This window comes from Cetorhinus maximus, chromosome 8 (assembly GCF_964194155.1).
Source record: "Cetorhinus maximus chromosome 8, sCetMax3.hap1.1, whole genome shotgun sequence".
NCBI lineage: Eukaryota > Metazoa > Chordata > Chondrichthyes > Lamniformes > Cetorhinidae > Cetorhinus > Cetorhinus maximus.
The window spans coordinates 122,566,010-122,710,188 of NC_135886.1; the positions used below are offsets into that span (position 1 = coordinate 122,566,010).

The window sequence follows — 144,179 nt, forward strand, 5'->3', positions numbered from 1 at the left end:
ACTTGAGTATTGCTGAAAAAAAGATACATTCCTTTTTGTTGAGGCTTTTTGTCTTGAATTGTCTCATATTGTATAAATTGTTGTTCCCTTTACTTTTGGTATTCTTGAGAATTGTCCTGATCAGTGCAAGATGAGAAGTTTCAGCAGAAAAATTCTCATTTTTCAGAAATGCTCAAGATTCCAATCTGTTCAGGATCCCAAATTTAGTGTTGCAGTATATTAGATAAAACATATCAGTGCAGGGGTAAGTACTCAGAATAATATAAATCTCAGGCGCCATAAATTTAGTTAACTTCTGCAGGCTCAAAAGAATCCCCTTTCTTTTGTGGTGGCTAGACTGTAGTAACACTAGCCAAAAGGATAAAAAGCACTATAATAGGAAAACAATGAAACCCATATGAAAATAATGCCACTCGGTAGAGTAATAATTTTTATTCACCTATTTTGTCCATGGCGTTCATCGAGTTCTTTTTTACATTGTGACTGAAGTCCAATGTTTTATTCCTCATTGGTTAAGTGGCTGTCCCTTCTTCTACATTCCTTTTCAACTCTTGTTATTCAATCATCATTTTTTTCTGCAATTATAAAGTAATTGCCATATTCTACCAAAGCAAAACTAGCCATAGTTATTGTGCCCCTCCCACCTCTCTATGCACATTTAGCTTAGATGGAGTCCCTGAAGCCTCAGCGTTCAGTGTGGGCCCAATCCATTCATCAAACAAGTTATATTTATATAGCGCCTTTAATGCAATGAAATGTTCCAAGGCACTTCACAGAAGTATAATAAAATGAAGCATGACACCGAGCCACATAAGATATTAGATCAGATGACAAAAATCTTGGTGAAAGAGGAAAATTTTAAGGTGTCTTAAAAGGAGGCAGATGAGATGGAGAGGCGTAGGAAGGGAATACCAGAGCTTGGGGCCTAGACAACTGATGGCATAGTGACCAGTGGTGGAGAAATTACGATTTGGCATGCACAAGAGGCCTGAATTAGAGTGCAGATAACTCAGGAAGTTGGGGGGAGGGTGGGATTAGAATAGATTAGAGATAGGGAGGGGAAAGGCCCTGAAGGGATTTGAAAACAAGAATGAGAATCTTAAAATCAAGACAATGCTTGAATGGGAGCCAATGTAGGTCAGCGAGCACAGGGGTGACAGGGGGACGGGACTTGCTGCAAGTTAAGATATGGACAGTAGAGTTTTGGATGACCTCAAGTTTGCAGAGGGTGGAATGTGGGAAGCCAGCCAGGAACGTGTTGAATAGTTGAGTCTAGAGGTAAGCCAAGGTATGGATGAGGATTTCAGCAGCAGATGAGCTGAGACAGGGGAGAAGTTGAGTGACGTTAAGGAGGTGATTATAGGCAATTTTAGAGATGGTACGAATATGAGGTCAGAAGTTCATCCCAGGATCAAACGTAACACCAAGCTTGTGAACAGACTGTCTTCATTTCAGACTGTTGCCAGGGAGAGGCATGGAGTCAGTGGTTAGGGAACAGAGTTTAGAGTCAGGTCTAACAGCAATGATCTCAAATATCCTGATATTTAATTGGAGAATTTTTTTGCTCATCAGTACTGGATGCTGCATAAGCAGTCTGATATTTTAGCAAAAGTGGATGAGTCGAGAGAGGTGATGGTGAGGTAAAGCTGGGTGTCATCAGCTTACATGTGAAAACTAATGCCATGCCTTCAGATGATGTCATCAAAGGCAGCATGTAGGTAAGAAATAGGAGGAGGCCAAGGATTTTTTTTATTCATTCATGGGATGTGGGCTTCGCTGGCTGGGCCAACCTTTATTGTCCATCCCTAATTGCCCTTGATAAGGTGGTGGTGAGCTGCCTTTTTGAACCGCTGCAGTCCATGTGGTGTAGGTACACCCACAGTGCTGTTAGCAAGGGAGTTCCAGAATTTTGACCCAGCAACAGTGAAGGAACGGCGATATATTTCTAAGCCAGGATGGCAAGTAACTTGGAGGGGAACTTCCAGGTGGTGGTGTTCCCATCTATCTGCTGCCCTTGTCCTTCTAGATGGTAGTGGTCGTAGGTTTGGAAGCTGCTGTCGAAGGTGCCTTGATGAATTTCTCGAGTGCATCTTGTAGGTGGTACACTATGCTGCTACTGTGTGTCGATGGTGGAGGGAGTGAATGTTTGTGGATGTGGTGCCAATCAAGCGGGCTGCTTTGTCCTGGATGGCGTCAAGGGTGAAGGCAATGGCATAGTAGTATTGTCGCTAGACTAGTAATCCAGAGACCCAGGGTAATGCTCTGGGGACCCGAGTTTGAATCCCACCACAGCAGATGGTGAAATTTGAGCTCAATTTTTAAGAAAAATCTGGAATGAAATGTCTAATGATGTCGATTGTTGTAAAGACCCACCTGGTTCACTAATGCCCCTTTAGGGAAGCAAATCTGCTGCCCTTACCTGGTCTGGCCTACATGTGACTCCAGACCCAAAGCAATGTGGTTGACTCTTAAATGCCCTCTGAACAAGGGCAATTTGGGATGGGCAATAAATGCTGGCCTAGCCAGTGATGCCCACATCCCATGAATGAATAAAAACAAGTCTTAAGGAGCTGCACTCATCCAGGCGAGTGGGAAGTATTCCATCACACTCCTGACTTGTGCCTTGTAGATGGTGGACAGGCTTTGGGGAGTCAGGAGGTGAGTTACTTGTTGTACGATTCCTAGCCTCCAACTTGTTCTTGTAGCTACATTATTTATGTGGCTAGTTCAGTTCAGTTTTTGGTCAATGGTAACCCCCAGGATGTTGATAGTGTGGGTTCAGTGATGGTAATGCCATTGAACATCAAGGGGTGATGGTTGGATTCTCTCTTGTTTGAAATGGTCATTGTCTGACACTTGTGTGGCTCGAATGTTACTTGCCACTTGTCAGCCCAAGCCTGGATATTGTCCAGGTCTTGCTGCATTTGGACATGGACTGCTTCAGTATGAGTCGTCATGAATGGTGCTGAACATTGTGCAATCATCAGCAAACATCCCCACTTCTGACCGTCCTGACAAGGAAGGTTGTTGATGAAGCCATTGAAGATGGTTGGGCCGAGGACACTACCCTGAGGAACTCCTGCGGTGACCTCCTGGAGCTGAGATGACTGACCTCCAACAACCACAACCATTTTCCTTTGTGCTGGGTATGACTCCAACCAGTGGAGAGTTTTCCCACTGATTCCCATTGACTCCAGTTTTGCCAGGGCTCCTTGATGCTACACTCTGTCAAATGCAGCCTTGGTGTCAAGGCCAGTCACTCTCACCTCACGAGTTCAGCTCTTTTGTCCATGTTTGAACCAAGGCTGTAATGAGGTCAGGAGCTGAGTGGTCCTGGCGGAACCCAAATTGGACGTCAGTGAGCAGGTTATTGCTAAGCAAGTGCCAGTTGATAGCACTGTTGATGACCCCTTCCATTATTTTACTGATGATAGAGAGTAGACTGATGGGGGCGTAATTGGCCGAATTGTATTTGTCCTGCTTTTTTGTGTACAGGACATATCTGGGCAATTTTCCACATAGCCAGTTAGATGCCAGTGTTGTAGCTGTACTAGAACAGCTTGGCAAGGGGTGTGGCAAGTTCTGGAGCATGTCTTCAGTGCTGTTGATGGAATATTCAGGGCCCATAGCCTTTGCAGTATCCAGAGCTTTCAGCCATTTCTTGATATCACTGGAAGTGAATTGAATTGGCTGAAGACTGGCATCTGTGATCTTTGGGGGAAGCCAGAGGTAATTTGAGGGAAGGAAAGGAAGCCATTGCAAGTGATTCTCCGGCTACCATTAGATAGCCAAGAATGGAACCAGGCGAGAGCAATCCCACCCAGCTAGACAACAGTGGAGAAGCATTTGAGGGTGTAATCAAAGCAAATACATCTTAGGTTTAATTCCCTGTTGAGTTCTGATCTCATCTAGGATGACATGCGTACTACAACTGACCTCAGTGCTGTAAGCTAGGCAGCTCCAAAAATAAGTGAAGGTTCTGCCCCTGCTTGCTATCCAGTGAAACCCTGCTAAAAAGTGCACCCCTAATTCAAGTGAGAACAATATCAGGATCAAGAAGACTAGCAACACACACTCACACATACAAGGAACGCCCATTGGGACATGGTGCCATGGGTGACCAGCAACAATGCAACCATATGCAGAGAAGGCTCAAGTTGCTGAACAGCCTACTCCTGGTCCGAGTACAGACAGGGGGAAAACCAGAGTGGGAGGAAAAATTGGGAAAAATGCACTAAGTATGAGCAACACAAGAACATGGTCCGATTATATTGTTTACTGAAGTCTGTTTCAAACAGCATGGTATACAAAGTGAAAACAGTAATGAGTGCCAGATTTCAGATTGAAACCATGGCCTATAGAGCTCAGGGTGTGCCTTTGCCAAGTACCATCTATAAAACTAACACTGAATATCAGTATGAGGTGTGCTGGCTACATGTTTCTCTATAAGAGGATGATCCAAGTTTTCTTTTCCCTTCTTTCTGTTACTCCGATCACAATGCTTCACACAGTTCCTGCACTGTTCATTCCATCACCTTTTGCACCATTTACGATAGACTTAAATCCAAAGCAGTGGCAATTCAATTACTCCTCTGATTAAAGCTGTGAGTTAACTGGCCCAGTCCTGAAAGCGGAAGCAATCACTTGCAATTTTCCACACTGTATTTTGTGGGGTTACTTGTGCTGTGAGTAAGAAATTCTGATTGAAGTATCGCTGTTTATTTCCTTCAAATTTCACTGTTCCACAGGTGACCACGAGCACAGTGGTCTGTCCTTGAGTAGCTTGCTCTAGATGGAGACAAACAAAAAAAGCTTCACTACAAACATAGGTGAATCAATAAAATATCCAATAACTTTAGAAGAATCACAAAGCTAACACAATGACCAGATACACAAATTTTCAAAATGGGATGGAATGTATCTTTCTTCAAAGCAATAGCTGGAACAGAAGAATTTTACATAATGTTTTGCTTTCATTTTAATTCCTTGCTTTAAACTCATTTTCCCTTTTTATTCTTAAAGCAAGCTAAACCTCCCTTGGAGGCCCAGTGTTTGATACCTGATCTTTGATACATTGATAACTTCTGTCACATTAGAAGAGCACATTGCAAAATAAAGACGACAAATCATTAAGCTGGCATCCCAGCATGCTTTACGGAACAATGGCAAATTCATACGCAACAGCTGAAAATATTCAGGGCAGTGTGCAAGGATGGAAATAGAAAAATGCAACCAGTCCCTTTCATCTTTACAGCCAGTATCAAATCCAGAGAAAAAGCTTCTCCATCATTTGTAAAAGAAAATATTAAGGGTCGGACATGACAGCTTTTGTTCCCTTGTGCACAAACATGATAAACTGGCTTGGACATTTTATCTTGATAACACCACCCCCTCGACAAAGTGTGTTTTGCCGAGACCTTAGAAGTGTGCTGTGGAGACCAAATGGTCTGCAATCATCCTGTTACAACAAACAAAAAAAACTAGTCAAATATATACACATCGCTCATTTGTGCTTAATCATTGCTGCACTGCAAACAAACAGTTCACTGGTGAAGCAGCCTTTGCTGTTACAAAGTAACAAACGCTAGCACTCAAGTATCTGAAACTAGTTGAGTCGATGATTGACTACAAAGTCATAAACTAGTCAGTCAAAGAACAATGTTTTCAATATCATCTCCTAAAGGGATGATTGAATCCAGGAGGCAGAGGGGGGAAAAAAAGTATTTTTTTAAATTAGGCAAATATGATAAACTAAACAGAAACTAAGTTCGATAACAAAGATAGAGCATGGATAAAATGGAAAAAAGTTTGTTTCGTGCTTTCCAAATACAATTTTTTTCTAAGAAATCTAATTTCCATTGTTTTTTTCTGAAGATGAAGGGGAAAATTGCTTAAGAAATAGAAGCAGGAAAGATCACACACAATTCATGGGAAATCTAACACAACCATTTATCTATTGTCTTTTTTATTAAAGATAACAAAAAGATCCAAACCTGCGACCTACTGTATGAATACAGATGCTGTTATTAAGGTTTTAACAATTCAAAACAGGTCATATTTGATTCAATTCAGGCGTAACTGAAGCATACCATGAACTGGCTGACAATCCAGCATGTTTACTTGGAAATCACTAGAAGGCAACATTTCAAAAAATTCGGCAAGTGCTTGATGGCCCGATATTGCATTACCGTTCCATACTAAGGTCGCTGTATCCAGGTACAATCTGGTCAGTACCTATGAAAAATAAAATGGATGAAGAAAAGATGATCAAAATGCAAAAGCTGAAGACAAAGACATAATGGAATGTGACAAATGGCAATTTAAATACTTGCCAAACATTTGGGTGCTGCTGACCAGATACTCATTTTACCAACTCCCACTCTCTTGAGGTGACCAATGAGGGTCAGGTGGTGGTGATCGCGTAGTGGTAATCCAGAGTCCCAGGGAAAGGCTCTGGGGACTCGGGTTTGAATCCTGCCATGGCAGATGGTGGAATTTGAATTCAATAAAAATTTGGAATTAAAAGTCTAATGACGACCATGAAACCATTGTTGATTGTTGTAAAAACCCATCTGGTTCACTAGTGTCCTTTAGGAGAGGAAATCTGCCGTCCTTACCTGGATTGGCCTATATGTGACTCCAGACCCAGAGCAATGTAATTGACTCTTAAATGCCCTCTGAACAAGGACAATTAGGGATGGGCAATAAATGCTGACCTAGCCAGCAATGCCCACATCCCATGAATTAATAAAAACAAAATTCATTGAGATGCAGCATCTGTAAGGTGAGATCTAGCATAGCATTTTACTGGCAAGAAGAGATGAAACTACAATGCATGAACCATAAAAAATAAGAATGACTTGATCAGTTTGCAGCCAGTTTAAGTGCCTTTCTTTACGACATGGGTCCCAGCTCCAGAATGGACTGTGGGACATTGAAAAGGCAGAAAACCGACACGTTTAAATAATAAGCTCTGGAAAACAAGGTTAAAATGAGCTTAAAAATAATTTAAAATTTTATGTAAAATTAAACTGAAAATTAGTATGAGAATAAATAAAGAGGACAAAATCAGGGAGGTAAAAACGAGTGCCAACCCTTTTTAGCAAGTGCATTTTAACAAAAGTTCCATGCATTGGTGAAATTACTCCCAGGATTACAGTAGCAGGACTGTTTATAACATATTGGTTAGATTTTCCAGGTGTTACATAAGGTCATATCTAAAAATTAGCAGCTCAGGAATCACAGAACTCCTTGGATTTGTTGGACATTTGAGGAGGTAAGATAAGCCTGGAGGGACTGCACACGAAACAACCTCAAACAGCCTCCTATACATAATCATATTTACTGCACCAATACTGGAGTCAGAATAAACAATCCAATGAATAACAGAATTTTTTTTTAACCCACATCTAGCTGTAACTAATAAAAAATGGTCACGACATTTTATTGGAATTGAACTTTCAGGTGCCCGTTCCTATATTTTCTCTCTTGGTTTTCCTTGGGTCACTTCTCTCCTGTCTCTTCCCCTTCCAATAACCCAGTTAAAATAGCTTGAATTGCAGAATTAGCAAGAAAAGGAAAGCCATGCACAGTTACGGAAATGCAGTTCCCAGAAGGTCCTTACTCTTCTCCTTTTGTTCATGGTGTCATAATAAATGTTGACAAATTCATCTGCTGCCCTGCATGCCTGGTCCGCATGAGTTTTGAAGTCCTGAAAGTTAGAAGATTCATTTTTTTACACACAATGTTCTGAAAATGAAATACCTATATTTATAAAATGCAAACTCAACTCTAAAACCATTATAATCACAGTTCAGTTGCAGAACAAGCTGCGGTTAATGATATTAGCGTTGAAGAATCGCAATGTCGGGGCAGGGTGGGAGGTGGTTTACTTTCTTGCAATAAGTTGCAGAGGGGAATCTGGATGACCGGGAGCAGGTTGTCCACTGTCACCCACCTGGCAAGGTGAATGCTGCGTGCAATGGGAAAAGGAATAAAGAATGATACAGCACAGACCATTCAGCCCATCCCGCCTATGCCAGCTCTTTGAAAGAGCTAAAGTGGAAACAGAGCATGCTGGAAATGCTGAGGTCCTGGCAGCATCTGTGGGGAGTAGGACACAAGAGGGTCGACCCGAATGGTTAAAATCTGTTTCTCTCTCCACAGATGCTGCCAGACCTGCTGAGTATTTCCAGCATTTTCTCTTTTTATTTCAGGTTTCCAGCAACCACAGGGTTTTTTTTTGCACTTTTGCCTTTAGAACAGTTGCCTCGTTAGTGTCACTCCCTCTAGTCCCGAAGATATATCATAGAAAAGGAGCAATGCGCTGAAACTCTTATCCCCGGTTGTTGACCTCACGGGGGCCGGGGGGTCGGGGTCGGGGCCGGGGGGTGGGAGTAGGGGCCGGGCCGGCTTTTCAGGAACGGGTGCGGGCCCCCGAGTGAATTCACCGCCCCCGGTTTTCCGCTCTCACCAGACACCCGGCCATGACCAACAACCAAAGACCAGGCGCCGAACATGCCGCCACTTCCCCCTCCGATTGAAGCGTCTGTTCCTCCACTAACAGCCCTCCCTTTCCGCTTCCGGTGTGCGGCGCCCATGAATCCTCCGACCCCTTTCCTGGAAAACCCCTCCCCGCAACTTCAGTTCCGCCCCTGGTAACGACACCTGATCAGGGCGACGATGGAAATGATGGGGACAGAAGACTTGGGGTTTTTAAAAGCATTGTTGAATAAATGAGTGAAAACCAGGTGCATTTAGCAAATCACAAGTTCCTTATGTGGCTGTAAGAAGCTGTTTAGAAGTGAGTTGGATGTTGTAATTTAATGAATAGTGTCTAATGCAAACATGGGGTTTGTTTACTTCCAGCCACTGGTCTAAACCATTCTTCTTACTTTATAGATGCTGACTGATGTTTTGTGCACTTCCTGCATTTGCAGTTTTTTCTTTTTTACTTACTGCTTCAATCTGGTGGAGGCCATCCAGGAAGGGTTCAGATGGAGGTTAATTGACCTGAAATGTTAACTCTTTCTCTCTCCAGAAATGCTGCCTGCACCTGTTGTGCACTTCAGCATTTTCTGTTTTTATGTCAGCTTTCCAGCATGCACAATATTTTGCTTTTCCACATAGGAAGGCTCAGTCAGAGCCCACCAGAGGATGCACTGATTTCATGGCAAATCATGGCACATAGGGTCATCCGAATGGTTCACCAGCACTGCAACCGCTGGTACCTGCCTGTTCGGCCCACCTTGACCACTGTCATGATACCAGCTGATTGAGGTAGTGGACTCCAGTATTAGATACTATACGGTACACTGTACTAGATTGGGGGTCACCTGACCTGGGGGTTGAAGGTCAGATAGCACATGATGGAACCTGTCTTGATAGAATTCAGTTACTGCAGATATGTGTTTATGTTAGGAAGATCTGTTATCAATAAGGTTAGCTCAGCTACGATGTCGACGGCCTGTGTGCATCGCTGAAACAAAAAATAAGACATGGTGTCAGAAGTAAACTAAATGCAACAATAGAGATTCTGAAACTACTGACAGAGAGTTCAGAGGACAATCTCGCTGAAAACTAGAGAAGGTTCCAGCAGCGATTCGAGCTGTACCTCATAACGATGGGCATTGATAAAAAAGACCTTCAGGTACAGTCTTCCATCTTTCTTCATGAAACAGGGGAAGAAGCCCTCGAAATCTATAACACGTTCACGTTTGAATGTGAATAGAAACGATATGACTTGAAAGAAATAATGGAAAAATTCAAAGCCTACTGCAGCCCTAAGAAAAACGTTGCATATGAAAGATACTGTTTTTTTCATACACACAAGACAGTGACAACGTTAGTCAGTACATAACTGAGCTGAGAAAACAAGCTAAATTTGGAGAGCTTGAAGAATCACTCATTCAAGATAGAATAATTTGCAGAATTGCAAATGACTCTCTAAGAGAACAGCTTTTGAGAGAAGTTGATCTTACGCTGGAGAAAGCAATAGATATCTACAGAGCAACAGAGACAGCGAAATGCCAGATTAAACAGATGACAGGAGATGCTAAGCCGAACACGGTCAAGCAGTTAAATGCATTTAAACAGAAACGGCCCTGGGAAAGAACAAATAGACAGTGTGAACTGCAAAAAGAACAAAATTGCTATTAAATCATTTAAATGCAACTGATGCGGAACAGAGCATTTATGATATAGTTGTCCAGCCTACTTCGCTAAGATGTGTAAATCGAAGAAAGTGCACACAATTGACGCAAACACTGGAATGGAACTTTTCATTGGTGCAGTAACAACAAATTCCAAAGAAGAGGAATGGAAGGTTGATTTAAAAATTGGCAACATGATGGTGAATTTCAAGCTTGACACAGGTGCACAAGCAAATGTCATTCCCATAAGCCTGTATCATAAGATAAGCAAAGAAAAACAGCTAACTAAAACAAACATGAAGCTGTCTACTTATACAAGTGGAAAATTACTGTAGAAGGCAAGTGCACACTTAAAGTGAATTACAAAAAACAGCCTCAAGCACTTCCATTCATGGTGAAAACTGATGCAAAACCCATTCTTGGAATCAAAGCTTGTGAAAATCTGAAGCTAATCAATAGAATAACGAATGTCACCACTGATGACATCCTGAGCGAGTATAAAGATGTGTTCCAGGGGATTGGCTACCTAAAAGGAGAACACACCATCAAGATTGACACCCAAAATGCACCCGCCCAGGAAAATACCAGTAATGCTGAGAGATCGACTGGAAGCAGAGTTGGACAGAATGGAGAAACTTCACATCATCAAGAAAATTGAAGAACCGACAAAGTGGGTTAAACCAATTGTAATTGTAGGAAAATCCTATGGGAATCTGTGAGTCTGTCTGGATCCCAGAGACCTAAACCAGGCAGTACAAAGAGAGCATTACCAGCTGGCAACAGTAGAAGAGATCATGTGTAAGCTAGCTGATGCTAATTACTATTCAGTCTTGAATGCAAGTTCAGGCTTCTGGCAGATCAAGCTGAATGAACACAGCTCCTATTTCTGTACCTTCAACACACCATACGAGCGATGCAGGTTTTTACACTTACCTTTTGGTATTAATTCAGCTCTGGAGGTGTTCCATAGAACAGTGAAGCAGCTGTTTGAAGGGTAAGAGGGTGCAGAAACCTATATCGACGATGTGCTGACCTGGGGAGCCTCACGAGAAGCACACAATCACAGATTGAGGCAGGTGCTGGCCAAAGCTAGAGAAAGGAACCTCAAGTTGAAGAAGGAAAAGTGCAAAATTGGCCTTTATGAAATCAAGTGCTTGGGGCGTGTGCTAACAATTGAGAGACTGAAGCCGGACCCGAGTAAATTTGAAACAGTCATGAACATGCCATCCCCAGAATGTAAGAAAGACTTGGAGAGGTTTTTGGGAATGGTGACCTATGTTAGGAAATTCATTCCAAACATTTCAGATCTGACAGTGCCTCTCAGATAACTTCTACAAAATGATGTGGAATGGCACTGGGCACAAAATCACCAGGAAGCTTTGAACAGTCGGAAGAGAACACTGACCCAGGCACCAGTGTTAAAGTATTACGATGTCAGTCAGCCAGCCAGTCAAGATCTCAGTGGATGCTTCAAAGACTGGCCTGGGAGCTGTCCACTTGCAAAACAAGGCACCAGTGGCATACGCTTCAAAGGCAATGACTGAAACACAGCAGCAGTATGCCCAACAGAGAAAGAAATGCTAGCAATTGTGTTTGGCCTAGAACGCTCCTACCAGTTTGTCTGTGGCAAAGACATGGAGGTACAGTCTGATCATAAGCCTTTGGAAGCTATGCTTAAAAAACCCCTGAACTGTGCACCACCAAGAATCCAAAGATTACTAATGCATTTGCAGAAGTATCAGGTCAGAGTTAAATACAAACCGGGCAAGGAAATGTACATCACAGACACTCTGTCACGTGCATACCTACCCATCATGGAGGAAGAGGATAAAGAAACAGAAGCACAGGTTCACATGCTGAGAAAGAACTTACCTGTGGCTGTACCAAACTGGATGAGATCAGGGAAGTGACCAAGAACGACACCACCCTGAGAAAACTGCAGCAGATTGTGTGGGCCAGCCAGTTTGCACATCGGAGTGGAGCCCCTTCTGCTGTACAAGAGTACTGGAACTTTCATGAGGAACTTCATGTAGCAGAAGGAATACTTTTCAATGGAGAAAATGTCATAATTCCTGCAACACTGAGGAAAGAAATGCTGTAGCGAATACATGAAAGCCACTTTGGCATAGAAACATGCAGGAGAAGAGGTCGAGATGTAATGTAGAAAAGAGGTGAAAAAGAGGTGTAGAAAAGAGGTCTAATTTTTCTATTTTTCCTTAGTTCTGTTGAAGAGTCATACGGACTCGAAATGTTAACTGTGTTCCTCTCAGCAGATACTGTCAGACCTGCTGAGTTTTTCCAGGTATTTTTATTTTTGTTTTGGATTTCCAGCATCCGCAGTTTTTTGCTTTTATCGAGATGTAATGTATTGTCCTGGAATGGAAGCACAAATCAGGGAAATGGTGAGTGCGTGTGCAGTGTGCCAAAAGTACAGTAAGTCGCAACAAAAAGAACCACTTCAACCACACAATGTTCCAGAGAGGCCCTGGCAGGAAATTGGAGTGGACTTGTTCACATTTGACAACAGTGAGTACCTAATAGCAGCAGCTTAATACTCAAAGTTTCCTGAGCCTGTGCTGCTGAGAAATGATAGTAAGAGCATCACTGTAATAAATCATTTAAAATCAGTTTTTGCTCACCATGGCATACCTGAAGTGCTCATCTCAGATAACGGTCCACAATTCTCAGGCACTGAGTTTCGCAAATTTTCACAGGCCTGAGAGTTTTGCCACATTACATCAAGTCCCAAATATCCACAATCCAACGGAATGGTGAAACATACCGTACAGACCTTAAAACACCTGTTGAAGAAGACAAAAGTTAACGAAAGAAACCCCTGGCTATGCTGGCTGTCAGGAATACCCCATTAGAGGGCATTGGATCATCTCCAGCACAGCTCCTGGTGGGGAGAAGAACTAAGCTTCCAACTGTGCCCCAACTGTTATTTCCACACACAGTGAGCTACAGTGTGCAGGACCTGCTCAAACTGAGACAGCAGAAGCAGAATCAGCACTTTGGTCGAGGCACCCGACCTTTGCCTGACCTGAACATGGGGAACACAGTGAGGATTCTTCATGAAAGGATCTGGAATCCTGCTGTTGTCACAGGAATCACTGGAGAACCAAGGTCTTACATAGTGCAGGTTCCCAAGGGACAACAGTACAGGAGAAACCAGAAATTCTTACAGAAAAACAAATGAAATGCAACCCTGCTCTGAACCAGAAAGTGTAGCTGAAGATCAAGAACCAGAATGCATCAGTGAAGCAACAGATAACCAGACAAAGTCTGAGAGTCCTGAAAACCAAGGAGTAATAGTAACACAGAGCTGGAGAAGGCCCCTTGTCCTTCAAAATCACATTTGTCACCATTCAGAATATCCAGTGGAAGGATTGTGAAAAAAACCACAGTGATACATTGATGAGTGAAAGACAAAGCAGACTGATTAAAACAGAGTGAGAAAGAATAGATAAGAGACTTTGTGTACTTGAGTTGTATAAAAGTTTTTTTTTAAAAAGGGAAATGTCATGATAATAGTTGATTGTGGTAGTGGACTCCAATATTAGATACTATACTGGATAGGGGGTTGTCTGACCTGGGGGTTGAAGGTCAGATAGCACATGTTGGAACCTGTCTTGATAGAATTCAGGAACTGCAGATATGTGTTTATGTTAGGAAAATGTGTTACCAATAAAGTTAGCTCAGCTACAATGTCGACGGCCTGTGTGCATCATTGAAACAAAAAACAAGACAACCGCTACACTGGATAGGGGAAACATTCTGCAACTGCACCGTTTCGAGATTGTCACTTTTAATCCTGAAAAATCAGTTACAAATTTTAAATATACAGCACCAACTTGTATTTACATAGCACCTTTAACATACTAAAACATCCCAATGCATTTCGCAGGAGTATTATGAAACTAAATGTGGCATCAAGGCACATAAAAAGATGTTAGGGCTGAAAATGGTCAAAGAGGTAGGTTTTAAGGAGTGTCTTTAAAGAGGGATGGGAGGTAGAGAAGCGGAGGGGTTTAGGGAGGGAATACAGTGTTTGGGACCTTGACAGCTGAAGGCAGACTCCAGTGGTGTAGCGGCCCACACGCATTTCTTCTGATGCAGACATGCATACTTGATGCTGCCCTCTAATTTAAATGATTGTCGCATGCAAACAGTGCTAAGCACAATGTTGAGTGACTGCTCACCTCAGCTGGAGGCACAAGATTGTGAGAGGTTGGTACCCCTTAAAGCTAGCCTGCATAGTTAAAGACAGCCTGCATCTTTTAAAGGGGAGCTGCAATCTGGCTGCAGCAGATGTTGGAATTGATTGGAGAAGATGGTCTGACCTGCAGTGAGAATGAATATGGCGCAACGGGGGCAGAGGGCATGGTCCAAGGGTCTCCAACGCAGCACTCAAGGCCTTGGAGCAGAAAATGGACAGGAGGAGAGAGGTAGCCGTCATGGTCAATGCAACTCAGTACAGCCCCAAAGGCCTGGATACAGTGCAGAAATAAGTTTAATGACCTCACACGAGTAGTTAAGGTAAGCAAAATCGTTTTTAATAATCATATCCCACTAACTGTACCACAAACCTCACACATTGCTCAATCCACCCCCACCGCTCAACTACCAACAATCTCTATCATCCATAGTTGATATTTAATGTTCCTCACTTTACCTTACCCTCATGCACTTAGCACTGCTGCAAGCCTCATACCCACATCCCACAGCCTGTACACATTGTTAGCTATTCAGCCATGACAGCCACATCAGGGTCTCTGCCACCTCCAGGGTAACTGTCAGGGCAAAGCCCATACCTGCTTGGCTGACTTACCCTGCAGCCATTTAACGGCTGTCGAACCATTAATTAGCTTGAGGCGTGTTCTCTGCCCCATCGGAGAGGAGGTCCTGCCTCAGAGAGCTGCCGGCCAATCAGAGGGCCAGCAGCACCCTGGTCTCAGCAGCATGACTGTTCAGCGATGAAGCCTGGACTTAAGTCTGGAGTCTTGATGGGGCCAGGCTAGCAGACCCAGTAAAGGGAGCAAGGGGTGGAGGGGGCCAGGGTGGATAGGTCATGGCCGGGGTGGTGGGAGAGGAAACACAGGAGTGGGAATACCTTTGGGGGGAATTCCAATAGGCACAGGGAGTCTGCAGGGAAAGCATCCCCTGCCCTTGCCTGCCCACCAGCTCACCTGGTGAAACCTGCTGGGCCAGAGACTTGCTCCTGGCTTCCTTCCGCTGCAGTTAATATCACAACCGTGACAGGAGGCCACATTTAAGTGGCTATTAATTTGCAGCCTTGTCTCCCAATGCCTCCCACGCCGCCGGTAAAATTGTGATGGGGGCGTGGGTAGGCACTGGGAATGGTGCCTAATTTTAAGGGCTTCCTCTGCCTGCCAACCTTCCCCGATGCTCCCCTCTTTCTTGTAGGACAAGGTGGTGCATAACCAGAGGCAGCAGGAGCTAACCAGAGGGGACAAGCCCGGTTGCTTGTTTATACCCCTATGGAGGAAATAGTGCTCACCATCATTGGAGCTGCCATTGCTGGGGCCATAGCTAGCGGCAGGGCTGAAACAATTGAAGAATATGCTCGTACCTAATCCTCCTTCTCAAATCCCACTTCTACGCCATCCCACAATCTCTTCCGATATACAGGCTGCAGATGGTTTACCCTTAGTTTCCACTCCCACCTGCCAACTTCCTCGTAACCCTACCCTTGTGCCTTTCTCCTTTCGGATACCCAAAAACTGGTCAGGCAGTGATGCAAGAAGATGAAGAACAGATTACTGATGAAGAAACTCAGTCATTCACTCTGACACTAAAGGCCGCCAGCTCAGATACTGGCATTGCACATTCCTTAGAGGGTAGCTTAGAGGTGCGATCTGCACATGGTGAGTCACCAGGCATAAGCGGCCTGCAGCTCAGACAGGGGAAGAGGGTAGCGGAGTAGCCAGTTTGTTGGAGGGTGAGGTCGCACATGAGTTCTACTGCAGAGGAATCAAAAGAGGTGTGTGATGGGGCGGTGTGCGGCAAAGGGCTGATGGACATGCACACAGAACTGCTTGGTGCTTTAATAGGCCTGTCAGAAAGCCTGTGATCAAGGAGCAGAGAGGAGCCTGGCAGCAACCCTGGATAGAGGTTTGCACAGAGCTTGGAGCCCATCCTTTCCAATGTGGAACTGGTGATCAACTCTTAGAACACTTACAGACACGCCATGCTGCAGCATCTGATGACTGATGTCTCAGCTTCCATTGAAGCACCAGCAGCAGCTACACATTGCCTGAGTGCTGTGTTAGAAGCGCAGACTAAAGTCATGCGAGCTCAAACTGTTGCCATCATGGCTGTGGGTATCAGTGTGCAAAGGGCTTGTAGGGTCCCACAGCAGTCCAGCAATCTCTGTGCTCCCGTGGATTACTAGGATTGCTGAATCATTCTGTGGAATGTGAACCTGCTATCCTCTCTCAGTTTGACAGCGGTCATCCATCTACCCAGTGCTGCTTCGCTAATGCCCTTGCTGTTGCCTACCAGTCAGCCCATGCCGAAGTGGTGCAGTCCGAAGTCAGGCCCTCTAGGATCGGAGCTGCATGAGATCACCCTGTAAGGCTGTCCGCAGTCTTCCCCACTGGAAGCCAGCAGCCTTACACCATCCATGCTGCAGCTACTGACTTAGCACTGGGTGGGAGCACTAGGACAGACAGAGACATTAAGGCAGTGCACAAGGGTGACTAGTTGACTTCTGTAATTGAATATAGTATGGTTAGTTTAATACGGAATGATTGGTGGCTTTTGTTTCAGGATTGTGGCCAAGAGGATACTGTGAAGGTGTGTAACAGAGGGATAGTAAGGTATGGGACGATTGTTGAATGGGATTTGAGGTTGTGCTCACTGTTCCTCCAATGCCTTTTGCCCTGTTCCTGATGGCAAAAACTGTGGCCTCTTGATAATGAGGTTGTACAGGATACAGCAGGCCAAGACAAACATACATGCGCCACAGTGAGAGCTGCAGGATTCCTCCACAGCGGTCCAGGCAGCGGAAGCGTTTCTTAAGCAGCATAATGACCTGCTTAATGGTATTTCCTGTGGCAACATTGCGTGCAGTATATGCGAGCTGGACACGTGTGTGGTTTGTGCACCAGAATCATGAGCCAGATGGCTGATTGCTGCAGAATGAAGGCCTTGGTGACTGTTGCCAGGATATCGGGCATTTACCTACATCGTACGTTGAGCATGGTTGCACACACCAGCTGCACAGTGAGGGAGTGGAACATTTGTGATTGCAGTTCATCTCACACTTTACATGTGGTGCCTGTAAAGCAATATATGTGCAGTCAGTGGCACCCTGCACCATGAGGAAGCCTGCTGTCCTGGCAAAGCCCATGTGTATGCTCTGTTTGCTTCTCTCCAGAAAGAGTGATTTCTCAGAAAACGCATTAAATTTGCCTGGATTTCTCGTTGAACTGTACATTCAAACATATGGATTGTAGGCGGACATTTGGCCCAAGATGCAGAAGCACAGATAGCAACTGACGGGATTTCCGCTGCTTATGAAACATAAACTTGTGCATCTCTATTTAATGATGCTTGTAAGATATTCAGTATTTCTTTTATGTCCTCCTATAAGTTTGATGAACCTATTTTGTAGCTTTGTGTAGGTGTTGATTAAATTTTAAAAAGTGCATTTTTCATAAATTTACAATATAGTGATTTTACTGGTTGAAATAATGTTGACTCTTATAATACCTATGGTGTCTCTCATTGTGGTGGTCTTGTGCCTCCCTGCTTCTGAGCCAGAAGCTCTGGGATCAAGTCCCACTCCTGGACTTAATGGTCATGGAAGGTGCATTTATAACCTGGCCAAACAGGTTGGGTATAAATTTGTAAATCCTTCTATCATACTCCAATGGCAGTTGGTAAGAGTGGGAGAGATTCTTGATCAGCCATATGATGCAAAGAAGATTGGATTTATTACTTCAGACTGCAACATGACTGGACAGGACCAGCCATATAAATACTATGGATACAAGAGCAGGTCAGAGGCTGGAAATTCTGCAGAGCGCAACTCATCTCCTGACTCCCCAAAGCATGTCCACTATCTACAAGGCATGAGTCAGGAGTGTGATGGAATACTTTCCACTTGCCTGGATGAGTACAGCTCCAACAACACTCAAGAAGCTCAACACCATCCAGGACAAAGCAGCCCACTTGATTGGCACCCCATTCACTACCTTCAACATTGAATCCCTCCACCACCGATGCACAGTGGCAGCAGTGTTTACCATTTACAAGATGCACTGCAGGAGCTCACCAAGGCTCCTTTGATAGCACCTTCCAAACCCGCGACCTCTACCACCTAGAAGGATAAGGGCATCGGATGCATTGGAACGCCGCTACTGGCAAATTCTCCTCCAAGTCACTCACCATCCTGACTTGGAACTATATCGCTGTTCCTTCACTGTCGCTAGGTCAAAATCCTGGAACTCCCTAACAGCACTGTGGGTGTACCTACACCACAGGGACTGCAATTCAAGAAGGCAGCTCACTGCCATCTTCTCAAGGGCAATTAGGGATGGGCAATAAATACTGGCTTAGCCAGCGACGCTCACATCCCATGAAAGAATATTAAAAAATGCATGTTAAAGCGTACATTGCCTATAGCAACTCGGACAGCTTGGGGGCTGGTTGGCTTAATTGGCTGGATGGCTGACATGGATCAGATTGGTGCCAACAGCACGGGGTTTGATCCCTATTCTGGCTGGGGTAGATTCAGGACCTGCCTCCTTGCCCTGTGGTGGAGGTCGTTGCACTGTGGGTCAGACCTGCCTTTGGGCAGACAACTAAAGAAGAAGAAGTCTCCCATGATCAGTTGATGACTATAATTTCTTTAGACACAAGGTGGACATGAAATTGGGAAAGAAATTTAAGAATAATTCGATAGAGGCCAGGGCCTGGGATTTATGCTGTTGATCCAGCAAAATTGAATAGTCAATGTTGTAAGTATCTGGGAGAAATGTGCAACCATATTGTGTTTTTTTTAAAATTCCATTTATGTCAGTAAATTATGTTAAATTCACAGGAAATGTGTGTACATAGCATAAAATGAACAACCTATTTAATTACTTTTTAATTTTTTTCATTCACTGTTTTTCTATTCGTATCAATTTGTGACCCTGATTCATTTCCTCCTCATTTTCCTTTGAAATCTCCTGCAGTAAAACTTGCACTGGGATTTAGCATTTCTGGACAATTGAAACACAATCTTAAGGTCATTGTATATAGGTCATTGAAATACACAGCTCTGTTACATATCAGTTTAAAGGATTTACTATCCCTTGGTCACAATTCTGCCTGTAAGCTGCAGTCTGTACTATCCAAAGCACCAGCCTTTCACGTCACAACTGTTTGTCCCCACAGTTTGTAGGAAAGTAAACGCATATTCTGAGTCAAGGTTTTTGACACGTTGAGTCAAGATTGGCATAATGCAAAGGGAAGGAATGAACAATGTATGACATTAATGTTGAACGTGCAAAGTGCTGAGCAGGCTGATGCAATAGGATTTAATCAGATCAGTCGCTAAAGCCTTAGACCTCGTTAAAATGAGAATAAGGGAAAGTGATCCTCTCATTTCTTCAGCCTAAAAATTGGTAAGTTTAGATTTTTATTTTATTTTAAAAGCCACTCATAGCAACATGAATATAATTCAAATGGAAAATATTTTAGATTCTAAGATTGGTGAAATAATCTGGCTTTGGTATGGTTACAACAAGCTTTACTTAATGAAATTTACAAGGGGATTGCAGTTTAGCTTCAGCAAAGAAAATAATAATAGCTGTGAGATGTTAGTACAGAATTGAACAGAATCCCAATAAGCCTGAGTTGTCAATTCAGTTCAACTTGTCATATTAAGATATACAAATGCCCTTCTATCTGTTTCTTTCTCTAACCTCTTGGGATCATTTTGATGTATTTAATTGTACAGAGTGCAAGGTACATTCAGTCACACAGTATTCAATTGTACAACTTGTGAGGTGTATTCAATTGTTTAATATGTGAGAGATTAGGCAGAATGATTTTGCACCGGGCTTCTTATAGAATTAGTAAATAAGCATCAATTGGAATTCATCTTTGTTACTGAAAGGTCTGAATTTTATGATTATATTCAAATTGTAACTGCTTTGCTCTGATTTCAAAATTGGTCAAAGTTATGCCAATTTAAATTTATCCAGCCAATTTAATTTAGAGGAATTATCAAAGAATATGACAAAGAACGATGTTTGGTCCCACACAGATAAAACAGAAGTCTATGTGGTGCACTACGCTGGGCTATACTTAAAATGCTGGATTTTATTGCAGTGAGATAACTAGGTGAATGGTCAACAGTGCAGAATGCCACAAAAGTCAAAAAATGTAGGAAAGTAGGTGGGATAAATCAAATGGTAGTTGTTTGGTGATGTCTCTCCTTTAATTTTAAGGATTAAAAGGGGAAGCAAAATTTGAGGGAAATACAAACTTTCATAGTTTTGAGATCTTAGGAAAGAATAGATAAATGTAAGAAATGTTGCAGTGAATATTGAGCTAATCCATCATGGTGCTTTACTCCTAGAAAGTGCATTTAAAGAGCCGCAGATGCACAGCCCAAGATTTACAACCCATTAAAATTAATGAATGATCCCCACATTTAGGATGCTTCTTCTGGGAGCTTCTCTTTACTGGGAGCATGGCAGTACTAAATTTACCATCGATTTCAGCGCAGTGAAGATAAAGAATTAAGAAGGGCGTATAGGATGTAGGATGGTATGTTTGGAGCTAGAAAGATTAAGGGGAGCAGGACCATAATAGTTATCAACAAAACACAGCCAAGGAAGACTTTGAAAGTGAATAAGAATGTGTAGGCATTCACAGGAAAAATAAGCTTATTGTTTTTTTTGCAGGACTTACCTCTTCAAATACTTCAGAAAAAAATTGGATTAAGTTTTAAATGCATCTTCTTACTGAATTGCTGTAAGATAGCCATGCCATTTCACTCCCCTTGTTTCTATACATTGAAATTATCAAAACATCCAATCTGGATTGACAGCAAAAGTCAACGGTTTGTGTCGGATTTATTGTCGCCCTTCCTATTGTTTTTTATCATTCTGGTAGTGTTAACACTTCCATGTTCAGTACATTGTGCAACATACAAGGTGGGGGTCATAGGACCCTGGAGATGTGACCCTATTTTTGCCAAAGCTCTTCCACATATTGCTGCTAAATTAGCTATTGACCGAATCAACAAGGATTCATCTTTAAGCCTCGGCAACCACTTTGATTACGTGATACTAGATGAAGACTGTCAGACCTCCAAAGCTTTGGCTGCTTTTCTTGAGTATTCAAAACTGGCATCTGGATTCATTGGCCCAACAAATCCAGGCTACTGTGACGCTGCTTCTCTTCTTGGAAAGAATTGGAATAGAATCATATTTTCATGGGCTTGTATAAACTACGAACTGGATGATGCTATAAACTACCCAACGTTTGCGAGAACTTTACCACCCCCAACCAGAGTTCTCTTCACTGTAATGAAATACTTTCGGTGGGCCCATGTAGCCATCGTCTCATCAACTGAAGACATTTGGGTGGACACAGCTGCGAAAGTGGCTAGTGCCCTCAGGAAACAAGGCCTACCAGTGGGAGTTGTGTCGCCAGTGAATGGTGAACCAGGGAATGTCAGAAACGTTCTAAAGAAAATAAAAACTATCGACAAACTTCACAGTATGTATACATTTTTTTTTAATATGGAATTAAAATAATCCATGGAGGCTGCAATCTGTAGCCCCTTGGAATATTGCTGATGTTTGAGAGCTCTAGGGAACCTTAACATTAGAAGATTGTGCAGACCTTTTAGCATTACTCAGTTTATCACTGTATCAATACTGAAGTGTGTTCAGAGGACCAGTAGCTGAGACTGGCGGGTGAATAATAAGAAAGACTTGCATTTATATAGTGCCTTTCATGTCCACCGGAGACCTCAAAGCATTTTGCTGTCAACAAAGCAATTTAAACACTGTTGTAATGTAGGAAGCACACAACCAATCTGCACACAGCCAGCCCCATTATCACATCATTGTGATAATGATCAACTAATCAGTTTTTGTGAAGTCAATTGAGGGATAAATATTGGCCAAGAAACTGGGAATAACTCCCCTGCTCTTCTTCGAAATAGTGCTACAGAAACATTTACGTCCACTGAAAGGGCAAATGATTTAAAAAGGGCCTCAGTTTTATGTCTCACCCAAAAGATGGCACCTCTGGCAGTGCAGTACTCCCTTAGTGCTGCATTGAAGTATCAGCCTTGTTTTTTTGTTCTGGAGCGGGCGCACCTCCGATTGGCACCCCCCCGATCGGGGTGGGGGCGCCGCCATTTTACGTGGGTGGGCCAATTAAGGCCTGCCCAGCGTGACGTCCGCAAGGAAGTGCGCTTCCTGTGCGGGCGGGGAGGGGGATTCCGTGAGCTGGAATGATGCCAGCAGATTGGAAGTTAGCAATATAACGCTGCTTTTCAAGATAGGAAGGGGCGAAAAACAGTGAGGTACAGGCCAGTTAGCCTGACACCAGTCGTTGGGAAAATATTGGAATCTGTTATTAAGGAAGTCTTAACAAAGCACTTAGAAATTCATAGTATGATGAGACGAAGTTGACCTGGTTTAACGAAAGGGAAATCGTGTTTGACAAATTTCCTAGAGCTTTTTTGCGGATGTAATTAGTGGGGTAGATGAAAGGCATTTGATATGCTGCCACACAAAAGGTTAATGGACAAGATAAGGGCTCATGAAGTCAGGGTAGTATATTAGCATGGATAGAGGATTGGTTAACGACAGGAAATAAAGGATAGGCATAAATGGAGCATTTTCAAGTTGGCATGCTGTGACTAGTGGAGTTCTGCAAGGAACAATGCTGGGGCCTCAGCTATCTAGAACCTATAATAATGACGTGATGAAGAGACAGAGAGTAATGTATCTAATTTTGCTGATGATGCAAAGCTAGATGGAAATGTATGCTGTGAAGAGGATGCAGAAAGGCTGCAAAGGGATCTAGACAGCTTAAATGAGTGGGCAACAAGATGGCAGGTGGAATATAATGTGGAGAAGTGTAAAGTTATTCACTTTGTTTGTAAGAATAGAAAAGTAGAATATTTTTTAAAAGGTGTGAAACTTGTAAATGTTGATGTTCAGAGGGACTTGGGTTTATTTGTACAAGAAACAATAGAAAATTAGCATGCAGGTAAAGAAAGCAATCAGGAAGGCAAGTGGCATGTTGGCCTTTATTACAAAGGGATTGGAGTACAGGAGTAAAGAAGTCTTGCTATAATTGTACAGGGCTTTGGTGAGACCACACCTGGGGCAGGATTTTGCCCTTGTCGGGGGTGCTCGGTGGGGGCGGGCGGGGGTGGTTGGGAAGCCGACTGTCGCCCGCGATCCATACTGCAATAATTAAGGCCCGCCCTGCGTGGATCGCGAGCCGCAGCGCTGAGCGCGGCCAGTGCGGGCGGGAGGAGGAGGGAGAGCTGGGCCTAGCGCGCAGTTCGCGCATGCGCGAGAAAGGGCGCTTCAATTTACCTGAGGCACGGGGCTCAGGGAGATTGAAGCGCAGTGTAAATAAAAAATGGAAGAATAAAAATTTAATAAAACATGTCCCAATTCATGTGACTCTGTCACATGAGCTGGGACATGTTTTTAATTCAAAAATAAAGTTTTTATTTAATGTGTATTAGCTTTAGGAAACCTCATCCTGCTCGTGGATGAGATTTCCTAAAAAATGTAAAGGCCGCTTGGCCTTTTCGCCTGCCCGCCAACCGTTAGGTTGGACGGGCAGTGTAAATTTGAATTTAATTAGATTGTTAGTGGCCTTTGTAGGCCTTTTAATTATTGGCAGGCGTGCAGCCGACTCTGGCGCGCACCCACTGAACAAAATATCGCCTGACGTCATCGCGTGTCATTTTACGCTTAGGCGAGCGTAATATTCTGCCCCTGGAATATTTTGTACAATTTTGGTCTCCATATTTAAGGAAGGCTATACTCACATTGGAGGTAGTACAGTGAAGGGTCACTAAATTGGTCTCTTGTTCTTTGTCAAAGAACAAAGAGGTTTTCCCCTTGATGAGATGCTGAGTAAATTGGGCTTATATTCTCTGGAGTTTAGAAGAATGAGAAGTGATCTCATCGAAACCTGATCTTACCTTTGGCAAAAGTCAATGGATATTCCAGCAACCCCCAGGCATTGATCAGGAGTAGATCCCTGGCAAATTGTTATTAGTTTTCTATGGGTCCTTTTAATTTAGCAAACTAATCCAAAAGAACTTTTCTCACTCTTAAGTTTTAAGAATAAATTAGATAGATACATGGATGGGAGAGGTCTGGAGGGTTATGGATTAGGTGCAGATCAATGGGACTAGCGGAATAATATTTTGGCACAGACTAGAAGGGCCGAATGGCCTGTTTTCTGTGCTGTAGTGTTCTATGGTTCTATGGAAACATACAAGATTCTGAAGGAGCTTGACAGGGTAGACACTGAGAGATTGTTTCCGCTGGTTGGTGAATCTAAAACACGGGATAACAATCTCAGGATAAGGGGGATGATCGTTTAGGACTGAGATTAGGGGAAATTTCTTCACTCAAAGGTTTGTAAATCTTTGGAATTCGATACCCCAGGTGCAGAATTTTCCCCCCCATTGAGGGGGAAGTTCAGGAGCGGGCGTGCCTCTGATCGGCACCCCCGATCGGGTCGCGCCGCCATTTTACATGAGCGGGCCAATTAAGGCCCGCCCAGCGTGATGACCGCAAGGAAGTGCTATGTGCTCCCTGTGTGGGCAGGGTGGGGATTCCCTGAGCCGAGAGTGTGCTCTTTTGCACATGCGTGTGAAGGTGCGCACTGATCTCCCTGAGGCTAAGTGCTGCCTCAGGTAGATCGGCTCCACGTTAAAAAATGGTAAAAACAGAAAAAAAAAAATTCCCTGACATGTCCTCTCATGTGACACTGTCACATGAGTTGGGACATGTCCATCACTTTTAGTTACACTTTTATTAAATTTTTAAAAACCTACATGAAACCTCATCCTGCCCTTGGATGAGGTTTCATGCTTTTACCAATGCCCGCCAGGGCTCCTGGCCTGCCCGCCAACCTTAAGGTTGGACGGGCAGGTCCACTAATTACTTCAATTACTTTGTCAATGGCCTCAATAGGCCATTGACAGGTCGGCGGGCGCACAGCTGATTCAGCTGAGCCCCCGGCAACCTGAAAATTGAAATGGAGTGGGGTGACGTCGGGAGTTCTGCCCGAGGCCATCCCATGTCATTTTACGCGTCGGTGAGCGGGCCTCACCCCCTGCTCGTCGACCGGGAAATCCTGACCCAGGGGGTTGTGGATGCTCCAACGTTGAATATATTTAAGGCTGGGATAGACAGATTTTTGGTCTCTCAAGGAATAAAGGAATATGGGTAGTGGGTGAGAAAGTGGAGTTGAAGCCCAAGATCAGCCATGATCATATTGAATGGCAAAGCAGGCTCAAGAGGCTTTATGGCCTACTCCTGCTCCTATCTCTTGTGTTCTTGTGTTAATACATATTTAGCTGTGTGAGATTAAGAGATGGCTTTAGTTGAGCGTTAATCTTGAAAGTGGCACTGCTGGCATCAAATTAGCATTGCAGACTGGTTTTCATTATGGTTTGCTTGTCTGCATGCTTCTCACAGATGTTGGATGCACACACCAGTGCTCTCATCAAGATGGCGTCCAATGTGATTTGTGGACACCATTTTGGTCCATGAGCAGCACCCATAGCACCAAAAAACAGACACTATCAAGCCTAAATCTGGACCCGCAGAGTTTAAACCAGGAAGTGTAGGACATAGTATTTGAATTTAACGTCAAATCATGTACAGATAGCAAAATAAATAGAGGGAAAGAAAAATGGGAATGACAGAGATAAGAAGCAGAGAGAAAAAGTTTTAAAAATAATTTCCATCCCTTTATGATCTCAAAAAATAATTAAAATTGGAAGGAATGAGACTCCACAATTGAATAACTTACTTCTCAGTGCTAAAGAGATTGTTTGGCAGTAATTAAGGTTATCACACAGTTAAAAATACATTTACACTTGAACTGACAAACCTGTACTTTTCTGGCATGTTTATCAGGTACTTATCACGCAACTGCCATAAATTCATGCCCTCACCTGTATTGTAATGCTGAGATAATCAGTATAACAATGCTTCTGGGGGAACAAGATAACTCAAACAGCAGCTTTTCGATTTCCTTGTGTAACTGCAAATACGCAGTCGCTGGAAGTTGTTGTCCAATTTACTCCTTAATAACAGTAAGTGCTGATAGTCTCACCATTATTATCATTGCAAAACCCAGGTCCATGTCTGTCATTAAATTTCTATCTATGCCAATTTAATGCAGCCATTAATGTGTTTAAAATGAACAAGTTAATGACTGCAGTAAAATGCTGCGAGATTGAATAAACCGCACTAACAAATCTTGCGCAGATGAGCATCAAGATGTGTTGAATTCTTACCAAAGAACCTGCATTTCAGTTTTAATCGGCATGGAGCCTCATCTCATTAATACACAATAGGCTATAAAACTTGTTGTTGAGTATATACAAGCCCGAGATTGGTAGATTTTTGGATGCGAAGGGAACTGAAGGAAAAAGGAGATAGTGCTGGAAAGTGGAGCTGAGGCAGATCAGCCACTTTTGTATTGAATGGTGGAGCCGGCTGTATGGGCCAAATGACCCACCCCAGTGCCTATTTCTTATGTTCTTATGTAATACCATTTTTTTCAATAAAAAGCCAGAATTATGAATCTTGATACTACAATAACAGTTTGATAACAAAATCCTTCTGTATGTTTTTCAGTGATAATCATGTGTATGCACTCAGTTCTTATTGGAGGTGAGGAACAGAAACACCTTTTGGAAGTTGCCCATGACTTGCAGATGACTGATGGTGGCTACGTGTTTATACCATATGATGCTCTTCTTTACAGTCTCCCATACCAAAACACTCCCTACCCAGTGCTGGTGAATAACTCCAAGCTGCAGAAGGCATATGATTCAGTGCTGACAATCACTGTGGATTCTACAAAAATGTCATTTCATCAGGCATTTCAAGAACATGTGCAGAGCCAAGAAATTGTAACGCACTTGAAGCCTGATCAGGTACCTTTTATTTGTCATTTCTTTATTTTTCAGCTATCTCCCCATTTCTGATGAAGACAGGGATGTGTGCTGGAGTACAAATCCCCCAGGTTCCTTGCCAAGTGACCATTTATTATGGATGAGTTGAGCATATATGTTGGAAAAGAATTATACCATCACAACCAAGCCCAAAATTCACCATGCATACATGCCAGCACTGGGAAGTGGTCACTTGGGGTAATACAGTTTTAGCTATTTTGTTTTTGGAATAGAATGGTTACAGCACAGAAGGAGGCCAATCAGCCTGTCGTGTCTCTACTGGCTCTGTGCAAAAGCAACTCACCTGGTCCTACTACCCCCACCCCCCCTCTTCCCCGTAATCCTGCAAATTTTTCCTCTTAAGATAATTTTCCAATTCTCTTTTGAAAGCCACAATAGAATCTGCCCCCACCACATTCCCAGGCAGTGCATTCCATTTCCTAACCAGTTGCTGTGTAAAAAAGATTTTCTTCATGTTGCCATTGCTTCTTTTGCCAATCACCTTAAGTTGGTGTCCGCTGGTTCTCAGTCATTCCACCAAGAGTTTCTCCTTATCTACTCTGTAAATTTTTTCTACACCCTCTCTAATGCCCTCAGTCCTTCCTAAAGTGTGTGGTCCAGAACTGGATGCAATACCTCAATTGAGGGTGATCCTTATTCTGAAGGTGTTAAGGCCAATTGTGGTATCCATTTGCTGCTCCAGTTGAAATCAGCTAACTCCAGCACACCTTTTTTGGCCTGTGTAGCTCAGTAACCACACTACGTGCTGCATTTATCCACTAAGCTACACTCCCTTCACCCATTTGTGCCATACTGGTCAATCTTCTGTGTCATTACCCTGAGGAATCATGGCTAAGTTCATTCATCAAGTGAAGCATGATTGGAAGCTAGCACATAACAGCACCAGGGCAGATATATTTCAGGCTCCATTTTAAAGTGATTCCTTCTGTCCTTTTTCTATATTACATTTATAAATCCCTGTGTTCACAATTATAAAGGGAACTGCTTATGTATTGTTGAAAATGAGACATGTCGAAGCTTCGGTCTTGTGCTTATCAGGATACTTCACGAGAATACCAATATAAGGAGAAAACAACAATTTATGGTGTATGTGAAGAGAGTGCTGATTGGTTGGCAAGTGGACTCTGATTGGGAGAGGCATTGCCATGGAGAATGCACCAGTGACAGTAACTGAAAGTTAACTGCCAAGCATTGATTGAAATTTAAACCAGGCAGCTTGACCCTGAAACAGGTGCAATGTGTGTACAGATCCTTTCGGCCTGTGAGGAAAAGGGCCTTGTGTAGCTTCCAGTACACGCAAATGTGCCACACTGCAAGCCCAACTGAAAATCTTAAGTTAGCTGTCAGCATAATTCTTAGCACACTGAGGATTATTTAGCAAATGTTGTCCAATCGCAGAATTATATCTAATGTTGGACACTGCGTTTTGAGTTTTGCAAGCACTGGCTGGTTGAGTACGGTCTATACCTTGCCCATTGTGAACAGCGGCAGGGACGTGCTGTTTGATATGATCCACCAGTCTTTGGGACATACAGCCTCCATACCTAGCATCACACTGGCACTGAAATTCATATACCACATTACTCATTTGCGTGATAGGCAGAACATCTTTTTGGCTTGACAGCAGCACCCTGTTAGTGGTGAATACCACTTGTGTTGCTACTGCATAGTAGCAGCGTGAAACAGCTAGCTTCGCCTGTTGCTCAAATTTTTGAGCTACTTTGCCTTTCCAGGGTAATTTGAGGTAGACTGGGCACTTTTGAGAGCCAAAAAGTGACAGCCTTGGGCCCGTTCATGAGTTTGCGTGATATACAGTGCAAAATGATCTGATCAGGGTAACCATTATCCTGCAGGATGTCTTTGATGTGCCCTATTTCAGTATCAAGCTTGCATGGTGAGTAAATGGCTTGGGCTCTATTGACAAGTTTGCTGTTAAGACCAATCCTACAGAGTGTGGAACTGTAATTATCCCATATTGACCAGTGAAGTTAGGCTTGCGGTAGACCGTGGTAGAGAACCCCCTGGCAGATTTCTCAACTAGTATATCAAGGAAAGGGAGTTCACTTGGCTGATATATTCAAAGGTGAATTTGAGCACAGGATAGAACCCATTAAGACATGTAAGAAATATAGCAAAATTATCATCCACATATAGGAAATATGTAAAGGGTAGGAGGTTAGCTGGCATTCCATCAAAGACACGTTTCTCATGGAACCCAACAAAGATGTTTGTGAGAGCTGGGCCTGGAAGGGATCCCATGGCAACAACATCTATTTAGGCATTCATGGTGTGATTAAAACTGAACTCAACTGCGCGAGTTGCTGAGTTCATAAGTTCAATGACTGCTGATTCACGCAATGGTGACAGGTCCACATCACCAGCGTAAATATCTCTGGCTTCCTTAAGTGGAACATTGGTGAATAGGCTAGCAAGGTCAACTGAGCACATGGACACAGAGTTGCTATCGATATGCAAATCCTGTATGGCCTTTGCAAATGTGAAGGAGTCCTTCACCATGTATGTGGAAAACTTGGTCAAAGCTGGTTGTAAAAATTCACCCAACCACTTGGCCCTGTTCTTTGCAGACAGAAAGAACATGTACACACATTGTGCCTATTTCAGCTAAACAAAATAAGTGATAGCCATTCGTTGACTTGTTCCTCAGGGCAATGCCTTGACCAATCAGGGTCGAGCTGCCTGGTTTAAATTTCAAACAATGCTTGGCAGTTAACTGTCAGTCACCATTACTGGTGCATTCTACACGGCAACGCCTCCACCAATCAGAGTCCACTTGCTAACCAATCAGCACTCTCTTCGCATACAGTATAAATTGTTGTTTTCTCCTTATATTGGTATTCTTGCGAAGTATCCTGATGAAACTGTTTATGTAAACTTGTCACAATGTAATTAAATCCTTCTGCCAGCAATGGCGCTACCAGGGTAGGTTGTGAATCAGTTTCTTTTTGGTCGGCAGGTGTCACCGCTGTTTGGAACAATCTATAACTCAATCTATTTTCTTGCCAAAGCTATGAATAACAATAGAAAACACCAAGCCTGGGTCTCTGGTAGCAACATAGCAAAATTTTCCAGGAACATAAAATTTGATGGCTTTAATCAGAAGATCTGGACAAATAAAAATGGGGATAGCTTCACCGATTATGTAATCCTGGACACTGATGGCAAAGGCATGGAACTGTATCGCACTTATTCTGTAGACATGGAAGAAGATCTAATACGATTGACAGGGAGAACAATTCATTTTCCCAATGGAATCTTACCGAAAACAGACTCTGCCTGCTGGTTTGCACGTGGGAAAATCTGCACAGGAGGTAAAGTGACATTCGGAAAATCTTACGCTTTTTTTTAGAATTCTTTAGTTCCAGTTGGGAGTTTGTTCTTTGGGCAAAAATGTGATATTTAATATTTCGTAGATGTCAAAGATCGTGGGTTGGATTTTATGTGTTCCCATCGGTGGGGGGGGGGGCGTTGAGGGCATGTAAAATAGGGAGGGAACCCACTAAAATAGGGAGGGAACCCACCCCACCACCCTCCCGCCCACCCCTGAGCTCACCTCTATAACGCGGTAGGTGGGCGGGCACCAACATCGGCAGCCCGCCCACCATATTTAAATAAGTAATCAAGGGTCAATTGAGCTTGTTAACAAGACAATTGACCCCAATAATACACTATCTACGCCATAATACGGTTCTCTCTGTTTCACACCAGCTTCCCCTTTGTCTCTCTCTCTCTTCCTCTCTCTCCTTTTTCTGTCCAAAAGCTTGGAGATTGAGTCTATGCACAGTTAGCCCAGCCGCTTTTGCCTTTGTTTTCAGGTGTGAATATTTTACACTTTTCTCCCAGTTAAGCCTCAACCTATCCCTGTAGTAAACAACTAAGATAAAAGCAAAATACTGCGGATGCTGGAAATCTGAAACAAAACCAAAAATAGCTGGGAAAACTCAGCAGGTCTGACAGCATCTGCAGAGAGGAATACAGTTAACGTTTCGGGTCCGTATGACTCTTCATCAGAAGTAGTAAACAAACCGCTTAGGCTTGTTGTTAGGCAGTATATGAAGTAGATCACATGACTCTCTTTGCTACTCCGTTTTACCCGGAATGAAAGAGACAGCCCCAAGACATAATCATCTTATAAAACCTCGCACTCATAACAGAAGTACGGAGTCTCATTCCTTCAGGTTTTAATAACTGTTGGAGAAAATGGCAATTTTAAATTTAAAATTTTTTTCTTTCTCTCCCTTTTTCTCTCAATCAAATTTAATATTGGCTGCAGGGTAAATGCTCACATTGGCTATCAGTGTAAGTGTGCACATTGATTGCCAGTGTAAGTGTGCATGTTGACTGCCAGTGTGAGTGTGCAGTGTAAGTGTGCACATTGCCAGTGTAAGTGTGCAGTGTAAGTGTGCACATTGATTGCCAGTGTAAGTGTGCACATTGATTGCCAATGTGAGTGTAAGTGTGTACAATGATTGCCAGTGTGAGTGTGCAGTGGCAGTGTAAGTGTGCACATTGACTGTCAGTGTGAGTGTGCAGTGTAAGTGTGCACATTGATTGCCAGTGTAAGTGTGCAGTGTAAGTGTGCATATTGGCTGCTAGTGTGAGTGTGCAGTGTAAGTGTGCACATTGCTAGTGTGAGTGTCAGTGTAAGTGTGCATATTGACTACCAGTGTAAGTGTGCAGTGTAAGTGTGCATTTTGACTGCCAGTGTGAGTGTGCAGTGTAAGTGTGTACACTGACTGCCAGTGTGAATGTGCAGTGTAAGTGTGCACATTGATTGCCAGTGTAAGTGTGCACATTGATTGCCAGTGTGAGTGTGCAGTGGCAGTGTAAGTGTGCACATTGACTGCCAGTGTAAGTGTGCAGTGTAAGTGTGCACATTGATTACCAATGTGAGTGTGTGTGTGTACAATGATTGCCAGTGTGAGTGTGCAGTGGCAGTGTAAGTGTGCATATTGACTACCAGTGTGAATATGCAGTGTAAGTGTGCACATTGCTAGTGTGAGTGTCAGTGTAAGTGTGCATATTGACTACCAGTGTAAGTGTGCAGTGTAAGTGTGCATTTTGACTGCCAGTGTGAGTGTGCAATGTAAGTGTGTACACTGACTGCCAGTGTGAATGTGCAGTGTAAGTGTGCACATTGATTGCCAGTGTAAGTGTGCACATTGATTGCCAGTGTGAGTGTGCAGTGGCAGTGTAAGTGTGCACATTGACTGCCAGTGTAAGTGTGCAGTGTAAGTGTGCACATTGATTACCAATGTGAGTGTGTGTGTGTACAATGATTGCCAGTGTGAGTGTGCAGTGGCAGTGTAAGTGTGCATATTGACTACCAGTGTGAATATGCAGTGTAAGTGTGCACATTGACTGTCAGTGTGAATGTGCAGTGTAAGTGTGCACATTGATTGCCAGTGTAAGTGTGCACATTGATTGCCAGTGTGAGTGTGCAGTGGCAGTGGAAGTGTGCATATTGACTGCCAGTGTAAGTGTGCAGTGTAAGTGTGCACATTGACTGCCAGTGTAAGTGTGCAGTGTAAGTGTGCACATTGATTACCAATGTGAGTGTGTGTGTACAATGATTGCCAGTGTGAGTGTGCAGTGGCAGTGTAAGTGTGCATATTGACTACCAGTGTGAATATGCAGTGTAAGTGTGCACATTGACTGTCAGTGTGAATGTGCAGTGTAAGTGTGCACATTGATTGCCAGTGTAAGTGTGCACATTGACTGCCAGTGCGAGTGTGCAGTGTAAGTGTGCACATTGATTGCCAGTGTAAGTGTGCAGTGTAAGTGTGCACATGATTGCCAGTGTGAGCGTCAGTGTAAGTGTGCACATTGATTGCCAGTGTAAGTGTGCAGTGTAAGTGTGCATATTGGCTGCTAGTGTGAGTGTGCAGTGTAAGTGTGCACATTGATTACCAATGTGAGTGTGTGTGTACAATGATTGCCAGTGTGAGTGTGCAGTGGCAGTGTAAGTGTGCATATTGACTACCAGTGTGAATATGCAGTGTAAGTGTGCACATTGACTGTCAGTGTGAATGTGCAGTGTAAGTGTGCACATTGATTGCCAGTGTAAGTGTGCACATTGACTGCCAGTGCGAGTGTGCAGTGTAAGTGTGCACATTGATTGCCAGTGTAAGTGTGCAGTGTAAGTGTGCACATGATTGCCAGTGTGAGCGTCAGTGTAAGTGTGCACATTGACTGCCAGTGTAAGTGTGCAGTGTAAATGTGCATATTGACTGCCAGCGTAGGTGTGCAGTGTAAATGTGCATATTGACTGCCAGTGTGAGTGTGCAGTGTAAGTGAGCACATTGATTGCCAGTGTGAGTGCACTAAAGAGAAGATGAGTGTGAAGCTTTTTGTTTTGAACACTGGCTGCCTTTATAACTCTTGAATGAGGGGAACAATTTATTGTAAATTTGTGCTAAATTGCTGCCAGTTTTGTTCTCTGAGCCTCAATATAACAGGAATTGGATTGAGTTGTTTCACACCTTTGCAACTGGCAGTGAGGAATATTTCCCCTACTCAGGCTGGGCCTAGACTCAAACATTGGTCCCACAGGTGAGAGGACAATGTGCCCACCTTAACTTTGAAACATAACCTCACAGAAAATTTAATGGGATGCCAGGGTTCCTTTGTTTAATCCCTGTTTAGAAGTACAGGGAGAATTTCACAGTCCCCCACTGGTGGGTTTGCAGGTGGGGTGGGGGTGGGGTGCTGTAAAATTCCTGCCACCTTCCTTTGTCCTCGACTTTGGGGCTTAGAATCTGGGGACTGCTTGTAGTCCCAGCCCTGGCCACTGGTGTCACTGGCGCTGCTGGGACTACAGCGCTGCCGGTCAATCTCATTGGCTGACAGCTAGCTGAGGTGGGACTTCCACCTGAATGAGGGGCAAAAGTCCCATCTCCAGCCAGGGCGTTAAATAACAGGGATGTGTTCCCCACTGACTGTTTGAGTGGCAGGGAGGAAAACCCTGCCATTTGTCCGTGACCCTGTGCTGAAGCTATATTGGGCACCTATGTGTAGGACTATGGAAGTTGAATGTGGAGTGATCATATAAACTGCCAGAAGTTTCTGGCACTTTCTTTCCTCTTTAACTTTGTTCTATTGTCATGTTGTTCTATTTACTTCTTATTTTAGGAATTGATCCTTTCTTTGCTGTAACAGTGCCACTGGTGATCATCTTTGCTGCGTTTTTCAGCATGGGTCTTGCCTATTGTATAAGGTACAGCTTTGGAAAATTACCCTTAATAGTAAAAAGTTTCAGGTCTAAGGGTTAAGTCGAAATCTATTCTTCTATCATAAATGTTCATGCACATTTTTGGCCTCACCTAATGGTGAATCAATAGCAGAAACTGGGCTGGTAAAGCAGGTTACTTCCCGCTCAAATCCTGATATTAATGTGCAGGGTTTCTCTGGCGCATGAGCAGGCTGGACCCTCATAAATTTATACACAACTTGGTATTATCAGGTGACTGGGGCTTCAATGCAGTTTCATCCAGGGCTGGAGTGAGCAAGCTGCCAAGACTTTAATGCTGGGATTAGTTTCACAACCTGACACAAGGCCCAATTAAAAGGACTTGTGACTCAGTAGGTAGTGCCCCTGTCTCTGAGGCAGAAACTCCGGGTTCAAGACTTACCCCAGGATTTGTTGGCCGTGGAAGGAACATTCATCAGGCTGATAATCAGCCTGCTAATCCTTCCAACACTTCCCCACTATTCTCCAAAGGGGAAAAAAAGGGGTGTGTGAAAATAAACATGGCCCAATTGGCCCACTGGCTCAGCATGGGAGCCGGATCATTTCCCATAACAGGTTGGTGCCTGCTTGGTGCCTTCAGCTGTCTGGTGACACTCAAATGTGGTGTGCAAACCCAGGAGCTGTTCAGACTGCCTGACGCTGGCTTTGGGCAGGTGGCAAGTTTGCTTCACCAACTGCAAACCCCTTTCTGGGTGGAACTAGAAAATCGACCCATATCTTTTTAACCCACCCATACCCAAATAACCATGGAAGAGTGTGGAGTAACTAATGAATCAGAGTGGTACTAAGAGTGAGACAGAATAAATCTGACACCGAAATAGAGTGATACTAGTTCTGAAACAGAATGTTACTAATTGAACAAGAAGCTAACAGAGTGCAAAGTAAGAAGGAAAGGAAAGGAGTTGCATTAATGCAGCATTTTTCATAACCTTAGGACATCCCAAAATGCTTTATAGCCAATTAAGTACACCTGAAATGTTTTCACTGTTATAATATAGGGAAATATGACAGCTAATTTGCACACAGTAAGGTCCCACAAAGAGCAATGAGATAAATGACCAGGTAATTTGTTTTGCTAATTGCTGAAAAAAGAGACATCTGTCCTAGCTTTTCATCTTGCACATATCAGGATAGTTTTGCGAGAATACCAATAGAAATGGAACAACAATTTATTCACAGGAGAGTGCTGATTGGTTGGCAAATGGACTTTGATTGGTTGAGACGTCGCCATGGAGAATGCACCAGGGAATAGTTAACTGCCTTTACTATTGGGATTCTTGTGAACTGTCCTGATGAGTGCAAGACAAAAAGCTTTGACAGCATGTCTCTTTTTTGAGCAATACTCAAGTTCTGTTCTACCAAGTGACTATTCGTTTTGCTAATGATGTTGAGTGATAAATATTGATCAGAGCACCGGGAGAAATTCCCAACTCCTCTTTGAAAAGTATCATGGGAATTCTTACATTCACCTGACTGGGCCTTGTTTTACCATCCCATCCAAAGGACAGCACCTCCAACAGTGCAGCATTTTCTCAGTAATGCGTTGCAGTGTCAGTCTGGATTATGTGCTCAAATCTTTGGAGTGGAGTATGAATGCTTAGCCTACTGACTTAGAGGTGAGAGTTTTACCACTGCACCAAGATTGACACATTGAGGACAACTAACAGTGAAATGGAGTGTCACTAACAAAGCATTAAGTATTGTGATCCATTTGATGCTGATTTTCTTTCTTTTACTTCTAATTTTCCCATGGTCTGATTTCTAATTTCTCATTTCCAGGCGGAGAATAATTCAAATAAAATTACTGAAGGGTCCAGATAAGATTTTACTGACACTCAATGACGTAACTTTTATAAACCCACAACTCAGTAAAAAGGTTGGTAATTTAGCTGAATATTAATTATATTACCAGTTATATTAATTTATGTTATATATTAACTTTTAATCTGAATCTTAAAAAAATAGTGAGTAAAATCAGTATTCTTCATAATTATGCATGTTATTATTCTGTTTGACTCTAACTTTTGCATGTTTGGTTTTAAGAAACTCAGTGGTGAAGATAGTCAACTTAGTGAAGGGGTACAAAGCATTTCTGAGACCAGAGATAGGAAATCTCCCATGTGGTCACACTCACTGAGAAGTCTTACTCCTGCCACCCATGAAAACTCAAATGTGGCAGTTTATGAGGTAATTTTTGTATTGTATATTCATACACAACCTGTTAGTTGTAGCATTTACAATTCTAATTTTTAACAGTAAAAAAAAATTGGCATCAGCCTGATCACCTGTGGTGGGTGAGAAAGGATCAGGGGAACAAGGTTAAAAATTAAAAATTGCATTTGCACCTGCCTCCATTTTTACAGTGGAGGGATGCCCTAGTGCGTCTGTCCCCCATCCTGGAGAGGTGGGATACATCATTATAGTAATTAAATCAGGCTTCCACAGTGCAGTTAGGAGCTTGATTTAAAGGTTCGAGAAACCAGACAGCTAACTGGAGATGGGACCTGCTGGCTTCATGAGGTAAATGTTTTTAAAGCAATTCTTATGGGCCAGGAGGAGCAGGATTGCTCCCTAACATGACCCCCTCAACCAAACCCCTGCCGACTGCGACCTCTCCCTTTCTCCACCACCACCCTCACCCACACCTCCCTCCCCCCACTGCATTTAGTCCCGCGATCTTTCCCTCCCTTCCAATTACCAGGTCCAACCATCTCCCTACCACCCCTCAACCCACCTTCTGCCCCTGCTACCATGCAAAAGCCCTGTTTTGTGCTACTACCGACTGAATCCAGCAGGGCTAGCTATACATTACATATCATCTGTTCAGTAGGTTTACCCTAATAAGCACTGTGGGGGTTTCTCTGAAGAGGATCTGTTTCAGTTGGTAAAACTTCAAGGTGTAAATCATGAGGTAAATAACTGAAAACTTATAACCAGGTTTAAAAACGCAAGAGAAGGAGCTGGTGAGAATTATCAGATGGCAAAAGCAGAAAATTGCCAAACTCACCATTGTCTCATGAATGTCACATGTTGGCAACATATTTTTGCCTTTTATATCGTTACGGGTATTTCACAAACAAATGCAAAGTGCTTGCCAATATTTTTGTTTAAAAGCAGTGCCCCTTTAACATGCTTCTGGATGCCATGAGATTTTGTAACTGCGACCCCAATGTGACCATTCATCAATAGGATATCACACGTTCTAAATGAAATAATTTCCTCTTTACAGGGTGACTGGGTTTGGTTGAAAAAGTTTCCTTGTGAAGAATGTGGAAATATTAAGCCAGGTACAAGTGCTGTGTTTGAAATGGTAGGTTTAAAAGAAGAAGAAAAAACATTGTAAGGTTTAGCCACATAAGTTGATGATTATGGGGTTCAGGTCCTGCCAATGGCACTTTTTGACCAGTAGGTAGTGGGTACTAAAGGAGCAGAAGAACAGGGATGGAAAATTCAGCTTTTGAAGCCTGTTCCGAAAGGAAGAAATTCTTTTGATTTCCCTTTGGACAGGTACCTTTAGTCAACAGTGCATCTGGTGATCCATTCAGGATCAGCAATAGAGAGAAAGTTTGCATGGAAATGTCAGCCAACACTGCAATTCAAGTCACAGGGGTGAGCTTACTGTCAGCTATATTATGTGAATGCTTAACATGCTTGTACCAAATTTCTTTCATTACCATTACCATTACCATTACCATTATGATAACACCATCAATAGCAATTTCTACCTTATGGTCTCACAGTCCAGGGTTTTCATTTTACTTCTGACACATCCCATCCTATGTTATAAAAGATCTGTGGACCCCTGTAACACAATTATTTTCCTCGCATAGAAATGAGTTACACAATTAAAGCAAGCGCTGGCACACACATGATGGGCCGATTGGCCTCCTTCTGTGCTCTATGGTTCTATGAAAGATGATCCATTGATCTGAGTACAAAAGGCATCATCCTTCACAGCGCTCACTTGGAAGGAAGACTCCCTCAGTTCTTCATGTAACAGTATCTTGAATCCATTTACAAAGGGCAGGATATGATTTGGGTACAACTGGGCACAGAAACCCCACTCCAGCCCACCAGATAGCTCACTAAAAGAGGAACATGTGACCCAGAAAATCTACCAGAATATGAGCATTATTTAGTGATAATACCAGCCAAAATCTCCAGTAACATTAGATCTAAACATAAAAACAAAAAGCTAAAAGCTACTGCGGATGCTGGAAATCCAAAACAAAAACAGAATTACCTGGAAAAACTCAGCAGGTCCGGCAGCATCGGCGGAGAAGAAATCAGTTAACAACTGACTTTATTTTTAGATAGAGTTCATTTCCACATAATATATAACTTATGATGAATTCTGGCATGTTAAACTCAGGATGTACACATTCAGGAGGATTAATTGATTGGTCATTTAATTATATTTATCATCTGTATGGTTTCAAATTCTTAAATTGCAAAAGTTTTACTTGCAGTTTGTGTAAGAAACAATGTTGTGTTAACATGTTTGGCAGGATTCTTAATGGTTGTGTTTACTTACTGATAATATGGCAAGAAACTAATGTGTTTAATAAATTCACTCAGCTTTGTAAACTCAGCCGTATCACTATTATTAAGATAAACCAGGCACACTTTGTGTGTCAGTAATCTGCAAAATTAAAATGTTTGAGAGCTACCATACGACTATCAAATCTTCTTTCTCAATTAGCTGGATATTTAAATCTCCATGATTTACAGTAGTTTCAAAACAATAAATTGGAATTCCACTTAAAAGTTGGATTGACCATTCATGGAGGTAGTTTACAGCTTTAAAGCAGAATATGATAGTTTAACGTTTTCAACCTGTCACTTAATTGGTGGCGTAGGTTTCATGAGGGATTTAAAAATTTAATAAAAGTTTATTTAAAAGCGATGGACATGTCCCAAATCATGTGACAGTGTCACATGAGGGGACATGTCAGGGAAATTTTATTTTTCCACCTGCACCGTTTTTAGATTTGGCGCCGATCTCCCTGAGGCAGCAAATGACCTCAGGGAGATGAGTGCGCTCTTTTGCACGCGTGTGTGAAAGAGCGCACTCTCGGCTGAGGGAATCCCCCCCCCGCCCACACAGGGAGCACATAGCACTTCCTGGCGGATGTCACGCTGGGCGGGCCTTAATTGGCCCGCCCACGTAAAATGGCGGCGCGCCCCCGATCAGAGACGCCGATCGGAGGCGCGCCCACTCCTGAACTTCCCCCCCCGACAGGGGGATAATTCTTCCCCAGGGTCCGAATCCCAAAATGGCAGATGGTGGAATTAAAAGTCTAATGATGACCATGAAACCATTGCCAATTGTCATAAAAACCCATCTGGTTCACTAATGTCCTTTAGGGAAGGAAATCTGGCCTATGTGTGACTCCAGATTAACAGCAATGTAGTTGACTCTTAAATGCCATTTAAACAAGGGCAATAAATGCTGGCCTAGCCAGCGATGCCCACATCCCAAGAATGAATATAAAAAAACATTCAATAAAATATTCATCAAGAAATGTGATGCTATTCTTTCAGATGATTTTCATTGGATAATTATCCTGAGATCAAACAGATTGTCCTTCAATGTCTGTCAAACTATCCCACTGTAAAGCCAAGCAGCCTGTTGGCTGACTAGCAAATCATATCATGGGTATTAGACAAGTGAGCAGAATTAAAATGAAAAACAATCCAAAAACACACACAAAAGAATCATTGCAGCATGTGCCAGAGTAAGATACTCAGTGATTACCTTTGCAACGTTCTGACACATTGCAAGAGACATTCACTGCTCCCCAATGTTTGTGTCACAGCATCATGGGATGCTGAAAGGCAAAGGTGTGGCTCATCCTTCACCCACCCGGGAGCAGGCTGCCTCTGCACAAACAGATCTCTTTGTCTCTTCTATATACACACACTAAAACCTGTCTGATGTCTCCACTCTTGACAGGGGAGGTTGTCAATTCTTTTAAACCCCATATCTGTCCACAGAAAGTTAATCAGTTCCAGGGAACTATGTTTTTGCCAGGCATCATTGAATATAAAGCAATAGGAGTTCAACATGGAATCATTTTAGAAACATTCTAAAAATTTGGCAGACCCCTTGAAATCTTCTTGTGAATTCCTAGGGGGCATAATGTTCAACACAGCCAAATGCAAGATGCCACATATTGGATATTAAAATCGAATCATGGAATCAAAGAATGGTTACAGCACAGGAGGAGGCCATTCAGTCCATCATGTTTGTCCTGACCCTCTGAAGGAACAATTCACCTATTGCCATTCCCCCGCCATTTCCCCGTAGCCTGCAAATTCTTCCTTTTCAGATAATCATCCAATTCCCTTTTGAAATCCTCAACTGACCCTGCCTCCTCCACAATCCCAGGCAGTGCATTCCAGATCCTAACCACTCACTGCCTGAAAAAGTTTTTACTCATGTCATCATTGCTTCTTTTGCCAATAACCTTAAATCGCCCCCTGGTTCTTGACCCTTCCACTAATGGGAACAGTTTCTCCCTATCTACTGTGTCCAGACTCCTCGTGATTTTGAATACATCTATCAAATCTCCTCTGCAGGCATGTGTACACCATGAGGGAGATACAGTAAAATAGTACAAGGCAGGACATTGCCATTCTACCCACCAGCTGTCAATCTGGTTAGGGGTCACTGTTTTCAGTGAAAAATGTTTGGCAAAATTTATTTTTATATGGGTACAGGATAGAATCCTGTGCAAATGACTTGGGATTGGTCAGGTGTTTCCAGACAATAGGCTTTCCAAACACTCTTCAGAACTCGCCATGATATCTGAACTAAACTAATACAACTGAAAGGCTAAATGAGCATTTTAAGATGAAATGAGAAATTGAAACTCTATTGCCTGATGGAGCAGCAGATCAGCATAACATGTCATGCACTTGGCAAAAGAGCAGGATTACATAGCCCCATGCTTGCTGTATCTATCATTGAGATTTTCCAATCTTGGTCCAGTTCTTCCAAATACAAATGGACTGCTTCCTCATAAGGAAAAAGGAGAAAACTAATGGCAAGTCAGCTTGTGCAATCATTGCACATCTGCTGGAATTTTTTACAAGGGTGGTGAGTCATTGTAGCTGATTAAGAGTTAACTCCATTGGAACATGGTGGGCAGCCCAGGATATGACTACTCGATAGTCATAGAGAACAAAAATGGTGTGGGAAGTATACATATTTTTCTGTTGTGGTGGATGAATGTTTTTGTTGAAGAGCCATGAAAGGGCAATGGTCTAGACACGTAGGCGTGGATTTTCCGAGCACATTGGTGTCAGGCCTGTTCAGTGGCGTGAGCAGACAATATGGCAAGAAGGCCAAAAATCGGTTTCACGACATCGTGAAACCAGTTTGTGATCGTCCGCTCCTCCCGCTGATGGTGGACCGCGTTCCCCGTCATCGGACGGCGGGAACCTCATTGTAATACATCAGATCGTTATAAGGCCAGTCCACCGGACTCACCGCCCCCCCCCCACCCCCCGCCAGATTGTCCACCCACGTTGGCAGGAAAACACGCCAACATGTTTGACAAAGCATATATAAGGTGTGCACTTGGCGGGCTGCACTTTGCTCAGGCCTTCAAGGTTTGTTTGCCTACCTTACTTCGGTCAGCAGTTGCAGTCATTAGCGCCAGGCTTCACAGGCAGCACCACATCACTTTTAAGGGGTCTCACGGGTAGGTCTCTACCTACCGGATCAGCTATATGCAGATGGCTTTTCAATGGCTGTGGGGCTAGGTCTTGTTTGGGGAAGGGAGAGAAATGACCTCAGGCAAGGGAAGAGGCTGCAGGACAAGGGCTGTACTGGGGAAGGAGGGCAACCCAGGGTGTGTGTGGGGCACATGTTGATCTGTGTAAGTGACCTTATGATGGTGAGGGCTGAGGAGGCAGTTTCCAGAGGAGATGAGGCCAGATGGACATGTGAGGGTATGTGTGAGAGACTGGATGGTGATGTCCCTTGAGCTGGCAGTGAATGAGATGCCAGTGAATATGTGATGGGCTTGAGTGTGTGAGTTTAGAGTGATGAGATGGTTGCCACACCCTGGGTGCACAGATGAGATCATTCATCCTCTATCTGCATTGGATGGCCAACCTCTTCTGTGCAACATTGGCACTGATTGCCATTGCCATCACCTACCAAGCCAGAGTGGTAATGTAGCTGCCCCTCCTGCTGCCAGAGCGGGGTAGAGGACATCACAGCTGGCCTCCATGGTGTCCAAAAGGCGCTCAAGATCTGCAGTCTTCCAGCCCTTCGGGGCCATGTCTTCCTTGCTGCAGACCTGGGCTGGGAGCCCTGAGCGTGGCTGTACTTTAAGTGTGGTGCCTGGTGTGTTGGAGTGGTGAGGTGATGGTGGGGTGTGTGAATGAGTGCCCGCCCACCATGGAAACGGTGTGTTTCCTGGGAATGCATGAGTAATGTAGCAGGTTTGGGACGACACTGCGTGAAAACCCAACATCGTGGCCGGCAGGTAAAATGTCGTTTACCCGCCTGCTACTGCCCACTTAGTGCAAATCTGGGACAATTTCGCCCCTGGTTTTCTCTTTGGCGAGCTGATATTCGTAAACACACAGCAGAAAGATTATTTCATATTACTTTTTATTTATCTAAATCTGCCTTCCCTATGGTCACACCTATTGATTGATTTTCGTTGCTTTAGATGAAGGACTTTCGGCATGAAAACATAAACGTTTTCCTTGGATTCTTCTTTGACTGTGGAATGCTTGCTATTGTGACGGAGTTCTCCACGCGTGGGAGCCTGCTCGATCTGATGAGAAATGAAGATGTGAAATTAGACTGGATGTTCAAGTCATCACTTCTGCTGGATCTGATCAAGGTTGATTATATTCCTGATATCATTGGCACGACTTCCTGCTTCTGTCAACATTGTGGAGATTGTTACTGTTAAACCATGCAATATAGTCTTACTGTGGGGGGGAGGGGGATGGTGAATTTTACATTGCACTGAGGGAACCTGGGCCAATCTTTATTGAATTATTCTCCAAGAGATTTTACATGGAAGGGAATCAATGTTGTATACAAAGGCTGCCTGGCACATTGATGCATTGTGGTGCAAATGGCTTAATTGTGTCTGAGTTTTTTAACAAACAAAAATACAAAAGGGTCAAAAAAGAAAGACGAGCATTTCTATCTATAACACCTGTCACAACCACAGGTTGTCACAAAGTGCTTTACAGCCAATTAAACTGTAGTCACTGTCATATTATAGGAAACACGGCAAGCTGCCACAAACAGCAATGTGCTCCAAAATACTTTACCACACTTTTCTGCCCAGGTTTGTACTGAGGTAGGCGATTTCAACCCTAGAAAATGTACAGATGTTGCAAATCACTTTGCTGCTCTCTGAGTAGGGAGGAGGGAAAGCAGCCAGAGTTTCTTACCCCTGATCCTGCTGTAAAGCACTTACGTGTATGGCCATTTTGCAAAGAGTGGATCAAGATTGACTGTAGTGCCCGAATGGGCAAATAGGCTGCTAGTAATAAGTGATAATTATTTAAGGAATTACGACACGAAAGAATCAGTATTTTTAGTGCTCAAATTGTTAAAAAATAATCTATACCCATTATTATCTTTGCTCTGTAAAATATAGCTTATATGGGAGAAACTACAAAATATAAGTTAGTATTGAAATAATGTATTTTATTATTTAGTTGGATGTGAAGGGTGATATGCCATCATGTTCACACAAAGCTCTAGGTGACATCCAGTTGTCGCCTAACCATAATAAAGCACCCATCATTGCCGATTAGTGTGGCATTATGTAGAATGTGGAGCTTTGAGGACTATATCTTGGAACAAATAAGAATGCTTTCAGTGTTATTCTGTCTGGAAATGGTAAGCAAAATCCTACACAGCAGTTGGAAATTTTCCATTCATCTACTCCCACAGGGCATGAGGTATTTACACCATCGCGAATTTGTACATGGAAACCTGAAATCACGAAACTGTGTGGTAGATGGACGCTTTGTCCTTAAAGTGACGGATTATGGATATATCGATGTGGCCAAAGCCCAGAACATTCCGTTGATGGAATATCCAACAGAAGGTAAAACAGGCAGAGCAGATTGATTTCAATGTGCTTACTTCTCACCTTGATGTACTTTTATTGTAATAAGCCTTCCATATGCAATCCATGGGCAGAATCGTCCCAGATTTACACTAAGTGCAGCAGCGGGTGGGTAAATCGACGTTTCACCCACCCGCTGCGATGGTGGCTTTTCATGCCGTATCATCCCAAACCCACTGCATTAATTATGCATTCCTGGCATACACGCTGTTTCGATGGTGGGTGGGCTCTGATTCGCCTGCCACGCCGTCACCTCGCTGCTTCATCACGCCAGGCACCACATTTAAAGTACAGCCACACTCAGTGCTTCCAGCCCAGGACTGCAGCAAAGAAGACACGGCCCCGAAAGGCAAGAAAACTGCAGCCCTTGAGTGCCTTTTGGACACCGTGGAGGCCCGCTGTGATGTCCTCTATCCACACTCTGGCCGCAGGAGGAGCAGCTACATTACCACTCTGGCTTGGTAGGCAATGGCAGTGGCAATCAGTGCCAATGTTGCACAGAAGAGGGTGGCCATTCAATCCAGATAGAGGATGAATGATCTCATCCATGCAACCAGGATATGGCAACCATCTCATCACTCTAAACCCTCACACTCAAGCCCATCGCATATTCACTGGCATCTCACTCACTGCCAGCTCAAGCGACATCACCACCCATTTTCACACATATACCCTCCCATATCCATCTGGTCTCATCTCCTCTGGAGACTGCCTCCTCAGCCCTCACCATCTTGAGTCCACTTGCACAGATCAACATGTGCCCCCACACACACACCCTGGGATACCCTCCTTCCCCAGCATAGCTCTCGTCCTGCAGCCTCTTCCCTTGCCTGGGGCCACTTCTGCCTCTTCCCCAAGCAAACCCTCGTACTGCAGCCATTAAAAAGCCACCCACATATCGCTGATCTAGTAGGTAGAGACCTCCCGTGAGCTGTCTGTGAAGCCTGGCGCTGATGACTGCGAGTGCTGCCCGAAGCAAAGTAGGCAAACAAACCTTGAAGTCCCGAGTGAAGTGCAGCCCGCCAAGTGCACCCCTTATATATGCTGTTGTGAAACACCTTGGCGTGTTTTCCTGCCCATGTGGGCAGACGATCCAGCGAGGTGGGGGATGAGTCCGGCGGGCTAGCCTTATAATGATATGCTGATGTATTACAATGAGGTTCCTGACATCCGATGGTGGGAAACGCAGCCCACCATTGGCAGGTGGAGCAGATGATTGCAAACTGGTTTCAAGACACCGTGGAACCGCTTTTTGGCCTTCTCGCCATATCGTCCACTCACGCCACCAAACACACCCAACACCGGCAGGTATGGAAAATCCTGGCCCATGTCAACTTTTCCTATTGAACTGGGAGCTGGACAATCTACAATTGGTTGTTTTTAGCTGTAGTGTCTATAGTGTATTTAAATATTTTGAGCCTTGAAATTACACCATGTGAGGATTACTTAACATATTCCCTCTTTCACTATTTCAACAGCGGCGTAAGATTATCCATCATAAATAGGTTCATGCCTCTGTTAAATAACATTGCGCAAAATCATTAAGTGTCCATATGTTAATCCTCATAGAATGCTATTTTAAAGCCTTTCTGTCTTATAGATATTTGGGTTGCGAAAATACATTTTGGAAGCTTCAGATGAATTGCTTCTACAATTTGATTTCAGAAATTACTTATGTAGAGTTTATACCATAATTAAGGGCAGCAAATTATAGGGGAGAATTTTCTCCCCATCGTGCCGGCTGAGCAGGAGCGGGCACGGGCGGGTAGGCGTGCAGCTGATCATTGCCCGCGATCGGCTGCGTGCCGCCATTTTACATGGGCGGGCCAATTAAGGCGCACCCGGAAGCGCTCAGCGTTACCTGTGCGGGAGGAGGGAGAGTCAGGGCCTGCGCTCTTTCGCGCAGGTGACTCTCCCTCCTTCCCCCGCCCGCACAGGTAGCGCTGAGCGCGTCCAGGTGCGTGTCACGTATGCATTGTGAAAGAGCGCAGAAATCTCCCTGAGGCACAGAGCTGCCTCAGGGAGTTTAATTTCGTTGTGAAAAACTGAAAGAAAGATTTGTAAAAATTATTCGGACATGTCCCCACATGTGACAGTGTCATATGAGCTGGGACATGTCAATGAATTTCATGAAAATTTTTTATCACATTTATAAACCGCGAAAAATTTAAAATGCGAAGGTCGCCTGGGCTCTTCTCCTGCCCGCCAACCTTAAGGTTGGACGGGCAGCACTGTTAATTATTTCAATTAGTTTTTAAATGGCCTTAATAGGCCTTTGACAGTTCGGTGGGTGCGCAGCCAACTCCGATGCGCGTCCGCCGAGTTGAAGATCGGAATGACGCGCGCTGACCTTGGGACGCACGCCCGATATCACCGCGCGTCATTTTATGCATCAGCGAGTGGGGCCCACCCCCACATGCCGACCTGAAGATTCAGGCCATAGTGAAGAAAGGCTGTGTGGGTCCTAGCAGCAATCTGGTGCTTCATCCAAATAGCTACTATTTGTAAAAGATTCTATCTAACCAACGCTGGTCGAATATTTAGACTTTGGGAGGCCATAAAAGTCAAGCCAGTCCTGCTTCTCACCCAATATCCACATGCACATTATTGGCTCGCATGCTTTTTTTTCAAAAATACAAGCTGTTGCTGACAAATCTGTTGTTTTCTTCATCCTTTTTTTCACTCTTTCTTTATATTGCAAAAGCAACCATTTGGAGTCAGAACTTACATCACAAAGCATCATAACGCAGTCATCTATATTTTAATTATATAAAAACTTATAAAACTGCTGAAAAACTGCTTCATCAAAACAGTGAACTGCCCATCAAAGATAGTTAACCAGATGTAAAATAATTTGGATTACCCTGAGTGTTAGATATTGCTTTCTTTCTTACTGAAGGTTAACACTACGAACAATGCTATCATTTTAAAATGCCACAGTTGAGGTGCTTATCAAGTAATTTCTGGTGGGGATAACAGGAAGCCAGAGGAACCATATGTTATTCTCATCAACATGACACAATGAACAAGTGATACAATACATTTCATTTAGGATCATTTATGCCAGGCCATTGTTTAATGTGTTACTACACAAATGGAAAATATTTACCAAATGCTTTCTTCAAGAAGCCATTTAAGAAGCCCCCGTACATTATGCAGCTCTTCTACAATATACCACACAAACAAGGTTACAACGCACACTTAAATTAATGCCACTATATAATGAAGGTGGAAAAGTCTGTTTTCACAAACATCTATCGTTAGGAGGAACAAATATTCACAAACTTCAAGACACACAGACACTATGAAATATGGCTACAAACTAATAAATAATCAACTTCAATAAAATTAATGATAGTTTTCTTTGTAAAGGTTATTTCCATTGAGGCCATATTTTGTTATACAAAAACATTAGTCACCACAGTAAAACGCTGTAACAGAAAATAATGAGGCTTTAATATTGTCAAAACAAATGATTGCATCCAACGTATGAATGCATTATTTATTTGTTAATCATGCACCTAAAACAGACGTGACGGGTGAATGTAATAATTTGTTTTGGCAACATTTGCACTGAGTTGTTATCTTCCTTTACAGCATTTTACCATAACGGCTATGCGGTAATGTCTCTAGATATTTGAATACTCATTCCTACTAATGACATAATTGTATGAAGTATTCAGGTATAGTTCACATACACTGCTACCTAGTAACATAGAAACTAGGAGCAGGAGTAGGCCATTCGGCCCTTCGAGCCTGCTCCGCCATTCATTATGATCATCTAACTCAGTAGCCTGCTCCCGCTTTCTCCCCATACCCTTTGATCCCTTTCGCCCCAAGAGCTATATCTAACTCCTTCTTGAAAACATACAATATTTTGGTCTCAACTACTTTCTGTGGTAACAAATTCCACAGGCTCACCACTCTCTGGGTGAAGAAATTTCTCCTCATCTCAGTCCTAAATGGTCTACCCCATTTCCTCAGACTGTGACCCCTGGTTCTAGACTCCCCCACCATCGGGAACATCCTTCCTGTATCTACTCTGTCTAGTCCTGTTAGAATTTTATAGGTTTCTATAAGATCCCCCCTCATTCTTCTGAACTCCAGCGAATATAATCCTAATCGACTCAATCTCTCCTCATATGTCAGTCCGGCCATCCCAGGAATCAGTCGGGTAAACCTTCGCTGCACTCCTCTATCGCAAGTACATCCTTCCTCAGATAAGGAGACCAAAACTGCACACAATATTCCAGGTGTGGTCTCACCAAGGCCCTGTATAATTGCAGAAAGACATCCCTGTTCCTGTACTCGAATCCTCTGGCTATGAAGGCCAACATACCATTTGTCTTCTTTACCGCCTGCTGCACCTGCATGCTTACCTTCAGCGACTGGTGTACAAGGACACCCAGGTCTTGTTGTACATTCCCCTCTCTCAATTTATAGCCATTCAGATAATAATCTGCCTTCCTGTTTTTGCTACCAAAATGGATAACCTCACATTTATCCACATTATACTGCATCTGTCATGCATTTGCCCACTCACTCAGCTTGTCCAAATCACACTGAAGCATCTCTGCATCCTCCTCACAGCTCACCCTCCCACCCAGCTTTGTGTCATCTGCAAATTTGGAGATATTACATTTAATTCCCTCATCAAAATCATTAATATATATTGTGAATAACTGGGGTCCCAGCACCGATCCCTGCGGTACTCCACTAGTCACTGCCTGCCATTCGGAAAAAGACCTGTTTATTCCTACTCTTTGTTTCCTGTCTGCCAACCAGTTTTCTATCCATCTCAATACACTACCCCCAATTCCATGCGCTTTAATTTTACACGCCAATCTCTTATGTGGGACTTTGTCGAAAGCCTTCTGAAAGTCCAAATAAACCACGTCCACTGGCTCCCCCTCATCAACTCTACTAGTTACATCCTCGAAAAATTCCAGTAGATTTGTCAAGCATGATTTCCCTTTCATAAATCCATGCTGACTCTGTCCGATTCTGCCACTTTTCCATGTGCTCAGCTATTAAATCTTTTATAATGGACTCTAGAATTTTCCCCACTACCGACGTCAGGCTGACTGGTCGATAACTCCCTGTTTTCTCTCTGCCTCCCTTTTTAAATAGTGGGGTTACATTAGTTACCCTCCAATCTATAGGAACTGTTCCAGAGTCTATAGAATCTCAGAAGATGACCACCAATGCATCCACTATATTTAGGGTCACTTCCTTAAGTACTCTGGGATGTAGATTATCAGGCCCCGGGGATTTATCGACCTTCAACCCCATCAATTTCCCCAACATCATTTCCCTACTAAAACTGATTTCTTTCAGTTCCTCCCTCTCACTAAACCCTGTGTTCCCCAACATTTCTGGTATGTTATTAGTGTCCTCCTTTGTGAAGACAGAACCAAAGTATGTATTTAGTTGGTCAGCCATTTCTTTGTTTCCCATTATAAATTCCCCTATTTCTGACTGTAAGGGACCTACATTTGTCTTCACCAATCTTTTTATCTTCACATACCTATAGAAGCTTTTACTGTCAGTTTTTATGTTCCCTGCAAGCTTACTCTCGTACTCTATTTTCCCCTTCTTAATCAACCCCTTGGTCCTCCTTTGCTGAATTCTAAACTGCTCCCAATCCTCAGGTCTGTTGTTTTTTCTGGCCAATTTGTATGCCTCTTCCTTGCATCTAATACTATCTCTAATTTCCCTTGTAAGCCATGGTTTGGCCACCTTTCCTGTTTTACAGGAATAAACAATTGTTGCAGTTCACCCATGTGCTCTTTGAATGTTTGCCATTGCCTATCCACTGTCATCCCTTTAAGTAACGTTTCCCAATCCATCATAGTCAACTTGCGCCTCATACCATCGTAGTTTCCTTTATTAAGATTCAGGACCCAAGTCTCAGAATCAACTACGTCACTCTCCATCTTGATGAAGAATTCTATCATATTATGGTCACTCATCCCCAAGGGGCCTCGCACAACTAGATTGCCAATTATTCCTTTCTCATTACACAATACCCAGTCAAGGATGTCCTGTTCTCTCATTGGTTCCTCAACATATTGGTCCAGAAAACCATCCCGTATACACTCCAGGAATTCCTCCTCTATTGTTACTAATTTGATTTGCCCAATCTATATGCATATTAAAGTCACCCATAATTACAGATGTTCTGTTATTACATGCATCTCTAATTCCCTGTTTATTGCCATTCTCAACATCATCACTACAGTTTGGGGGTCTATATACAACCCCCACTAATGTTTTTGCCCCTTAGTGTTTCTCAGCTCTACCCATACAGATTCCACATCATCGGAGCTAATATCTTTCCTCACTATTGCATTAATTTGCTCTTTAACCAGTAATGCAACTCCACCGCCATTTCCTTTTTGTCTGTCCTTCCTAAATACTGAATACCCCTGGATGTTCAGTTCCCATCCCTGGTCACCCTGCAGCCATGTCCCTGTAATCCCGACTATATCATACCTGTTTACATCTATTTGCGTAGTTAATTCATCCACTTTATTGCGACTGCTCCTCGCGTTAAGGCACAAAGCCTTAAGGCTTGTCTTTTTAACATTACTTGTCCCGTTCCCACTATTTTTCACTGAGGCCCTGTTTGATTCTTGCCCTTGATTTCTGTATCACTTTTCTTATTCTGCTTTCTGTCTTTTGTTCTTGTCTTTGATTCCCCTTCCTCTGACTCCTTGCATAGGTTCCCATCCCCCTGCTATTTTAGTTTAAACCCTCCACAACCGCTCTAGCAAATGTTCCCCCTAGGACATCAGTCCTGGTCCTGCCTAGGTGTAACCCATCCTGTTTGTACTCGTCCCACCTCCCCTAGAACCGGTCCCAATGCCCCAAGAATCTGAAACCCTCCCCTTCACACCATCTCTTCAGCCACGTATTCATCCGATATATCCTGCTATTTCTACTGACTAGCACGTGGCACTGGTAGTAATCCTGAGATCACTATCTTTGAGGTCCTACTTTTCAACTTACTTCCTAAATCTCTATATTCTGCTTTTAGGACCTCATCCCTTTTTTTACCTCTATCGTTTGTACCAATGTGTACCACGACTACTGGCTGTTCACCCTCCCCCTTCAGAATGTCCTCTAGCCGCTCTGAGACATCCTTGATCCTAGCACCAGGGAGGCAACATACCATCCTGGAGTCTCATTTGCGGACACAGAAATGCCTGTCTATTCCCCTTACAATTGAATCCCCTATAACTATTGCATTCCCACACTTTTTACTCCTTCCCTGTGCAGCAGAGCCAACCGCGGTGCAATGTATTTGGCTGTTGCTGCTTTCTCCGGAGAGGCCATTCCCCCCAACAGTATCCAAAGCGGTATATCTGTTTTGCAGGGCAATTTGCACAGGAGATTCCTGCACTGCCTGCCTAGTTCTCTTGCTTTGCCTGGTGGTCACCCATTCCCTTCCTGTCTGTGGACTCTTAGCCTGCGGTGTGACCACCTCTCTATACATGCTATCCATGATACTCTCCGCCTCGCGGATGCTCCACAGTGTCCCCAGCCACCGCTCCAGCTCCAAAGCCCGGGCTTCCAGGAGCTGCAGCTGGAGACACTTCCCGCACACATGCTGGTCCCGGGCACTGGAAATGTGCCCGGCTTCCCACATAGAGCAGGAGGAGCACACCACGGCTTTGAGCTCTCCTGCCATGACTTATCCCTTTAAATTAAATTAAACCTTTTGGAAGATACTTAATATCAATTACTCTTGGGCCCTTCTTCCCTGCTCCTCGCTGTTACAGAATATAGCCCTTACAAACGATGAACCACAAAATAAGACCTTAAAAACTGTAAGCAATAAAAATAGTTATTGCTTACCATGGTACTCAAAGGATCACCTTGTTCCCTCCTCACCGAACTCCCTCAGTCACCCCTGCTCTCCCAGCTCCTCTTCAACTCCTGACTCCTCTCGCACTTCTCTTCAACTCCCGGCTCCTCTCGCGGTCCTCTTCAACTCCTGACTCCTCTCGCGCTCCTCTTCAACTCCCGACTTCTCTCGCATTTCTCTTCAACCCCTGACTCCTCTTGCGCTCCTTTTCAACTCCCGACTCCTCTAGGTGCTGCTGACTGCCTGTCCTCGAGTCCTCCTCTTGCCCTCTCCTCTAGGTGCTGCTGACTGCCTGTCCTCGAGTCCTCCTCTTGCCCTCTCCTCTAGGTGCTGCTGACTGCCTGTCCCAGAGCCCTCCTCTCGCGCTCTCCTCTAGGTGCTGCTGACTGCCTGTCCCAAAGTCCTCCTCTCGCACTCTCCACTAGGATCTGACAAATACAGTCCGTGTGGAAGTGTGGTGAAGAAATCGTCCTATATACAGATATGTGCATTTTCCTTTGGCCCTTTAATTCCTGCACTTTCTGGGTTTGATTTTACAATTGTTAAAGAGGTATTTTGACCTCCCTGCCTCTCTTGCTGTCTCTTACCAAGCTTAGCCTCTCAAAGTGCAAAGAAACAAGATGCAGTAAAAGAATGGAAAAGACAAAATTAGAAAGAGAGGCAATGATGGAAAAGCGAATAAGACTATGTGACTACTGAAATATTAGGCAAAGATAGATATAAGAGCAAGAAAATTTCAAAGAATAGAAGGAGGCTGTTAACAACAAGCCTGTCCCTTTCACTGTCCAACAATCTATCTATCAACTTCTCACCATTTCTCTTCAATCACATCTCCTTCCAAAAGTCAACTAATTGCACCTTGGACCCTATTTATACTGTATGCTTTAATGGCCATCCCGAGTAATGTATTCCACATGTTTAATATGCTTTTGTTATGGGCAGGAGGGAGTTTAATTTAGAACAGCTCTGATTTCTCCAATCACTACCCGTCCGTAAACAGAAAGGTGTTTTTTGATTTCTGATTTCCCCCTTTATAAGTGGTGGCATATTTTCCCTAACCCTTCAGTTTTGGAGTGATTCAATCCTCTGTTAATAACCCCCACAGCAAACTCGAGATAGGGTAAAATCAGAGGGGTTAGTTTATTTTACACACATTAAAAATGCGGGAAGAGGGGTTTGCAATGTTCCCCCCCACACTTTGCATTCATACAATAAAAGAAGGATAAGGGAAAGAAAGGGGTTCAGGGCAAAGAGCACAGACCAAAAAATAAGAGTTATGGTTCCACATGAGTCCAGAATCAAAAAGCCCAATGGTGTATTCCTTCAGAGGTTAGCAGCTTGAAGCTGTTGCAGGGTGATCCGCTTTTCCAGGAGTGATAACTTCCACTATGGAAGATAGCACGTAGGGATGAACTAGTCTTGTAGACACATTGTGTTTTGAGCAGGTAACTGTAGAACCGTTCACACAACATTGGAGATGAGGAGTCCCAATAGCTCTGCCTTTGTCCAGCCCTGGCTGGTGCAGATGCCTCGTCTATTAGTCCTTCATGTTGGCTTGACTGGAATGTTTATACAATGCAAGGAATGTTATATTCCAGGAGTTTGATGAATTAGCCTTTATCTATTTTTAAACTGCTCAGAAACTTCCAGAACCACCATCATGTGGTAAGCTGTGGCCATTTTATCAGTTCAGCCATCCTGTCTTCTGATTATGACACTTTGCATAAAAAAAGCTCTTCCTTACCTCTTGCACCAATAACCTCCTAATTTTTAACTTGTGCTGCATGGCTCAGTCCAAGGTGTTGTTTGCAGTGGAATATTTTATCAAGGAATTTGAAGTAAACAATGTAAGCTTTTCAGAAAAGCTGAACTTGGGTGATAAAAATAAATGCTCACATAACTTAAATTAAGAGGACACTCTATTTGAACTCTTCATCCTAATATTCAAGTTATCTGAACGAACTTCATCAATTCCCCTGGTAAACTTTAAAACTTCAATGAAGGCAACTCAAAGTGTCCTTTGTTCCAAAGAGAACCATCCTAATAACTTAAATTCTGAATAGTTGGAAAAATCTTGTCACTTGGTGCTATGCCCTTTTAGAGGTAAACTATCCTTGCTGTGATTAGATGATTAGAGCTGCACATGATGCCAATATGGCCTGTTTTGATTTGTAGATCTATAGTGTATTTGTTACTTTGATGTTGCATTTTCAAAGTAACAAATGTTTATTTTATTTCAGAATTCTTTTGGACAGCTCCTGAGATACTACGAAAGCCTAATCCTTTAATGAATGGTACCTTCAAAGGTGATGTTTATAGTTTCTCAATCATAATGCAAGAGGTGGTTATACGAGGTCCGCCGTATTGCATGCTTGATCTGTCTGCAGAAGGTAAGCAGCTCCTGTGTGAAATTAAAGTGCAGGTTCCCCCCGTACCTTATTTGGTAATGCACTGCCTGGAATAGAAATGAGATATCAAGGAACTGGCTTAATCCCTAGGCTCTTCTCAATCAGGCAGCAGTAATATGCTACAATATGCCATAACTCCTCCAGGAAAGGGAAGGTTAAAATCAGCCAAGGTTTTCACTCCTCACTCCTATCCAATGACATGTATGTGACCTCTGGTGAAGATAGGATCAGAATCAGCTTTAATGTTCACTCATGGTTAACTAGTCTGCCAACACTCTCTCTTTAGAATGACACATGTACTTGACTGAAGTAGAGGAGGGCAAGCAGCACTGTGAAACTGCAACAAAAACAGAAAACACTGGAAATACAATGCAGCTTAGTCAGCCATGGAAGGGTGCATTGCACTTTCACTTCGAAATTCTAAGAACGTTATGGGTTTCAGCCCCACTCTGGAGATTTGAGCACAAAATCTAGGCTGACCTTCCAGTGCAGTGCTGTATGAATGCTGCACTGTCAGAGATGCTGTCTCCTGATTAAGCCATTACACCAATGTGTGCCCTCTCAAGTGGGCATAAAAGATTCCATGACATTATTTCGAAGAAGGGCAGGAGAGTTGTCCTAGTCAATATTTATTCCTCAACCATCTCCCAAAAAAAGCTCATTATCATATTGCTGTGTGTTGGACCTTGCTGCCACTTTTCCTACACTTCAATTGGCTACAGAGTGCTTTGGAAAGCACTGGACAAAAGCGAGTCTTTCTTTCTCCTTAAAAGGGCAAATCTAAAATGTGTGCTTTAGAACAGGAAGAATCTTTCTCTATTTTCAACCCTACTAAACCGTGCAATTATTTTTCGCTTTTCCATTCTGACCAAAGTTACGCTTGAACAATTAGCTTTTCTTTTCTTTTTTTATAGACACTGAATGATCTGCTGTATACTTTATGTATTATCAGGGATTTCTTTTGTGCGTCACGATTCCAGCATTTGTAAATTTGTTTTCTTTCCCTTTGTATCCTGTGGAACTGTACACAGGATGAGTCAATGTCTTCAGTATAGAAGAGGGGAAAAACAATGCGGGTGAACATATTTAAAACAAAAAAAAGTTAGTAAAAGATTTTGAAATTATACTAATTGTACATACTGATCTTTTCCAGACATTATCCAGAATATAAAAAAGCCTCTTCCTTTGCTCAGGCCCATTGTAACCTCAGATCATGCCCCTATGGAGTGTATCCAGTTAATGATGCAATGCTGGAATGAAATACCTGAAAGAAGACCATGCTTTGATGAAGTCTTCGATAACGTGAGATTTTATCAATTTACCTAGTCATATGTTCTGTGCATTTAGCTAGCCTTATTGCAACCATAACAATCCAGCTACGTATCCTCACCTTCCACCTTTCTTTGGATGCTAATCACATTTGATATGCTCGGTTTATATTAGATACATACATACATCTCTTTCTGCTTCTGCAGTTCAGAAATATTAACAAAGGTAGAAAGACCAATATTATCGACTCTATGCTGAGAATGCTTGAACAATATTCCAGTAATTTAGAAGATCTGATAAGGGAGCGAACTGAAGAGTTAGAAATAGAAAAACAGAAAACAGAGAAACTTCTGACACAGATGTTACCTCCGTGAGTATATTCTTTGATTGTGTTTGTTTTCAAATTACAATGTATTTGCCCCAAATCTTGTTGGGGCACTGATTTCATCCTGGTCATTTTTCCTTTAGAATTTCTATAAATTGCTCAAGAAATAAATTCACAATATGATGTGGTACAGGTGATCCTAGTATTGAGTTAACTCATCCCACATAGACTAGAGCAGTTCAATTGGCTTTAGTGTACCTGAGTTAAGGAGGAGAGAAAATGAGCCAAGGTTCTTACATCTGTTGATGGTTCATGGAATCCTGCTAGTGGGCACACACATATGGGTAAGCAGAAGATTGGGAATGGCTGTCATAAATCCTCATGCTTAATTAGCCTGCCAGCCTTCACTGCCTTGGTTCATTCATAAATTAATGGCCATCTGGGTAAGGTAGTGAAGGACTGCAGGTACATCAGCAAGGTGTGGCAAATAGAAAGATACACACTGGGTAACCACATAACACTTTTCTGAGTGTGCAGCTAAGAAACATTGTTGGCGCTAGACTGTACCAGACTAGAGTGTAAACCATAACCTTCTACCCTTGACAGGTTACTCTAAGGTTCGAACGTGAGAATTATAAGAAATAAGGAGACAACACTCAAAGCTCAAATTAAGCACTAACGTCTTCATTAGGTTTTGGTAGGAATACTAGGTACCAGACCCCATATCCGGGAAGCTCGGGACTGGGTGTGTACTGAATATGGGGATTTTCTAGATTTTGGGTCCTGGGCTGGAGGGTGGGAGGAATAGGATAACTTAAAGCCAGGCTGATTTCTCCGCTGAGCTGGACCCAGCTGGGATGGGGAAAGGAAGGGATGGGGGGTGGACTAGGCCAGCTTCCACCATTAAACCCAGGCCCAAAGAGCAGGGGATCAGCGTGCCACAACCTGGATATGATGGAGAGCAATGCCTAATGGGGACTATAGTTCCCAGGGCAGGACCCAATTTTTGGGTCCTTTGGAATTTGAGACGCTGGATAAGGGGCCTGGGACCTGTAGTAGCTATCAATAAATACATCTGTTAGTCACAAGTACAGCCGGTAGCCACAAATACGTTACATATACAGATGGGGTTGGATTTTACATTTCCCTGCTGGTGGTTTGAAGACATGGGGGCATGTAAAACCCAGCAGGTGGCCTTGCCGAGCCTACCCACCCACCCCCAACTGTCTGGAGGCCCACCCGCCCTTGGGTCCATTGAGGCCCTTAAGTGGTCAATTAATGCTACTTAAAGGCCTCATCCCACCCCTGTCAATATTTTACCCACAGTGTGGGGTGTTATGGGACGACTGATGGTAAATGCCGAGCTGCTGAAATCCCAGAGGGAAACTTGAAACGGCTGCCAAAATGGTTTTTGCAATTTGTGTAGTATGAAGAGCAGTTCTGAAAATCAGGAAATGATGTCTCTGACTACTTGGGATAATTTTATGGTAAAGTAAGCATTTATTAAAAGAATAAAGAAAAACAAATAAAACACAATTACACTTAAACACATGAATGGCTTGACAGGGTGGGGAGGCCCATGCCATGCGGGAAGGCCACAGCTTTAGCCGCTTGGCCTGATGTTGAGCAAGGGGGACCTTTTTTGCGGGTCCCATCGACCCATCAGAAGCGACCCCCAAGGTCATCTCCTCCTTTAACCCTCTCCATGGCCTCTTGAACACGGCCTCTCTCTCTGAGACCCCCAACCCCGGACTTACCTGGACTCCTTGGCGCTGCTGCGACTACAAAGCTGCCAGCCATCTGATTGGCCAGCGGCTTTCTAAGGCATAACTTCCTCCTGAGAAAGAAGCGAAGTCTTGACTGAAAGCAATCAACACTGCTCCCAACATTAAATTGTGGCATGACAGCTGTCAAGATTGTGGGTGAGCTCCTCCACCGACTTTTTAGCTCAGGCACCTTAAATCTACCCCACAATCACCCAGTGAGCAGTCACCTCCCATTGATTGTACTCCTCAGCAATTGACCAAGTTACTCAATTGTACTACCAAATTATTCCTTACGATGATCTTTATACCTTTCGTTCCAAGGTGGACATGGATGTTCTGTTGACAAAGTCATCCTGTACAGTGAGATCCATTTTAAGTTACAACATCCAAAGGAAATGTTGGGTTCTTTGTTTAACCTATGAGGTTAAATCACGCCTTGACAAATTCCATGGGCAGGATTTTACTGTTGGCAAGTGGGGGCGGGGCCTGCTCGCCGACACATAAAATGACGCGGGATGACGTCGGGCAGAACCCCTGACGTCACCGTGCCCCATTTAAATTTTCAGGAAGGCGGGGGCGCAGCAAAATCAGCTGTGGGCCCGCCGACCGGTCAATGGCCACTTGAGGCCATTGACAGGGTCAATTAAGCAATTAAAGGACCTGCCCGTCCAACCTTAAGGTTGGCGGGTCGGCCAGGAGCCCCGGCGGCAACTAGAAAAAACATGAAACCTCATCTACCGGCGGGATGAGGTTTCATGTAGGGTTTTAAAAATTGTAATAAAGTTGTTATGGAAATTATGAACATGTCCCAACTCATGTGACATTATCACATGAGGGGACATGTAAAGGATTTTTTTTTCTCTATTTTTAATATTTTTAAAAGTCAAGGCGATCTCCCTGAGGCTGCACTTAGCCTCAGGGGGATGAGTGTGATCTTTTGTGCGCTGGTGCGAAAGAGCGCACTCTCCCCCCAACCTGCACAGGGAGTGCAAAGCGCTTCCTTGTGGACGTCACGCCAGGCGGGCCTTAATTGGCCCACCCACGTAAAATGGCGGTGCGGCCCCAATCGCCAGTGGCAATCAGGTCCGCGCCTGCCCGCGATTGGGTCAGCTCCGCTCGCCTGAAAAATGGAAAATTCAGCCCCGTGTTTCTTAAACTTTTTTTCAGTGAAGCTTGCTTATGGAATTAGCAGCTCCACATTTCAAAAGAAGATAAACCCTGACATCATCAATTAATGTCATCTGGTGTCACATTCTCACAGCTACCATATTAATATACAAATTAGGAGCAAGAGTAGGCCATTCGGCCCATCGAGCCACTTGGTAAAATCATGTCTGATCTGATTGTGGCCTCTACTTTCCTGCTTACCTTCTATACCCTCTGGGTCCCTTGTCGGCGAAGAATCTATCAAAATCAACCTTAAAAATATTCAATGACCATACTCCCACTGCTCTCTGAGGAAGAGAATTCCACTGTCTTAAATGGGAGATCCCTTATTTTTAAACTATGCACCCCAGTCTCTCCCACAAGGTGAAACATCCTTTCAGCATCCACCCTGTCAGGATTTTATATGTTCCAATATGATCACCTCTCAATTTCTAAACTCCAATCTGTCTGACTTTTCTTCATAAGACAGCCCCTTCATCCCAGGAATCAGTTGAGAAAGCTTTCTCTGCACTGCTTCCAATGTATTAATATATCCTTTCTTAAATAGGGAGACTAAAACTGTACACAGTACTTTAGATGTGGTCTCACCAATGCCCTGCAGCAAACTTCCCTACTATGGAGTAGAAAACTTCCCTACTTTTATATTCAATTCCCCTTGCGATAAATGACAACATTCCATTTATCTTCTTAATCACTCGCTGTACCTGCACACTAACATTTTGTGATTCATATTCCAGGACACCCAGATCCCTCTGTACAACTGAGTTCTGCAATCTCTCTCCATTTTCTATTTTTCCTGCAAAAGTGGACAAGTTCACTTTTCCCACATTATACTCTATCTGCCACATTTTTGCCCACTCACCTAACCTATCTATAAAGGAACATAGGAACAGGAGTAGGCCATTCAGCCCATCGAGCTGCTCTGCTCTTCAATTGAATCAGACTGATCATCTACCTCAATGCCACTTTCCCACATCTACTTCAATGCCGCTTTCCTGCACTATCTCCATATCCTTGATATCATTAGTCTCCAGAAATCTATCAATTTCTGTCTTGAAAATGCTCAATGATTGAGCTTCCACAGCCCACTGGGAAAGAGAATTCCAAAGATTCACCACCGTCTGAGTGAAGAATTTCCTCCTGATCTCAGTCTTAAATAGCCGATCCCTTATTCGCCTGGTTTTAGATTCACCAGCCAGGGGAAACATTTCATCTACATCCAGCCATGTAAGAATTTTGTATTGAGGTCACCCCTCATACTTGAAACTCTGGGTAATACAGACCCAGCCTCCTCAATCTCTTCTCATAAGACAATCCTGCCATCCCAGGGATTAATCTGGTGAATCTCCATTGCACTCCCTCTATAGCAAGTATATCCCTCCTTGGATAAGGGGACCAAAACTGTACACAATACTCCAGGTTAGGTCTCACCAAGACTCTATATAATTGCACAAGACAGTTTTACTCCTGTACTCAAATCCCCTTTCGATGAAGATCGACATACCATTTGCTTTTCTAATTGTTTGCTACACCTGCATGTTAACTTTTAGTGACTCATGATCAAGGACACCCATGTCCCTTTGGATACCCATACTTCCCAACCTCTCACCATTTAAGAAATATTCTGCCTTTCTGTTTTTTCTACCAAAGTGAATAACTACACATTAATTAACATTATATTCCATCTGCCATGTTCTAGCCATTCACTTAGCCTGCCCAAGTCCTCTTGAAGACTCCTTGCATCCTCCTCACAACTTACATTCCCACCCTTTGCAGACTCCTTATGTCCTCTTCACAACTTACTCTCCTACCTATCTTTGTGTCATCAGCAAAATTAACGACCATACATTCAGTTTCTTCGTTCAAGTCAACTGATCTAGATTGTAAATAGGCTCAGGCCCCAGTCCGGTTCCCTGTGGACCTCCACTCATTACATCTCCAAACAAAGTTCACGCCACTTGAATTAGCTGGATCTCTGTGATTGGGTTTCATAAACCCCAGAACAGACATTGTGCCTTGATGTTCTTTGTTATCAAACGTACCGAAACACGAAGGTTCACTAAACTTCTAATTGTATCAAAGCAACACACAGCTTTGAATTATGACTGTTTGCTGGTTTCAACCCGATTTTATGACCCCTGGGCCTCTCAGCCACATACATCATGGACTGAAAGTGCAGTTTTTCATTACAGTCCAGTGACCTTGTGTATCTGTGATAAAGCAGCTCTGCAGTTTTTAGCAGTAATTTTATTTGCCTTCGCAATGTATACTGGTAGATGCAATCAATTTCCATACAACTGTCTACATCAAACAGCATTCTGTATTTCATTTAAACTATCAATCATCCTTGAGGTTGCAGAGCCTCACAAGTTTTCGATTAAAATATTACTGTTTCTTACAAGGGAGAGGTTGATGCTAATACTGGGAGCCTGAAATGGGATAATGTTGCAATGATGAGCTTAAAATTTCACCCAAGCAGGAAAAATACAAAAGCTGTATATGCTCTCCGAATAACGTACTGCTTTTGTGCTTTTATTGTTTTTGAGTTAACTTTTATGCTCAGAAAATGACAGAAAGGCATTTATTTCCCTCTGAAACCCTAGGTTTGCTTGCAATTGCTTACAACATGCTGCCACAAACAGCGCCACAGGAAACTATCAATTATTGTGAAATATATAAACCTAAATTATTATGTTATTTCTTCTTTATAAACCCTTCAGAGTTCTGTAGTGTGATAAAGCCCAGTTATGCCCAGACTTATGAACAAAAATTGTTGACAGCTTGCATACTGGAAAATTTTGTATGATGATAATGCTTGAATTTTAGATCAGTTTCAGAGTCCCTGAAAACTGGCTGTACCGTTGAGCCTGAGTACTTTGACCAGGTGACCCTGTACTTCAGTGACATCGTTGGTTTTACAACAATATCAGCAATGAGTGAACCCATCGAAGTGGTTGACCTCCTGAATGATCTCTACACTCTTTTTGATGCTGTGTTAGAAAATCATGATGTCTACAAGGTAACTAAATAACAGTAGCAATTGTCGTTTCATATTACTAGTTTTAGTTACAGATTCGCAAGCCTGCAATGATTCCATTACTACTGCCCAATTTTCCCTTTCTACCACCAATATACAATCTGTGTAGAAACTAAGAGGAGTAGGCCATTCGGCCCTTTGAGCCTGCTCCGCCATTCATTATGATCATGGCTGATCATTCAACTCAATAGCCTGCTCCTGTTATAGAAACATAGGGCAGAATTTTGCCGTCGGCGAGCAGGGGGTGGGGCCCGCTCGCCAACGCGTAAAATGACGCGGGATGAAGTCGGGCGGAACCCCTGACGTCATCTCGCCCCATTCAAATTTTTAGGTAGGCGGGGGCACAGCAAAATCAGCTGTGTGCCCCCCGACCTGTCAATGGCCAATTGAGGCCATTGACAGGATAATTTAAACAATTAAAGGACCTGCCTACCCAACCTTAAGGTTGGCGGGCAGGTCAGGAGCCTGACGGCAAATAGGAAAAGCATGAAACCTCCTCCACCAGCGGAATGAGATTTCATGCAGTATTCTATAAAGTTTAATCATGTTTTACTGTAATTTATGAACATGTCCCATCTCATGTGACATTATCACATGAGGGAGACATGTTAGGGAATTTTTTTTTTTCTATTTTTAATCTTTTTAAAAGTGTAAGTGATCTTCCTGAGGCAGCACTTAGCCTCAGGGAGATTTGGGCTCTTTCGTGCACATGCGTGAAAAAGCGCACTCGCTTTTAGGGAATCCCCCCGTCCGCACAGGAAGCGCATAGCACTTCCTGCCGGACGTCACGCTGGGTGGGCCTTAATTGGCCCGCCCACGTAAAATGGCGGTGCGGTCCGTTTCACTGGCGGGGATCAGCTCCGCGCCCGCCGGAGATTGGGTCGGGCCCAGAAAATTCTGCCCATAGAAACTAGGAGCAGGAGTAGGCCATTTGCATCATGTGAGAAGAAGTAAGGGGTTCAAGATTGACAGTATGTGTTGACTGAAAGAGAAGGTACCTGTCCCATCTCCAACATGAATCACCATCTCCTGCATTCTGTTTCCTCACTAGAAGAGCTGGCGGATTCCCTGTTTCCACACCCCAGCTAATGTTGGTTCACATTGAGCTACTAGCAGATGCAGGAAAGTTGCTCAGGTTTACTCATCTTTAATTTTCTCTGCCTTACTCTAAGAGACTTGACTCATGGCTTCCACCTTCCTTAAAAGTGGCAATTGTGTAGGAAATCTCCGGAACAAGCCTGCACCTTAACATTCCAAGCTGTGGACCAAACCTTAAAACTGAATTTACCCAAAATGCTCAAATCTGTTGCACAAACCTGGAATTTGGTAAGGATATCAGACAAGTGCACATGTGTTATGCACCAACCAGTGAGACAAATTAACAAGTTATTGGGACTGTGATACACAAGTATATAACACACACATGAAGTCTATATGACTTCATAAGCCACAACAATGTAATGGAGCCATTGCCAGCAGCTTGTCTGGAAGGTGTGACTGTCTCCTTGGAGTTCCCCTTTCGCACTGGAAGGTGCCTTATTCTCAACTTGGCACTTCACTGCTCATTGAAAATTGGACCAGGAACTGAAAGGATGCAGGATTCAACCTTTGTCTGTCCCAGCTCCATAACATTAAACTATTGTATGATAAAAGTTCACCACGACTGGACCATCTGCCTGGCTTTCTCTCCTTACTGATTGTACAGCTGGTAAACATTTATCATACAAGCCTGCAAATTTTAAAACTCGTTATTCCAAAAGGCTGTTTAAGATTGAGATTAATGGATTATTGTTTGGTGTGGGTACCAAAGGGCAAGGAGCAAAGTAAAGGGAGTTAAGGGACAACTCAGCCTTGATCTAATAGAATGGTGCAACAGGTTCGATGGGTTGACAGGCCTACTGCTATTCCTAAATTTCACATATTTCCTATGCATCATGTGGCATAAATGGGGAGTTTACAATACAGTAGATCTACATTAGGGTGTAGATGAACCAATGGACAGGAAGAAATAGTTTAATGAAAAATAATGCAATTTTCCAGAGATAGCACAATCACTCACATTACCCTTATTTATATAAAGACATTAAGACCAGTCAGTAAATATGAACTATTCATTACACTATTTCATTTACACATGTTGACCAATTTATTGACTAATTCTACATCACTGTTCAATTTGTTTCTGAATTTTAATAATTCAATGATAACCTTACAAACAAAACAGACTGTGACAAAAATCAACTTTTTGCCCTTTTTCTCTCCCAACCTCTCCCATCATTCCTTTGGTGATGATTTTAAATTAATGTCATCTAGTTAGTATTCATCAACCAGTGGAAATTGTTTTTGTATAATTAATGTTATCAGTACCCCACATAATTTTGGACACCTCTATCAGATTTCCACTTAAACTTAGAAGTTCTAATGAAAGTAATCCCAGTTTATGTTTTTTTATTCATTCATGGGATATGGGCTTTGCTAGCTAGGCCAGCATTTATTGCCCACCCCTAATTGCCCTTGAGAAGGTGGTAGTGAGCTGCCTTCTTGAACTACTGCAGTCCATATGGTGTAGGTACACCCACAGTGCTGTTAGGGAGGAGGTTCCAGGATTTTGACCCAGCGACAGTGAAGGAACGACGATATATTTCCAAGTCAGCATGGTGAGGGGCTTGGAGGGGAACTCCCAGGTGGTGGTGTTCCCATGTACCAGCTGCCCTTGTCCTTCTAGATGGTAGTGGTTATGGGTTTGGAAGGTGTTGCCTAAGGAGCCTCTGTGAGTTTCTGCAGTGCATCTTGTAGATGGTACACACTGCTGCCACTGTTCCTTGGTGGTGGAGGGAGTGAATGTTTGTGGAAGGGGTGCTGATCAAGTGAGCTGATTTGTCCTGGATGGTGTCAAGCTGTCAGGTGTCGAGTGTTGTGGGAGCTGCACTCATCCAGGCAAGTGAGGAGTATTCCATCACACTCCTGACTTGTGCCTTGTATTTGGTGGACAGGCTTTGGGGAGTCAGGAGGTGAGTTACTCGCTGCAGGATTCCTAGCCTCTGTATTCTCTCTCTCTATAACTAAAGGGAAAAATATTGGATAAGGCCCAAAAATGAGCATACTTTGTGCTTCCTTCTCATTTACACGGCTGCAATGTGCTGGATGTCTGTGCAGAGGTTACAAAATTGTGAGAGGCTAGCTTTCTCATGCCACTTAAAACAAAAGAGCAGATTTTAAAGGGGACTGGAGCAGCTAGGAATTCATTGCAAAAGTGGCTTTGCTCTGGAAAAGACATAATCAGCACAAGATGTATGGGAGCGGGTTCCAGGGGTCTCTGACAAAGTACTGGAGGTCTTGTTGCAGGAGATCAACAGGAGGAAAGATGTTCTATATCCACAGGAAGCCAGGATGCTCTCCAGACAGGCTCAGAGACATTAATGGAAGCAATTAGCCATACAGGTCAATGCCAAACACCTGGAAGAAGTGACCAAAGTGGTTTAATGACCTCACACAAGCAGTGCTACAAGTCTCATGCCCTCATCTCACAGCTTGCACAATTTGCCAGCTATTCGACCGTGACAAGCCCATCATCCAAACACAGTGCATAAAACTTAGTGACGCACTTCTCTGTCTCTTGCAGGACAAGGTGACACAGCAGCATCTAATGACGGGGAACAGGCATGACTGCATGTCTTGGCCCCAATAGATGAGATGGTGCTCTCCATCATTGGAATGGCCATGACAGAGGCCGTGGCCAGTGATGGGGCTGAAACCGTCTAAGTTGACCTTATGTTCTTTCTCACATACCACTTATCCCTCATCCCACAATCTCTTCTGATTCCAAGCTGACCTTAGTGTAAGACTGCTCCTCCTACTTTACCCGCCTCCCTTCACTGTAACCCTACCCTTGTGCCTTTCTCCTTCCAGATGCACAAGAACTGCAACCTGACCAGGCAGGAGTGCAGGAACATGAAGTGAAAGAGAAAGAAGAGACAGATGATAATAAAACACTGTCACTTAATCTTGTATTCATAGTCACCAATTCAGATATGGGCACTGTGCTTACTTTAGTAGGTAGCACAGAGTGTTACGAGGCAGGAGTGGGCTGCAGCAATGGGTAATGCAGGTGCCAGTTCCCCGGAGGGTGAGGTTGCAGACGAGTTTTACTTCAGGGAACTCAGATGAGAACTTCGATGGGGTGATGTATAGAACATATGAACATAAGAACATCTGAACGTATGAATTAGAAGCAGGAGTAGGCCATTTGGCCCCTTGAGCCTGCTCCATCATTCAATAAGTTCATGGCTGATCTGATTGTGGCCTCAACTCAACATTCTGCCTACCCCTGATGATCTGTGACTCCCTTGTTAGTCAAGAATCTATATACCTCTGCCTTAAAAATATGCATTTATCCTTCTTCCACTGCTCTCCAGGGAAGAGAATTCCAAAGATTTATGACCCATTGAAAGAAAATATTTCTTCCCTTCTCCATCTTAAATGGGAGGCCCCTTATTTTTAAATTGTGTCCCCTAGTTCTAGACTCTTCCTCAGGGGAGACATCCTTACAGCATCCACCCTGTCAAGTCCCCTCAGGATCTTATGGCCTGAATCTTCGGGTCGGCATGCGGGAGCGGGCCCCGCTCGCCGACGTGTAAAATGACGCGCGGTGAAGTTGGGCGTGCATGCCGACATCACCGCGCGTCATTCAGATCTTCAGTTTGGCGGGCGCGCACCAGAGTTGGCTGCGCACCCACTGAACTGTCAAAGGCCTATTAAGGAAATTTAAACACTAATTAAAATAATTAATGGAGCTGCCCGTCCAACCTTAAGGTTGCTGGGCAGGCGAAGAGCCCAGGCAGCCTTCGCATTTATCACGAAACCTCATCCATGGGCAGGATGAGGTTTCATGAAGGATTTATAATTCAAATAAGTTTCTTTATTAAAATTCATTGACATGCCCCAGCTCATGTGACACTGACACATGAGGGGACATGTCTGAAATTTCTTTTTCTCTTCATTTAAATTATTGAGAATGTAATTAAACTCCCTGAGGCAGCTCTGTGCCTCAGGGAGATTTCTGCGCTCTTTCGTGCGCATGCGTGAAAGAGCGCAGGCCCCGACTCAGCCTCCTCCCCCCGCAAGCACAGGGAGCGCTCAGCGCTTCCAGGTGTGCGTCACGCTGGGCGGGCCTTAATTGGCCCGCCCGCGTAAAATGGCGGCGCACAGCCGATCGCGGGCGGCGATTGGTTGCGCGCCCACCCATGCCCACTCCCGCTCAGGCCCCCCGATGGGGAGAAAATTCTCCCCTATATGTTTCAATAAGATCACCTCTCAACCTTCTAAATTCCAATGGATACATGCCCAGCCTGTCCCACTTTGTAAGATAACAACTCCATCCCAGGTATCAGTCGAGTGAACCTTCTCTGAACTGCTTCTAATGCATTTATATCCTTTCTTAAATAAGGAGACCAAAACTGTACACAGTTATCTAGGTGTGGTCTCACAAATGCCCTGTACAACTGTAGCAAATAGGAAAAGACTGATGGGTTTGCACATAAATGCTTGATGCATTGGCAGGTTTGCCTGAAAGTCTGCTGCCACAGTCAAGGAACATGTAGGTGTCTGGCATCAACTTGGCACATGGCTTTATGCAGAGCTTGGAATTCACCTTTCCAGCAAAGAAGCAGTGGCCTACTTCATTACATCTGAAACTGGTCCTTCTAAGGCCTGAGTTGATCGAGGGCATCTTGCGAGGCCATCTGCAGTTTCTGTCACTGTTAGTTAGCAGCCTTCCATCAGCTATGCTGCAGCCATTGGGATAGCGCTGCTTTGGAGCACTAGAGGCAAAGGTACATTGGAAAATGCCACTCAAGGAATGCACAAGAGTAATTGGTTGATTTTTGTATCCAATATCGTAGTGTTTGCTTTCTAATTTTGGCTTGGAGTGTTTGTTTTGTGGTGGCTTTTATTTTAACATTGTGGCCAAGAGGACTCTGTGAGGGTCAGTAATCAAAAGAAGTGTGGAACTGAAGCTAAACGGGGAATTGGGGTTGAGTTCACTGGTGGTGCAGTCAGATGACCTGATCATGGACAGTCCAGCTGGAAAAGGGCTGTGTTGGTTGCATCCTCCCTTCCTCTTCCTCCTCCTCCCTTTAATCCTGCTGCTTTTCCTCCTTCTCCTTTTCTCCCTCCTCCTCATCAGCTACTCACTGTATACCTGGTGGGAAGGGCTCTGCCCTCATTGACAGTGATGTTGTGCAGTATGCAACAGACCACAACAGGCTGTAGTGCTGAGGAAACAGGCACTGTGGAGCCAAATTTTGCATTCAAAGCCACTTATACCTGGTACCATCTTAGTGAATCTCTGTTGCATGGTCCCCATGCTCTTGACATCCATGGGCATCAAAGCAATAATGGTTTCTTAGCTTGTGACAATGACGTCAATCCTAAAGCATAACAACCAATTGATCGCCATTTATTTAGCAACCCTACAACAAAATGCCATCTGTTTCCAAAACCCAAATCATAGTCACTGGAGCATTCCAGTAATTGTGCCTCCAATATACATTCACAATCTTAAACCTGTCGCCCTAGCCAGCAAAGTGAATTTTTTTTGGTGTGTGTTTGGCTCCCATTTTATATCTGATAAAGAGAGTGGACATTTTCTATTTTAAACCCGACTATTTCAAAACCATATAAAACCAAAAACAACAATTGCTATTTTCCTCAAACCTATCTTTTTCAGTTCATGGAAGCTGTTTGACTTGAAAGACCATCTGGAATAATGTGTAGAAGTTAAAGAATAGTGCAGGAACTCGAGTTCAACAATGGATGCTTCTAATTAACAATGGAAGCTCAAAGGGCTAAATGGCCTACTGCAGCTCCTATCTTTTATGTTCTTTCTTATGCTCCCATGTGTAGAGAGCCTGAAGACTGCCCTTAACTTATGTGTAAACTCCCTCTCCCCATTGAGAGGCTTTATAGTTTTTTTATCCATTTCTTAGCTGGCTCATTTGTATAATAGAACTGCTGATCTCAGCTAGAAATGGTGGCTTGCAAAGAAACTGAGCAAACTTTTGAAAAATTCTACTGCTGAGACAGACATCATTATCGTCAAGGAGAAATCCTTTTAGAAAGAGATAGGAGTGGGAGAGTTTTTTTGAGTGTAAAATACAGTTAGCACCTGTTCTCAGTCGGGCCATCAGCCAAAACGTTGTAAAGGTTAAAAAAAAATCACCCCATTTACTGGTTGCTATTTTCAGAACAGTTTTAGCAACATTTGGGAGCACAAACATGTCCCCTATCAACTTGGGAAAATTAGGCGAAATTGAATTGCATTATTAATGGTTGAGTCAAATGTCTGTTCGACTTTCGGATGAGACATTGAACCGATGCCCCAGCTGCCTGTTTTGGTGGATGTAAAAGATCTCATGGCACTATTTCGAAGAAGAACAGGCAAGTTATCCCCACCTGACCAACATTTATCCCTCAATCAACATCACATCAAACAGATAATCTGGTCATTATCACATTGCTGTTTGTGGGAGTTTGCTGAGTGCAAATTAGCTGCTGTGATTTGTACATTACAAAAGTGTCTATGCTTCAGAAAGAATTTCATTGGCTGTAAAGTGCTTCAAGACATCCAGTGGTCATGAGAAACGCTATATAAATGCAAGTCTTTCTTTCTTTCAACTTTGTCACTTACCTGCAGACATTTCACTGTGAAGGCCACAACTGGAGGATGTGTGAGAGATAAATCTGAAAAATATTAATGTGTTTGTGTTCGCTTGGCACACAGGTGGAGACAATCGGGGATGCTTACATGGTTGTCTCTGGCCTCCCGACAAGAAATGGTAACAGGCATGCAGCCGAGATTGCAAGTATGTCTCTCGATATCCTGAGTGCAGTAGGCACCTTTAAAATGAGACATATGCCAGATGTGCCGGTTAGAATAAGGATAGGTCTGCACTCAGGTAAGGCACTCACTGTTGAATCATGTTGTGTCTGGTAAAGACTTAAAGTAAAAACTGTAAGATAGCTTTGTGTATTTCACATGTCCTGTGCTGCAAGATGCAGTAATCAGTTTATATAACTAAGTCATTAGCAAGCAATATTGAAAGTACAGCAAGGCTGATTAGCAAAGAGGAATGGAACAATTTGAATTGAAATGCTGAGGACAATTTTATGATGGAGTCTCACTAAACCTAAATATGGGGATAGAACCACAAATTCATGCCCCAATTTTCTAAGTCCTGCTTACTTCTAGTGGAGATCTGCTACATAAGCCTTGTTAAATTATCCCCAGTACAATGTGTGTGTGTGTGTGTGTGCGATTAGCACTGTCCATGTTTGCATCTGAAGTGAGATACTACATGAAGCCAGCTGATGTGGAACAAGAACCTTGTATGTATCAGCACTTCCAGGAAAATAAAGGAGGAAATCAATTACGTCACAGGACGTTTACTCCCCAATCCTTCTAATCCAAGTGGTTCTATGAGAGCGTTAAAACAGTGACATCCTCTGACTCTTTATGGCAATGCAGAAGGTCATTTATATCAGCTGATGCTGACCTTATTATTTGGAGTAATTGAGTTAAGCTAAAGTTTTAGAAGGAGGAACAGTGTTTTTACCTGGAGAAGGAGAATGACAGTGCATATCCCTGTCATTTTCCTCAACACGATGTCAAGCATAAGTGACATGGTATTTTTGTGTATGGCCAAAATAAATGTGTGGCAAATGCTGTTTTTAGAAATGATTTCTTGCTGCAATTCTTTGGATTTCATTTAACTTTGTATATTTCCTGTGGTTGTGATACATCCCATAATACATGATTACATGGTATAGCTTTTTTTATTAATTCATGGGATGTGGGCATCGCTGGCTAGAGTAGCATTTATTGCCCATCCCTAATTGCCCTTGTTCAGAGGGCATTTAACAGTCAACCACACTACTGTTAGTCTGGAGTCAGATAAGGACAGCAGATTTCCTTCCCTAAAGGACATTAGTGAACCAGATGGGTTTTTACAACAGTCGACAATTAGACTTTTAATTCTAGATTTTTATTGAATTCAAATTCCACCATCTGCTGTGGCAGGATTCGAACCTGGGTCCCCAGAGCATTATCCTGGGTCTCTGGATGACTAGTCCAGCGATAATACCACAATACCATTGCCTCCCCCCAAACTACATAATACACTGAGGATTTTTTATTTTGCTAATACTCTACAATGACAGAGCGATAGCCATTCCTGGCAGAAGCCTCAGTCGAGAAGACAGGTTTTTTTCAGAATGCGGGGTAAGTTAGGTATGGGTTTATATTAGTAGATTCCAGTTGACCTGTACTTACGGATTGTGTGGAATTGGTCAGACCTGTTGGTACTTTCTAAGCTCCAGTGACATTACAAAGCCTCCTCCAAGTTCCCTCCAAGCCACTCACCATCCTGACTTGGAAATATATCGCTATTCCTTCACTGTTGCTCGGTCAAAACCCTGGAACTCCCTCCCTAACAGCACCGCGGGTGTACCTACACCAAATGGACTGCAGCAGTTCAAGAAGGAAGCTTACCACTACCATCTCAAGGGCAATTAGGGATGGTCAATAAATGCTGGCCTAACCAGTGATGCCCACATCCCCTGGATGAATAAGAAAAACCTCCATCTTTTGAATGAGACATTGAACTGAGGCTTCATCTGTCACTGAACTAGGAGTGGGAAACTTGGTCAATTTTGATCCTTGGTCTATAGGCTGAGATAACTCATCTCAACTAAGGCAGTAGTTGCGAGAGCAATATTAGCTACACTACTCCTAGTCTGGCGGGAAGGGAGGCAGTGGGGAATCAGCCACAGCTCCCACTCCTGATTGGTATCCAGTAACCCCTGCTGGAAAATGCGCGTGTGTGTGTGTGTGTGGATAATACATATGGATATTACGTTTGGATTCCTTGTGATACTCTCCATGATTGAATGGTTTGCCAATATTCGCCATTAAGCGCATGAAGACAGTTCACCTGGATGGGGTAGCAAAGAGCTGATGATGTCCTGGGATGATCCCAGAAGATGAATCAGAGCTTACAGTTAAGGAGGGGGATAACTGGCATATATTCTCAAAACCTTGTCTACTTCCATAGCCAATCATTGATATCACAACTTCAAATCATATATTTCACTTTCATCACTTCTACAGAAGATAAGATATATTGACTTTTTTGTAGGACCATCTGTTGCGGGAGTTGTGGGTCTGACCATGCCACGGTATTGTCTATTCGGAGATACTGTCACTACAGCCTCACGCATGGAATCCACCGGGCGACGTGAGTAGCCAACTTCAGATCATTGACTAGAAATGATTCAGTGTATTTCAGACAATATTGGATGTACAGAAACAACCTGTTTGACCCCCTACTGTGCAGTGACATTTGATAGTTAGGACAGGTAAGATGCAAATAAAAGAGGAAGTTTGAGATTGTTACAGTAGGTTCAAATGCAATGCTGTATATTGCACACTGCCTCTAGGAACATCCAATAAATGTGATTAGACTCCAGTTTGATGCCTCTGTGTGAGAGATATTATAGACTGTGAAAGCCAGCGTGTTGGTTCCTGTTGTGCAAAAATCAAATCTCTGGTTTTAATGCTGGATGAAAAGGCAGTCATCGTGCTCCAGACTGTCAATCAACCCCACAGGTTGTTTAAAAACTAGACACAAGATACATACCGGATTATATGATAACCTATAAAATAGTAATATATTATCAATATTCCCCGACAACCTTAATCCCATGTGCTGTCGGCTCCCTCATTTGGGTGGAATCTGCTGTCTCGAAGTTAATCTTAGACACTTTTGTGGACTGAGATTTGATTGTCCTGGTAATTCCCATCATCTGTCTTGCTTTTTCCCTATAATTTGAATTGTTTCATGCTCGATGCCTGTCTCCACCTTATTCTACTGCTTTCTTTTGCCCTCCCCTGAAACAATGGGAAGGAGAAGAAGCAATGTTGTCTTCCTCGGGAAGATGCAGGCACAAAGAGTGGGCAGAGTTCATTAAAAATAGATTGCCCTTTTAGGCATGATCTTTCATGCTCTGAAGTGCCAGCTGGCTGCCTGGGGTGCATATATGTTCACTGATATAAAATCATTTGAATTATTGAACTGTGTAACCGCACTGCCTGGTGTGTGAATGAGCAGCAAGAAGTTCCCAGGCTCAAACCCCAGCAGAGGTTGGGAGAATTTAATGCTCATGGTGATGGGCCCGTCTACTGGCTAGAGAGCCACTGTGGCCATTCTGAGCCCCAATCCAATTTAACATCAATCGGGCACTTACCTGCTTGACACTTACCTTGTGGCCAAGGTGGATATCCCAACTCTGAGAGCCCGCCATCAGAAGTGGTGCCCACTGCTGGTACTTCAGTTGGCCCTGGATGATGATCATCACTGGATGCTGGAGTGAAGGTAGGTAAGGCAGGATCACTGGGGCCAGCCAGGGAGGCCCCAGGGTCAGAGGTCAGTTTTAAAGGCAGTCCTCATCTCTGGCAGGTCTCTTCTTTGAGCATGGGCTGCCCAAGTAGGAGGGATGACCCCCCCAACCACACCAGGCTGCTGGCATACCTGCCAGGGTTCACCTGGCAGTTTGCCCACATGGCGTGTTCCCCACCCGCTGCTGATTGAATACCCGCAGCAGCTGGTTAAGGCCCTTAAAAGGCTACAAGACCCTCAATTGGTTTCCAAGCGGGAATGCCACTTTGATCCTTCCTTCACCCACCTCCTTCCCATCTGATTATATGGGCATCCCCTGCCTTCCAGTCCACCTCTGGTGCCTCCCAGTCCAACTCTGGGGGTGGGGGAGCATTAAATTTCACTAGCTGAGTCAATCGATCTTAGCTTGGCAGCATTGAATATTGTCTCAGTCTCTTGGCCAGAAATGAGAAGAATCATTGTATATTTCTAGCGCCTGATTATTATCCAGTGACCTCTGCTGGAAAATGGATGTTGAATGAGGATAGAATTGGGCTTGGTTGTGGTGCTTTACCTGGTTGAATAGCCTCACAACACTAACTGACTCACACATGAGCAAAGACCCATTGGATGAGACACTACCGGGCTATCGAACCAAGAAGCTGCACCTCATGATGAGTCACGGCATTCATGAGAGAGAAAAAAGGGACAAAATAACAATTCCTTTTCAAGTTTCCTTGTTTACTAATGGATCATAAAAACAGGAGTTCCATTTAGCCCCATTTAACCTCTTGAGTCTGTTCCACCATTCAATGAGATCATGGCTGGTCTGTGACATAACTCTCTTACCCACCTTTGCCCCATATCCCTTAATACTTTTGGTTAATTATCAGTCTCCGATTTAAAATTAACAATGGATCCGGCATCAATTATTGTTTGTGGATGAAATTGTCAAACGTTTATTACCCTTTGGGCAGAATTTAATGCCCTCCCCCCACTCCATTGGAGAGTTTGGTGGCAGAGGCATTTAATCAGATGGGAGGGCGGCAGGTGGGATCCCCTCCAACTTCCCATCACTGCCCTGATAAAGTCTGTGGCAGAAAGACCCATAGATAGTCTCCCGGCCGACTGCTAATTGAGGCCCTTAGGCGGGCAGGTTTCATCCCGTCGCTGCTAGTATTCACCAGTGGCTGGGGAACTCCCTTTGCGGGAAACCTGAAAAGCAAACCCTTGCGTGTTTGCTTGCAGGCAACTTGGGAGAGGGGTGGGGGGTGGTGGGGGTGGGGATTGGAAGACCCTCATTCTGTGCCCAATCGAGGGACCCAGCATTGGGAAAGCATTGGGGTGCGGGGCTGCTGAGAGCCACCCTTGTCTTTTCTGCCTGTGCCCTCTTCATTTCCCTGCAACCCCTAACCTAAGACACCCCCTCCCACCATCATTCACCTGTACCTGGGTCCATGATAATCCTGGGAGTTGGGTGGGTGTAGTATCAGCAGCAGTGCCCCTGGTGGCGTTGCTGAGCAATAGATAGCAAGTGCTTTTTCTGCATTGCACCCCCCCCCCCCCCCCCCCCACCCCCACCACCCCCCCACCCCCCACCCACCCATGGCCACCAGGGCCCTTGATCCAAGGCAAGGCCCACCTCTATTGGCACTTAATGCAGTGGGCCTTCTCTACAAGTGGTGACGCAGGGCTCCTGCCTACTCCCCAGTGCGATCCAGTTGCCTCCATTAATTATCACCCTTTGAATGTAGAAATGTTTCCTAAATTCAATCCTGGCTCTAATTTTTAGATTATGTTCACTAGTCCTAGACTCCCCAACCAGTGAAAATTGTTTCTCTTTCTATCTACCCTACATATGTTCCTCTTAATATCTTGAAAACTGGGATCAAATCACCCATTAACTTTCTAAACTGCAGGAAGTACAGCCCAGTTTGAGTACCTTCTCCTCATAATTTAATCCTTGGAGTGCAGGTATAGTCAATCGCACCCCCTTCAAGACCAACATATCCTTCCTAAAGATGTGCTGAGCCTAACTGCTCACCATACTCCAGGTGTAGTCTAACCAGGGCTTTGCTGTAGCTTGACTTCTAGCCCTTGTACTCTAGCCCTCAAGATCTAAAAGCAAGCATTCCGTGAGCTTTTTTAAAATTATTTTTTGTACCTGTTCATGATACTTTAATGATCAATGTACATAAACCCCCAAATCCCTTTGGTCCTCCACCCTTTCTGGTTTTTCACGCTTTAGAAAGTTCCCTATTCTATCCTTTTTATGACCAAACAGGAAGGCCTCACATTTGCCTACACTGAAATCCATTTGCTGGTTTTGCCCAGTCACTTAATCTATTAACACCACTTTATAATTTTATGATTCCACCTACATGGCTTACAATGGTGCCTGTGTGGTGTTATGTGATGGGTCTGCTGAATGCAGTTCTGGTCAGTGAGATGGCATAGATTAGGTGATAGGGTACTACAGCTGATTGTAATGTAGCAAATCAGTGTCACGTGATTTTGATTTTTAAAAATCTTTTTGCAGCTTATCGCATTCATGTCAACCACACCACTGTTAAAATTCTTCTAAGTCTGAATGAAGGCTATAAAGTGGAGCCCAGAGATAGGACTGAACTGATGGTATGCGTTAGCTCACTTCTCCCGCTGTAGTCTCATTAGTAAGAATTTCCCCAGTTTTGTATTCAGTGCTACTGAAAATAAAATTGCTATGGTGTTATCCTCCTTATTTTAAAAGGGCCAAGGCTTTGAGCAGACCTATTGGCTGGTAGGGAAAGAAGGCTTTACCAAGCCATTACCAAAACCTCCAGAATTGAAGCCAGGGTAAGCAAAGTAATCAAACCTTTACAAAGTATTGCTGTCAATTGTGGCTGTCGCTACCTCATCTCATCCAAATATGTTTTCTCCCACAGGCAAAGTACCCATGGTTTGCAAATGGAAGAAATGGCAAGATACAAAAAAATGAAAGCACAAAAACTGCAAAAAGTAAGTGTCCAGGTAATGCTGTGCACCCATATGTATAATGTTCTATTTCTTCGTGCTTTCCTGTTTACTTTAACATTTTTGAATATGATTACCATAAAAAAACAAAGAATTTCCTATTATGGTTTTTATTCATTCACCAAAAGCACTTTCTGTTGGTTGTAATTTGGGGTGGGGTTGGAGGGGGTGGTGGTTGAGGGCAGAGGGAGGGTCAATTTTAATTGAGACTTAGCTGAAATTTTCCGTTCTTGTTTGCGGCGGCCGTGAGCGGAAAATATCGCAAGATGGCCCGAGTCGCTTCTCCCGGCGATGTAAATCCAGGTCCCCTCCACCCCCCCACCACCCATTAGTGACAGGCCACGTTCCCGCTGTCCAACGTCGGGAACTTAATTTTACTGCATTTACATCTCATTATTGTGCCCGCACGCCGGAATCATCCCCTCCCACGTCAAATTTTAATTCAGTGTGACTTCAGAACGGCGTGATTCACAACTGTCTTTAAAAGGCGTGCACCTGGCGAGCTGAACTTTGAGGGGAACTCGGAGGTGAGTGCACACAACCTTGCGCAGCGCTCGCGAGGATCGCCCGTAGGACGTCAGGGAAGAGGGGCTGCGCATTTAGCAAGTCGCATTATCCCGGCTAGCTTTCAGTGCAGTGCCTGGGCAAGGGCTCCAGTGCAGGCGGGGCCAGGGGGTGCGAGGGGGCCAGGGGGTGCGAGGGGGCCAGGGGTTGCGAGGGGGCCAGGGGTTGCGAGGCAGCACAGGCTGATGGAAGTGCACAAGGACATGCCAGGGTGGGGGAGAGTGGGGAGAGGGTGAGGGAAGCGGCCACGCACTTGGAAAATCTTGTCAAAAGTGAGCATTCTTCCGCAGTTGAGACCGTTCAGTTCCATTGAGATGCTTGGGGTTGGGCCTCTGAAGCTTTTCTGCCCACTCAAGCAATGCAAAAGCATGAATGTGCCAGCAAATGTTCCAGAACTTTTCACCCCTTGGGTGCAGACTGCAAATTAATGTGAATTTTAGGGGGCTGTAGAACAATTGGACAACTGGGCAAGTTGTAGGGTCTCCTTGCGAAAGGTGGGCATGGAACAGTCACTGATGGAGGCGCTCAGACCCACTTGCAATGTATTTATTCAGGTTTGGACCAGTGTCCCCCATGGTTCAAGCTAACAGCGCAGCCTTGCAGTGTGGGTTAGGAGAATGCCTGCGCCTGAGCTGAGAGCATGCAGTCCAATGGCCGAAGCTGCCGCCAATCGGCCAGGTGGAGTGGGGCGGAGGTGGGTGGGGTTTCGGGGAGTCATGCAGCACACTAAACTCCGGCCATCCATGTGGTGGCCAGCACTCTCCGGCATGCATGAAGGGGATTTGACGCAGCCAGAGCCGGAGACTTAACCAAGAGAAGTCCTTAGGATACATATGCTAACCCTCGTGTCTCTCTGATACTGCAAGAGGAGAACACCAGGATCATGGAGCCTGGTGATCTAACGGTATGCCTCATGACTCACAGGGAGTAGAGAAGAAGATTGCAACGTAGGTGCCTGGATCACCAAAGGTAGGAGCACCTCCCTCAAGATGAAGGGGTGGCAGGGCCCCCTCCGGACACAGCTGAAGATCCACAGAGAGCCATTGCTCATAGGCGCCTCGCTAGACCCAGGGTCGATAGACAGCGCTTGTCATTTCTGCAGATGAGTAAGAACCAGTGTCGCTGAAGACTGCGCATGTGTAGGGATCTGGTTACTCATATATGCCACCTTCTGCAGGATTCGGTGCCTTGGGGACTTGGTGGGCATCCGCTGCCATTGGCAGTGAAAGTGACTGCGACGCTCAATTTTTACGCCAGTGGCTCCTTCCAGCACTCCACAGTGACCTGTGGGATCTCTCAAGCCTCCACCCACAAGTGCATCCAGGAGGTCACGGACGCCATCTTTGCGAAGGCACAGAACTTGGTGCGTTTTGACTGGGATCAGGCAAGCCAGGAAGCAAGGATTTCCGGCGATCTTTGGTTTTCCACAGGTGCAGCGTGCCTTCAACTGCACGCACGTGGATCTTAGGTCTCCGTGGCAACAAGCAGTCCAGTATGTGAACCACTCACTGAATGTTCAGCCGGTGAGCGACCACCACAAACACATCCTACAGTTTTGCACATCATTCTCAGGGAGCATCCATGATTCCTACATCTCAGCAGGTCTCAGATCCCTGACATCTTCCAGGGCCCACAGAGGCTGCAGGGTTGACTTCTCGGGTACAAGTGCTACCCACAGAGGACGTGGCTGAAGATGCCCGTGTGGCGGCCTCAAACTGCAGTTGAGCGACGGTACAACGAGGCTCATGCCGCAACCCGGACTTTGGTGGAGCACACGATTGGCAACTTAAAAAGGAGGTTCCGGTGCCTCGGCGGGCTTGGTGGAGCCCTGCAGTACAGTCCCCAGAGTGTGCAACACAACCTGGTGCTGCAACGGCGGGAGGGCCTGGCTGAGGAGGAGATGGAACAGTTACACGTCTCATCTGGCCATCGAAACAGATGAGGCCCTGGAAGGCGAGGATGCTGGCGATGAGGCCATTGCAGTGACCAGATGAAGCAGGCGTGCTCATGAGGCCCTGATAGCTACAAGATTCGTGGAGGATGATGACAACATGCAGTGAGGACACTCCTGACCCCCTCACCTTGCATCTGTGAATGTCTGACACCTGTCTGGCTGATGGCAGCGCACATACCCTCTGTGATCAGGCTCATGTCATGGAGACGCAGCGGGGGCCCTAATAGTTACAAGATTCCAAGAGGATGATGACGACATGCAGTGCGGACAATCCATAGATCTCATATTGCACCTGAATGTCTGACTCTTGTCTGGCTGAGGGCAGCTCACTGCGCTCTGTGATCAGGGTCATATCATGGAGACGCAGCAGTGATACTTTAACAGCATCTGATCCTTTGACAGCCTTAATCACCTGACCCCTTCAGGAGCACACTGTCACCAGACACAGATGCTGAAGAGATGGGGGGCCAGCCACACCTCAAAGGTGCTGAGGGCACACAGAAAATCACAGAACTCTGTGACGCCTGCCCAAAACATCCTGGCAGCATTGACCAGCACTATCGAGGTGCAGGCATCACTGATATGTCGAGTCACTGTGAAGCCGGACAATCACTTTGCTCTTACACACTGCACAGGGAAGAGGCCCTGGACTGAGACACCTGCCTTTATCCTGTGCAGGAACCATGGTTTCACATCTGAGTGACACGAACACTGCTCATCAGAACAAGGAGCAATAGGCAGGGAGACATCTTTGGGAGTTTGTTTACAACAGTGAACATTATGTACAAGTGATTAACACCCATGCCCAGGCTGTACAACTACATCTTCTTAACCTTCCTAACCTTGCTGCTACGTCTTGGTGCTCTCCCCACATCCACAGCGGAGGTAGAGGCAGCCTGTTAACTGCTACACCCTGTGATGACCTTGGCGCGTGTCCTCTGCAGGACCAAGACCTGGAGGGCCCCGTTCAGCCTTTGGGCTACTGTGGTGTGGCAGTGGCACCCTCTTTGGCCTGCGGAGCTGGAGATACGGGGGTCACTGGAAGAGGGGAATCAGATGGGACGGACACTCCCGGAGTCACCTAGGTGGATGGCCCTGGGGTGTGCACCTGTTTACCCTCCTCCCTATGGGTGCTGGAGGGCCACTTGCTGACTCCTCCCAGAGCTTGGCTTTGCAGCTCAAGCAACTGAGGTAGAGCCCAGTGCAGAGACTTGTCATCTGACTCAGACTCAGCAGATTCCTGGCCTCCAGCTGTCCTCCGACTGCCAGCATCCTTGGATTTCCTTGCCTCTGCCTGCTGTGGATCAGACAGTGCAGTGTGCACAGCAGATTGTGACCCCGAAGCTAATCTAGAATTAGGTCCCTCCGAGGTGTGTGTTTCTGCGCTGGGGTGGAGGGCATGGTGAGCACTGTGATGGGTCTTCCATTGGTCTGTCTGCGGTTCCTCTTCCGAGGTGTCCTCGGGGCTGGAGTCGATGACCTGACTCGGGGCTGCCCTCGGCTGCTTCCTGGATGTGCCTGTGAGAAAAAAGAGAGACAATTAGTGCACGGCAGGGGACTGTGAAACAGGGGACATCACTCACAGTCTGGTTGTCTGATGGATGTTGCAGTGCAGGATCCTCACTTAGTTGAGCGCCACCGGCCTCACTGTCTGCACTAGGAACAGTCCAGATCCTCACCAGCCAGCTGGATGGCTCTACTTTCAAAGGCTGGGAGGACCTTCAGCTTGGGCATGCCTCCCCCAGTCTGGGACATTTCCCTGTTTTTGTGGGCTAGCTTATCCTGCAAGGAGACAGATGGAGCGAGTGTAAGCAAGATGCCTGCCATGCAAGATGAGAAAGATGCCTGGTATGTGTGGAGTGTGAGTGATGCCATGGATGGCATGAGGACATGATGGGCAGGGGAGATGGGGGTGTTTGTGAGAGACTGTGTGGTGATGCCCCTTGTGCTGACAGTGAGTGTGAACCCTGTGGAAGAGTGTGTATGTGTCTGTGTGAGTTGAGTGTGTTGAGAAGATTGACTTACCCTAGCAGAATGGAGGAGATCATTCATCCTCTTGTGGCACTGGGTGGCAATATGCTTTGGAGGGCATTGGTGCTCTCCATTGCCGCCGCCTCCTCCCATGCTGGGTTAGTGAGTTTGGTAGCTGATCTTCACCCAAAGCAGGGCTGGAAGATTCCATCCAGCAGGCGCCCCAGAGAGTCGTCATTAAATTTAGGAGCTGCTGTCTTCTTTGCTTTCGGGGCCACCTGTCGCCTGGAGAAATCCTCTGGTCTGAAGAGATGAAGTCGGCTGCGTTCTGGTGCATTTCAAATATGGTGCCCGGAGCGAGGAAGTGCTGAGGTCGTGGCATGGCGGGCAAATCCGAGCCCACCTGCTAGCGATCTGGTGTGTTTCCCGTGCGTGCATTATTAATGAGCTAGGACACGCCAGGAAACAGATGATACAGCACAAAAACCCACCATTATAGCCAATTTCATGCCCGCCTCCGCACTTAGTGCAATTCAGGGAAAATTCCACTGTGAGTTTTAGGTAGGTGGGGTAGGCAGCAGGAACAGGAAGAACTCAAGCTCCTTTGTCTTTAATTTGTGGCCCAGACTATTTTATCAATTTGTCTCCCAATCTGTTTTATCAATTTGTCTCCCAATCTGTTTTATCAATTTGTCTCCCAATCTACTTTATCAATTTGTGACCCAATCTATTTTACAATTTGTGGTCCAGACTGTTTGTTTTATCACCCACTGACCAGCTGCCCACCTGAAATAAACTTTGTGAATAGTATCATTGTAAATTGGGCACAGGATGTTGCTCCCTAAATTGAACCTGCATTGTGCCTGGTTTACGCTCATAAAACACTTATTGTGAGGTCCAATTTCTACCTCGTAGCATTTTTATGCAATGCTCCCACACACTGTGGCCCTTGCATCTGAATAAGAAGATATGGGATTCAAGTCCCAATCCAGAAATTTGAACACACAGTCCCAAGTGACACTTCAGTGCAGTGCTGAAGGAGTACTGCACAGTTGAGGTGTTATCTTTCAGATGAGATGTTGAATAGATACCCCATTTGTCCTATCAACCGCATGTAGAAGTTCCCATGCCACTCTTCGAAGAGAAGGGAATTCTCCCATGTTCTGGCCAAAGCTTTTTCCTCAGCCAAAACCTAAAACAGATTTTATGTTTTATGTCATTTCTTTTTTTTGGGGGGGATCTTGCTGTGCATAAATTGGCTTGCATACTTTCTACACCACAACACTGAAAAAGTGCTTCACTGGTTGTAAAGCAATTGGAATATCCTGAGGTTGCAAAAGGATGCGAGTTCCTTCTTACTATTGTTTCGGTATATATTAAGCACGCAGAACAAACTGCAAGGCTATCAGCATTCTTGGGAAAAATCAGATGCCAAACTTTAGAAGATAAATAGAACCAGTTAGAACAGAACATTGGTTGAAGGAATGGTAGTGGACTGTAAATTTCACTGTTAACCCATGTTTTTACTTTTACTTGCAGAATTGACAACCCAAAGGACAAAGATCAGTTCATGGGGAAGACAACCATGTGGCAGCACAGCTCCCACAGCAAGGGAGACAATGATAGCATCACAGATGGCAACCTTAATCCCCATCCTCTGATTAAGACGCTATCATCTGATTAACAAGGACATTGCAAAAGGTTATTCTTAGTGGCATTAGGACCACTGCAGCAGATAAACCAGAGGTAGATTATTAAAAGTAATCTTGGAGGAAAGTTTATAACTCAATTTGATGCTCATCCACCATACTAATGACATTTAGAAACTTAGGGCAGAGTTTTGCCGTTGGCAAGCAGGGGGCGGGGCCCGCTCGCCAATGCATAAATTTTCAGGAAGGCGGGAGCGCAGCAAAATCAGCTGCAGGCCCGCCGACCTGTCAATGGCCAATTGAGGCCATTTACAGGATCATTTAAACAATTAAAGGACCTGCCCGTCCAACCTGAAGGTTGGTGGGCAGGCCAGGAGCCCCGGTGGGCAATAGGAAAAACAAGAAACCTCATCCAGCGGCGGGATCAGGTTTCATGCAGGGATTTAAAAAGTTTAATAAACTTATTATGTAAACTATGAACATATCCCATCTCATGTGACATTGTCACATGAGGGGGACACGTTAAGAATTTTTTTTTCTATTTTTAATATTTTTTAAAGTATCAGCGATCTCCCTGAGGCAGCACTTAGCCTCAAGGAGATTTGTGCTCTTTTGTGCGCATGCGCGAAAGAGCGCACCCTCGCTTTTGGTGAATCTCCCCCCCTCCCCCCCCCCACCCACACAGGGAGCGCATAGCGTTTCCCGCCGGACGTCACCCTGAACGGGCCTTAATTGGCCCGCCCACCTAAAATGGCAGCGGGGCCCGCTTCTCCGGCGGGGATTGGCTCCTCGCCCGCCGGAGATTGGGTCGGGCCCGCCCGCCCAACAGGCAGAAAATTCTGCCCTTAGTTGCTGAATATTGCTGGAGTAAAGGGCTTTTGATCTTACCCCATTTAAAAAAAATGAGAAAATATCAAACATGTGGCAGAGACATTTGAGCTTGGTTCTCAAGACTTCAGAAGACCTAAGACTACTTTTAACACATGGGGTCAAGCTTTATCTGTTAGGAAGTTATTCAAACACCAACTAAAATGACATGTTGCTTTTCTCAAGGCCTTTGCACTGTACTTCATTAGAAGTGGCATTACCTCTGAAAAACAAACATCCTAAACTATATTAGTGCATCAACCCCTAATTATATACAAAACTACACAAACACAACGAAAGATTGTCAGATATGCTTATGTTCTCATTTTATAACTATGGAAGGAAGGTTTCCTTTAATTGCTATTGGTAGCATCCTATTCATACTCATCTATACCATTCCACTATGAATAGCAAACAGAAGGGAAATCTTCCTCCAATATATATTGAAGAGAACTTTCTGTAACGATTCAGGTTATTATATATGATGCGACTTAAAATTAAAATGTCATGAATTATATTGCCCTGGCATCTACAGCCAGAAAAATGTTGCATTACAGTGTAGATGTTAAATGTATGTGGTATTTTGTGGGATTTTTTTTCTTTATTCTTTCATGGGATGTAGGCCTCGTTAGCCAGGCCAGCATTTGTTGCCCGTCCCTAACTGATGTCCTTGAACTGAGCGGCTTGCTAGGCCATTTCAGAGAACTGCTAAGAGTCAACCACATTGCTGTGGATCAGGAGTCACATATAGGCCAGACTGGGTAAGGATGGCAAATTTCCTTCCCTATAAGTATATTAGTGAACCAGATGGGTTTTTACAACAATTGATAATAATTGTCATGGTCGTCATTACTGGGACTAGCTTTATATTCCAGGTTTATTAATTGAATATAAATTCCACCAGCTTCCATGGTGGGATTTGCGCCCATTTTCCCGGAGCATTAGCCTGGGCCTCTGGATTACTAGACCAGTGGCATTATCACTACGCCACCACCTGTGGCATTGCACGTCTTCAGGTATTATACCCACAGTTACCTCTACTCTGTTTCTTCTGTAAGCTACATAATAGTTCCTTTAAAAAAAAAACATCAATTATAAGCAATAGTTCTTTTCCCCACAAACCTTTCACCCTTCCACTCTCTGCCCATGCTTTCAAGTTACTGACTCACTGGGATATAGGTCACTGGGTGACTCCCACTCTCCACTACCTTGCTCACATGCCAGTCTCACAGTGACTGTCAGCAGGCCATTGGATTCTCAGGTCATCACAGCCTCTCTGATCCTGCCCTTTGCCAACCAGTACTATCCAATAGGGTAATTTTATAGCCATTAAGATCTAGAGCCCTGAATAATGTTTCATTTCTAATCCCACCTCCCTAACACAAATATACTAAAGCCAACTTCTGTCTTTCACCATCATCCCTTTTGTCATATTCAATCTCTCCTGCCTTGCACCCTATCACACGCATTCCCTTTTGTTTCTCCCCACAGCCCCTGCCCCATCATTTCCCTGTCTCTTGCTTAAATCCTGTTACACCTTTAACAGTTTCCAGTTTTGACAAACGGTCATTGAGCTGTGACATTGACTCAGTTTCTCATTCTCCAGGTGTTGCTTGCTCTGCTGAAGTTTCCAGGATTTTCTGTTTAAATTTCAGGTTTTGTATATTACCCTGCTAGTTCCAGTTAAGATCTGTCAAATCATCACATACCAGGCATTGATCCCCAATCTTTGTAGATCAGTGTGGCTCAGTTTTGCTTTAGTCAGATCTGATAATGTAAATAATACACGCACATAGATTATATCCATTTTAAGATCTTGATTGCTCTAATAAAATTCTGCTGTGTTTCACTCACAGTCCATAATGACATCAGAATCACTTTGTTAGATTAATCCTTCTACCTCTCCACTAGCCATCTGCCATCCTTTTATGTACATGTTTTTTTAATGTACCCAGGTGCTCCCATCTGTTTAAACATTACTCATTTAATAGTTTTCTACCATGTTAAGGCCTAGGAATCAAAATGACAACATTTAATCATACATTGCAAGAGGAAAAAGTATTTCTTAGCAATTTCATCAAAGGGCCGTCGCGAGGTGGCAGAATAGTTTGTCAGGCATTTTGTCAGGTTTGTAAACAGGATGCACAATGGGTTGGGTGACTTGGTGTTATCAATCAGCTTTGTGGGAACAACCGACACATACTGCAGTAATAAAAACAAAAACCTACTGCGGATGCTGGAAATCCAAAACAAGAACAGAATTACCTGGAAAAACTCAGCAGGTCTGGTAGCATCGGTGGAGAAGAAAAGAGTTGATGTTTGTGGACTCGAAACATACTGCAGTAAGGTTCCTTGGCTTACCTGAGTGTCCATTCACTCTATGTGAACCCAACCATGTTGATCTGCTTTCTAATTTTCAGGTACCTCATTCAGCTGGCCAATCTTCACATGAAAGTCTAGATAGGGAGTGTAAGCAGGCAGGCTATTCAATAATACAAGGCAATTCACACACACACATACAAACATTACAATTATAAAACCAAGACTGCAACAGTGTGCGGTGTAGCGTCTAAACATTCTTATCACACCCAATACAATGGGATGGGTTTCAAAGTAAACTCTACTATAATGAACCAGGAACTGAATCTGCCTGAATGCTTAGTAATACGGCAACAATATATCCTGTAACAATGAGGACAGGGAATCCAAGTCAACCATAAATATATAACCCTGAACTTCTGCTGGGTTAGAATTGTAGAATGATGCAACTCATAAGAAGGCCATTCAGCCCATTGTTTATGTCTGCAATTTGGTAGAGATATCCAGTTAGTCTCATACCTCTGCTCTTTTCCTATAACCCTATGATGTTTTCCCTTCAAGAACTTGTCTAATTCTCTTTTGAATGTTACATTGAATCTGTTCCCACCATCTTTTCAGACAACCTATTCCAGATGATAACAACCAGTTGTTCTACCAGTTTATGGGTTTCATTGTTCTCCCACTAGATTTATGACAGGAAATATGGCCAGATACTTGCTTTGCACACCATTATTTCTCCAGGAGGTGGCAATTCAGCCCTTCAAACCTGTTCCTCCTACTGTTGACCAGTTTATTGCCACATTGTGCATTGCATCCTCATAAGTTACAACTGGTGTTCTGTATCATGCTACTCAGCCTAGATGACAATTTTTCAGTTATGTTACTGTGTTAGTGACATCAAAAACCAACAGTAAATAAATGAAATGTGAAGTCATCATGTATTTCACAGTCTATTGATGACTTTAAACTATGTCTATATGCATGTGTATATATATATATTGAATAAATGCTCCTTATATAGATATGAAATATTCATTCTATATAATATATTGAAAAATATTCTGTCTGGATGCACTGTATTTCCATTATAAATCTCTATGTTGACATTTATAATGGAAACCACCTAAGTAAACTTCTAATTCTGTCATTACCCCCTCTGCCAGTGATAGTGCTGCAGCAGCTTTACTTTGCATCTTCCAACTCCTCGACAGAGAAGCTCCTATACTCTGCAAATTGTCCTAAGGTTTTCTATTTAACTGTAAATAATATCAAATCAGTGCATGATATATGGACAGAAATATATGCTTAAAATAGAAAATGAATTTCAGCAGTGAGGGTCTGGGCTCTAACATAACTTCATTTGAGATTACACATGATCTTGTACAGGTAATTATACATAACAGTTTTAAAGCTATCAGTTAATAATTTAGGACCAAACCAATTTCCCTTCCCTTTCTGAATGCTCACCTTTGTTATTTCCACTTATACTATATACTCAATTACCAAAGGACAGTAACAGTCTGCATGAGGAAGTATTGTAAATTAATGTGTAAATGATATTGACTTGTTGGCCATTATTTAGTTTCACAATATTTCATCACAACTTCTTTAAAAAAAAAAGTGCAATGAAGCTTGAAGCCAATCTGAGCTTGACATTAACTGTTTTCTACCTGCTTTTTATAGCATTTGTGTGAGAAATACATGTCAAAGAATTGCCTCAGATCAGTAACTTCAATATAACACAATTCATGTACAAATGTTTCTTTTAAATAGTTTATATAATTTATCGTATTTGATTTTCTCTACCACAAAGAAATAAAATTGTTTATCTGCCTTCTGAGTTTTAAAGATTTATAGTTAGTTTTACTGTAGGTGTTGATAGCATTGTCTGAGCCATCAGTTTGAACCTGCCTCAGCACAGCAACTCCGTCCTCTATCATCAAACAGCTTTTCTTATGTGCGCACACCTCGGCATCCTCGGTTAGCAGGAGAAGTCTGAAAGTTCACAAAGCATGGCAGCTTACCTCAGCCTCCTCTCTTAATCTACAGAGTGTCATTATACATGAACATCAGTGTCTCAGAGAAAGCACTAACACTTAAATGAATGATGGCCTCAGGACACATACACAGTTCCTTGTGATGCCCTGAGTGTTCCAATAGCCTCTTTGTGAACCCTGTTAATGTATTAAGTACCCGTATTAATGTATATTCAGATAAAAGAATATGTAGTTGATTCATAATATAAAATGAGAATGAAACGTTTCACCATTAAATGCAGAGATGCGCATGCATCCATGTTTGGACATGGTATCTGCATTGCCCATGTTTATGCTTCAGTATCAGTGTGAAGATGGTTTGAATTTCCCCCATTGGAATTTCTGGATTCATGCTCTCAGTAGAGCAGCTTTGTTGTCCACTGCAGCTCTTCTTGAATGTGCACATTGTTCCTTCAAGTGACTCCAGCACTTGGGTGGACAGGTCAGGATTGGACTACCTCTTGACACAGCAGCTACAATTGAAAACTTAAATTGTCATTCGGCTGGTGTGGTTGTAGCAGTTTTTGGGGCTGAAAGGAAAATTACAAATTAAATGAAAAATACATATGAATAGTTTGTAATTTTGCCAGCAGATCTTGGAGGTAAAAACAAAAAGCTAAAAGTTACTTAATGCTGTCAGTAGGCCATTGCTTCCCAACTTGTCTCCTTGTAATTTTGTTCCAATTGCACTGTATGTGAGCTATTCCCTCCTTGGCTTCCTTTGCTTTAACACATTAAACTGTTTTACCATATTGTTAATCTGGAGTTTCAAGTCCATTCCATCTCATGGTTACCAGGTAAGTGTCACTGATGTTTTTGCTCGATAGACCTCACTTAACCTTCCTTAAGGTTTATATCCAAGATCCAAAGAGCCCAGAATTCTTCAATAGTATGTTAATCATATGTCTTGCAGATGCATTAAATAATGAATGATATGCTTGAAGCTAACCAAAATTATGATTGAACTCTTTGTAAAATGACAAATTTGCAATCTTCAGGTTTGGATTTGTTAAGGTCTGCTGTCTCATTGACTTAGGCGATTTACAAAATTGTAAAAGCAAAATAGTGCGGATGCTGGAACTCTGAAACAAAAACAGAAAATGCTGGAAAAACTCAGCAGGTCTAACAGCATCTGTTGAGAGAAAGACAGAGTTAACGTTTCAAGTCTGTATGACTCTTCTTCAGAGCTAAAGAGAAGTAAAAATGTGATTAAATTTATATTGTTTAAGTGGGGTGGAGCAACTGAAGCTGGATAGAAGGCCAGCGATAGGTGGAGGCAAAGGAGAGATTGACAAAGGTGTCATGAACAAAAGGACAAAGGGGTGTTAATGGTAGTGGTACTGGATAAAGGAGATGCTGATGGTGGCATTAAGGTCAGAAAGCAGAATGTGGTAATAACAGGACAAGGTAAGCACTCTGGAAAGAGCAACATGAACAAGTGACAGATGGCCCTAGTGGGGGTGGGGTGGGGGGAGGGGATGGTGGTGGGGAAAAAAGATTGAAAATAGGATAAAAGGTGGGGATAAAACAATGAATAAAAATGAAAATAAAAATAAGTGGATAAAAATAAAAATGAATATTGAAAAAAGGGGTGAGGATGGAGGAGAGAGTTTATGGTCTGAAGTTGCTGAACTCAATGTTAAGTCCGGAAGGCAGTAAAGTGCCAATCGGAAGATGAGGTGCTGTTCCTCCAGTTTGTGTTGAGCTTCACTGGAACATTGCAGCAGGCCAAGGACGGACATGTGGACATGAGAGCAGGGTGGTGTGTTGAAATGGCAAGCGACAGGAAGGTCTGGGTCATGCTTGCGGACAGACCGAAGGTGTTCCGCAAAGTGGTCACCCAGTCTGCGTTTGGTCTCTCCAATGTAGAGGAGACCACATTGGGAGCAGCGAATGCAGTAGCCCAAATTGAAGGAGGTACATGTGAAGCACTGGTTCACCTGAAAGGAATGTTTGGGCCCTTGGACGGTGAGAAGGGAGGAGGTAAAGGGGCAGGAGTTGCACCTTCTGTGATTGCATGGGAAGGTGCCATGGGAGGGGAATGAAGTGTTGGGGGTGATGGAGGAGTGGATCATATCTCCCGGAGGGAACGCTCCCTATGGAATGCCAACAGGAGTGGTGAAGGGCAGATGTGTTTGGTGGTGGCATCATGCTGACGTTGGCGGAAATGGCGGAGGATGATCCTTTGAATGCAGAGGCTGGTGAGGTGAAAAGTGAGGACTACGGGGACCCTATCATGGTTCTGAAAGGGAGAGGAAAGCGTGAGGGCAGAGGTGCGGGAGATGGGATGGACACGGTTGAGGGCCCTGTCAACCACAGTGGGCGGGAAGGAAACCTCGGCTAAGGAAGAAGGAAGACATCTCAGGAGTGCCATTTTGGAAAGTGACATAATCAGAACAGATGCGACGGAGGCGAAGGAACTGAGAGAATGGGATGGAGTCCTTACATGAAGCAGGGTGTGAGGAGCTCTAGTCGAGGTAGCTGTGGGAGTCGGTGGGCTTGTAATGAATATTGGTGCACAGTCTATCGCCAGAAATTGAGACAGAGAGGTCAAAGAAGGGAAGGGAAGTGTCAGAGATGGACCATGTGAAGGTGATGGAGGGGTGGAAATTGAAAGCAAAATTGATAAATTTTTCCAGGTCCAGGCGAGAGCATGAAGCAGCACCGAAACAGTCATCGATGTACCGGAGAAAGAGTTGTGCAAGGGGGCCTGAGTAGGAATGTTCCACATACCCTATAAAGAGACAGGTATAACTGGGGCCCATGCGGGTACCCATAGCCACACCTTTTATTTTGAGGAAGTGAGACGAGTTTAAGGAGAAATTGTTCAGTGCAAGAACAAGTTCAGGCAGAAGGAGGGGAGTGGTGTTGGATGGGGATTGTTCGGGCCTCTGTTTGAGGAAGAAGTTGAGAGCCCTCAGACCATCCTGGTGGGGGATGGAGGTGTAGAGGGATTGGAAGTCCATGGTGAAGAGGAGGCGGTTAGGACCAGGGAACTGGAAATTGGTGATATGATATAGGGCATCAGAGAAATCATGGATGTAGGTGGGTAGAGACTGGACAAGGCGAGAGAGAACGGAGTCAAGATAGGAAAAAATGAGTTCCATGGGGCAAGAACAGGCTGACATGATCGGTCTGCCGGGACAGTCCTGTTTGTGGATTTTGGGAAGGAGGTAGATGCGGGCTGTCCAGGGTTTGGAGACTGAGGTTGGAAGCTGTGGAGGGAAGACCTCCAGAGGATTTGAGGTGAGTGACAGTCCTGGAAACAATGGCTTGATGTTCTGTGGTGGGGTCATGGTCCAGGGGGAGGTAGGAGGAAGTATCTGAGAGTTGGCGCTCAGCCTCTGCGAGGTAGAGGTCAGTGCGCCAGACAACAACAGCACCACCCTTGTCTGCAGGTTTGATAACAACTTCAGGGTTGGACCTGAGAGAATGGAATGCGGCAAGTTCAGAAGGAGACAGGTGACTTGATTGAGGTGTACAAAATTATGAGGGGAATAGATAGAGTGGACAGGACAAAATTGTTTCCCTTGGTGGAGAATTCTAGAACCAAGGGACATAGATTCAAGGTAAGTGGCAGAATGTGTAGGGGGACATGAGGAAGAACTTTTTTACACAGAGGGTAATGGGTGTCTGGGATTCGCTGCCCAAGCTAGTGGTAGAGGCAGAAATTTAAACTCTTTTAAAAAGTACGTGGATCTGCAGCTTAAGTGCTGTAAGCTGCAGGGCTATGGGCTGGCTGCAGGAAGGTAGGATTAGAAAGAACACCTGGGTGTCCTCGGGCTGGCATGGACAAGATGGGCCGAATGGCCTCCTTCTGTGCTGTAACTTTTCTATGGTTAGAGTGTGTGAGAGGAGCAGGGAAATTGAGATGGTCGATGTCACGCCGACAGTTCTCAATTAAAAGATTAAGAGCAGGTAAGAGGCCAGAGGGAGAGGTCCAGGTGGAGGGAGAATACTGGAGGCAGGAGGAAGGATCCGTTGAACGGGGAGAGGACTCCTGCCCAAAGAAGTGAGCACGGAGACGAAGGCGGCGGAAGAAGAGTTCAGCATCGTGCCGAGCCCGGAACTCATTGAGGTGAGGGCACAAGGGTTTGAAACTGAGTCCTTTGCTGAGCACTGAACGTTCAGCATCAGAGAGGGGAAGGTCAGAGGGTATGGTGAATACACAGCAAGGGCCGGGATTAGAAGACGGGATGGGGTCAGAGGGATGGGAAGGGGTGGAAGGTCCTGGATGAGCGTTGATATCAATAAGTTGTTGGAGCTTGCGTTCCTTAGTACCTGAAAGGAAAAGACAAAGTCTCTTGTTAAGGCGTCGGATGAGACGAAGAATAAAATGAAACTGGGGGCAAGGACAGTTTGAGATAGGGTGAATCGGTGCTGCTGGAGGGACAGGTCAAGTGTTTTCATATAGCGGCGCATGGCACTGAGTGTGGATCTCAGGATGCAACGAGAACAGCAGTCCGAGGAGTGTTGTATATCCCGGAGATACCTGTAATCCTGGGCGGATTCAAAACATGAGGGATGGAACTTCAGTTGGAATCAACGTGGGGTAAGTCGGAGATGGAGACAGTCACTAAGGAAGGAAATATGGCTGTGAAAACGAGTTTTGGTAAATGCCTTGTCAAACACCAGGAAGGAAATGGAAAACAATGAAGGTGAACAGGGCAAAAGAGACAAACGGAAATAAAATTGTAAATCAGGTTTCTAACCTGAATTGAGTAATATGACATACACTAACACGCAATATTGTAGCAGGTCAGTCTTAAACTGAATATCAACATTGAATAGCTTTGAGACCTCAAATTTCCAATTTAAGGAGGTTTGTGTTAACCAAACCTCATGACTGCATGGGCTTGTACTATTTACTTCTGTCACTCCGTTCACTATCTTCACTAACCACTCCATTTGACCTGACATTAAAAAATATGCAGCTACAGGATTCCACACAAACAGTTCATTATAGACCTTGACAATGTTCCAACATATTGCTGGTTGGTCTGTCACATTCTGCCTACCTTAAACTTGATGTTATTCAAAACTCTGCTGCCTGTGTTTTAACTCAGACAAAGTCCAGTTCCCCAATCACCTCTGTGCTTGCTGACCCAGAGGGCTGAATTTTTGTGGAATTGGGAGGACTTCCCACCCCCATTTCCAATAGGCCCAATTTTTTGCCGGTGAGTGAAGAGGGTGAGGCATGATTCACACTGAAACCGAAATAGCAGGGCCATTTGAACTTAGTGCTGAATTCAAACAGACCCAATTTTGGCTTTTGCAAGGGTGGGAGTCACAAATTGACAGATTAGACACAAAAACCCTTGAAGGGCAGATAAGGTCTATTTAGGTGTCAGAATCTGAAGCTTCTTAAATTTGCCCCTCTTTAAGCATGGAAAAAAGGGCTTATGCTATCATTAAGAGTTTTAAACAAAACTTCTGCAGGACTGCTTTGATTGACAGGTCATCTGATGTAGGTTAGGAAAAACATTGCCATCAAGCCAAGCAGTTTCAAGAAGGCTCTTTTTTGACATGGCTCCATGGACTATTATTATGTTGTTATGAATGTTTGGCTGAGTTTCAAAAGATATGGTTTCCTCAGCAAGGGTTCTGAGTTCACAGTTTGATTGACAGTATAAAGAGGTTATTAAAAAAATTAGCTGTCTTTGTTGTAGGATCTGAACAGAAATTTGTTTGGTTGTTTAAAGGATTAACCACCAGAGGAGATGTAAAAGCTTCAGATAGGTTTTTTGAATGGGAGCTTTTTAACTATCAAGCGTGTTTGAGTGAGAGCTGCATTAGAGAGTAAGAAGTATCTATTTTTTCCATCTCCACATGGCTCCTTATGTCTCACCACGGTGGATACTGTGAGTGGTTATGGAGGTGACATGGGGATTTGAGGTGGGAGTGGGTGGGAGGGGCATGAGTTGGAATGGAGGTGGCATGGGGGTATCAGGGGCCATGGGGGGTGAGTGGGGAGGGGCGAGGGCTCAAGGGCCCCATTACATCTAAAGCAAGTGGGATGAAGTCCCAGAGAACCAAGCCAGGGCTCATAAGCAGCCCACCTTGGCACTCGCCTACCCCCAGAGCCACCTAGGGTCTGCTTCCAGGGTCGGCGGGCCTGACTCAATACTGTCCCCATCTCCCCAGAGCAGGACCCTAATGGGACCCTTTAAACCGAGGCGTGTCTTCCAACTCAGGAAATCTCCTGACTCTAGTTACCTGTCTCGGTGGCAAGAAACATCTGGCCCATATTGTCTCTGGGTCAAGCAATGTCCTGATGTTAAAATTCTCATCCTTATTTTCAAATCCCTCCCATGGTCTCATCTCTCTCTATCTCTGTAATCTCCTCCACCCTCCAAGATATCTGCACTCCTTTAATTCTGGCCTCTTGTGAAGCCGCAATTTTAAATGCTCCACCCCTTCAGTTGCCTCAGCTCCCTCCCTGGAATCTCCTCCCTATACCTCTCCACCTCTCCACCTCACTTTCCTCCTTTAAGACACGCCTTAAAACCTACCTCTTTGACCAAGCATTCAGTCATCTGACCCAATATCCCCTTAGGTGGCTCAGTGTCATATTTTGTTTTATAATGTCCCTGTGAAGCACCTTGGGACGTTTTATTATGTTAAAGACGTTATATAAATATGTTTTTTTTGGGAAAAAACAACTTTTTTCAAAGGCTTATTAATCCATTTTTAAGGGCAGGAATCCTCAGAGCAGTGCTAATCATAGGCAATTAGACAGTTAATATTTTCTACATGAAGTCCAACACGTCTTACACAAATTGATGAAGAGGAAAAAACAGTTTATTTTTCCTTCACTTACTTGAACAAAGTCTCCACCTAGTGGCGGGAATAAGGATAACATGCATGTCAGGCAGTGTTAAGACGATGGGGTAAATTCACTGATTCTGTGTCCCCATGAAACAACCCTATTCAAATGGACAGATCTGTGCTCTCTTCGTCAATGGCCCTCTGCTGGGAGTGCACGATTGAAGAATATACTCTTACAGTGGAGTCATTTCAAGATATATAATACAAATAAGTTGAAAGGGTGCCATTAAATTTAGATTAAACATCTTGGTTCAGGAAAAGTAAGCAAACATTTAGATCTAATTCTTCGAACCTTGTTAATTTCAAAAATCTTAGTTAACTCTTGGCCCATTTGCTGAGAATAGATGGCGGAAGGTATGTTCCTAGAGCTGCTTAGAAAAGTACATCACTCTGAGAAGATAATATTCTGATTGTGAACTCTCATTCTGTCTATTACTGTTTGCTTTTGTGTTCTTGTCTCTTCTAACAGTCTAGCATAACAATGGCGCTAGTAAATGAAGTCATATAGTGTTTTGTGACAGAGGTGTGAACAAACAGTTGTGGTTGTGTTGGTTGTCTGGCTGTATTGGTACTGATTAGGGGGAATTGGAGCACCACTACTGCTGGAGTTTCTAACGAAGAGCTGCTTAGGTAGACTGCTTCCAATCCGATGTCACATAATGGCCATAAATAGACAAACTTATTTTGAAATTCAATAACATAAAATCCAATTGTGCACTGTTGCCCAGTGCTGGCAGTGTGCAGGTCGCTTCAGGTAAAGGACATAGTGACTATTTGCTGATTTTTGTCAGCATTGCTTACTGTTTAAAAATTGCATGACCAGCACAAAAGTGGCTTAAAATAGAACCAAACTGAGACAATCGATATTGCATTTCTGGAATAATTAATGGGGAACAATTTTGGCAAATCCAGTAAAAAATATCAAGATAAAAGCAAAATACTGCGGATGCTGGAAATCTGAAACAAAAACAGAAAATGCTGGAAAAACTCAGCAGGTCTGACAACATCTGTGGAGAGAGAAACAGAGTTAACGTTTCGAATCCGTATGACTCTTCACCCACCTCGTATGAAGAGCCATAAGGACTCGAAACGTTAACTCTGTTTCTCTTCATAGATGCTGTTAGACCTGCTGAGTTTTTCCAGCATTTTGCGTTTTTGTTCCGGTAAAAATTTTGATCTGACTGGTTAAAACCAACAAGTAGAATTTCTCTGATCAATGTTAAATCCTCTGTTACACTGGCCGGAATTTTCCATTCTGGAGTCTAAGTTTGGTGGTGGGCGCAGAAGCGGGAGTGATTTCCGTGGGATGGCCGACCACACGCGATCTTGCGCTGTTCAGCTCAGTAAATATGCACTTGCGAGGAGATTGCTGATTCTCACGATGGGGGCAGGTTGTAAGTTGCCGTCCCCGCCATTACATCATGGGGGCCGAAGGTCCAGGAGATGTATTTAAAGGGCAATCGGACAGCGTGCACTATCCCTTCCAACTTTGCCCGGTCACTGGTCCACCCTTCCCCTCTAACCCTGCCTCCCTCCCTTGGCCATCCTCCGTGCAACTTGCACAGCCACCACCCGGTCTCAAGCTTAGACTGGCATTTACAGACGCTCCCCAAAGCGGACAATGCAGCGGCAACTCACCCTTAATCATGGAAAAAGTCTATCTCACCAGGTGCACGCCCCTTACGTGTAGTTGTCAAAGCGAACATCCTTGCTGGTGGAGAACTTCATTCGAAGGGGAACTTAATTCCGGCGAGGTTGCCTTTTAATGAGCACGCATGACATGCTAATGCATGCAAAAGGGGTACCCCGACATTTGTTCGTCGGGAGACTCGACCCGTCTTTAAAGTCCCGAGAACGTAATTGCTAAAGTTCATCCCACAGGAAACCAATTTTTGGCCTCGGGCCAAGTTAAGTTCCGCTGCCCGCCAAACTTCCTGCTGCTGGCGAGACCGACAGAATTCCACCCGCTGTGTGTACACTTCCTAAACTTGGACCCAATAACCACTTAACCTGGATTATTCTCATTTACAAATTTCCATCCACACCCACACACCCACACACCACACCAGAAAAAAAGCAAGGATTAAACATTAATGGATTAGTGACATCCTTTCTTTTAAGTTGTAGGTTATATATTTTTCATACCAACTAGATGTGGGCCTCCTTTTTCCTCTGATGAGAAGCAAAGGGTGACAAAACAGGCAATAACAGCTACAAAGGGGAAGAATGAGAAGAAGCGTGTAAGGGATATTGAAATCATTTTTTTGCAATTAAATTAGGGGAAAAGAAGGTGGTTAGGAGGATCTTGGCCTCTTGAAAACAGTAACATTGTTAATGAAAATGAGGAACTAGCAAACCTGCTGAATAATAGTTTTGTGTCATTATTTAAAACAATGGGAAAAGGTCAGCATGCCAAACACTCTAAGGAAATTACTATTGAATCAAGAACCAAAGGGCGTCACCAAAGTTAATCGAATCAAAAATCAGTAATAAAGAAAATAATGAAACTAAAGATTGCCAGATTCCAAGGACCAGATCGTTCCCATTCTACAGTTTTAAAGGTAGTCGGTGAGAATATTGCAAGTGCACTAACTAATATTCCAAACTCCATTTGATTCAGGAAATATTCCTTTGGATTGGAAAAATGCACATGTCACACTGCTAGTTAATAAAGACGAGAGAAAAACATCTGTTGCTGGGAAATTGCTAAAGTCTCTCTTGCAAATGTAAGTTGACCCTTACATTGACCAACATTGTATCATTGTTCACATGCATTACAGTACTTTTTCAATGGGAAAAGTGCCATAATGTATTAAAAATGTTTTTAAAAAGTCCTCTGCTATGATGTTTTTGTGCTCTGAATTAATTGGCCTGGCAGATCTGGCTGTTTAAAAAACCCTGCTTCTGAAGGTATAAAAAATAGTCTGAACCTGCCCCATCCATTGATTGACAGGCACTCTGCTTTGAAATGAAAATTGATATCTGTTCTATCAGCGGAGCTAGAAGCTTTTGTTATGACAACTTTTCCATTATGAATGTTTGGCTGTGTTTCAAAAGCTTCAAACCAGCAGGTGGTCTTATTGATCCAAGGATTATTGAAACTTTTACAAGCCTTTAATAATAGATTGTGTCTTTGATGTGGTTTCTAATTTGTTTGCAAACTTAATAGGCACTTAAAAGATTACAACTTTTTTTCTCTTGGGCTTTTTGATCCAGTATCAATGATAGTGCATTTGAATTCTACTTTTTCTTAGATTGTTACAGGTTTAATGTTTATCCAATGATTTTTAAAATTTCCCATTCCTACTGCATGGCTGCTGAAAACTGTACATAGCGCATACCTGATGAGTGGCCACAGAGGATACATGGGGGCATGGAGGTGGCATGGGGAACTTGAGATGGTATGGTGTGACATTTGGGATATAGAGATAACATGGGGAATGTGAGGAGCCATGGGGTGGCATGGGGGAACATGAGAGGGCATGGCGTTTAGTGAATAAAGGTGGCTTGGGCTGGCATGGGGAATGTGGAGGACCATGGGTGGCATGGGGAATGTGAGGGGCTGTGGGGTAGCATGGGTTAATGTGAGGTGGCAGGGCTGGCATGGGGGTGGGGTTTAGGGGGCCTTTAAATGATGTTGAGAGCTGGGCTGCTGTGTTGGAGAACTGAGGGGGGCCTCCTGGCCTCTAGATTGATAAATAGAGTATGGGGTTTGAATACAAAGCGATCCTCCAGACCTCTGTATTCCTTTAAACATCATGTCGCTATCACCAGAGTCAAATTCGAAGGAGTGACTTTCATATCTCTCTGGAAACATTCAGTAGTTCCCTGAGAAACAACTGGAATCGGAAATTAGAGCCTGAAGGACAAACAGTGCAAAGCTTCAGAGCACTGGACCTCAATATATGATGGGATACAATCTCAGGATGTAGACTCCACTCTACATGATTCCCATCTTGGGGAGTTTCCAGTCATGTGACAATGTTAAGAGCAGACCAGACATTTTGTCACAGAAAGAGAGGGAAAGTTAGAGGAAGGTCCCAGAATCTGGTTAGGATAGAAAATGTATACAAAGCTTAAGAAAGAAATGTGGCTGCATTAAAGCCATCCCCTCCAAGCAAAAACATGACATTTATGATAAATTTCCAGCACCATGACTCACATGAAATGTAAAAATTGCACAAGGTTAATGTATTTTAACATTGTGGCTCACCACAGTGTGGGGGAAAGGAGAAACCTTTCCTGACCTGCCCAACAAGGAACTGAAGCTGGAAGTAGGGTATTTGCTGGTACTAGTTAAGTTCTATTTATTTATGTTTTTGTCCTAGTCAAAATGAATCTACTGAATGATAAATCATTCATTTTTTTTTAGAACTGTAGGTTGGGATATTCCACATTAGGTTTCTTGGTGAAAACAGTGAACAGATATGGGGAAATTGTGCAGCCACACACCCTGTTATTGTCTGACTATTAAAATTAATGGTTAAGTCTGGGGATATGCAATGTCATGATATGTGTTGCCTGGGTACATTAAGAGCACTGAAGAAAATCCTGGCTGTCAAATGTACAGTGTGGAAACTTGGATTGTTGTGTAGCAAGTAATTCTAAGTGCCCACATATAACTAAATGATTCAGAAGAGGGGTCATGGAATAACATTAAATTGTCTATTTGTATTCTTCCACCCATAGTACTGTCTCTACCAATTTTGACAATGGGTCTTCAGTCGTATCATTACCCTCCGCAGAACCAGACCAATGGAAAGACAGATGCAGAACTGTGCTATCTGTTATACTGGTAATGAGTACGATAAGTAACTCCACTTCTTCTGACTTATAAGGAATAGTGGCGGCTGGGGAGTAGCTCGTGAAACAACGAGGATCACTTGGACCTGATGGCCAATCTCCTAAGGTCTTAAAAGAAGTGTCTGCAGAGATAGTGGATGTAACCTTCCAAAATTCCCGGGATTCTGTAAAGGTCACAGCGGACTGGAAAACTGCAAACATAACACCTCTATTCAAGAAAGAAGGGAGACAGAAAGCAGGAAACTATGGGCCAATTAGCCTAATATCTGTCATTGGGAAAATGCTAGAATCGATTATTAAATAGGTAGTAGCAGGACATTTAGAAAATCATAACACAATCAGGCAGAATCAACAGTGTATTGTGCAAGGGAAATTGTGTTTGACTAATGTATTAGATTTCTTTGAGGATATAACAAGCAGGCTGGATTAAGGGTACCCAGTAGATGTAGAGTATTTAGATTTCCAAAAGGAATTCGATCAAATACCACATGAAGCATTACTGCACAAGACACATGGGGCAGAATTTTCCCGTTGGCGTAAGGGGGCGGGCCCCACATGCACCCGTGTAAAATGACGCTTGGTGACATCGGGCGAGCGTCCTGACGTCACCATGTGCCATCGCGATATTTCGGTGGGCGGGTGTGCGATGCTCTCTGATGCATGACCGCCATTAATTAACGGGCCACTTAAGGCCCCTGGCGCTCCAATCGACCGCAATTTTTCGGTACCCGTGCAATCTTCGGGCACAACGGGCAAGCGGGTAGGACACATTTGTATAAGCCTCATCCACGGGTGGGATAAGAAGGCTCAGTGGGTCGCGAGTGTGCTCTCTCAAGTATTGATGTTTCAAAGTTTCTGATACTTGTCTGTGTGATCTTCGATACTTCAAAATGCATACCAGCTGCTTGGTCTGGACTCATGAACTTCAGGTCAGCACTCTGCAGTGAGGAATCTTTTCTGGGCCTGCAGGTTTCAGGAAGCCTTCCCTTAGCCTGGGAATGGGAGCTGAACTGTCCACTGGAGGCAGCTCCTCTGAGGGAGGGCTAGAAAGGGGAGGAGGCCAGGAGTGCACATTCAGCCTCCAGGGGAGCCACCTTTGGAAGGTCAGGTGCAGGCACAAGGGGCGCAGGGCCAAGAGGTAGACCAAGGTGGAAGAGGCTGCAGAAGATGCCACTATCCTGCTGCCAGGGTATACAGGTGGCGAAGCAACTACTTTAATATGTCTGAGTTACAGTGCTGAAGGAAGCTCCGTCTCTCAAGGGAGACAGTCAACTATATCTGTCAGATGATAGGGCCTGAGATCTCCCCTAATTGTGAGGGTGGACACCACATGCCAGCAGCTCTGAAGGTCACAGTGGCCCCCAACTTCCAAGCCTCTGGCTCTTTCCAGGGCTCGGTGGGTGATCTTTGCGGTGTCTCCCAATCAACTGTCCACACTTGTGTCAAGCAGGTTACAGACGCTCTGTTCAGATGGGCATTGACCTTCATCCTCTACCGTTGAGACCAGGCAAGCCAGACACAGCGAGCCAGAGGCTTCGCAGCCATTGCTGGTTTCCCCCGTGTCCAGGGTGCTATAGACTGTACACATGTGGCCATCAAGGCGCCAGCAGGTGAACCCGGTGCCTTCGTCAACAGGAAGGGCTTCCACTCCATGAACGTGCAGGTAGTGTGTGATCACAGGATGCTGATTCTACAAGTCTGTGCAAGGTACCCAGGCAGCTCCCACGATGCCTACATCCCCAGACACTCCCAGGTGCCGGGGCTCTTCAGTGCTCCAGCCTGGCTGGATGGATGGCTGCTGGGTGACAAGGGCTATCCCCTCAGAAGGTGGCTCATGACGCCTCTCCACCATCCAAGAACAGAAGCTGAGGAGCGTTACAATAGGAGCCACGGCTCCACAAGGGCTGTGGTGGAGAGAGCCATCGGTCTTCTCAAGATGCAGTTCCAATGCCTGGACCGCTATGGGGTTGCACTCCAGTACCCCCAAGATTGTGTCTCGGTGATAGTGGTAGCATGCTGCGCTCTCCACAATCTGGTGCTGGAAAGGGGGGGACACAGTGGACGATGAAGACGTCGACGCAGTGGCTGTGGCTGCACACGATGAGTCCAGCAGTGAGTCCGAGGATGAGCAGGCACAGAGAAATGCTGAGGGGGTAGACGCTGACCCGGGCATACTCCTGGGAGGCAGGGACACCCGGGAGGCTTTAATCCAATGAACCTTCAGCTAGCACACCACAGATGGACCACCAGGACAAGCCTGGGCTGTAGGCTCCAAAATCGATACCTAAGTGCAATATCTGCCTGGTTAGGAACATTATTTAAGGTCCTTGTTAATAAAGCTGAATGTCCCACAAAGCACTCATTACATTATTTAAAACCATCCACCTACAGAAAAAAACAGGCACCCTCAGCCATGGTGACATGTCTGAATTTAATATTGCAACCGAAGTAACTTAATGAAACAAAATGAAAAAGGTGTTAAAAATCACACCAACTTGTAAAGACCTCATCTCGGGTCAACACAAAAGCACCAGTGATAAACCCGTGGTGTGCCTAAGGTGCTTTATGTTTATGTTTTCCGGTGCTACATCTTGGTGCTGCCCCATCGCTGGGAGTGGCATCTGAGCCAGCCTGCTGACTCTGCTGTCCTGTTGGCCTCGATGACCTTGGCGGCCGTCCTCTGGCCCGTGGAACCTGTGCTGGCCCCGTCTGGGAGGGATCTGCCAGTTCCACAGCTGGCATCTCCCCAGTCGTCGCAGCCTCACCGGATACAATGGTCACTGGCAGAGGGACGGAGGAGCTTCTGCCCTCTCTAGAGCGCCCTGAGAGGTGCCTGCAGAGACAACAGGCAGCTGCTGCACCGGTCGCTTCAGACCTTACTGTTCACCGTGGATGGATGGGCACCGAGCTGGGAAACAGACCATCCCCTACACTGGCACTGACCAACTGAGGTCAATGCCGATGTGAGGGCTTGCTGGTCAGAGCGCATCCCCAGGAAGCCCTGATGGGTCTCCTGGTGTAGCCTCTCCATGAAAGCCCACCCTCCTGCCTGGCCTGCTCAGCAGCAGCGCTCTGGGGACCCCCTCCACTGGCCATGATTCGCAGCCTTTGAAAGGCTGCAGCAACTTTTTGAAACAGGCCACCGGGTCACCATTGGACCCGGGGGTCATTGCTAGCCCTGCCCAGGCCCGCCCACTCCCGCTGTCCTCAGGAGCTGCGATTCACGCTGGGGGGCCTTAATTGGCCCACCTGCATAAAATGGTGGTGCAGGCCCGATCGTGAGCGGTGATCATGTCTGCGCCCACTTGCACCCGCTCCCACTCTGCCCCCCCACCAGCCAGAAAATTCAGCCCATGGTGTTGGCAGTGATATTAGCATGGATAGAGGGTTGGATAACTAACAAGAAACAGAGTTGGGATAAATGGATCATTTTCATGTTGGCAAACCCTAACTAGTGGAGTGCTACAGGGATCAGCACTCGGGCTTCAATTATTTACAATCTACGTTAACGATTTGGATGAAGGGACCGACTATTGTAACCAAATTTACTGTTGATATGAAGAGGTAAGAAAGCAAGTTATGAAAAGGATACAAAGAATCTGCAAAGAAGATAGATAGGTTAAGTCAGTGGGCAAACCATTGGCAGATGGAGCGTAATGAGAGGTTGTCCACTTTGGCGGGAAGAATAAAAAGCATAATATTATTCAAACGGGGAGATGCTACAGTTGCAGTTCAGAGGGATCTGGCTACCTTTGCACATAAATCACAAAATGTTAGCATGGATGAACAGCAAGTAATTAGGAAGGCAATTGTAGTATTAGCCTTTATTGTAAAGGAAATGGAGTATAAAAATAGGCAAGTCTTACTACAACTGTACAGAGCATTGGTGAGAACACACCTAGAGCAGTGTGTGTGGTTTTGGTCTCCTTACCTAAAGACGGATATCCTTGCATTGGGTGCAGGGGCTGGGAACTGTTGAGAGCCCCTCGGGCTGTACAGCTCAAAATGAATGTCTGCACTGAATACTAATTGTATTATAAATGTATTGAAGCACCTCAGAGTGCAACATGATGTATGTTGACAACTCCGATACCTTTGTCTGATTGTCTGCATTGACCATATTGAAGTGATTGTAATATTCATTGATTGTATTGATGCACCTTGTGATACATGTTGTAAAAGTTGAATCTGATTGGACTTATGTGATGGTGATTTGGAAATGGTTTGGAATGTTCTTCCAGATATTTTATGAATAAAGTATATTTTTCAAAAAAAAAAGTTCACAGAAAGGGGACGAGACCGTTGTTCATCTCCTCGTGGATTGTAAAGAAGGTCTGGAGAGAGATGCAGTGGTTTCTGTCGAGGTTCATCCCGAGCAGTTCTGTGACACAGGACTCTGTGCTCTACGGGCTGTTCCCAGGGACACACACTGAGACAAACATCAGCTGCAGCTGGAGGATCATCAACTCGGTGAAAGACGCTCTTTGGTCTGCCCGAAACTTGTTGGTCTTCCAGCGCAAAGAGTTGTCCCCGACCGAGTGTTGCAGACTGGCACATTCCAAAGTCCAGGACTACGCGCTGAGGGACGCGCTAAAGCTTGGGGCAGCCACCACAAAAGCGCAATGGGGAAAGGTCGTTGTCTAAGACCTTTCTGCCACAGCGCACCGAGGGGCTGGGAACTGTTGAGAGCCCCTCGGGCTGTACAGCTCAAAATGAATGTATGCATTGAATGCTAATTATATTATAATTGTATTGAAGGACCTCAGAGTGCATTATGATGTATGTTGATAACTCCAATCCCATTGTCTGATTGTCTGCATTGACCATATTGAAATGATTGTAATATTCATTGATTGTATTGATGCACCTTGTGATACATGTGTAAAAATTGAATCTGATTGTACTTATGTGGTGGTGATTTTGAAATGTTTTGGAACGTTCTTCCAGATATTTTATGAATAAAGTATATTTTTCAAAAAAAAATTCACAGAAAAGTTAAGTAGGCTGATTTCTGAGTCACTAAATAAATTCAAGGCTGAGTTAGAGAGGTTGGTGGAGGAGTGGTGGTGGTGGGGGAGGATGCCAGGCAGGAAATTGGAGGTAAGGCTACAATCAGATCAGCCATGATGTTATTGAAAGGTGGAGCAGGATCGATGGGCTGAATGGCCTACTCCTGCTCCTATTTCTTATGATCTTATGAGCTTCACAACCATGTCATCCACACCACTCCCACTTCAGGGGTGGGGGGGGAGGGGGGGGAGGGGGCGGGGGGGAGGGGAGGGGGGGAAGTGGGGGGAGGGGGGTGCGGATTCTCAAACATGTACCCATGGGCCAGAATTTTTAGCTTGGCAGGTGAGTGTGTGCCTGACCCCACTGAGCATGAAATGACGCGCGATGATGACATTGGCCGAGCCGGCAACGTGAAGTCGCGCGAGAGCTCGGCCGGTGGGTGCGCACCGGAGTCAGCAGCACACCCGGCGACACTTAAAAGGCCCATTAAGGCCATTAAGCTATCAACTGAGTTTAATTTTTCACTGGCCGTCAATCTAACGGTTGACGGGCAGGCGAAGAGGCCAAGCGGCCTTTGCATTTTTTTGGAAACCCCATCCACGGGCGGGATAAGGTTTGCAAAAGCAAATACAAATAAAATAAAAATGTTATTTTTTAATTAAAAACATGTCCCTGCTCATGTGACAGAGTCACAGGAGGGGATATGTTTTATCAAATTTTTCTGATGTTCAATAATTTGTTCAATATATTCTTTGTTTTCCTGAGGCACAGAGCTGCCTCATGGAGACCGTTCTGTGCTCTCTTGCGCGCATGCGCAAAGTTCACATTAGGCCTGCTCACACTAACCCCCCACCCACCTCCGCCCGCACAGGCAGCGCTCAGTGCTGTCGCTCAATTGGCCCGCCCACCTAAAATTGCGGAAAGTCATCAGTCAGCTTCCTGACTTTCCCCGTCGATCCCACACACCAAGGACAAAATTCTGCCCTTGGAGTTATGTCTGCCTATGGGGTTTCCTTATCCTCCACTTTTAATCCCCAGCCCTTGAACCCCAGCCATGGCAAAGGCTGCTGCAGGATTGAGGTACCAATTTTCGAAAGGTTGCCAATATTTTTGTTACTCTACCATGTCATTTAATTTTAGTTCTGTCGCCAATGTTCTCCAAAAGAATACATGTGGAGGTGAATAATTTCGCACATAACCTGGTACAGGAAATCTAAATGCTATTAACAATTAACCATTTGGGCAAGTTAGTATTAATTTTTAACCATTCATAACTTATTTATACCAGTTGCTACAAATCAGCTCACTGTCTGGAACATTAAGCTGGTTTAAACACTTGAATGTCTTGAGGCACCAAATCAACTTCAATAATATGGTTTTGACTGTCATTGCCAACCAATGAACCACAAAATCATAACCTGACACAGCACAGAAGGAAGCCATTTGGAGCAGCTCTTGATTTGAAATGAATAGGAAGAACCAATTTACAAAGCAACATTGTTTTAAAACCTAGGTGCCGGATGTCTAGGGAGAACATGAGGTCATCAGTTTCTCGAACATGTAATTCGATTTCTGTATCTATATCTGTTTTTTGGCGTACTTGCATATTATTCCCATTTGCTTTTTACTATGTAAAATACTTTACACCATGAGAGCATTGGCTAGTTGACAGTCCCATTACAAGTCAAGGGTGGGGGGAGGGGGTCCTCCTGGTGTTTATTCAAACCTTGTCAAACTCATACCTCTAGAGCTGGCTACAAAGAGTCATTAAAAATGCAACGACCCCTCCAGGGTTGTTCATTGAATCCTATAAGGTGTGAAAAACTCCTTTTTACATCTGAGGCAACAGACGACAGGAAGAGACTTCAAAGGACGTCAGCATAATTAACTTCTTTGCCTAGGGAACAAAGCTTAATTGAAATTAACAGAGTAGCCATTTTCTTTCGGTTTGTGATAAAGAGAGGCAGAGAACGGCCATTTTATGTGCAGAACCCCAGAAAGAACTCTGAGAATCAGCATCAGAGAAGGTTCTTGTCCAAGGGAGGACAAAGAAGAAGGTATTAAGATATCAACTGCCGTTCTGCCAAAGGGCAATCTACAAGTGCCATAACCACAGAATTAGTGAGCAATAGAAAACCTTCTCTCCAAAACACCCATTGGCCTTCTGAGCCCACCTGAAAGAGACAAACACCAACTGGTCAACTGCAGAATCTGAACCTCAAGTTTGCTTCACTTCAGAAAGAAGGAACTCAAGCTATGGACTTGTAATGATATTTCACAGGGACTGATTTAAAATCTTATCTTTAATCTTTTTCCTTTATCTGCATTTTAATCTTTGTATCTGTATTTTGGATAATAACTTTATTACTTTTACTTAAATAACTTTCAGCTGTACTTTTTAGTAATAAACTGACCTTTAGCTTGTTTAAGACTAAAGCTTGTCTGCTTTTTAATTTTTAATTTATTTTTAAATTGAATCACTCATAAATTAAACATCCACACACAAATTCTTAGCTTGAGGGTCACTTTAAGGAAATGCCTTTTGCACGGTCGTGACAGTGGGAGATTGCTATGTGCACGTTGTTTTGCTGTGCTTCTAACATTGCATCAGTGATTATACCTCAAAAGTCCTTCATTGACTGTAAAGAACTTTGGAACATCATGTGGAAAATGCACATTAACACAAAATTTATTTCATTCATGAGAATAAAGGCATCTCTTTACCTTTAATTCTGTTAATTTAAATGTAACTTAATTCTCTAACATTGGCCTCTTGAGCATCCCTCATTTTAAGCACTCCACTATTGGTGGCCTCAGCTTCAGTTGCCTAGGACTTAAACTCTGGAAATCCCTCCCTACAGCCTTATGCCCCTCTTGTTCTATTTCCTCTGTTAATGTTAAAGACGCAATATAAATGTAAGTTGTTGTTAGAACTTCTTTACAACTCTTATCTGGGAAGAATGCTGTCACTCCTGATGATTGATTTATATTTAAAGTAAAAATAAATTCATTGATTTTGTAATCTATGATACATAAAGGGTGTCAATACTGGATGAAACCTTGCTGGAGGTTTTAATCACATGATCTCTCACTTCTAACCACCCCACTAGTCAAACAACATTTCTTCCATCTTCAATATTTTTATAACCGGCAAATGAAAGTATTCAAAGGAAATGAAAAAAAAACACACACATTTTGTGTTGCCCCTTTGATTTCAATCCTAGGTTTCTCCCAACATTTTCTGGGACATTTATCCTTAATTCCTGGAGAGACAATCCCTGAACAATTAGCAAACTTACACATGGCTCTGGACTATCCGCAAGGATAGTTAAATAAACTATTGTTTAAATACTGATTTTTGTGTTCTCTAATCATATTAATGCAAATAATTAACATATTTATTAAATAGTAGGAAACTAAACTTTAATTAGGAACCATGGAAAGGCAACACTAAGCTGTTATGTGCATTTTGATGCTAGAATATTTTTGAATGTAGTCTTAATCAAACCCAAGGGAGGAAGATTGTGATAGCCCATCCAAAAGATACAACACAATTTTATACTTCTAACCCTAAACTTTTCCCTGATACTTTTTGGCATAAGATTGGAAATTCCCTCTCTGTCTCAGATTCCCCGTCACATTAGTCCTTTGGTTTCTGATGTTCCCTAAGAGTCTTCTGAGGTTCCACATCCCTTCTAATACTTCAACCCTTACTTCCTCACGCACATCCCCCATACATCCCCCAAGTGTTATTTCCTTTCCACCATTGTGGTGATTAATCATTTTACATCCTACTTACTTGCCAACTTACAATGTGCCCCAGTGACCAGGGTCTATTCCAATTTATATACTTTAAAATTAATGAATTAATGGATGTGTTATAGCAACAACTGGCATTCATATAACGCCTTTAATGTTGTCCCTAGGTACTTCTCAGGAGCTTAATAAAGCAAGATCTGACACCAAGCCATGTAAGGAAATATTAGGGCAGATGATCAAAAGCTTTAGAAGTAGGTTTTAAGGAGTCTTAAAGGAGGAAAGAGAGATATAGAGGAGGAGAGGTGTGAGGAGGGAATTCCAGAGGTTATGGCCTAGATAGCTGAAGGCATGCCCCCATATGGTAGAGTGATTAAAATCAGGGGTGCTCAAGAGGCCAGAATTAGATGAGGTCAGATATCTCGGAGGGTTGTGGGACTGGAGGAGATGAGATAGGGAGGGGCCAGGTTAGGAGGGATTTGAAAATGAAGCTGAGGATTTGAAAATCAAGGCATTGCCTAGCCAGGAACCAATGTAGGCCAGCAATCACAAGGACAGTGGAAGAATTGGACTTGGTGGCAGTAAGGACACAGGCAGCAGAGTGTGCTAAGGTAGAAGTCGACGAAGAGTACACTGTAATAAAGGCAAAATACTGTGGATGCTGGAAATCTGAAACAAAAACAAAAAATGCTGGAAAAGCTCAGCAGGTCTGCCCGCTGGCCTTCTACCCGGCATCACCGGTTTCAGTCCTCCTTAATCAGTATATATTTCACCACGTCTCTACCTCCCTTTAGATCTGAAGAAGAGTCATACAGACTCGAAACGTTATCTCTGTCTCTCTCTCCACTGATGCTGTCAGACCTGCTGAGTTTTTCCAGCATTTTTTGTTTTCGGCACACTGTAATAGTCAGGTTCAGTGGTAACATAGACATAGATGAGGGTTTCAACATCAGATGAGACTGGGATGGAGTTGGGCAATATTAATAGGCAGTCTGAATGCTGGAGTGAACATGTGGTCAAAATCTCATCTCAGGGTTAAACATGACATCAAAGTTGTAAATCTGCTTCCACCTTAGATTGTAGCCAAGGTAAGGGATAGAGTCAGTAGCTAGGGAATAGAGATTGTAGAATGGACCTGTCTGTGGTCAACCATGTCAAAGACCACAGACAGGTCAAGAAGGATGAGGAAAGATAGTTTACCTTTGTCACAATCATATAGGATGTTATTTAAGACTTTGACAATATGCTTAAGGGCTTTGAGGAAAGAGAGGTTAAAGGTGAGATGGTAGTTTGCTAAGATTGTGTGGCCAAGGGTTTGTTTTGAGGGGGTTAACGATGACAGATTTGAAGGAAAGGAACAGTGCCTACAAATAAGAAAAAAACATTAACAATACCAGCTAACATAGGAGACAGGAAGGGAAGTTAGGTGGTCACCAGTTTAGTGGGGATAGGGACAATGGACCAGAAGGTATGTCTCATAGACAAAATGAGCACAGAGACTTTATGGGTGTGGGGTGTGGGATACACTAGAGAGTGAAGCGAGTTCAGAGCTGGGGTAGGGGGGATTTTTAGAGAACGTTTGATACAGAGGGCTGGGGGAAGGTAGAGAAGTGTGTGACAACCTTTGACCCAGAAGCAGTTCAGTAAGGAAAATTTGTAATTTCTTTAAAAGGTCTGTGGAATCTATAATTGTTTTTAAGAATGATTGAAAAGGACGTTTAAGAATTTGCATCAATTGTAAAGGGATCCATTGTAGTTTTATTGGATAATAAGAAATACTGGCCCATGTCACTTGCTGACCCTTGACCTGGAAGCAGTACCAACAGGAAGGAAATTAAAAAAGAAACCATGTGGCTGGCAGGCGCAAAGGAGAGTGGCAGACACAAAGGAGAGATACAAGCAGAGCAGCTGAAGGATGAAGGCAATCAATGTACAGATGCAGACACAAAAAGAAAGCAAACGGAGACTGAAAGAGGCACACAGAGAATTCTTGTGAGGGGAAGAAGAAAATCATTCTCAGGAAGATGTCAGTTTTTTTGTTTGGAAATAAAGGAGACAGGAGCTCCTGAAGGCGCTTGGCAAGCTGGCTGTAAAGGTCTAAAACCTGGAAAGCTGTGTGAATAGCTTGGTTATGCGAAAGACCTTGTTGTTTTCTAGAACTGGCCAAACCATGAACCGAAGTATTATTAGTTAGCTGATTGAAAAGGAACTCTGAACTGTTGTGACCCAAGGGAGAGAGGGTTTGTAGGAGTGTGCCTTACTGATGATAATTGTACCCTTGAAACATCAAAGGTGAAAGCTGTTGTTAGATCTGACTCCTGACCTACTTTGCATGATTAAAGAACTGCATATTGTGGAACTGTATTGCTATAGTGCCACATTTGTGTGGGGAGTGATGTGAATGTTTGTGGTTGTGTAAGACATATCTTTGTTTTATTAATTATTTAAAGTGAAATTTACCTTTTTATCTGAAGTATCATTTGCTTGTTAATTCATGTTTGATATGTGTTGGTTCTGATTCATGTTAAAGTAAAAGTTACAAAAAGTGAAATCCTGCTGGTATTTTCTTCATTTGGAGGTCATTTGGTAAATTTGGTTATTTTTGGTTTATGGTTCCCCCACAGGGGTTGTACCAAGTGGTAGAGGCAGCCAGTTGGACGCTCTTGATCTCAGTGACAAAAAAGTCTATGAGCCCCTCCATTTGTTGTTGGAGGTGAGGCTGGAAGGGGAGAGGGGCTTATGTACATGCTTTACAATACAAGAAAGGAGGCATAGGTTATCTTTGCATTCCAGGATGATCCTGGATAGTCAGCAGTTTTGGCAGACAACTGTAGGACCTGATAGTACTTTATGTGGCCCAGCCAGACCTGGCAGTGAATGGCAAAGCTAGCTGTCCACCATATACATACCAGTCCGTGTCCCTTTTATTTATAAGTGAGCAAAGATGAGGGTCATACCAGGGGAAGCTGCCAGGATGAGATAGAGTAATGGTTTTAGTGATGACTATGGCAAAGGTGCTATCTAGTGAGTGCTTGAGCAGCTCAGTAGCTGCAGGAATGTTGTACTGAACAGAGGGCCAAAATTTAGCTGGGATTTTGAACGTAGAGTTGTAAGTGGATTGCAGGAGAGTTTTTCCCTGGGTCAGGCACAGAAGGAAGCAGGTTTAAGACAGGGAAGGAGGATGTTGATGCAGATTGATACAAGGGAGTATTATGTCAAATAATTCCTTAAGACAATGTTAAATTCTTTGGAAAACATTCTTCTCCAATATTAGCATACTCTAGTCTTGCAATATGATGCGGTAACTAACTTGAGAGATAATTTGGCTCATCTTAATTTCACCAAGTCTTCGAGCTGTATTTTGTTTGGTCACCGCCATACTACTCACAAAACCGATCCAAGTCTCCACCCACAGTCTGCCGTTAGGGACAATGAGGCCACCTCAAAATCAGATTGGTTTACAGTATAATTAGCAGAAGGCTATATAACTCTCAAATACTTTTACTCTACTAGTAAAGGCAATCATGTTTACACTGTACCACTTTGAAATGCCTGTAATTCTATACAAACCCAATAGATGGCTCTTACTTCCTGAAATATGGGGTGGAATTTTTCTAGGCCTGGGAAGGCAGACTCGTGAAAATTGCAGAAAATGCCATTGGGTCAGTATCCCAACTTGTTCCTACTTCTTTCCATCTTTCCGAGGCGTGGACTGGTAGACAAGTTGGAAACCTCCGCAACTGAGGGGAAGCCGGTGAAGAAGGTAATGAGGGGGGATTTCCCTCTTTTCCAATAGCAGAGCAGCCCCATACCTGTGTCTCCAAACTGACAGGTTGGAGAAGGCAAATGTACAGTGGAAAGAACTCAGTGAAACTGACAAGCTGGAAAGACTTTAATCAGTTACACTGTAGGGCTCCACCTATGGTCAGGTGAGAGGCTGTTGTTCAAAGCACTTCTTCTGTCAGTTAGTGCTCCCACTGCTGACAGGTGATTGACAACAGCTTGGAAGGCACTTCACCTGACCAGACCCTTACCCACCATCAGATTCGCTTACCCGCTGCCAGCCTTCTGCATGGCATGGGAGCAGCTTACGCATCTCCACTGCCCACCACAGGGGGTTGCACTGCTAACTGCTCCAGCTGCGGTCAGAGTTATACCAGCAGCAGCACCAGCTGCCCTCCCTTCAACCACATGAACCTCCACAGAGTAGAGGGGATGGAAGCCAAGATCCAATTGGAAAGAGGTAAGACCCCCCCAACAAAGAATCTAGAGGTAGAAGATCAGCTCTCCCAACACGTGTGAGCATCAGTGCCTCAGGAGAATCAAGCTCTTGTGCTCTCAGGTTGTTGCTTACAGCATGGAACAAGACCTCCTTCCCAGTGGAGCTGTGGGCACACATTACCCAAGGCCAAAGTGTCTGTCACTGGAGGCCCACTCTCCTTGCCTCCTCCACTCCCCCACCCCCCAACCTGTGCCTTTTACAAAGTAGTGTGCTCTCTTCTGCAGGGAGGTGTGAGTGGTAATAATGACTTATATAGGAGCGCTTGTGGCTCAGCAGGCAGTGCCTATGCCTCTGAACCAGAGGCTCCAGTTTCATGCCTCTTTCCAGAATTTGCTGGCCATGGAAGGAGTGTTCACAAGGCGGTTCAACAGGCTGATAATCAGCCTGCTAATCCTTCCAATACTTCCCCACTATTCCCCAAAGGGGAAGATACAAAATAAAAACATGACTTGTGTGGAAAGAAGAGAAGGACAACATTTGTGGAGGGTGACTGTGATGCAGAGGTTGAAAAGAGCAATAGGATGAGTGTGAGTGTTGGCTGTTCAGATGGGGTTCTTGCAGAGAGGGAAACAAGTTGAGCTGTAAAGCTGTTGTTCTGAGGAGTGCTTTGCAGGTGAGTACTGGGCAGAGTATGGGGCTTCGTGCCTGAAAGTGTTATTTCACTCATCTTTTCTGCAACTCTGAGGTCCAGGTACACTGTCATAGGTTGAAAGGAACCTTTCTTGCTGCTCACTTCCTTGGCCACTTCCATCCATGCTTGCTTGGTTGGAGAAGTTGTCCTCCTCCTTCTGCTCACTGCCACCTCACTCACAACCCCACAGTAGGACCCCAAGGTAAGAGTGAAATCCCCTGAGAGGCAGCCTTCCCAGGTCTTCCCCTGTCCCCATTCCCCAGCTTGCTGCACCATCAAAAATCCAAGTGCTGATGAAATTTTCTGAAACATTCTGTGACCCTTTTAAACATAAATCCTTCCTCTGACAAAATGGCCGTGTCACCCAACCAACCCTAATTGGTCTAGGAGACCAGAGGCAGGCTCTCATTGGTTTGTTTTGGCAAAAAGCAATTGAAAAGCCTGCCAATCAGGATGTCAGATTTGGGACCTGAAAATGGTCTCGTCTTTCGCCAGAGGCTAAGATGGTAAGATACCACCCTTGGTTCCTGATGGATTGTAAAAGATAGTGTAAAAGTCAAGGAGCGGGAGTAACTTAAAGTGAAATATTGATAGTGTGTAATTCATCATTAGCTTTTCTCTGTGAGGGTGGTGCACTAATCTGAAATCCTGCCACCAAAACAATGGTCAACTTTGAATAACATTAGTCTCCCCTTATTTTCAGGATTATTTTCATTTTAAATTAAGCAGAATGAAAAGTCAGTGTTCTTCCTGGGAAGCTGCATTCATGGATGGCACTAACAGACCAGAATTCAGGATAAACTGGATGATGTGAAGGATGACATGATCCTGGCAAACACACATACATGCAAAAACAAAAACATGTACATACAAGCACACACACACACAAACATGAAGGCACTTTCACACAAATGAAATACACACAAATGAAATACACGATGGTGTAGAGGTAATATCACTGGACTAATAATTCAGAGGCCCAGGCTAATGTTTTGGGGGCACGGCTTCAAATCCCACCATGGTAACTGGTGGAATTTAAATTCAATTAATAATCAGTAATGCTGACCATGAAACCCATCTAGTTCACCAATGTCCTTTCAGAAAGGAAATCTGCCACCTTTAACTTGTCTGGCCTGCATGTGACTCCAGATTCACAGCAATGTGATTGACTCCTTTGAAATGGTGTGGCAAGGCAATTAGGGATGGGCATGTCACATGAAAGAATCAATTAAGAAACACACACACGCACCTGAAAGTATGACTAAAGTATTGGACTGGGAAATGTCTCTTGATGTTATTTATCTTGACTTCAAGAAGGTACTTTATAAAGTCCCTCATAAGAGATTGTTAGCTAAACTCTTTCGAGTTATCAACAGTCACAGATTGCAACTCTTTCGAGTACAATCACAGTCTTGGTTTCCGGGAGTGGGACATGAACCCACAACCCTCTGATTCAAAGGCGAGGGTGCTATGAACTGACCTCATGGAACTGAAGGCAAATTATTGAATTGGTTAGGAAGTTGGCTGAGCAGCAGGGGGCAGAGAGTAGGGATTAATGGCCAGGCACTCTAATAGGCAGAATGTGACTAATGATGCCCAGAAGAGATCTGTGTTTGGGCTGCAACTATTCACCGTATTTATTAATTACTTAGATGATATATATTCAAATTTGTCAATGACACAAAGTTAGGAAATATTGTAAGCAGTGTAAATGGAAGTGTAACATTATAAAGCAGCCCTTCCCAAAACCGACCCCATTTTAACACTTGAAAATTAATGTGACCCCAGCTGCCAGCAAAAACAACTGAACTCCAACCTTAAATTCAATGGCTGCTCTTATTTTCATCTGGTTTTATTTCTGGCCTTTCTTCATTCTTGCTCTTCTGAAGATACTGATTCTTTTTGACAAAAACTTTCACAGATGCAACCATCCCTCTGGTAACTCATGAAAGCAGTAGCGATTGGGAACTCGATTTTAAACCCCAATCGACAGGCGGGAGAAAGTCAGAATGACTGGGGTGGTGGGGGGGTAGTAAAATATGAGGATCAGGCAACCGAACCACATTTCTGCCCCCTTTAAAATTTTAAAATGCAGAAATCGCTCCCCCAAAAGGTAGGCAGGATTTAATTAACATGCCAAAGTTATAGTCTGATGACATCATCAGTGCAGTGACTTCAAGTTCACAGTGAGTGAGAGGAAGACCCGAACTGCAGAAATGCAGCTGCCTGCTCTCCAAGGTAAGTGGCTCTTTTAGCACTCCTTGTGGGCCAGGAGGAGGATCAGGAGTGCTCTCCCCAGCCCCTCAAAAAATCCAGCAGCCTGCCCCAGTTCCGACTTATTGTCCCTACCCAGCCTCCCAATTACGACCTGGAGCTTTGCAGATGCCAGGATTGCCTCCATGTCTCCTGGCTGAAATCTTCCACTGCTAGTGTTCTCTTCTGACAGAATCTTCACTGCACAGAAGGAGGCTATTCAGCCCATCGTGTCTGCGCTGGCTTTCCAAATGAGCATTATGACCGAGTGCCATTGCCCTGCCTTTTCCCCGTACCCTTGCACATTGTTCCTATTCAAATAATCATCTAATATCCTATTGAATGCCTCGATTGAACCTGCCTCCACCACACTTCCAGGCAGTGCATTCCAGACCCGAACCACTCATTGTGTGAAAAAGATTTTCTCACATCACACTTGCCTCTTTTGCAAATCACTTTAAATCTGTGCCCTCTCGTTCTTGATCCTTTTGTGAGTGGGAACAGCTTGTCCCTATCTACTCTGTCTAGCCCCCTCATGATTTTGAACATCTCTATCAAATCTGACCAGTGATTGCAACCCCATCCGCTGTTTCTGTGACCCCAATTGATATCGTGACCCCCAGTTTGGGAACCACTGAGATATTGATAGGTTAGGTGAATGGGCAAAACTGTGGCAAATGGATTCCAACATGAGGCCATCCACTTTGGGCATAAGAAAGATAGTACAGAATACATTCTAAATGGTGAAAAGCTAGAAACAGTGGAGGTCCTCCAAAGAGACTTGGAGGTTCAGATACATAGATCATTAAAATGTCATGAAGAGAGAAAATAATCAACAGGGCTAATGGAATGCTTGCCTTTGTATCAAGAGGGCTAGGACATAAGGGGGTACAAGTTGTGTTTCAGCTAAGCAAAGCCCTGGATAGACCACATCTGGAGTATTGTGAGCAGTTCTGGGCATGACGCCGTAGAAAGGATGTTCTGACCTTGGAGAGAGTGTAGCATAGATTTGCTAGAATTATTCATGTTTTCAAAGGTTTAATCATGGGCAGAGATTATACAAACTAGAGTTGTATTTAGAAGCTTAAGGGCAATTTGATCAAGGTTTTCAAGATATTACGGGTAACAAATAGGATAGATAGAAACTATTTCTGCTGCTCAGGGTGTCTAGGTCTAGGGCCATAGTCTAAAAATTGGACTCAAACCTTTAAGGAGTGAAATGATGAACATACAAAGGCTGGTAGAAGTTTGAAATTCCTTTCTGCAAACAGCAATTGAGTTAGATCAATTGTTAAATTTAAAACTCAGATGGATAGATTTTTGTCAACCAAAGGTGTTAAGGGATATCAGGCAAAGGATATGTGGAATTAAGTCCTAGACCTCCCTGATCTTGATGAATGGCACAACAGGTTCAAGTGGATAAATGGCCTACTCTTGTTACTATGTTCACACACAAACACACAGACATACACAAACACATACAGACAGACAAACACACAGACACACACAAACATATACAAACACAGATACACACAGGCAGACATACACAGACACACATATGCAAACATCCACACGTAAACTCATCCACAAACATACACACAAACATACAAATAGACACATTCACACACACATATATTCACACACACACATTCACACACAAACATACATTCACACATACAAACATAGACACAAACACACATATACACATACACAAACATACAAACACAAATTCACACGTATTCACACACACACACACAAACAAATATACACAAATGCACAAGCTCACACATACACACACGCATGTACACGAATACACACGTAAACACATATAAAATAAATGTTAGCAATGCGGTTACTCCAGATTTTCCAACAATTACAATTTCCTGTTTAAATTTAGTCGGTTGACTTCAACTGGGTGGAAAATTATGTCTTTTATTAGTTTTACATCTTATGATTGCTTTAAATATACCCAGAAAAATACTAACGAGCAGTACGGTGAAAAGGAAAACCTGACCGTTTAATACAATCCCGTGGTTTGTGTGTGGAGTGGGGGCTGACCCTATTCCCGGCCACCATATCCCACACACACACATACACACACACAGGATCAGAAGTCACGTTGTGCGTAAATTACTTCCAAACTCGCACAATTTTCCCCGATTACGATAGCTTAGGATCCAGGGATAAGTTGAACACGCTGTGCAGTCATGTCATTCTATTGTTGCCTGGGGCGGAGAGATGAATCCTTGGCTGTTGCTGTGGTTTACGGCGGCGCCCTGCCTTTCAACAAGCAGCAATGATACTAAGAGCGTGGTCACAGCCTGTCAAACGGTAGGGCTTTAACACACCTCTTCTCTCCGTTTGAATTCAATACATTTTGCTTCACAATGTAATGGGCTGCTTACTAAAGTAAGAATAAAGGAATGTATTTTTAGAATCGAGGTACTCGATTAATGAACTTTTCTTTCCACTAAATTAGCCATTAAATATGCTTTGTGGAGAATAAATTCCCTTACCTCAGTTTTCACTATACCAATTAGGAAAGAAATATATAGCTGGACAGACGGATGAAAGACTGTTAATTATTGCTGCAGGTTATCGGACAATCAGAACAGTTTGGCTTATGCCCCTGTTTTGAGTGCGGGGTTGGGGTTAGAGTCAGCGTTGAACAAAATGGATTAACATATTTGATTGATATTTCGGACTTTTCTTTGCTCATTTTGGCTTCGTGGGTCAGGTAGACATTTCACAGTTCAGTGGTTTGACCTGTGGTTAGTCAGCTCCCGAAGGGCGAGTCAGTCTGTGCAAGTGTCACGGTTGGTAGAGGTTGCACAAGGTCCGTTAGATGGTCCACCTCTTACTATGCAGATTCTGGAGTTGGTATGCACGTTACTATAATTTGACGTTTTTGTAACTTGTGTTCTGAAAATTTGCAACTCAGTTTTACAAAGTAGAATTAAATTTGAAATTCTTACAGGTTGAAATTTTAAAAAAGTGATGATCAGTTTAAAATTTGGCTTGTTTGCTATACCTTCTTCACAGTCTTCCCTTGAAGTAGTGGAAAAATTCGTAGTATTTTAGGCTGCAATGTGTAGGGCCATAAGCACCTTTATGCCAGCTGATAAAGTGCTTAATCACAGTACAGCAAGGGGGCTTTATGGTCTCCCACAGCCTGTACAATGAGGGGGCCATAAAGCACACCAGACCCGAGCACTCTCCGAGATGGCATCTCAGCATTAAGAGTTGGAACTCTGGTGTTGACTCACTGGAATTGTCTGGAATAGGATTTGAACATTGCATGCTCTAACTCAAAGGCAGGGGTGCTACCACGAAGCCAAAGACAAGCTCCAGATAAGCAGTTTCACAACATTGCTAAAGTGGCAGGAAAAGATTTCAACAATTAATTTTTAACTGGTTTTCCTTATTTGTATTAGTGGACTCCTGTGAGACTGCAAAATACAAGTGTCCCTATCATTTAAAATGTTTTCTTCAAAATTCTAAGTTTTATAAAGTGGAATTGCATAAATCAATAACTTGCACTGTTCCTCAACTCAAGTTGTGAAATATTCCAGCTTAGGGAAGAGATGCTTCTAACCTGTTAATTCTTCTCCTTTAAAATATATGGAACCACAGAACGTGTATTCACTGCTAGCAAATTGTGAATATGCTGAAAGATATCAGCTGAGTTTTTTTGTTATAGTGCAAATGTATTCTTAAACTACTTAAAAAGTTTGTGAGAAATTTATCGTTTTCAATCTTATTTGGCAGAAAGACCATGTTGTGTCCTGTCAGTATCAGAACCTTTCCAAAGTACCTGATCTTCCAATGGCGGGGACCAAAATGGTAGATTTATCCCATAATTCAATCCGAACGTTGACAGAAGAATCACTGCTAAATTTCGGTTCACTGCAACACCTGGATGTCTCCTATAACCAACTGAAAACTATAGCATCAGAGGCTCTGGCACATCTGACTAGCCTAAGAGTGCTCATTTTGGCAAACAATCACCTGCACAGGAACTTTTCATCCACTGATGGAGCCTTCAACCAATTAAAGAGACTCGAAGTGCTAAATCTGTCACAGAATTATTGGGACAGTGACACAGTGGCTCCACATCTGAAAAATCTGTCTTCACTGAAAGAATTACATCTTTCAGGGAACTTATTGATGAAGCTGACACCTGATATGTTCTGTGGGATGCTGTTTTTGAAATATATCTTCCTCGAAAGAAACTATATTACTGAAATAACCGCAGGGACCTTTGAGTGTTTACCAAACTTGGTTGAATTGAACTTGGCCATGAATTCACTTTCTTGTATTTCCAATTTTCATCTTTCGAAGCTCCAAGTCTTGAACCTGAGCAGAAATGGCATTGAATTCTTCATAACCAATGAGAATGAGGAAGAATACCGTCTTCACGTGCTTGACCTGAGTCACAACAGGTTATTTCATTTTCCATTTCTTCCAAAATTGCATCAGATAAAACATTTGAATTTGTCTAGCAATTTAATGATCAGTGTAACACCTGATGTATTGAACAATTCACCTGAATGGGACATAAGAAACAGATATAAAGAATTTATGGTGTTAAGTAACCATAGTGCCCACGCAAGTTTATCGGAAGTAATATTTTTGGATTTAAGCAACAATGTACTGCTTGATATATCACATGACTTTTTGAATAAATTTAGTTCTCTCCAACACTTGAACCTCAGTGGAAACTGTTTTCAGAATTTTAGTATAGAGAATGCTGAAGAACTGAATTTCCTGTCTTCTCTAGATCTGAGTGACAATAAACTCAACGATATATCCATGGGGGCAGATAATCAAAAGCTCCTCTCCTTAAGATACTTGGACCTTCAGAATAATTCCATTCAGTTATTACCCTCTCAGCTTTTTAAAGCCCTACCCAAAATAGAAAATGTCAATCTTGCTAACAATAATGTGAAGATTTGTAATGTGGCAAATAAGATCATGGGATATGATGGGCAAATTCACGAGAGCCGTAACAACAGTAATGGGTGTGTGTCTTTTTCTGGAATCCCTACTCTTAAATACCTCAATCTCAATGGGAATAACATTACACAGCTGGCACCCTACACGTTCTATCAGACCCCCTTGGTATATTTGGACGTTTCAAGAAATAAACACCTGGAAGTGCCAGAGCAGGCTCTGATAGGTTTGGAACAATCTTTGCAATATCTCTCTTTAAGGTGGAATTCTATCCAAACCTCCAAAGTCACTTTGACATGTCTGAGTCACCTTAGGAATTTGGATTTGTCGTACAATCAGTTAGAATTTTTACCCTCTGGCATTGGATGTTCTCCATTGCAAGTCCTTGATATTCGGGACAACAATTTTCATGTTCTTCAAGACTTAATGATTAGAAATGTGTCCCGAACTCTTAAAACACTGTACTTGAGTGGAAATTATTTTAACTGTTGCGCATTAACTTGGCTGGATGCACTGAAAGGTACTGATGTTGAAACACCAGATATGGGTAAGGCCGAATGTGTTTACCCAAGGCAGAATGATTATTCAACAGTCCGATTATTAAGTGATCACACGGAGGAATGTCATGCCAAAGGCACCACGAAAGTCAGTCCCCTTCTAATTCTAATATCTGCACTTGCCTTTCTACTGGTTATTGGATCTGTGATAACATTAATTGCCGGAGAGTGTTGCAGATTGTGTCTGAACACTGGGGAGGAGAGGTTTGAGGCAGACACTGCTCCAGTGAAAACAAAGAGTGAACACCAGCTGGACGGGCTGTCTCTAAGTATCATTAAAATAGAAACATAAAGTGGTGAAATGTATTACTGAACTGCAGCATGGAGTAGAAAGACCAAAGCTTGAAATCCAACCCAGATATGATGCAGATTTGTGATCACATTGGAAAATGAACTAATGGTCTGACGCAACACCAAGTGAAGCTGTGCCATTGAAAGCAAAGAGACTTTACTTCTGGGCCATGCAATTGAACTTTGCTCAGCCTCAAGACCTGGGATGCTTTGATAATAAGTAAAGGCATTCTGTCTTTTTATGTGAATATATTTTCAATTATTGGAAATGCATGCTCTCCAACGGCTTGGTGATTAAATGCATCTTGTGGTATGACAATGAGTCATATGTTCGAGGAATGTCCCTGTATTTGATGCACTGTCAGTACTGAGTGAACCGAGCTCAGCTAGGGTAGAAGTAGGATGCTACAATCTGTCTCCGCCTCCATGAGGGGAACCAAATTCACAGTTTCTCTTTCTTTCCAATGGACTCGTCCTGTAGTGCTGCTGTCCCCCCCTCCCCTCAATCAAACTGCCCCCTCATGCTCGCTCTCTGGGGCCACAAAGCAACATGGGAACATGGGAAGATTGGAACAGGAGTAGGCCATTCAATCCTGTGAGCCATTCAGTTATATCATGGTTGATCTGTACCATTTACCCACCATTGCTCGGTATGCCTTAATACCCTTAACTTACAAAAACATATCGATTTCATATGACCCAAGATTCATAGCCTTTCCAGATTTCCGTTATCCTTTGAGTGGCAAAGTGCTTCCTGATTTCATTCCTTAATGGCCTCGCTCTAATATTAAGATAAATAACAAATGGCTGAATAAAGTCATATTCAAAAATCAGATGCTGTCTGCTGGAGAGAAGGCAAAAGGAAACAATTGGTGGGGGTAGGGGATTAAAATTGTTGATGCTATACCTATTATTTATATTTGGATTATTGTTAACTTGGACTCATGAGGTTCATTGTTATTATTCTCACAGATGATTTCTCAGGATTTACAGTTGAAATTGCTTTGGCACAGTAGAAATGTCAGAACAGTTCAACTGTATATTAATAAATTAATAAATTAAATAAATATTAATAAAGCCGTTTTGCGTATCTTATCCATGGAAGTGAAACACTATTCAGAGCACTACTAAATTAATACAAAGTGTGTTTATTCTACATTTAGTTTATATTTGTGAGATTAAACACACAAAATATTACTTTACACATAACTGTTACACATTGATCTAATTAAATACATAGAGATAACAGCAAATATTTTTCTAATAAAAAATCATAGTGTAAGTTTGCATATACAAATTGTTTAAGTGGGAGCTGAAAACGAGCATTTCTTAGCTTGTGCTCTGGAAATGTATATAACTGAATTCACAAAAGCATGTATCAGAATCCAATCCAATAAGTTATGGTTACAAACCCTTTCCTCAAATATATCATTTAGGAGATGTTGAATTTATTATATATCAGCCAATGTACTATTTGATTTTAAAACTGGAAATTCTGTTTTCATTTCAGACTTCCAGCATTTGTAGTTTTTTGTTTGTATTTATACAACTTTATTTTATCAATTGAAATACTAGGCAATGTTTTCTGTTGAAATCTTTGATAAATGTCACTAAACATAGTTGTGGATATGAATTTTTTTTTTACCTTTTGCTTTATCATTTGCATAAACAACATACACACACTGCTACACCATCACCTTGCCTCTTCCTCACACTGGGCGCCATGTTTAAAGTGCAGCCACCCGCAGACCTCTCAGCGCTTCTAGCCTAGGATTGCTGCACAGAAGACATGGCCCCGAAAGGTAAGAAGACTGCAGCCCAATAATTCAGTGATGCGTCCCTGGAATGCCTTTTGGATGCCGTGGAGGGTGATGTTCTCTATCCCCACTCTGGCTGCAGGAGGGCCAGCAATCTCACCACTCTGGCTTGGTAGGCGATGGCAGTGGTGATCAGTGCCAACATTGCACAGAGGAGGTTGGCCGTCCAATGCAGAAAGATGATGAATGATCTCATCCGTGCTGCCAGGGTAAGGCAACCATCTCATCACTCTAAACTCACACACTCAAGCCCATCACACATTCACTGGCATCTCTCTCACTGCCAGCTCAAGGGACATCACCACCCATTCTCACACATATACCTTCACATCTCTATCTGGCCTTATCTCCTCTGGAGACTGCCTCCTCAGCCCTCACTATCTTGAGGCCACTTGCACAGATCTTGAGCCCGCACATACACCCTGGGATACCCCCCTTCCCCAGTATAGCCCTCACTCACCCTGCAGCCTCTTCCCTTGTCTGAGGCCACTTTCCCCCCTTCCCCAGGCAAGGCCTTGCCCTGCAGCCATTGAAAAGCCACCCCCGCCTTATGGCTGGTCTGGTAGGTAGAGACCTGCCCTTCAGCCCCTCTAAAAGTGATGTGGCGCTTCTGTGAAACCTGGCACTGATGACTGCAAGTGCTGCCCGAAGCAAGGTAGGCAAACAAACCTTAAAGCCCACCAGGTACACGTCGCTTATGTTCAGTTGTAAAAAACTTCTGCGTACAATCATGCCAATGTGTTCAGGTGTTCCAGCATGGGGGGATGGTTCCGGCGAGCTGGGCTTATAATGATATGCAGATGTATTAAAATGAAGTTCCCGATGTCCGACAGCGGGAAACACGGCCTGCCATTGACGGGCAGGACGGACCATTGCAAATGAAGTCGTGAAACCAGTTTCTGGTCTTCTCGCTGTATTGTCCACTCACACCACCAAACACGCATGCTGCCAATGGGCACAAAAAATCCTGCCCAAGAGCTGCATCACATGATCGCCCTCTGAGAGCTCCATAGACTCTGTGTCTCCATAAAAACAGCTTGTGTCCATGGTAGCTGCTGTAGCATGTGTCCTTTTCTGCCAAAGTCCAATACATAGGTACGTCCAGCCAATAACATTATAAGTTAATATTTTATATAACACATCTTTATAACACCTCCATCACCATTCCTGGGTATATTCTGTGTCACCATTAGCAGGTGGCAGCAGGAATGGTATACAGTCAGGAGGGTGTGGTCCTGGGAGTCCTCAACATTGACTCTGGATCCCATGAAGCCTCATGGCATCAGGTCAAACATGGGCAAGGAAACTGCCTGCTGATTACTACCTACTTCCCTCACTCAGCTGGTGAATCAGTGCTCCTCCATGTTGAACACCACTTGGAAGAAGCACCGAAGGGCACAGAATATACTCTGGGATGAGGGATAATGTGCATCACCAAGAATGACTTGGTGGCACCACTACTGACCAAGTTGGCTGAGTCCTGAAGGACATACCTGCAAGACTGGACCTGCGGCAGGTGGTGAGTGAACAAACGAGAGGAGAAACCTGCTGCACCTCACCCTCACCAATCTACCTGTCGCAGATGCATATCTCCGTGACTGTATTGGCAGGAGTGACCACTGCGCAGTCCTTGTGGAGATCACACTGAGGATACGCTCCAATGTGTTTTGTGGCACGATTCAGAACAGATCTAGCAACTCAGAACTAGGCACATAAGAGGCACTGTGGATAATCAGCAGCGGCAAAATTGTAATCAGCCTCAATAGGTAAGCTCATGACCCAGGATTTCCCTCACTCTACCATTATCATCAAATGAGGAGTGTAGGGGAGCACAGTCGAGCATACCTAAAAATGAAGTGTCAACCTAGTTAAACTACAACACAGACAAACATCGGTGCTAAACTGCAGAAACAGCATGTTAGAGACAGAGCTAAGTGATCCCACAACCATTGGGTCAGATCAAAATTCGGTAGTCCTGCCACATCCAGCAATTAATACAAGCTCCACAAATGTCCCATCCTCAATGATGGGGGAGACCAGCATGTCAGTACAAAAGATAAGGCTGAAGCATCCGCAAACATCTTCAGCCAAAAGTGCTGAGTGGATGATCCATCTCGGCCTCCTCCGGAGGTCCCCAGTAACACAAATGCCAGACTTCAGCCGATTCAATTTATTCCGTGTCATATCAAGAAAGGCTGAAGGCACTGGAAACAGCAAAGGCTATGCACCCAGTCAATGTCCCATCTGTAGTACTGAAGACTTGCACCCTAGAACTAGCCAAGCAGTTCCAATATAGCTATAACACTGGCATCTACCTGACAACGTGGAAAATTGTCCAGGTATGTCCTGTCCACAAAAATTAGGACAAATCCAATGGACAAATACTGCCCCATCAGTCTACTCTCAATCATCAGCAAAGTGATGGAAGGGGTCAGTAACAGTGCTCATTATTGCCTTGGTGCAAACATGAATACAGGAGGTGAGGTGAGAGTGACTGCCATGACATCAAGGCCCCTTAAAAAAAATTGAAGTCAATGCGAATCAGGGGAAAACCCTCCACTGGTTGGAGTCATACCCAGCACAAAGGAAGGTTGTTAGAGGCCAATCGCCTCAGCCCCAGGAGTTTCTCAGGATAGTGTCCCAGGCCCAGTCATCTTCAGCTGCTCCATCAATGACCTTCCCTCTATCATAAGGTCAGAAAAAGGGATGTTTGCTGATGAATGCACAATGTTCGATACCATTTGCAACTCCTCAGATATGGAAGCGGTTTGTATCCCATGCAACAAGACTTGGAAAACATTCAGACTTGGGCTTATAAGTGGCAAGTAACATCCATGCCGCACAAGTGCCAGGCAATGATTATCTCCAACAAGAGATTTACTATTACTAAATCTCCCACTATCAACATCCTGGGGGTTACCATTGACCAGAAACTGAATAACATCAGCCATATAAATACTGTGGCTACAAGAGCAAGTCAGAAGCTTGGAATTCTGTGGCGAGTAACTCACCACCTAATTCCCCAAAGCCCGTCCACCATCTACAAGGCACAAGTCAGGAGTGTGATGAAATACTGTCTACTTGCCTGGATGAATGCAACTCCAACAACATTCAAGAAGCTTGACACCATCTAGAACGAGGCAGCCAACTTGATTCGCACCTCATCCACCACTTTAAACATTCACTCTTTCCACACCAACAACTAATACAAGTTCCACAAATGTCCCATCTTCAATGATGGGGAAGTCCAGCATGTCAGTACAAAAGATAAGGCTGAAGCATCTGCAACCATCTCCAGCCAGAAGTGCTGTGTGGTAGCTGCATTGTATACCATCTACTAGATGGATTTCAGAAAGTTACCAAGGCTCCTTCAGAAGCACCTTTCAAACCCATGACCTCTACCACCTAGTAATAAAAGGGCAACAGATACATGGGAGCACCACCACCTGCACATTCTCCTCCATGACACACAATCCTGACTTGGAACTATATCGCTATTCCTTCACTGTCGCTGGACCAAAATCCTGGAACTCCCTCTCTAACAGCACTGTGGGTGTACCGAAAGCACATGGACTGCAGTGGTTCAACAAGGCGGCTCACCACCACCTTCTCAAGGGCAATTACGATGGGCAATAAATACTGGCCTTGCCAGTGACATTCAAATCCCATGAATACATAATTAAAAAGATGCATAATATTCTGCCCAAGTATCAGGAGAACCTTAAGTGCTGGAAAACAGTTGGCTGGTTGACTTTTCATGTTGTGATTATATTGGAAACTCCTTTATAAATTACCAGCAATGTACACATAAATTTGGAAGTTGCATAGTTTTGTTTTGTTTAGAAAATCACCAGTTCTGGTACATTAGAATTTAACTTTCTGATGGACGACTAAATGCATTTACTGCTCATGGACAGTGCTAGTTGCTTGAAAAATAAACCTTGACTGTTCAGATTTGGATTTGGCATTGAAGATTTTTTTGCCTTAATATTGCAAAGCTAATCTTATCCTCTTGGTTTAGTAATGAACCTTTGGACTGTAAAGAAGACTAAATTAGCCTGTGATTCTGTACCTGTTTGCCATCCAGTGACTACTTCCCAAAGGTTTGCATATATGGACCTCAGGTGAAGTCAGGATTGTGTTCAGCTATGATTCCATGCTCTGATGTATAGCCTCCCTGTCACGAATCAGAGATGAATGGACAGGGGTACAGGGAAAGGACAACCAACATCCAAGGAAAACTGTTGACCTGAATTTAAGGAGGTGATCTCAGTTTTGTGCTAACTTCTTAAGAATCTATCCATCAGATTACTCCAGGAGTCTGTCAAAAGAATAAATTCCTTGTTGCCCTTGGAAGCTGGACCATCCATTATTTTCATTGAAAATTTTGCGTACAGAATCTAAATTATTTGTATACTTAACTAATTTAATGGGAAAATGTTGGATTACTGTGTTAAACCAAATAAAATATCCAAATGTTGATATTAAAAGTTGTATCTCAGTTTCTCGTAAACTCATTATATCTTTATTTCTTTCCCGTGCCTATTGGCACATAAGGCAGATAAAGATCGCACTTATGTCTATTTCCATGGCTAGTTTTCCTGGGAGCAGGTCGCCAGCAGCTTGAGGAGTGTAACTCCACATCAAGCATAGCTGACCAGGAGACTCTACAAATCATACCACTTGCCATTGGCACATTGAAAGGATTTAGAGGTTGATAATCAACCTGTTTTGCCACATTATGAATACACCTTCCAGGCCATCAAGTCCTGGAGTGCAACTTGAACCCAGAGCTTCTACCCAGAGACAGGGATGCTACCCACTGTGGTACAAGACCTCCTACCCTTTACTCACCATGTGGCTTGAAACAAGTACAAAACATAAGAATATCATTGAGCTTTGTAAGTACTATTTTATATAAATTGGTGCATATAAATGTAAGTATATATAATGTGTGTATGCATGTGTGTATGTGTCTTTATATATATAATACATCAATAATATATATTTCTAAAGACAAAGCACCATTATGCATAACTTAAAAACTGAACTATTGCGCCAAACATGATTTTATTACATAAGACTTTGTATTTGTTTGAATAAGTAGATAATTTATGTAAAAAATAATACACAAGCTAATTGTTAATTACTAGGTTACTCCTCAATAAAGTTGCATACCTGCTGGAAGGTGTATCACCAAGAAATTAATGCCAGAAAATATAAGTAGAAACTCGAGAAAATTATATGTTTAATAAATATCAGAGAAAATGTCCTCATTTAGAATGATTAATCTATCAAGCAAAGTACTTAGAAAAACACAAGGTAATTGGGAAGAGTCAGCATGGTTTTGTGAAAGGGAAATCATGTTCAACCAATTAATTAGAGTTCTTTGAAGGAGTAACACGTGCTGAGGATAAAGGGAAGCCTGTAGAAGTACTGTATTTGGATTTCCAGAAAGCATTTGATAAGGTGCTACATCAAAGTTTATTGCAGAAAATAAAAGCTCATGGTAAAAGGGGTAACATATTAGCCTGGATAGAGTATTGGTTAGCTAGCAGAAAACAGAGTATGAATATATTGGTCTTTTTCTGACTGGCAGGATGTGACGAGTGGAGTCTCACAGGGGTCTGTGCTGGGGCCTTAACATTTTACAATTTACATCAATGACTTCAACGAGGGGAGCAAAGGCATGGTAGCTAAACTTGTAGTCAACAGAAAGATAGGTAGGAAAGAATGTCGTGAAGAAGACATAAGGAGTTTGCAGACAGATATAGATAAGTTCAGTGAGTGGGAAAAAATATGGCAGATGGAGTATAATGTGGGAAAATGTGAAGTTAACTTTGGCCGGAAGAATAAAAGAGTATTACTTAAATGGGGAACTACTGCAGAATTCTGAGGTGCAGGGGGATCTAGGTGCTCTCGTGCATGAGTCACAAAAGTTAGTATGCTGGCACAGTATGCAATCAAGAAGGCTAATGGAATGCTATCCTTTATTACAAGAGGAATTGAACAAAAAAGTAAGGATGTTATGCTTCAGCTATACAAGGCATTGGTGAGATCGCATCTTGAATATTGTGTGCAGTTTTGGACTCCTTATTTAAGGAAGGATGTAAATGCATTGGAGGTGATTCAGAGGAGGTTTACTAGATTGATACCTGGAATGAGTGGGTTGTCCTACGAGGATAGGTTGAACAGGCTGGGCTTGTTTTCACTAGAGTTTAGAAGAGTGAGGGGTGACTTTATTGAAGTATATAAAATCCTGAACGGTCTTGACAAGGTGGACGTGGAAAGGACATTTTCTCTTGTGGGTGAGTCCAGAACTAGGGGACACCTTTTTAAATCAGGGGTTGCCCTTTTAGGACAGAGATGAGGAAAAATGTTTTCTTTCAGAGGGTTGTGTGACTTTGGAACTCTCTGCCTCAGAAGGCAATGGAAGCGAGGTCACAGAATATTTTTAAGGCAGAGGTAGATAGATTCTTGTTAGGCGAGGGAATCAAAAGTTATAGGGGTAGATGGGAATGTACAACTAGAAACACAAACAGATCAGCCATGATCTTATTGAATGGTGGAGCAGGCTTGAGGGCCGAATGGCTTATTTTTGCTCCTATTTTGTTTGTATGTACAGGAAAAAAAAAAGACATTAAAAAGATAATTAGATGATTCAATAAGAAAGTTATAAGAGGGATAAACTTTGATGGATTGAACAGCTTTATACATTCCTCACTTTTCCCATGTCCTTATGTATCTTGTTCATCCTAATTAAACATCATTTATGTCTATTAAAATAATTGATAACAGTTAATGGTGATCTGATCCTCAGAGACTGATACTCAAATGACACTGAACCATGCAAGCCAGGTTTAATAACTGGTCCATACTGAGTTAGGTATAGCCTCCCTTGTGCAGGCCACATGGTCAAATAGCCTGTCCACATATGAAAGATGACCATTTGGGTGCAGAGCAATAGAAACTGTACTGCAGCCAAATTTGCACTTCCCTCACTCCAGTGAATTTTCTTCACTTATGAATTCATGACAATTAGTCTTGGCATGCTAATCAGTGTCACATCTGAGCCCTAACTTGCCCCCTCCCAAGATCGATAGAAGTGTGCCTCAGGTTAAATTTTAGTGAGGGAAAAGGTCAAGCCCCATCTACAGTCTGAGAATCAAGCCTCCAGCCTTCTGGCCAGAATGGTTAAGATTACATTGAAGGTGTCTATACTCACTAGGCCATCATGAAGCTATAACACTTGTAATTCTTAATAGTTTTTAAAATCCAACATGAACAAGATTATGCCGTGTCCTTATTGGTAAATTTATTAACTAACTTTATAATTCTCATCTTTGTTTTTTTTCCTTTTGCTCGCCATATTGCTTTCCCTTCTCAAGGGGACAAAAGTGGTCTGGTCATGGATTTGTACATGGCACTGTGATTGTTTCATCTATAATCAGCTAACATAGGATTCAACTCTCTCGCTGTTTGGTTGTGTGGTCGGGGTCTACACAGGGGTTTTGGGGGATTGTCTATTCTCCCAAAGAATGATACTTGTGTCCAAAGTCTCTTAAAACCATTAGTATTTATTTACAGCAAGCATTTACACATTGGGACCTCTGCACATTGGAGCTTCTCCTTCCAGATCTCTCTTATTTCTCTGTCATGTGATCTGACATCATTATTACATCATCATGTATGCTTCTGATAACCCTTTACTCTACATCTCCCACCAAGTCTTTATCCCTATCATATTTACACCCTCCTACACATCCCCCCAAAGTCTCAGAATTCACAGAGTTAGTCTCTGAGGTGCCTTGACCAATCTCTCTGATCTCATTCTGATTTCCTTTTGAGGCTGAGGATATTCCATGTACTCCCTTCTGCCCATGTGCGTGTTCTTCTCCTGGGTGGCTGTAGAGTTTGTAGTAAGTCTTTCTTCTTCTTCATCAGGGTCTGAATAGTAAGCCCAAGTCTCTGTTGGCTTTCTCTCCAAGGATATTAAGGCACTCCAATTTCTCCTTGTGATATCCAGGTTTGTCTCAATCCTGTACGATCTTGGTTGTGGAGTGCTTTCAATGATTGTGCCTTCCTTCTGCTGGTCTCGCACCTATATGCTCTCCCCTGGCTTCAGCACTGGTAACTCACGTGCTGTATGCCCGTGATTAAAGTCCTGAGCCTGGTTGCTTCTCTGTTCTTCCTCATGCTGTTTTGCCCTCTCGTTTTTTTTCATGGTGATATTGGGTTTGAGACTTTGTTCTAGAGATGGAAGCTGTGTTCTCAATCTCCTACCCATTAGTAACTCTGATGGTGAGAAACTATTTTGTGGTGATGAGGTTCGATAACTCAGAAGAGCTAGATTAATATCTTTGTTTTTCTTCAATAAATCTTTGGCGATTCATACCCCTCTCTCAGCTTTTCCATTCACTTGAGGTGAACTGGTTATATGAATGAAGCCATATTTGTTTGTGAAATTGTGGAATAGCTCGTTAGAAAATTGCGGCCCATTGTTGGACACTACGATGTGTAGGATACCATGTGCTGCATAAATTCTCTTGAGGGATGGGTGCTTCTGCTGTGATATTATGCAATCTGTTTATTTCAATTCAATGAGTAGTAATCAATGATAATAAGCAAGGTTTTCCCCCTAAATTCATATAAGTCCATTCCTAGTGCTCCCATGACCTTGATGGAAAAGTAGAAGGTAATAGAGGTTCTCTTGGTCCTTGGCTGTTTATGGCACAAGTAAGACTGTTAGAAATCATTTCTTCTATAGAGCGAGTGATGCCTGGCCACCAGACTGATTGCTGTGCCCTCGCACGAGAGCATTTTGCTATTTCTAGATGACCTTGGCAAAGCCTTTGAAGGATATCAAGCTGAAGTGTTCTCAGTCTGACTATTCTCTCATTGAAGTCTAGTCAGTCGTCAATGACTGAAGTGCTTGCACTGTTCAAAGTACTGCCGTTGCATTGGATTAGTGGGGAAATAGTCTAGCCATCCTTCCAGACAATATTCTCAGACTTGGAGACATTCTTCATCTCGTTGCTGGGCTTGTTTTATTTCCTGCAATTTCTTTGCAGTAGCTGGTAAGTGCTGAGCGATTAAGAATGTATATGCTCCAACCTCATCGATGAAGTGTAAATCCTCTTGTTTGGTTCCCTCTGATTTTATTCATGACAGTGTGTCTGCCATTGTTTGATACTTCCCTTGCTGTGATGGAGTCATATCTTATCAATCTTAATTTGAACTGCTGGATTCTAGGCAGCATCTTTGCAATTTCCTTTATGTTCAGAAGGGTGACTAGTGGCTTATGGTCTGTTTCGATTTTGAAATGCAATCCCACAGCATAGTCTGAAAATTTTCCACGCACTCACATTGCTGCCAATGCTTCTTTATCTATCATGCCATATCATTGTTCTGTTCCTGTTAGTGACCTGGAGGTACAGTAGACAGGTCAACACTTGCTGTCCCTCTGCCCGTGAAATAAATCTGCCCCCAGATCTGTAGATGATGCATCTGCTGCTATTTTGGCCTGTAACTCTGGGTTGTATTGTGCCAAGATTTCAGAAGAGATGAAAAGTTGCTTAATCCTTTCGAAAGAATTTTGCTGGCCCACATTCCAGAACCACTGTTGACCTGCCTCAACAGCTGTCTCAAAGGCTTGTTGACCTCTGCTAAATTTAGTAGGAAATTGGCCACTTGGTTGACCATCCTTTGATGCTCAGTTATGATCCTGGGTTGTGGAAATTCTCGGCTTACTTTCAATTCCTATGGATCAGTTATGATTCCAGTGGCTTGTACTATGTTACCTAGAAACTTTGATCATATGTTTGGCAAAGTCACATTTTTCATTCAATGTTAGGCCTGCATCCTGTAAGACTCTCAGGACTGCTCTGACTCTGCGATCATGCTCTTCTCTCATGGAGTCATGTATAATTATGTTGTCCATATGGCATGTTACTCCTTCCATGCCCTCTAGACTGTGAGAAATTGTTCTCTGCAAAATTTCTGGAGCGGATGCTATTCCAAAGGGAAATCTATTGAAACAATAATCACTGAATAGCATTATAAATGTGGTCAGCAATCTGGATTCTTTGTCCAGAGACAACTTACAACATCCGCTGTTTGCATCCAATTTGGTCAATAAAGCACTCTTGGCTAATTTGGCAAGGCTCTCATCCACTGAGGCCATTGGGTGGATCTCATGTCCACTGACTTGTTTATTTCAGTTAAATCCAAGCTGATTCTTATAGTTGTTTGACTTTGGGGCCGTAACCATTCCTGAACACCATTTTGTTGACATGGTGACTGGTGACATAGCCCCTTGCTGCTGCATCTTTTCAAATTCACCTTTGACTTTGCCCAAGAGTAAGTGAAGGACTTTCCTCGGTGTAAAGAGGCAAATTGGTTTAGCATCAGCTTGTAGGGTGATATGGTACTTGCTCTTTAACTTCCCTAGGCTTGTAGACAATTTTGGAAATTAATTTTGAAATGTATTGCTGTATTTCTCATCAGCAACTTTGTCCACTTTATACATTAATTTCAATTTTAGGCATGCCTTTCTACTTGGTAGAGAGCACTCTTGATTTTGGATGACATATTGACATAAAGAGGTTCGAGGATTTCTCAGTCTTTATACTTCAACTTTGCCATGATTAGGCCTTTCCCTTTTAAAGTTGTCCCACCAGGACCTTGTAATTTAATATTTGAGGATTCCAATGTAATCTGTTTGAGCCATTTGACTTCATCTGATAAAACAGAAACCCCTCTTCCTGTGTCTAGTTTAAACTCTGTGGGGTGTCCATCCACTTCAAATTTAATACTCGAATGTTTGTTTTCAGTGTCAGTTACCTCCTCCAGGAAGTTGATCTCCTTTGCTTGTGCTTCTTTCATTCCACTTCTTGCATATGGCTCTGATTTAAAATGTTCTCCCTCTTTATACAGGTTGTCAGTGTTTTGAGTGCCAAACACTTTGGAAATGGCCTATTGTTGAATATTGTGGCACTTTGCCCCGCTGCTGGATATCCTTCTTGATTGTGCAGTTTGTTCCCAAAGACATTTCAAAATGATGGTTGGCGTAACGCACTTTTCCCCATTTTGGCGGACTTAAGCTTTGGCATGCTTTCCCTCTTATGGCCTACAAACTGAATGATCTCATTTGATCTTCTCCACAGGACCTCTCCTTCCCCACGAACAAATATCCAATTCTGTTTCCTGAGTCCCTTTTGCCTCAGAATCTGCACTGTTTTCAATAGTGTTAAATCCTCCCTTGGCTGTAAGAGACCTGATAATGCTTCGTCTAGGATCCTGACTACGATTCTGTTGTGAATTAACTCACCCTTTACAATTTTGTAATTGCAGTTTCCTGCCAGCCTATAGAGATCGTTGATGAATGAATCCATGCTTTTGCCTGGTCTTTTCTTTCTTTTATTAAACTTATCCCTCTCTATTAAGTTCCAACAGACACTGAAATAAGAGTTAAAAGCTTGCAGGACTTCTTTATTAGAAGTTAAAGTCTCATCAACCCCTGCCTTGCAATCAAGTCTTCAGCAATAGATCATACTGCATAAAGTAGTGAACTGACCTGTTCTTTCTGATTTTTTTTTGTGTAATCCTGAAGCAGTTCTGTACTTTATGTACCTTTTTTTTCCAGTTGTCCCAGTTCTGCGCCTGTTGCAAGCTTTCTGTACACTAAATGGTTCTGGGAGTGTAGATGCCATTCTTCTTCTAAGCCCTGGAATTGTTCATGTTTCTTGCTGCTTTGGGCCTGTGTCTCAGCTTATATCTGCTGCTCCTGCGATATTCCGATGTCTTGGTGAGTTTTACATTCCTTTCTTTTGTCCTTCCTTCGAGGACCTGTTTTCTTGCTTGCCCTGTATCTTCTTTTTAAGGTTTGCTGGGTCTTTTACTCACTGCCACCACGTTGTGGTCAGGCTCTAGACAGGGATTTTGGGGATTGTCTATTCTCCCAAAGTATGCTGCTTGAGTCTATATTTTCTCAAAACCATTACTCTTTACTTACAGCAAGTATTTATACATTTGAACTTCTACACGAGGTTGGAGCTTCTCTTCCTTCGAGATCTCTCTTACTTCTCAATCATGTATCTGGCATCATTATTATGTTGATACCATGGAAGCTTCTGATATTAACCCTTTACACTTGCCAAATTGTTTCTTCCTCTTATAATAGGGTCACATCATCCAGCAGGAAGCATACCTCCTACAAGACCAAACGAGTTCACTGAAGACAGAACAAGTCAATTTATGAACATACAAACAATGACAGGCAGGTTAAGACCAGTTGGTCTATACAACTTGCCCCACATAATTGCGAAACCTCGTGTATTGTAATATGTACACTTTCCATCCCACCTGAAACTATTGGCTGAATTTTACTGGTCCCCAGCTGGCAGGAATGGAGGTAGGGAGGGGGTGGGGGTGGGGGTGGTCTGTAAAATAGCGGGGAGTCACAATGGGACAGCCATGCTCCATCGCTGTTCTGCCGCTGGGGAAGTTTCCCATCCCTGAATTCATTATCTTTTGTAAGAGATGATGGCCGTACAAACCAGAAACAGGCTGAGCTTTCACTTGAAAGAATTTCAGTGAGTTAGCCCCCACTGCACAAGATAGCAGCCTGACCAATGGCTGGGAAGGACTGGTACTTGAACCCATAATTCCAATACAAAAGTCGGTTGGATGATTTTAGGGATGGGGCAGGTGAGTAAGTTTGCGCTCATGGTGGGGACACCCTTCCCCCATATTCCCACGTACCTTTAGAACACTGTCATGGTGAGGTGGCTTGCATTCTTGGTGTTGACTAGTTTTACCAGTTTTTGATACTTCTCATTCCACTTACTTATGTGACTTTAGTTCTAATCACATCTTGGTGTCCTGTACGTGTCTTTTATTTCTTTCATTTTTCTCATTAGGCTTCCTTTCATTTGCTGCACATATTACTTCTGGCCTTTTAACAATTCCTGATCCATGCCTTAGCTCTTTACAGGTCATTTCTTCTATGTGTGTTCGTTGCTTGTATTTTTTTTGTGTGACCTTTTTTGTGCCAGTCTGGACTCAGCTGAGAGCATTTCCACCTCTAAAGCAGAAAGTTGTACTGATGCTAACTTTCAGATGGGATATTGAAATCAAGGTCGTGTGTGTCCTCTCTGATGGATATGAAAGGCCCCACAGTCTTATTGTAAGAAGAACAGGAAAGTCTGGCAAACAATTATTCCTCAACCAATCGTTAAAATAAATGATGTGATCATTTACCTCCTTGGTGTTGGTGGGTCCTTGCTGTGTGCAAATTGTTGGCTGAGTTTCCCTATATTACAATAGTGACTGCGCTTCCCTCTCTCAATGTCACTTTGGGATGTCGTAAAAGTTTTCTTGCCCGCCCGTACCCTTTTTCCTTTGTCCTGTTGCAGCTTAAATCCATCATTAAAATGTATCCACAATGTCATTCAGTTGTGGAAAAAACTGAAACTTGAAACATCAGCTGACTCCTGCTTTCATGAAGAATGCTGTCAGACCTGCTGCACCTCTAACATTTACTCTACCACCACAGTCCACAAGACTCCAACTTTTGAACAACATTGTCCCACCAAAACTTAGTTGTTTTTACAGAATAATTTTTCAACAAAAAGTAAAAAGAAGAGGGGACCAGCAAAACCTTTTAATGTTTCCTGTTGTTTTTAACTGACGCTGGATGTGAAATGTGGTGTGTTGGTGGGGGTCATTTCTTTACAGCTCATTATCACTAGTCTACATGTTGCAATGAGTCAAAAAAAAAATTCCTTTTGGTAATTTTAGACAACATTAAGAAATTGTGGTTATTTGTTTCTTCCTGGCCTGCAAATCTCCAAAGATTATATGACCATAAGTCACATATAATGATGCAGCGTATTCATTATCTTGAAGAGATGACAGTATTCCAATTTTAGAAAGTAAGGGGAAGTCGGACCCCAGGATATTTCAGCATTACATAACTTCCAAGTGTGGTTACAGTGTTGAGTTCCCTCTCCCAGCGCGCCTCTGCATATTTGGTTTTTATTCAAGAGGGTATAAAATCATAGGATCCCCATGATATAGAATCTCTCTGTGACTCAGCAGCTAGGACGCAAACTGATAAGAGAGGAAAGAGGATGTCCTTATTTCTGACATTGGGCAATTTAACTCATCTGTCACTGCATGCCCAAGATGGGGTGAGTGTGATCTAGAGGCTTGTTAGTACTGGGAGAATTCATATTTGTTTCAGAAGCAATTGCTGGTGCATTCTTGTGTTTATATATCCTTCCCTAGAAATTAGATCACACCACGCCTGTTTCAGGCATAAGACAGTCACCAAACAGACCAAATTTTTGTCTGGGATCAAGAAGACCCAACTTGTGCACTTTTGAAGCTCGCAAAATGCACACCCAGCCCCTGTGTGACTTTACGGGGGATTTTCATCTTTTCACACATGGATTGGGCTGTGCGTTGTGATGGAATACGTGAAGTGTGTGGGTGTGGAGGCGGGCCGATTAGAAGGCCTGCTTCAGTTCTCCGCACAGCAGCCCAACTCCCAACATTGTTTAAAGGCCCCTGTATCGCACCCTGCCTCACCGCCCCCCCCATCGCCCTCATGCCACCCCATGCCACCTCACATTCCCCCTTTCCACACCATGTCTTCCAAATTGCCCATGCCCCTTTACATTCCCCCATGCCTCCTCAATTCCCTGTGCCACGTCTATGCCCTCATGTATCCTCCATAGCCACTCACCCAGTATGCACTATATACAGTTCTCAAGAGTCTGTAATAGCAATGGGAATTATTTTAAAATCATTGCAAAAACATTAAACCCTTAACAATCTAAGAAATCTCTAAATTCAAATTCATAATCATTGATACTAGACCAAAAAACCCAAGGAGAAAAACAGTTGTAATCCTTTCAGCACCTATAAAGTTTGTAAACAAACAAAAAACACATCAAAGACATATTCTGTTATTATAGGCTTGAAGAAATTTCAATGATTCTTGGATCAATAAGATCACCTGCTGAGCGGAAGCTTTTGAAAGTCAGCCAAGCATTCAGAATGGAATAGCTGTCATAACAAAGGTTTCCAGCTCCACTGATGAAGCAGATATCCATTTCCATTTCAGTATCTGTCAATCGATGGATGGGGCAGGTGCAAACCATTTTTTTCTACATTCAGAAGCAGGGTTTTTTCAAACAGCCAGATCTGCCAGGCCTATTAAATCAGAGCACAAAATCATGACAGCAGAGGACTTTTTTTTAAAACATTTTTTAATACATTATGATAGTTTTTCTATTATAAAGGTAGTATAATACATGTGAATAATTCCACAATGCTGGCCAATGTAAGGGTCAACTTGCCTTTAGAGGACAGATCCCTATGATGAATAATTGCATTAAAAACATACCTACATTACAATACAGCATCTAATAGTGACATCTGAAGGTGTCAAAACATTTTACAAATAACTTTCAGAAAGTTCCAAACTCCACAGCAGGCTTTCCATTTTCTTCGCAAACTCTCAAACCTGGCGTGCTTTTAAGGGACTTTCAAACTCAGCACCACCAGATGAAAATGATGAGTGGGGGGAAATCCAGTTTGGGAAACCTGACCTCAGCAGGGGCGGGTGTATGTTTTGCAAGCTAGGCATTCACGACCCTCAAAAAGGCCGGCAAAGTCAGGAATGTGGAGGAAAATCAGATTTCACACCAAAACGTGCCCAGATGAAAATTCAGCTCTTGTGTCTAATGTAACGGCTGACATGCAAACGTTCGTTTCATGCCGAAAGTGAGCCACTTGTCATAATGAATCAAGGTCCTCCTTTGATATCCAAAGTGCACTCCAGTAAGGCTCATTATTATATTTAAATAAGAGATCCATGCTTGTATGAACTTTTTAGGAAATTGGTCTGCCCCACACCTGACTAGCTAAGTGATAAATAAGACATAGGAGCAGAAATTAGGCCATTCGGCCCATCGAGTTTGCTCCGCCATTCAATCATGGCTGATAAGTTTCTCAATCCCATTCTGCCCGTAACCTTTGATCCCCTTACCAATCAAGAACCATCTATCTCGGTCTTAAATACACTTAATGACCTGGCCTCCACAGCCTTCTGTGGCAATGAATTCCATAGATTCACCACTCTCTGGCTAAAGAAGTTTCTCCTCATCTCTGTTCTAATAGGTCTTCCCTTTACTCTGAGGCTGTGCCCTCGGGTCCTAGTCTCTCCGATTAATGGAAATATCTTCCCCACGTCCACTCTATCCAGGCCTTTCAGTATTCTGTAAGTTTCAATCAGATCCCCCTCAAACTTCTAAACTCCATCGAGTATAGAACCAGAGTCCTCAAACGTTCCTCATATGTTAAGCCTTTCATTCCTGGGATCGTTCTCATGAACCTCCTCTGGACCCTCTCCAGGGCCAGCACATCCTTCCTGAGATACGGGGCCCAAAATTGCTCACAATATTCTAAATGTGGTCTGACCAGAGCCTTCTAAAGCCTCAGCAGTACATCCCTGTTTTTATATTCTAGTCCTCTCGAAATAAATGCCAACATCACATTTGCCTTCCTAACTACCAACTCAACCTGCAAGTTAACCTTAAGAGGGTCCTGGACTAGGACTCCAAGTCCCTTTGCACTCCAGATTTCTGAATTCTCTCCCCATTTAGAAAATAGTCTATGCCTCTATTCTTCCTACCAAAGTGCATGACCTCACACTTCCCCATGTTGTATTCCATCTGCCACTTCTTTGCCCATTGTCCTAACCTGTCTAAATCCTACTGCAGCCTCCCTGCCTCCTCAATACTACCTGTCTCTCCACCTATCTTTGTATCATCTGCAAACTTAGCCAGAATGCCCTCAGTTCCTTCATCTAGATCATTAATGTATAAAGTGAAAAGTTGTGGTCCCAACACTGACACTTGCGGAACTCCACTAGTCACCGGCCGCCATCCTGAGAAGGACACCCTTATCCTGAGAATGACCCCCTTATTCCCACTCTCTGCCTCCTGCCAGACAGCCAATCTTTTATCCATGCTAGTACCTTGCCTCTAACACCATGGGCTCTTATCTTACTGAGCAGCCTCCTGTGCGGCACCTTGTCAAAGGCCTTCTGGAAGTCCAAGTAGATAACATCCATTGGCTCTCCTTTGTCTAACCTGCTCATTACCTCCTCAAAGAATTCTAACAGATTTGTCAGGCATGACCTCCCCTTGATGAAACCATGCTGACTTTGCTCTATTTTACCATGCACTTCCAAGTATTCTGAAATCTCATCCTTAATAATGGACTCTAAAATCTTACCAGCGACTGAGGTCAGGCTATTCGGCCTGTAATTTCCCGTCTTTTGCCTCAACCCCTTCTTAAACAGGGGGTTACATTAGCAATTTTCCAGTCCCCTGGGACCCTCCCTGACTCCAGTGATTACTAAAAAATCACCACTAACGCCTCCACTATCTCTTCAGCTATCACCTTCAGAACTCTGGGGTGTAATCCATCTGGTCCAGGTGATTTATCTACCTTCAGACCTTGTAGTTTTCCTAGCACCTTCTCCTTGGTAATGGCCACCATACTCACCTCTGTCCCCCGACTCTCTTGAATTTTGGGGATGTTACTCATGTCTTCCACCGTGAAGACTGACGCAAAGTACCTATTCAGTTCCTCCACCATTTCTTTGTTCCCCATTATTACTTCTCCAGCGTCATTTTCCAGCAGCCCAATCTCCACTTTTGCTTCTCTCTTACCCTTTATATATCTAAAAAAACTCTTGAAATCTTCTTTTATATTACTGGCTAGTTTACCCTCATATTTAATCTTCTCCCTCCTTATTTCTTTTTTAGTTGTCCTCTGTTGGTCTTTGTAGGCTTCCCAATCCCCTGGTTTCCCACTGCTCTTCGCCGCATTGTATGCTTTCTCTTTAGCTTTTATGCTTTCCCTGACTTCCCTTGTCAGCCATGGTTGCCTCACCCTCCCTTTAGTATGCTTCTTCTTCCTAGGGATGATTTTTTGCTGTGTCTCCCAAATTACTCCCAGAAACTCCTGCCATTGCTGTTCCACTATCTTTCCTGCTAGGCTCATCTCCCAGTCAATTCTGGCCAGCTCCTCCCTCATGCCTCTGTAGTTACCTTTATTCAACTGTAATACCGTTACATCTGATTCCAGCTTTTTCCTCTCAAATTGCAGGGTAAATTCTATCATATTATGGTCACTTCATCCTAAGGGTTCCTTCACCTTAAGCTCCCTTATCAAATCTGCCTCATTACACATCACTAAATCTAGAATTTGTTCCCTAGTGGGCTCCACCACAAGCTGCTTCAAAAAGCCATCTCGTAGACATTCCACAAATTCCTTTTCTTGGGAAACACTACCAACCTGATTTTCCCAGTCTACCTGCATATTGAAATCCCCCATGATCACTGTAACCTTGCCTTTCTTACACGCCTTTTCTATCTCCTGGTGTATCTTGTGCCCCACATCCTGACTATTGTTCGGAGGCCTGTACATAACTCCCATTATGGTTTTTTTACCTTTGCGGTTCCTCAACTCTACCCACACAGATTCTACATCATCTGACTCTACGTCGTTTCTTGCTATCGATTTAATTTCATTTCTTACTAACAAAGCAACCCCACCCCCTCTGCCAACCTGCCTATCTTTTCGATAGGATGTATATCCTTGGATATTTAGCTCCCAGTCCTGATCCCCTTGCAGCCATGTCTCCGTGATGTCCACCACATCATACCTGCCAATTTCAATCTGTGCCACAAGCTCATTTACCTTATTTCGTATACTGCGTGCATTCAGATACAACACCTTCAGTCCTGTATTTCCCGTCCCCTTTCTCATTGTCGTCCCTTTGTCTGATGTGAGCAAATTGCTAAGCAAATCACAGTGCTAACTAGCCACCATAACCCTGCAGGAGCACCATACAAAGGGCCATGCACTTGTAGGCTGCTGGTTAAATTCTGAGTTGTATTTGTCTGTTTTCTGCATTGAACAAATTAGTTCTGACTTCTACTGACAACTTTGTACTGGTGTTTGACCGCTTATGTCTGCCTTGAAAACAATTTTATTATAGCCGTGGGTAGCCTGCACTTGGGGCTGGAGGATGAGGGCATGGGGCAGCAAAGAAGACCAGAGAAAGCAGGGGCAACTTGGCAGAGAGCAGGTTAGCACTCTGCAGGAGGGCTCAGCCACAGCAGATCTTCTGGGAGCAGCTCCCTGCCTTAAATTCACTGAGAAGCAATGTGAACAGCCTGGCACAACTTCTCTCGGGCAGTGCCACTGTGGCTGGAGTGCTTCTAAGAAAACTTCAAAGAGTCAGGCATTTACACGTAAGCCCTGTCTTCTTTTGGTAATTGAAATTTCTGCCTACAATAATTGTCTTCCAAAGCATGTCCTCCTGACTGATCTGTCTGCAGATGCTGAGATGTGTGTAGTAATGGGTTGGTCATACAGTGCCTGCCTTCCATGCAGTTGGAGCTATCTGGCATCCCTTTGTTGGTCATCTTCCAAACACCTCAGATAGAGGAATTTCAATTAGCAAAAATGCCATTGGTGCCAGCCACAATGTTGGGGACAAAAGATAGATAATTTACAACTGACATAAAACTTTAAGATAGCCTTATTGCCAGTAGGAAAATACAAATGAAAAACAACTGTTTTAAAATGCTGAAATACACTTGTCTTAACTTTACTCTCCTTTCCATGGACTTTCCATGTATTTCCAACTAGTGGCCCTAGCTGCCCGTTTCACATCTGGCATCCTACACCGTTGCAAGAAATGATGTGCAGCACAGACACTGTCACAAAGGAATACGTATGTAGATGAAATGCCCAGCTGTTTGAGGTAGGCAATTCCACTGCTACTAGTCCCACCCCTCGGCAGCCATGCTGCAACAAGAGTGGTGTGTTGTTCTGTAGTGGAGCAGCTATTATAATCACCCAAAGGCCAAACATACAAAAGGCTGAGACCAGTGACTGAGTTGAAATCCTGGAATTTGTTAATGATGACAAAAGGAATATTTCAACAGGTTTATTTTTTTTTTTGAAGACCTCAGGAGCAGAGCTGTATGTGCTATGTTCTGCTCAGAAGCCAAAGTGAAACTGAGACTGGATCGCATTACACACTTCCCTTCTAGCAATTGCATGCTGCTATCCCTTAATGGCACATTACAACAATGAGGGAATGCTATAGTGAGATTTGATGACCTAGGAGAAACCCAACCAACTTCCTCTTCCTTCGGAAAATACTGACACTATAACTCTGTACAGCACTTTCTTGCTTTTATATTTTAATTCTCCTCATGATACGAACATGCGAATTAGAAGCAGGGGTAGGCCACTTGGCCCATCGAGCCTGCTCTGCCATTCAATAAGATCGTTGTTAATCTGATTGTAACCTCGCTCAGCATCCCTTCAGTCTTTCGGTTTTATTTTTACTCCTTTGTTCTTGCATTTAGTGATTTACATACTCAACCCCTAAATTCCTTTGCCCCCAGCCTTCCAGTGCTTCTCATTAATAAACATGTACATTTTCCATGGGGGTTACTGGATAGTGATTAGAAGAGGGATTATGGTGAT

General features: G+C 43.5%; 3 protein-coding genes across 5 annotated transcripts; 2 read left to right on the forward strand and 1 right to left on the reverse strand.

Moving 5' to 3' along the window:
- Window positions 1-4,261: 4,261 nt before the first annotated feature.
- Window positions 4,262-8,583, reverse strand: nxt2 (nuclear transport factor 2-like export factor 2). The gene is made up of 4 exons (XM_078547531.1): window positions 8,474-8,583; window positions 7,625-7,711; window positions 6,090-6,234; window positions 4,262-4,788 (listed from the first exon to the last, which is right to left on the reverse strand). Exons 1-4 carry the CDS (start codon window positions 8,486-8,488, stop codon window positions 4,610-4,612), a joined length of 426 nt encoding a protein of 141 aa, XP_078403657.1. The 5' UTR covers window positions 8,489-8,583; the 3' UTR covers window positions 4,262-4,609.
- An 11,043-nt stretch (window positions 8,584-19,626) lies between these two features.
- LOC144683935 (retinal guanylyl cyclase 2-like) lies at window positions 19,627-76,879 on the forward strand. Its single transcript, XM_078547530.1, has 18 exons — window positions 19,627-19,789; window positions 21,077-21,896; window positions 27,041-27,342; window positions 30,356-30,710; window positions 34,531-34,615; window positions 36,428-36,524; window positions 36,692-36,835; window positions 37,878-37,958; window positions 43,339-43,515; window positions 44,589-44,745; window positions 54,877-55,026; window positions 56,198-56,346; window positions 56,520-56,683; window positions 62,398-62,590; window positions 70,389-70,563; window positions 72,802-72,900; window positions 76,580-76,674; window positions 76,790-76,879. The coding sequence occupies exons 2-18, from the start codon at window positions 21,158-21,160 to the stop codon at window positions 76,877-76,879; spliced, it is 3,252 nt and encodes a 1,083-aa protein (XP_078403656.1). The 5' UTR covers window positions 19,627-19,789; window positions 21,077-21,157.
- Window positions 76,880-118,114: 41,235 nt separating this feature from the next.
- On the forward strand, window positions 118,115-128,163 carry LOC144683937 (transforming growth factor beta activator LRRC32-like). Of its 3 annotated transcripts, XM_078547535.1 has the most exons (3): window positions 118,115-118,306; window positions 119,744-120,417; window positions 127,681-128,163. In XM_078547535.1, exons 1-3 carry the CDS (start codon window positions 118,214-118,216, stop codon window positions 127,763-127,765), a joined length of 852 nt encoding a protein of 283 aa, XP_078403661.1. In that variant the 5' UTR covers window positions 118,115-118,213; the 3' UTR covers window positions 127,766-128,163. The 3 variants fall into 3 exon arrangements, with proteins under 3 accessions (XP_078403661.1, XP_078403659.1, XP_078403660.1); XM_078547533.1 differs by lacking the exon at window positions 127,681-128,163 and having other exon boundaries at window positions 118,117-118,306; window positions 119,744-123,395; XM_078547534.1 differs by lacking the exon at window positions 127,681-128,163 and having other exon boundaries at window positions 118,117-118,306; window positions 120,317-123,395.
- Window positions 128,164-144,179: the final 16,016 nt, after the last annotated feature.

Bases quoted from the DNA above. Each gene is read 5' to 3' on its own strand.
- nxt2 (XM_078547531.1), bottom strand. The intron at 6,235-7,624 runs GTAAGGACCTTC...TATTTTTCATAG, and splicing joins CCATGAACAAAAGGAGAAGA to GTACTGACCAGATTGTACCT. The intron at 4,789-6,089 runs GTATGCTTCAGT...GTCTCCATCTAG, and splicing joins GGATTGTCAGCCAGTTCATG to AGCAAGCTACTCAAGGACAG.
- LOC144683935 (XM_078547530.1), top strand. From the start codon at position 21,158: ATGCCATTTCACTCCCCTTGTTTCTATACATTGAAATTATCAAAACAT. The intron at 56,347-56,519 runs GTGAGATTTTAT...CTGCTTCTGCAG, and splicing joins TTGATGAAGTCTTCGATAAC to TTCAGAAATATTAACAAAGG. The intron at 62,591-70,388 runs GTAACTAAATAA...CTTGGCACACAG, and splicing joins AAAATCATGATGTCTACAAG to GTGGAGACAATCGGGGATGC.
- LOC144683937 (XM_078547533.1), top strand. From the start codon at position 118,214: ATGAATCCTTGGCTGTTGCTGTGGTTTACGGCGGCGCCCTGCCTTTCA. The intron at 118,307-119,743 runs GTAGGGCTTTAA...CTTATTTGGCAG, and splicing joins TGGTCACAGCCTGTCAAACG to AAAGACCATGTTGTGTCCTG.